Here is a 121,896-nt window from a genome sequence, read left to right on the forward strand (position 1 = left end):
GTCGTTGTCGTGCTGACAGATGAATCTTCACCTCAGTCTGAGGTCCTGCATGCTTTGGTTCAGGTTTACAATCCCACAAAGAAACTCTGACATTGGGTTCTTGGTGACCTCTCTGACCAAGGCCCTGGTTGCCTGGGGACTTAGTTCGGCCAGACGGCCAGCTCTAGGAAGTGTCACATTGGTTTCAAACTTCTTCCATTTCACAATGATGGAGCCCAATGCTCTCTTGGAAACGTTCAGTGCTTTTACCAATATAACCTTCCCCAGATCTCTGCCTCGACAGAATTCCATCTCAGAGGTCTACTGTGACTTGATGGCTTGGTTTTTGAATCTGTGAAGTGTGGGATCTTATATAGACAGGTGTGTGCCTTCCTCTATCATGTCCAATGAATTGGTTTTGCCAAAGGACATCTCAGTGATGATGGAAGGACACAGGAAGCTTCTGAGCTCAGTTTGCAGTGTCATGGCAAAGGGTCTGAATATCATGTAAATCAGATATTTTCTTTTTTAGTATTAAATTAATTGACACTTTCTCAAAACGTGTTTTTGCTTTGTTGGTACTGTGCATAGATTGATGGCAAGGAATGTCAATGCAATTCATTCTAAATGAAGATGAAGTGGTCTAAATACTTAAAGACCCTGTATTTATCTGTCACAACCTGTCTGTGTGTCTGTCTGCCTCGCCTGTCTGCCTCGGCATGTCTCCAGCCTCAGGATGGCTACCGTATGGTCCAGCAGTTTCAGTTCCTTGGTTGGCCGATGTACCGAGACACCCCCATGTCCAAACGCTCCTTCCTCAAACTTATCAGACAAGTGGCAAAATGGCAGGAGGAGTATGATGGAGGGGAGGGCCGTACCGTGGTTCACTGTCTGTGAGTAACACACACACACACACACTCTAAATAACACACACACACTGTAAATAACACACACACACACTGTCTAAAAGTAACACACACACACACACACACTGTAAATAACACACACACACACACTGACTAAAAGTAACACACACACACACTGTAAATAACACACACACACACATACACACTGTAAGGGTCATACAAACTGTCTGTAAGTAACACACACACACTGTAAGTAACACACACACACACACACACTATAAGTAACACACACACACACACACACACTGTAACTGTCATACAAACTGTCTGTAAGTAACACACACACACTGTAAGTAACACACACACACACTATAAGTAACACACACGCACACACACTGTAAGTGTCATACAAACTGTCTGTAAGTAACACGCACACACACTGTAAGTAACACACACACACTGTCTGAAAGTAACACACACACCCACACTGTCTGTAAGTAACACACACATACACTGTCTGTAAGTAACACACACATACACTGTCTGTAAGTAATACACACGCACACTGTCACACTTCAGTAACATTCACACAAAACACACTTTATTTTAATAACACACACACAAAACACACTGACTTTTAAGGGACACACACACAAATAAAACACACTGTCTGTTAGGAATTGTGGTTAAGCATCAGATAATGGTTTCCATGACAGCTCATAAAAACATGTCTGCTGTCGACCTGTAAAGAGTTAGAGAGACTCCCTTCTGGGACTGTTCCTCCAGATGGCACAAGAAGGGAAACACCACCACCTACTGGCCCCATGTGGTCACTGCACCAGACATGCAGTGGGGCGGTATATCTGGTCACTAGTAATGTAGACCTTAATAACACTGTGTCTATTATCTCTCTATAACACTGTGTCTATTATCTCCCCGTTACCCCGTGTCTATTATCTTCCTGTGACCCTGTTTCTATTTTCTCTCCATGACTGTGTATATTATCTTCCCATGACCCAGTATCTATTATCTCTCCATGACATTGTCTATTATCTCCCCATGACTCTGTGTCTATTATCTCCCTATGACTCTGTGTCTATTATCTCCCCATGACTCTGTGTCTATTATCTCCCCATGACTCTGTGTCTATTATCTCTCCATGACTGTGTCTATTATCTCCCCATGACTCTGTGTCTATTATCTCTCCATGACTCTGTGTCTATTATCTCCCCATGACTCTGTGTCTATTATCTCTCCATGACTCTGTGTCTATTATCTCTCCATGACTCTGTGTCTATTATCTCCCCATGACCCTGTGTCTATTATCTCTCCATGACTCTGTGTCTATTATCTCTCCATGACTCTGTGTCTATTATCTCCCCATGACCCAGTGTCTATTATCTCTCCATGACCCTGTTTCTATTATTTTTCCATGACCTAGTGTACTAGATACTGTATATCTATTATCTCTAATGATTTTAATGATTGTCTACCTTTCTCTTGGTCTCTTCTCTGTCTCTGAATCTTTCTCAGTAATGGAGGTGGTCGCAGTGGAACGTTCTGTGCCATAAGCATTGTGTGTGAGATGTTACAGCACCAACGTTCTGTTGACGTTTTCCACGCCGTCAAAACACTGAGGAACAACAAACCCAACATGGTGGACCTACTGGTAAAGAACTTATGTGTCTTTATCTTACTGCTAATATCACCTTCTCAGTCATTTAATTCTAAATATGACCTTCTCAACCATTTAATTATATCACCTTCTCAACCATTTAACACCAACTATCACCTTCTCAATCATTTAACATCAACTATCACCTTCTCAATCATTTAACCTCAACTATCACCTTCTCAACCATTTAACATCAACTATCACCTTCTCAACCATTTAACACCTACTATAACCTTCTCAACGATTTAACACTAACACCTTTTCAAACATTTAACCTTAACACCTTCTCAACCATTTAACACTAACACCTTTTCAAACATTTAACACTAACACCTTCTCAACCATTTAACACTAACACCTTCTCAAACATTTTAACACTAACACCTTTTCAAACATTTAACAACAACTATCACCTTCTCAAACATTTAACACTAACTATCACCTTCTCAACCCTTTAACACCAACTATCACCTTCTCAAACGTTTAACACTAACACCTTCTCAAACATTTTAACACTAACACCTTTTCAAACATTTAACAACAACTATCACCTTCTCAAACATTTAACACTAACTATCACCTTCTCAACCGTTTAACACCAACTATCACCTTCTCAACCCTTTAACACCAACTATCACCTTCTCAAACGTTTAACACTAACACCTTTTCAAACATTTAACAACAACTATCACCTTCTCAAACATTTAACACTAACTATCACCTTCTCAACCCTTTAACACCAACTATCACCTTCTCAAACGTTTAACACTAACACCTTCTCAACCATTTAACACTAACACCTTCTCAACCATTTAACACCAACTAACACCTTCTCAAACATTTAACACTAACAATCACCTTCTCGACCATTTAACACCAACTATCACCTTCTCAAACAAGTAACATTTTCCATTCTGATCCATTCCCTTTACATAATCAACTCTTAATTCTGTCCAATGATGATCCAGTGAATGTCTCAGTTAAAACGTAGCCTGGATTGGATCACTGATGAAGCCTTCTGGATCTTTTGGGATTTTTTGTTTTGCAGGACCAGTACAAGTTCTGCTACGAAGTTTCTCTGGAGTACCTTAACTCTGGATAAACCAGTCCTGACACCTGTCGGACAGCCAGAACCCTGGGCCCGTGGGCCACTGACTGGTTGGACACTCTGGGAAAGACTGCAGCACAGACGGACCTATGCCATCGGAATGAAACAATGTGAACAAGAACCCCCCCCCCCCCCCCACACACACACACACACACACACATTCAAACACACACACTGCCCTCTTATACCCCGTGTCCAGTCTAATGGAAGAGTGGGCAGTGTGTACAGCCTATATGTATTTCCACCAGTGTTTGTGTTGACTCTGTTTGCGGTCAGGGAGGGTTTCCGAAGCACAATGTTTTACACTGAAGTGACTGTCCTGTTATCTGACCCTTTGACCCATGGCCACCACACCATAACCCTTGACCCCTAGACCACGTCAGATTCCTGCTACATGTAAATATACTTGCAAAAAAGGGGGGATTCTAATTCTGTGTAGACGTGGAATTTCTCTCCGATCACAACGGTGTGTAGGGGTTAGGGGAGGAGGAGTTAGGAGAGGAGGAGTTAGGAGAGGAGGAGTTAGGAGAGGAGGTGTTAGGAGAGGAGGAGTTAGGAGAGGAGGAGTTAGGAGAGAGAAGTGGGCCCTGAGCAGGGGTTGGGACATACGTTATTTGAGTTGTTTTGTTCTGAACGCAGCTTGTCTTTTCTTTCTTTCTTTCTGTACTTTCCATTGTTTGTCTGGGTTAGTGGAGAAAAAACACTGATATGTTAGCTAACAAAGGTCTTTCGCCTGAGTGGAACAACAATCAAACATAAGACTTACCTATTTGCATTTAGGGACAGTTTGAAATGTACTGGTGGAGGGCTGGTTCAAAAATGACAAAGGGATGTCTATCTTTTATTATATTATGTTATTGTTATTATACTTTTTTACTTAACACTGTGTTTCTTTTTTTTTAACACAAGGGATGGTAGTTATTGTTCTGTTCATTTAGTTTAAAATGTCGATAAACGTTTACTTTGTTTCATTGTGAACACATCACATCAGTAGGATTTGTGCAAATGTTCTAAAATCCATCTAGTGGGAAAACACCTTTCTCAAAGCAAACCACACATGTGATCGGTTTCATGGGACCGAAATACATGTTGGAATGTTTCAAAGATGGGGGACCTGAGGATGCTGACACTACTATGAACCAGGATAAAATGTACAAGTTGTATACACTTGAATGGGTAAATTGGTTAGAAAATGCTGACGGCCTCCCTGCAGATTGTAGGATTGTAAACGACATGTGCAGTGCTTAACCACTGAACAAACCAAGAAGTGTGTTGACCGCAAAGGCACAAAAATTACTGTTTAGAATATTCTTTTTTTTGTAATTTCATCCTTTAAAAAAATTTTTTTATACATACATATTAGGGAGGGTTGTGCCTTTGTGTTAACTCCTCAAGATCTCGCAGGACATTTTAAAGCGCCCCGTTGTGAAACGTGAGAGAAATGGTGTCCTTAGATAGCTTTGGAGAAGTGTCTCCATTCTGAGGCACTGAGAGAGTGGTCTGAGGGATGGAGGGTGTGGTCTGAGGGATGGAGGGTGTGGTCTGAGGGATGGAGGGTGTGGTCTGAGGGATGGACGGTGTGGTCTGAGGGATGGAGGGTGTGGTCTGAGGGATGGAGGGTGTGGTCTGAGGGATCGAGGGTGTGGTCTGAGGGATGGAGGGTGTGGTCTGATAGAGGGAGTTATCTAAGGGACTAAGGGTTTGATCTGATAAGTACTATGTTTTGTTTTTCAGTGAGATAAGGGGAAAGAATATCGGAACATTGATGGGTGTTATAAAACGGTTCCCAAGCTTTTCGAAATAACGTTTCTGTTCCAGAACCCTAGAAATAACTTTTATATTATGTTCCTTAAAATATATATAAATATTATATGTTTTTTCTGTTTTGTTCACTGAACCAGGTCCAACCCCTGGGACTGACGTATGGTACTATGGTTGTTTATATGCCTTTATATCCTCATCAGAAGACAACAACAAAATGCTTCAGTATTTTTCCATCTCTCTTGGAATGCAAACTATTCTGTCTGTAACGTAGTGTGTTCATTTTATATCTCTCTGCCTCAGAATCATGTTTTACTCAGAGTTTAAATGATAACATTGTGATCCTCAAACAGGAAGTTAAATTGCCTAAATGTTGCTAAATGTCCTGTAAAATATGAATTATAGATTTACTATCATTGTTGGTTTTTATTCATGGCTTCTGGCGTGGGATGGAGTTGGAACAAAGAAAATTAACACTTAGTGTCTGGTTTCACAGACACGGGTTATGTTTAGTCCTAGGAAGGAGGATCTCCATTGGTCTTAGTGTTTTTAGTCCAGGACTGGACTCAATCTGTGTCCGTGGACCCGGTCCTGTGAAAGGAAGTCCCCATCCCAGTCAATGGGTTAGCAGTGAAAAGACTGGCGGTCATAATTCTGTTTCTATAGGCACAATCTACCTACTTATGTTTGCCCTGCCTGTTTCAAGGGATCCAAAGCTTTATTTGCACTCCCATTTAGTTTTTCTTGTTGTGCATATTGTAAATATCTCTGTACATTATTTATTTGCAGTCTGTTATGTAATAATGTTTTGGTGAATGGCAGTTTAAGTGACAATCATCTTTTCTGGGTCTGTTGTTTTGATTGTGTTGTTGTGAGATTTTCTTTTTTTGTCATATTGTATGAAGGATGAGTTCCACTGTAAAAACCTATAAATGTCCCTAAAAATGAGTGGTGGTCGTGGTGATTCTTTGCTGTTTCTTGTGCTGTACTATCAAACTGTACACACGCTCTGGGCTGCAGGAAGCTTTCTGGTTAACAGCTCATTTGGGTTGCGGTATCCAATTTTGAAAACCTGTTCTTCAGTTGTTGACAGTTAACCATGATTGAAGATTTGTTGTTTGGTTGTGGACAGGTAACCCTGATTGAATGTCTGTGGTTTAAACTTTGACAGGTAAACCTTAATGAAGATCTGTTGTTTGGTTGTTGATAGGTAACCCTGATTGAAGGTCTGTGGTTTAAACTTTGACAGGTAACCCTGATTGAATATCTGTTGTTTGGTTGTTGGCAGGTAATCTTGATTGAAGAGCTGTTGTTTGGTTGTTGACAGCAGATAACCCTGATTGCTTGGAGGGTGCCCAATGTGGCTGCCCACCAAACTTCTCTTAAAAGTGGTAGTACAATATTGTTTAAGACATCTGTTCAGTGGAAAAGTAAACAAATGTAATACTCAAATGTTTGCTGGATATACTGGTTGTGCATTGTTTTTATGGTTATACTGATTTTCCTTGTACTGGTTTTGCTTTGGTGGTCATACATTTTTTACTGGTGAAATACGGTATATATTCATAGAAACATGTTTTACTAGTTTTGCCAGTAAGAGGATTTTATCGTAATGTGTTTTACTGGTGAAAAATTCTGTTATTGTACCACTAATTGTACTTTTAAGATGTGATGTTATTGCAACATGTTTTAGTAGTGATGAATGATGTTTTAGTAACATGTTTTGCTGGTGAAATATAATGTTATGGCAACCTGTTTTACTGGTAACATATGATGTTATAACAACATGTTTTACTGGTAAGATATGACGTTATAGCAACATGTTTTACAGGTGAGATATGACGTTATAGCAACATGTTTTACTGGTGAGATATGACGTTATAGCAACATATTTTACTGGTGAGATATGACATTATAGCAACATGTTTTACAGGTGAGATATGACGTTATAGCAACATGTTTTACAGGTGAGATATGACGTTATAGCAACATATTTTACTGGTGAGATATGACATTATAGCAACATGTTTTACAGGTGAGATATGACGTTATAGCAACATGTTTTACAGGTGAGATATGACGTTATAACAACATGTTTTACTGGTGAGATATGACGTTATAGCAACATATTTTACTGGTGAGTTATGACATTATAGCAACATGTTTTACAGGTGAGATATGACGTTATAGCAACATGTTTTACAGGTGAGATATGACGTTATAGCAACATGTTTTACTGGTGAGATATGACGTTATAGCAACATGTTTTACTGGTGAGAGATGACGTTATAGCAACATGTTTTACTGGTGAGATATGACGTTATAGCAACATGTTTTACTGGTGAGATATGACGTTATAGCAACATGTTTTACAGGTGAGATGACGTTATAGCAACATGATTTACTGGTGAGATATGATGTTATAGCAACATGTTTTATTGGTGAGAGATGAGGTTATAGCAACATGTTTTACAGGTGAGATGACGTTATAGCAACATGATTTACTGGTGAGATATGATGTTATAGCAACATGTTTTATTGGTGAGAGATGACGTTATAGCAACATGATTTACTGGTGAGAGATGACGTTATAGCAACATGATTTACTGGTGAGATATGATGTTATAGCAACATGTTTTATTGGTGAGATATGACGTTATAGCAACATGTTTTACTGGTGAGATATGACGTTATAGCAACATGTTTTACAGGTGAGATGACGTTATAGCAACATGTTTTACAGGTGAGAGATGAGGTTATAGCAACAAGTTTTACTGGGCAGTGACTTCAACTAACCATCAAGCACTTCATTAGTAAATCTAAGAGTGTGTGATGTTACTGCTGGGCTGGAAGGATGCCATCTACAACCGACCTGTCTGGTCCTGCAGAAGCTGTCATCCTCTCCTCGATGCCGGATTCTTTGGCAGGATCATCAAAGCTGCAACGGCAGTAGATTTCCTCTCCTTCCCTCTAGTCAACACCGCCTCAAACACAGTCCTTCCACCCCCATTTGGTTGGCATCTCTCTGGTCTTTATTAATGCAGCTGGTGGTCCTGTCAACATCTCCCCTGGGTCTCAGGTCCACCCAGCACAGCTGTAGAACAAGGGGCAGGATTCCACCAGAGTCCTCGGTACAGCATACGTGTGATGTTGGCGCTGTTTCCGTAAAATCTACGGGACATACAGCATGAGCTAACTTGAGAATCTCTCGAAAATCCCTTTTTGTGCGACGGTCCTCTTAGCTGTCGTGTCTTCCCCGGTCTTCAGCTGGTTTTCTTCTGTTGTCTCTGGCTGTGCCGCCAGGTCTGTTAGATTGTCATTCTATAGCCTAAGAGCTGCGTGACAGAAGAGACATTATTTATTGGCTAACAGGCAGCAGCTTTCAACGAACCTCTTCAATGCCGCCCAGGTAGTTAACGCATCCTCCATCTGTCTTTAGAGCGACTCTCATCCTCCCTGAGCCTCCAGTTGTCTTCTGGGCCACCCCTTTATTCATTTAGCTAGTTTGCTCCTGTCACCTCCCACTGTGGGCGTCTGCTGGAAGGGGTTCAGAATTGGACAGGGTTCCCTGGCAGAGCATCAGTGTGAATGACGGAACCACAGCATCACAGCAGGACCTCATCTCATCCAATTCAGGAAGTCCCCAGCTGGTCAGCACCGCAGGCGGGCTCTGAAACTACTGTGCCAGGGATGTTTCCATATTTCATACAGGGACACTAAGGATACTGAAAGGAGGTTGGGGGGGGGGTAGACAGAGGGGAAGTGCAGTGAGGGAGACGTTCTGATTATGTGTTCATATTTCATCGCTCTGCTCATTAGATTATTTCTTCACACCAGGGGGGTATTCACCAACTGTCCTCCCTTCACCCCAATCATTTGTTCCAACGAGTTGTGTCATTATAAATGTATTGTAGTTACTCACCAGCCACCTATCACACATCTAGGGCCCTGTTTGGATCCCGACCCACAGTTTAAGAAGCCCTCCTCTACGCACATGAACAGTGGCAGACAAGGATGACAGATGACAGAGATGAGAGAGAGAGGTTGGGAGAGGGCCTGGAGAAGAGTGGTGTTGATGTGGGACCTGGCTTGAACTGCTGGGGACTTCCCTGACAGATGTTGTCTAGGCCTGGAGCCAAATGCGCGCACACAATGTTTAAAATGCATGAGCTCACATTAATGACACCCAGACAGACACACGACAGCCAGGAAGACAGACTGAGAGATGGACAGAGGCCTGGTAGATAATCCAGCCGGCCCTAACAATGCCACAGTCGTGTTTCATTCAGGTATCTACCTGCCATGTTGGCCACTGTCATGTTAATGATGTTGTGAGCCCACTAGGTGACTCTGTAATGACATTGTATGTCCACTAGGTGATTCTGTAATGAAATTGCATGTCCCCTAGGTGACTCTGTAATGACATTGTATGTCCACTAGGTGATTCTGTTATGATATTGTATGTCCCCTAGGTGACTCTAATGACGTATATTCACTAGGTGACTGTAATGACATTTTATATCCACTAGGTGACTGTAATGACATTTTATGTCCACTAGGTGACTGTAATGACATTGTATGTCCACTAGGTGTCTCTCAAATGACATTTTATGTCCACAACATTTATTCGTCAGTGCAGTGCAACATTTCTAGTTGATAGAACTTAGTGAAGAAATAAGTTAACCACACGAAAGATATTTTTCCAACCACGGATGTTCTTAGAGATGTATACAGAAAAGTAGGACTTTACACCACTCTATGCTACTGCGTGGCTTAGTTCAGAGCAGCAGTCTCTACACACTCTGAGTTCACCAGCCGAGGCTATGCTAATGCTAGCCATCTACAGTAATTGGTTTCTAATTCAACACGGTATATATACATTTTAGAAATGCAAATGGTGTTCCATACACTAGGTTTTGGATAAGCGCAGGAACAGAGTATTGGCCACTTCTCACAACAAAGCTGGCATTGACCCATAAATAGCTGCTCTTCATACCCCACAGTCACTCCAATTCCGACCGAACTAGGCTTGCCTTATTTTTCTTTCTTGTTATTAACAGTGGCTATATTGTAGTAATAACATTGAAATAATACATTGAATTATTCATGATACCCCCTTTAAAACAGATGAAATAGAAGATATATCTATAACCCCTCAAAATCAAGAAAAGCCCTTGCCCCCCTAGGGAGTTTAGGTACAAGTTACGCCCCCTAGCTTGGGAACCCCTGGACCAGGTGACTGTATTAACAAATGTCCACTAGATGCTATATTACAACATAGTATATGTCCACTAGATGGCGCTGTAATAGCAGTGTGTATCCACTTGGTGGCGCTGTAAGTCTACATAGGATATTTTCACTCTGTTATCCTTCAGCTGTATTACAAATGTGCACAATTTCCATTTATGCGTGTTTGTGTGTGTTTTCAACAGTGTGCATGTGTGATCCAATTTCACAACATGTTTGTTGTAAAAAGAAAAATCTATCCCCATGTACCTATTTTGTTCACTATCTTTTTAATCTTTATCCTTTTCTCTCTCTCTCTCTCTCCATCTCTCTCTTATCTTTCTCTCGATCTTTCTGTCTCTCACTTTTTTCTCCCTTCCCTCCTCCCCCTGCCTGTGTATATCTACAAAAAACATCTGCTGGTAAATCTCATTCGTTTCCGACAGGAAATAGTCTTGAAAACATCACATGCTCCTGAGAGAGGTCCTTCTGGGTTACCGTGCAATGGTATTTATTTGTTCAGCTGAAACAAGGTCAATGTTCTCTCTGGAATATGGAATTCTGTTTTTGTATGTTTGAATAGGTATGAATAGATATGGGTCTCAATCAATCCATATTGCTTTAGTTACACAGTAGCTATGTTTTTCAACGGTTTAATAAACACAGACTGGTCTTGGGACAAAACACTTCCAGCCTGGCATCTCCGTCACTGGTATCTTAGACTGTTTAGAATTATAAGTTTGTGAGCACGGGATGGATATTGTAAACGCTCTGTGTAAACGTTGCCCTGGTGGGTTTGAATGAACCGCAGACGTGTGATGTGTACTAGAATAACCACTTTAGTACCACACCATCCCAGAAACAAAACACGAGGAGCTCTGCCTATACACAATAATAGTATATTAACAAAAGTAGAACATAATATGCAGTAATGTAGAATATTATGATAATTACATGGCATAACATATAATGACAATGATACCATAGATAATGTTAATAAGAGTACAGATTTCCTCCCTCAGGGTGATCGTCCCATAGTGCAGAATGACTGGGGCGAACATGAAAGGGAGCGGTGTCAGCAGTTTCCAGGTCACCACAACAAAACAGCACAGGCGCTGTCAGGCCGGAACTGTTGACAGTACGTTGTCTAGGATTCTCTGTCCCTCTTTGATATCTACCAGCTAGGATCACCATTACACCAGGTGTACATCTGGCTATGTGTGGATGTACTGAGAGAATAAAGGTAGTTCGGTTTTTGAACTCAGTCTGGAACACTAAACACTTCACTGGAATCTGTCAGTGTCAAACACGACTGATACCCCGGGACTTTCAGTCCGACTCGGCATGGTGTCAAGCTGAACGCTGCGTATGTGGATCCTCTGCTTCCTTCTGTCCGATTGCTTCCCGCACGTCTGTGCTCGTTGTCGTGGACGGTAGCTAGCTGTCTGTGGCTCTTCTGGTGCCATTTGAGTCTTGTGGCTCTCATAAGTTTGAGATGTGTAAGAAGGCAGAAACAGCATAGCGCCCCCTACTGTCCAACCAACATCAGTTCCAGCAGGATCTGATCTCCCATCCAGGACCAGCACATTAACCTACTAAACCAACCCACTAGTCCACTAGACCAATCCATTAACACACTAACCCAACCCGCTAACCCAGTAGTATTCAAATCTGGACCTCGAAGCCAGTTCCCCTTCATTTTGTTATTGCCGCCCTCTAATCAGGGTCTTGTTTAGATCTGGGACACCAGGTGGGTGACATTTGGGATGAGGTAGAGCAGAAGGCTGAGGTCCATGATGAGGGGTGGCAGTGGGGAATGGAGCACTAACCCACCCTGATCAGCTTCAGAGGAACCACCAACCGGCTCCATCCCCCTAACCAAGCAGATGCATCTGTTCAGGTCAGTCAGATACATCTCTTACCATGCACACACACACACAACTACACATTACACACACTCTCACACACACACACACACAAATGACACACAAATACACCTGACACACACGCACACACACATCTATATGATACATACACACACACAAAACACATTACACACACACACACAAATGACACACAAATACACATGACACACACACACACATCTATATAATACATACACACACACAAATACACATTACACACACACACACACAAATGACACACAAATACACATGACACACACAAATACATGTGACACACAATTGAATAGACATAGAAACAGACAATCAAATACATATGACACACACACACACACACACACACACACAAATAAACATCACACAAAATCAAACACACATTCTCAGTTGGTATCCTGTTGTTACAGCTCAGACACCTTGTGTGACATTCTACATCAGCTACAATATTTGTTTTAAAATGTTATCTGACAATCTCTCTGGTTTGGGTGCAGCTTATAAGAGCCTGTGTGTTCGGACTGGAACCTCCCATTGTGTGTTTGCCCAGGGAGACAGAGAAGAATCGATGAAACAGGAAGTTCCCCTGAAGAGTTCTCTCAGTGGGGATTAATCCATATCATATCTCTGTGTTCATGCATGAAGCAAGCAGAAGGACTGACAATGTAACTGACCTAAAGAGTTACAAAATCCATGGGTAGCACCCCCCCCCAAGAAGGGGCACCAGAGTCACTGCATTCCAGTCTGAGACGGATCCCCACAACACCCCAGGAATAGCATCAGTCTCAACACTTGACCTGTACTCACTTTGGAAAGAAAACATACCTGCCAAGAACAAGTGCTGTAATGTCCACCAATCCCCCCATAGAAAAGATACCACCTCACTGCTGCTTCGAGGTCCATCTGCAGTGAACGCCCTGTGAATAACACCCCTGTGTCCATCTGCAGTGAACGCCCTGTGAATAACACCCCAGTGTCCATCTGCAGTGAACGCCCTGTGAATAACACCCCTGTGTCCATCTGCAGTGAATGCCCTGTGAATAACACCCCTGTGTCCATCTGCAGTGAACGCCCTGTGAATAACACCCCAGTGTCCATCTGCAGTGAACGCCCTGTAAATAACACCCCAGTGTCCATCTGCAGTGAACGCCCTGTGAATAACACCCCAGAGTCCATCTGCAGTGAACGCCCTGTGAATAACACCCCAATGTCCATCTGCAGTGAACGCCCTGTAAATAACACCCCAGTGTCCATCTGCAGTGAACGCCCTGTGAATAACACCCCAGAGTCCATCTGCAGTGAACGCCCTGTGAATAACACCCCAATGTCCATCTGCAGTGAACGCCCTGTAAATAACACCCCTGTGTCCATCTGCAGTGAACGCCCTGTGAATAACACCCCAGTGTCCATCTGCAGTGAACGCCCTGTGAATAACACCCCAGTGTCCATCTGCAGTGAACGCCCTGTGAATAACACCCCAGAGTCCATCTGCAGTGAACGCCCTGTGAATAACACCCCAATGTCCATCTGCAGTGAACGCCCTGTAAATAACACCCCTGTGTCCATCTGCAGTGAACGCCCTGTGAATAACACCCCAGTGTCCATCTGCAGTGAACGCCCTGTGAATAACACCCCAGTGTCCATCTGCAGTGAACGCCCTGTGAATAACACCCCAGTGTCCATCTGCAGTGCTGTCCTCTGGTGCACTGACATCCTCTCAGAGAGCCAAACGACCTCGGCCACCCCAGTCAACACAGACGGTTACCTTCTCCACGCGTGTGCACAGACAGACGGTTACCTTCTCCACGCGTGTGCACAGACAGACGGTTACCTTCTCCACGCGTGTGCACAGACAGACGGTTACCTTCTCCACGCGTGTGCACAGACAGACGGTTACCTTCTCCACGCGTGTGCACAGACAGACGGTTACCTTCTCCACGCGTGTGCACAGACAGACGGTTACCTTCTCCACGCGTGTGCACAGACAGACGGTTACCTTCTCCACGCGTGTGCACAGACAGACGGTTACCTTCTCCACGCGTGTGCACAGACAGACGGTTACCTTCTCCACGCGTGTGCACAGACAGACGGTTACCTTCTCCACGCGTGTGCACAGACAGACGGTTACCTTCTCCACGCGTGTGCACAGACAGACGGTTACCTTCTCCACGCGTGTGCACAGACAGACGGTTACCTTCTCCACGCGTGTGCACAGACAGACGGTTACCTTCTCCACGCGTGTGCACAGACAGACGGTTACCTTCTCCACGCGTGTGCACAGACAGACGGTTACCTTCTCCACGCGTGTGCACAGACAGACGGTTACCTTCTCCACGCGTGTGCACAGACAGACGGTTACCTTCTCCACGCGTGTGCACAGACAGACGGTTACCTTCTCCACGCGTGTGCACAGACAGACGGTTACCTTCTCCACGCGTGTGCACAGACAGACGGTTACCTTCTCCACGCGTGTGCACAGACAGACGGTCTGTGTTTCGGAAGCTCTGGTCATACTGAAGATGGTTTCAGTGAGCTGTCAGAACCCTTGTTGACATACAGTATTTATAATGAAGTACTGTTCAGAGGCACAATCTGGAGTCACCTTTTTATTGCCAGTCAGTTGGTGATTGAGGGAACGACTAGGCTGTATCCAAGCCAAAGATGGACTGAGACACCAAGCAACTGACAGAGTGATTGATTCTGTCTGATCCAAACCCTCTAACCGAAATAGAAGACTAGTCCACTGAGGACTGACCCAGAGACCTAATTGGAAAAGCACCACGGGTCAACTTGTCATCATAGTGAGTCTCATCTCAAAATGCAGTGACCGCAGGTTGCCGTGGCAGCAACATGGTTCTGTTGCCATAGTAGCTCTGTGGAACCCTTCTGCCTGTCAGCTAGCATTAGCCCGTGAGGTAGACAGAGAAGAGGGACTACGGGGCGAGGTAGACAGAGAAGAGGGACTACAGGGGTGAGGTAGAAAGAGGAGAGGGACTACAGGGGTGAGGTAGACAGAGGAGAGGGACTACAGTGGTGAGGTAGACAGAGGAGAGGGACAACAGGGGTGAGAGAGGAGACAAAACTATTTCTGTCCAGGCACATCAGTGGTGGAACAGCCTTCACACAAAGCTAGAAAAGCAGAGTCCATGTCGATCTTCCCAAGAAACCTCTGAAACCCTTTCTTTTATCTAAAATCAATGATTGTTTTCCTGGAACATATAAGGTCTGAGATCCAAAGCCTTTGGCATAATAGGAAGAAACTCAGACTTTAACAACAAAAGAATGAACATTTGACATCTTGTTAAAAATAAATCAGGAAATTACTCGACACATCATGAGGAAACCATCAGTATACTTGATAGGTGAAATAGCAGAAAGTTTTTGACCTGATGGAACACCAAAAACATGACCAAAAGGAACTATGATCATTCGGATATTCACTTTTCATGAACACTTTTACTCTTTTCATGGTGTTACAGCACTGTACATCTATACATAGCTAATAACATAACATCTGGAAAGCCTTTATTATTTCTTATATACCATTTTCATTTGTAATCTTTACATATAATTTATTCTTGTTTTTTTTCTTCCACTATTTTCATTATAGTCCACCTGTTTGACGATGTAGAAAAATGTTTCTCTTGCCTATAAAACCCTTGAAATGAAGTGAATTGAAAGAGAGGGAGACAGAGGAGATACAGCCATCAGAGATACAGAGAGACAATAGAGGAGCACTGATAACCTAATGTAAACCGTACCGGCTGGCCTTCGTTTTACCCAAAGGGCCGCGTGTTTCTGCTGCATGACATGTCTTCATCTGTTTCCATGGAGACCAGGATGGCGTGCTGCTCTGTGTATGTAATAAAGACTCACTGCTTCCTCATCAGAGACACCCTCCCAAACCTACCTCTAAACCTAATTTTATCCCTAAACCTAACTCAAACCTAATCTTATCCCTAAACATACCTCTAAACCTAATTTTATCCCTAAACCTAACTCAAACCTAATCTTATCCCTAAACCTACCTCTAAACCTAATTTTATCCCTAAACCTAACTCAAACCTAATCTTATCCCTAAACATACCTCTAAACCTAATTTTATCCCTAAACCTAACTCAAACCTAATCTTATCCCTAAACCTACCTCTAAACCTAATTTTATCCCTAAACCTAACTCAAACCTAATCTTATCCCTAAACCTACCTCTAAACCTAATTTTATCCCTAAACCTACCTCTAAACCTAATTTTATCCCTAAACCTAACTCAAACCTTGGCTCTAACCAGGCACCAAACGCATGACAAAAACAAACAGACATGAATGCACAAACACACACACACACGCACACACATACTGTACATATGCAATCTCACACACCTACACAACTGTTTATCAGGGCTGTGGCTGCGTGACATGATCACTTTGACCATGATACAGTGAACTAGAATGTATTTGATCAGTGTTTTGAAAACGGTCACGAGGGCCTAATCAAAGTCAATGCAAGTCATGATCAAAGTTCAGAAGTTCAAAAAGGTTTATTTGTCATTTGCAATAACAAGTTACGGCAATGAAATGCTTGGTTTTCTTACTCCCGACAGTGCAGTTAAAAAGTAACAGTAATTATAATTAAAAAAAAATAAGATAACACAATCAATCAGTAATAACACTATACAAAAACACACATCAATAATGATAACTATACAACTATACAACCGTAGTGCAATGTAGAAGTGACAGGTGTGTATGATATAAAGTGACAGGTGTACATGGGACTATGGATGGAAGGGAAGATGTGTTCCCGAGTTGAGCAGCCTTACAGCCTGTGGAAAGAAGCTGTCCCGTAGCCTGTTTGTTTTGGACTGAATACTCCTGTACCTTCTGCCTGACGGCAGCTTGGTAAACAGTCCGTGTCATGGGTGGCTGGGATCTGGAATGATCTGTTTGCTCCTCCTCCTACACCTCTCTGTGTAGAGATCCTGCAGGGATGGCTGGTCAGACCTTGTGATGCTCTCTGTTGTTTTAATCACCCTCTGGAGTGCTTACAGTCGAGGGTGGTGCAGCTGCCATACCAGGCGGTGACACAGCCGGACAGGATACTCTTGATAGTGCATCTGTAGAAGTTGGAGAGGATCCTGGAATCCATGTCAAATCTCCTTAATCAGCATTTCCTGGCCTCCTTCACCACAACGTTAGAGTGATGAGACCAGGTCAAGTCATCACTGATGTTGACCCAGAGGAACCTGATGTTGTGAACTCTCTCTACTGCAGACCCATTGATGTGTATGGGGGCGTGGTCTCCCTGCCGCTGCTTCCTGTGATCCACAATCATATCCTTTGTTTTGCTGATATTGAGCTGGAGGTTGTTTTCCTGACACCACAAAGTCAGTGACCTCACCTCGTCTCTTTAGGCTGATTCATCGTTGTAAGAGATCAGGCCTATGATGGTGGTGTCGTCTGCAAACTTAACGATGGTGTTGGAGACGTGAGTTGCCAGTCAGTCATGGGTGAAGAGAGAGTACAGGAGCGGGCTCAGCACACAGCCCTGGGGGGAACCAGTACTAAGAGTCAGTCAGGAGGAGGTGGCGTTGCCCATCCGCACCACCTGGGGTCTGCCCGTCAGGAAGTTCAGGATCCATCTGCACAAAGAGGCGTCGAGACCCAGATCCCCGAGCTTAACCATTAGCTTGTGGGGCACAATGGTGTTGAAGGCTGAGCTGTAGTCAATGAACAGCATTCTCACATATGTGTTCCTCTTGTCCAGATTAGAGAGTGCAGAGTAGAGGGTCAGAGCGATGGCATCCCCTGTGAATCTGTTTTGTCTGTAGGCAAACTGTAGCAGGTCAAGATGGATAAATCAGAATATTTTAGGGACATTGCAAAAACGTAACCTTTTCACGCGTGAGATTCAAATATTATTTAACGTCCCCCCAGCGTGAGTTATTTGCGCGTGAGTTCAGTACTCACTCAGAGTTCCAGAATTTGAACAGTCACCTTGCTAGGTAAGGAGCACTACACACATTGCATTGCAAGCTTCTCTCATTGACTCGAATTCAAAGAGCTGCAAAAGCTGGTTGATGTGTAACTGTAGCTATCTAGCAAACATCAGCTAACCGCTAGCAAACGTCAGCTAACTGCTAGCTAACAAAGCGTGACCTGTAATTCAGTGCAGTGAAAATGAATAAATTACATAAAAAGCATAGCGGCGACCACAATGAATAACGTAACTTCTAGAAGGTTTTTACACAATGATCCTTGCTACCTGGTTAATAAAATATAAGAAAAAAAGCCCAACTGAGTTCAGAAAAGTCCAGAAAGGAAAGACCACTACAGCAGATGACCAAGCTGGTTCAACAGTGAAGAACAAAATGAACAACAGCCCAACAGATAAGGGAGTCTGTCCATGAGGCAGGCATAGACATTTTTTAAAGACCACCATAGACAGAAGACTACACAAGCTTGAATGGTGGATACAACACAAGACCACCATACACAGAAGACTACATCAGCTTGAATGGGGGATACAACACAAGACCACCATACACAGAAGACTACATCAGCTTGAATGGGGGATACAACACAAGACCATCATACTCAGAAGACTACATCAGCTTGAATGGGGGATACAACACAAGACCATCATACTCAGAAGACTACATCAGCTTGAATGGGGGATACAACACAAGACCATCATACTCAGAAGACTACATCAGCTTGAATGGGGGATACAACACAAGACCATCATACTCAGAAGACTACATCAGCTTGAATGGGGGATACAACACAAGACCACCATACTCAGAAGACTACACCAGCCTGAATGGTGGATAGAACACAAGACCACCATACTCAGAAGACTACATCAGCTTGAATGGGGGATACAACACAAGACCACCATACACAGAAGACTACATCAGCTTGAATGGGGGATACAACACAAGACCACCATACACAGAAGACTACATCAGCTTGAATGGGGGATACAACACAAGATGCAAACCACTAATAAGCCCACTGAACAGAACAGCCAGATCTAATTCATCTGAAAATTACCTAAAAGATCTTTAAGACTTATGGTTTGATTTAACAAAGTTTAACGTGTACCAGAGTGATGGAAAGAGGAAAGTGTGGAGAAAGAAAGGAACAGCTCAAGATCCCCTGCACACCACCTCATCTGTGGCACATGATGTAGGAATGTAGCACTATGGCTTGGCCGTGCGTGGCTGCCACTGGAACCCGCTCACTTGCCTTCATTGATGAGGTAACGACTGACAACATTGGCCGGATTAGGAGTACATCTGGTCTGCTCAGATAAATGCAAAGACCCCGCAAAGGAGCTATTCAGGACCAAACAGTGGATCATTCTTCTTACTGAATCTGAATCCAACTGAGCATGCCTTTCATACGCTGAAGAAAGGGCTGAAGGTATAACAGACAGGAACTGACAACTGAAGGTATAACAGACAGGGACTGACAACTGAAGGTATAACAGACAGGAACTGACAACTGAAGGTATAACAGACAGGAACTGACAACTGAAGGTATAACAGACAGGGACTGACAACTGAAGGTATAACAGACAGGGACTGACAACTGAAGGTATAACAGACAGGGACTGACAACTGAAGGTATAACAGACAGGGACTGACAATTGCTGCAGCACAGACCTGGCCCGAGCATCACATGGGAAGACAACGTCTGTTGCATTTGATATTTGACCAAGTACTAAACATTACTTTATTGTACATAGTGTCAATCTGTCCAAATACCAAATACTTTGGTACGCTAAAATTTGGAGACTATGTACCAAACATTCTGTCATTTCTAAACGTTTCAACCAATATGCATCAGAACAAAGCTGTCTGCATTTTAGACCCCTGGTCATTGTATGATTTCAAACACAAGGTACTGGAATGCAGATCCCAAACTAAAATGTTTGCAGTCCAAAATCACCGGAGTTCACTCTCTGTCACACTGTCTCTAATCAACTCTGGCAACTCAGGAGGAACAATTCAGGCCTCAAGCTGTCATAGACGTGGTAAAAATATCTCACTCTTCAAACGTCAAGCCAGTCACACTAGATGTGTGTGTGTGTGTTCCACCCTTCAGCAAAACCAGACTGTCAGGACAAATTACACCTCTCCATCAGTGTCAGAATCATCTGTTCTTGACTCTCATCTTCAGATTCAGAATCACCTTTATTCACTAAATACACACACACACACGCACACATCAGGTCTGACTAGAGCTATTTGTTTAGCTGGGTGTAGAGTGTATTAAAGAGGAGGGTTGAGAGAATACATCCTTGCAGCGCTCCGTTGCTGAGTGATGGAGAGTGAGGAAGAGAACTCCTTGCACACACCTGCCAGCAGTGTCTGGCCATGAATACCAGGGGTCACACACGTCTGTCGGAGGAGCAGGCTCGGCATGTCTTCACAGTATGTAGTAATAGATGACAGTTGAATCCACAACACCGTACTGCCACAACATTGTGGAAACTGGACCCCTAACCACCCACTAGACAGCTATTTGGGCTGACTCAGGAACACCGTTACCTGTTTGATTGTGCTGTTAAACGGAACGCCCGTGTTGCACAACTGAGCTCTCGGCTGACACCCTACAATACCGTTGAGCTCGTAAAACCACGGCAAAAGGAAATGCCACGGAGGCAGGTAGCTACCACAGAACACAGTGACCTGGTGAGGCCGGCCGGTGTTGGACAGATGAGATACTTAAGGACCAGAGGGTCAGTGACCTGGTGAGGCCGGCCGGTGTTGGACAGATGAGATACTTAAGGACCAGAGGGTCAGTGGCCGTAGGGAGCGGGCTCCTCTGAGGTCTAGGGTGGCTGCGTCCTGTACAGCAGCCTGATGCCTACGTGGGGAGGGGCCGTGGCACCATGTTTGACGTGAGCGCTTTCGGCTGTGGTCGGGAGTACCGCACTCTGTAGGGAATGGGGTGGCATTTGGAACTTCACCACGGCGAACGGCCCGTCAGAGGTTATAAACAACAGCAATGTCCCTCAGAGGTTATAAACGACAACAATGTCCAGAGACATCGGGACACTCCTCGTTTTAGCGGAAAACAAAAGAGAGTGTGTGTTTGTGTGTTTCAGACAAACTGCTGGGCCAGCTGTGGGACTGGTTCACCATTCAGAACCTGTTCCGTCTCCAGTGCGTCAGGACTCATCCAGTGCCTCAGGACTCATCCAGTGCATCAGGACTCATCCAGTGCATCAAGACTCATCCAGTGCATCAGGACTCATCCAGTGCGTCAGGACTCATCCAGTGCGTCAGGACTCATCCTGTGCCTCAGGTATCATCCAGTGCGTCAGGACTCATCCAATGCATCAGGACTCATTGGGGAAGCTCAGGCTGCAGCACAAATGATACGTACCCTTGACAGAGCACAATATACTACCTCTGGTCAACAGTGGTCACCTAATGTAAAGCCTGGACTGCTCCATAAAGCTCATTACAACTGGGTGTTTGGGAAGACACACTGACAAGACAACAAAGACCCTGAAACATTATTTAAATTATTTAGATCTGACAAGGAAAACAAACACACTGAAACAAAATCTGAATATTTTAGCAATGACAAGAAATCAAAAACACTGAAACATTTAAATATTCCTAACCACTCAGCTGAAATCATTGATTTGTATCAATGTAGAGGGTATTCTGAGCTAAATGTTCTTCCAAACAGATGAATCCACTCATCATGGTGATTTACTGATGTCCAAACAGACCATGGTTCAATTCCCACTGGGATCTTTGGATCAGAACGTTTTCCATTTGGGGCATCTCAATAAATCACAGTGGAGAGACCATTGGTGGATCCGATTAGTTTAGTTTATTAGGATTACACACAGCAGCTGCTCTTCCTGAAGCCCACACAAAACAACATATCTGACAGTTACAGACAAAACAAAATAAAACACTAATACGTCTCGGGTTAGAAAACCCACACAAAATATATTTTTTATTTACTTTAGTTCCAGAATATAGGGTTGGGTTTTAGCCTAAACCAATACCTAACCATAAACCATAATTATAAAAGTTGAAAATTTGTATATTTCAATAAGGTGACTTCAGAGTTAGCTTAAACTCTACCTTAATCATTACATCAAGCAATAACAGAATCTAATATTTTTGGACGAAACTGCTGTCAGAACAAGATTCCAAATAATAAATATATAATTAGAAACAAGATTCCAAATAATAAATATGTAATTAGAAAGAATAATGAATAACAAATACGACTAACCTGCTCACGGATGAATGACACTCCTGGCCCTGAACCTTCAAACAGGCAGGTCAACTGAGGTCAGATTCATGATTTTTCAAGGAATAATTGATAGTCAATCACTTCATTTGAACATAATTGCAGTCAATCCATAGCTTTTCACTGGCTGAAATCAGCCATGATAGATGCAACGAGTAATAAAACAAATAAACCACAAATGTATTCATTTATTACTATATGCATAAAGACACTGGCTGTTAAAACACAACATTTAATTTAAACACATATGGAAGGACACCAGAAGCCAGAGAGGGAAGGAGGCAGGGATGGGGGGGGGGGGGGTCAGGAGGAAGACGAACAGTCTGTCAGGGAGCCAGGCAGGCAACGAGTCGTAGGAGATTCCTGTCTGTCACTCCTCATAAGGCAAAGGTTAATTAACACTGATGACGTTGTGTTTCTTTGTGTGTGTGTGTGTGTCACAGGGGGAGAGGGGGTGTAATTTCCTTGATAACACCAGTGAGGCAGAGCTGCTCACAGGATTAATTCAGCTGAAAATGTTGATTAACACATTAGCATATGAAAAGCGGCCTGACCTCAAAGACCATCCTAGATAATGCAAATTCTAAAAGGTTGATGCAAGAAAATTGTGCTAAGGATTTAACAAAAAAATTACTTTGAATTTGAACCATGTTTATGCCGACAGACCTGTTATGTAGGGTCTATAGAGCACGTGTTACATAGGATATATCTATACAGTACCTGATACATAGGGTATATCTATACAGCACCTGTTACATAGGGTCTATCTATACAGCACCTGTTACATAGGGTCTATACAGCACCTGTTATGTAGGGTGAATACAGCTCCTGTTATGTAGGGTCAATACAGCACCTGTTACATAGGGTCTATACAGCACCTGTTATGTAGGGTCTATACAGCACCTGTTACATAGGGTCTATCTATACAGCACCTGTTACATAGGGTCTATCTATACAGCACCTGTTACATAGGGTCTATACAGCACCTGTTATGTAGGGTCTATACAGCACCTGTTACATAGGGTCTATACAGCACCTGTTATGTAGGGTCTATACAGCACCTGTTACATAGGGTCTATCTATACAGCACCTGTTACATAGGGTCTATCTATACAGCACCTGTTACATAGGGTCTATACAGCACCTGTTATGTAGGGTCTATACAGCACCTGTTACATAGGGTCTATCTATACAGCACCTGTTACATAGGGTCTATCTATACAGCACCTGTTACATAGGGTCTATCTATACAGCACCTGTTACATAGGGTCTATCTATACAGCACCTGTTACATAGGGTCTATACAGACTGCTGTTGCGGATTCAGTGACCGTGGCATTGCCTGCTGACGACCCAGGCCTGGATTCCGATTGGCTGCTTAACATCTGTTCTCACAGCTGATTGGTTGGCTGGTATTTATTTTCACAGCGGAGTGGTCTCTGTCAGCTGTTCTCATCCCTGATTGGATCAGTCAGATCCTGGCATGGCTTTTCACATCCCCTGGTTGATCTCCAGCTGACTACATGCTGCTACCCATGATGTTCTCTGGCTGAATGTCTGCAGTATTCCACATGAGTGCATTTGTCCTCCAGGACACTCACAGGTCAATAAAACACAAAGAAGGAACCAACATAGTCAATTTTCTGCATGACTAACTCAATGGCCTGGAGTTAAATCTGAAGGCCTGGATCTCAATGGTCTGGAGTTAAATCTGAAGGCCTGGATCTCAATGGCCTGGAGTTAAATCTGAAGGCCTGGATCTCAATGGCCTGGAGTTGTAGAAAATCTGAAGGAAAACGCAGAGACAAATCTGCTATTGGTTTAAAGATACAGGATATGAAGGAGGAGGAGATTTTTTTTTTTATGAAACTCTAAAGCAATTCAATAATGTCGCCATTTTCGAGAGATGAGCTTGCCACATCAAGGTTTTCTAGAATCTCTGGAGGGGATTCATGGGCCAATGTAAAAAGGGAGATGATTAGGTAAAGATGATGGTTTGAGGGCCAGACAGGAAGTGTGGCCAGGGCACCTTAGTAATAATCCGTTCTCTGACAAGTAACATGGGATGTTTTGTGACCACAGAATGTTGTGACACCTGAGAGAATGAAATTCACACTCAGGCCATTGTCTCTTTCACTGCCATGGGGGATTTGATCTTTAGGCCAGAGGCAAGTGTGCCCTCAACAAGAAGTCACCAATTAGAGAGGTTGCAGTTTTGAGAAGCACTGCTGGTCAAAGAAAAAAGGAAAGACCATCCAACAAACAGAATGGTATTTTTCTGACTGGAATGTGCAGTGAGAGAAAGTAAGAGAGAGAGAGAGACTTCAGCATGGCTTGTAAAAGTTGAAAGAAAACAGTGCAGTAGACCAGGAGTATCTAGAGGGACATTGTGGTAGACTAAATCCCAGTCTCTGTGTGAGAAATGGGTGGAGTCTGAGGAGAAAGTAAGGCAACTGAAAAGCTGAAAATAGATCAAAGGAAAACATTCCTGAGGCACAAGAACAAAGCAACAATTAGAAAACAACAGTTAGAAACCAACAGTTAGAAAACAATAGTTAGAAAAAAACAGTTAGAAACCAAGAATTGAAGAAACACTAAGAATCCAGACAGCCGGCAAATGTGGCCTATACATGTACCTGCTTTCTGTCCACACAAAAGACCTTAAAGGGGCCGGACCAACATAAGCCCCGCCTCCAGAATGATAGATCTTAGATAACTCATTTGATAATATACAGGTAGCAACTGAGGGATATGTAAGATCATTCAAAAAAGACAAAATCAATTCAGGGGGATATTTAGCATTTTATATTGATGTCACAGGTCTTTGCTCTAAAGGTCTATTTGCACCAATTATATGTAATTTAAAACATTTCGTTGTTACTCCTACGTTAAAGATGTACAAAGAATGTGCTTTCAGGGTGCTTCCAGAAGACACATTTCAACCAATGATTAAGTTGCTACTCCCAGTTATTGTGTTAGAGTGAGTTACTGATGGTTATTCAGATGGAGAGACTATGTGATGGAACATTAAAAGGGCCATGGATTAATGAAGATCTGAAAACTATGATTTATTAGCCTGGCAGCAAATCTAACTGTAAAATTTTCTGTGGATTTAGAAACGATGTGACTAAATAGAACAAAGAGAAGAGACTGCATTATGAAACTAAGATAATGGATGGAAAGGATGCCAGGAAACTGTTTGGTGTACTTTAAATTATTTGAATAACTGGCAGAAAAAACAATTCAACTCTTTTCTTTGAACCAAATGGCTCATTCATCACAAAACCTCACGATGTAACTAACTATTTGAATAACAATTTTACTGATGAAATAGACGCCCTTAGATATTATATGCCATCAAAAAATGTTGAGCCAAATGAAAGGAGAGCAATTACATTTTGCCGTTTGTTTAGTATCTGTGGGAGAAGTGGAAAGTATTTCGGTGACCAGAGAAAATGAGAAACCACATGATATAAACGTGGATGGAACCAAAGGGCAGTGAATTACATTGCCACTCTTCTCTGACACGTTTAATTTGAGCATGGAGAAAAGTCTCCTTACCAAACATGGCAAAGATCATTCCACAACCTAAGAAAGGTTAACCATCATTTTGTTTTAACATTGCATGTCATAGACATAAAATACAGACTTTAATGAAGAGAATATGGTAAACAGACTATAGTAACAGATTATAGTAAATATAATATGCTTTAACAGATTCAACAGGTTAACAGGCTATTGTGTACATGCTATGCTATTTTCTATCATTTAAGAATGCATGTTGGTGTGGATTGGAATTGCTAAAGTATGAGTCATATCAGAGGGATATTTGTATGTAACAGGAAGTGAGTCTGAAGCCATCTGTGATCTGAAACTGATGTAACATACCAAAAGGAGTATTATGGTGAATAGCAAGGTTGCATAGTGGTAAATAGCAGCAAGGTTCTAGAGGTGTATTGGGCAGAAAGGTTCCAAAGTAGTACTGGGCAGATAAGTTCTAGAGTGGTACTGGGCAGAAAGGTTCCAGAGTGGTATTGGGCAGGAATTTTCCAAAGTGGTATTGGGCAGACATTTTCCAGAGTGGTATAAGCCAGAAAGGTTCCAAAATGGTATTGGGCAGAAAGGTTCCAGAGTGGTATTGGGCAGAAAGGTTCCAGAGTGGTATTGGGCAGAAAGGTTCCAGAGTGGTATTGGGCAGAAAGGTTCCAGAGTGGTATTGGGCAGAAATGTTCCAAAGTGGTATTGGGCAGACATTTTCCTGAGTGGTATAAGCCAGAAAGGTTCCAGAGTGGTATTGGGCAGAAAGGTTCCAGAGTAGTACATGGCAGAAAGGTTCCAGAGTGGTATAAGTACATTCATTGTACTGTACATGTACTTGTTCAATGACAATAAAGCTGGATCTAGTGCTGGAGTGGCATATGACAGCAAGGTTCAATGGGACCCTGTGTATTTAATGGTCCGGTCCAACACCAGTACAACATGATTAGAGACACCATCAGGTTGAAGGGCACCCTGTTCCTTATACTGACATCTCCTGAGCCGAGCCACTATACCCTAAATCTTCTCAGTAGAGAAATAGATGCCAAGCTTGTCATTTGTATTCTGGGAGTTTGCATGATTCACTGCCTTGTGAAATGTGTTGTGGTTTCAGGGAGACTGCTTGGATTCTGTGCTGGGCTGTCTCCCGGTTGCCATCTTCCAATTAAACCTGTTATCTTCAAGGTTGACTGAATAACATACTCTAATGTAATGTACAGTTCCACTGTCTCAATGTTGGGCAGTCACTTTCATGTACATCACTAAGTTGCTTTTACAATACTTGTATACTAACGTGTATCATGTCATGTTTTGTGTGTACCCTAGAAAGTGTAGTCTGGCTCTGGCAGCAGGTAATGGAGATCCTGACACAATCCTAAATCCTGATCCCTACTGACTCTCAAACAGCAGTTGTAGCAACATCTGGTCTCCCATCCTGTGAGTGACTCCAACTGACCCTGCTTATCTTTAGAGGCCTACCATAAGAGGAAAGCAGGGTGCTACGCTGCCTCACACTGCATGATGGGACATTTTTGAACAAATTACTCTTGGCCCCTTACAAATGACAAAGTTTGGCATAACCTCTCTGCAGGCCAAATTGTTGCCTAAATTGAGACACCCTTTCCAGGTAAACTACGCGTTACTTCATCCTTCCCAGGTAAACTACGCATTACTTCAACCTTCCCAGGTAAACTACACGTTACTTCATCCTACCCAGGTAAACTACACGTTACTTCATCCTACCCAGGTAAACTACGCGTTACTTCATCCTTCCCAGGTAAACTACGCGTTACTTCATCCTACCCAGGTAAACTACGCCTTGATGATACAAGAAACAATATGATACGTGAGTGTGGACTTTCCATAACCCCTCTCCAAACCTCAATTAACACACTGTCACCAGTCAAAGCCAAAAGGGTTAGGGGTTATAGTTAGGAATTAGGGGTTAGTGTTGGGTTCAGGGGTTAGGTTTAAGGGTTATAGTTAGGAATTAGGGGTTAGTGTTGGGTTCAGGGGTTAGGGTTAGGTTTAGGGTTAGGAACAGGGCACAGGCTAACAGGGTTTATGGGATTATGTCTCTAAAGCATTTCAATAAAGCAGGGTGGGGTTATATGTTCCTATCTTTTCAGATGTTATTTTTCATATGTCTTACCCAGCCCAATATTCCCTGATAAAAGACTGTCTGCTGACATCCAGCTGTAGTCCCTTGGCTGTGATATCAATACATTCATGTACATCAAACTATTTGTTCTTTAACATATTTAGATTTTCTAATGATAAAGCATTTGGGGGCTGTCAGGAAAATCTAAGTCCTAATGTTCTGAGGAGCCTGAGCATCGGGACATTCAGCCATGTCAATCACCACAGCCTGGTTCTTCACCACTGTCCTGAACCACGGAGAACAGAGAGCTCAAAGGCCCTGCGGCATCACACCAGGAAGAGCCAGGCCACTGATCACCTCCCCTCCATCCGGCCCTGATAGGATGAAAGCCCCGCGGCATCACACCAGGAAGAGCCAGGCCACTGATCACCTCCCCTCCATCCGGCCCTGATAGGATGAAAGCCCCACGTTATCTCCAAATGGGCTGAGCTCGTTTGACGGCGGGCAGGGGGCCCACATCCCAGCCAAGGGCCATTTGTCATCTTTGATATCTCATCCAACCGAAATATCAAGCTGAAGACGATAGCAAGGCACCGTCCCCCTAACATTCTGATATCCTCCAGGACAGAGGCTGAACCTAAACCGCCCCCCAGCAAACCATCTCCAATAGATAAGAGGATAAAGCCTGGACCTACTGCTTACTGGGCAAAGATGAGCTCTCTCCGTTCAGAACCGGGCCGCCCAACTGAATCCCACGGTGCAGACTCCCACCAGAGAAGAGACGTGAACCCACAGGCAACACCTGGCGGTGGGTCCCAGTGTGTTGAAGGGGTGTAAACGTAAAGTTGAACAGTGTCAGCAGCCCCTCCATGCTAATCACAAGCCTGTCACGCGACACACACAAAAGACATTGTGTGATACCACAAAACAACTTTTAGGCCAAGCACCCCACCCAAATCACATTCGTTCATAGGACATGAAATACTGTGCAACTTAGAGGGACAGTTCGGCGTTTGAATATCTGGCACAACATTTGTAACTCTGTGAGGTTCTGTAAATATCATTTTAATGCTGATGACACAGTTCTTTGTGCAGTTCTTTATGTTCTTTTATACTCCTACAGAAATCCATTACAGATCTTAAACAGACGCTGAATGCAAGTAAATCAAAATATATACTGTTCTCCTCCAAGTTCAGAAATCAACATTTGGATAATCTTAATATAAGTTCCCTAGATGGTTGTGTTTTAGAACATGTTCCCTCTTACAAATACCTTGGGATTTCGTTAGATGAGAACCTTTCTTTCTAAAATCACAATGAATTGGTAAAGAAGCTAATAATTAAAACTGGTTTCTTTTATAAAAACAAATTACCTTTTATTACTGGTGCAAATTTCCACACTCATCATTGTGTTTTGTACACTCTATTTGGCTGGGACTCCCTGGTTTCTAGGAGGACCAGACACTGGTTGTTGTTTATATATAAGGCTATAATGTAAAAACTGCCAGGCTATCTTACCACTAAAATATATTTGAGAAATGGCCCTTATCGAACACATTCCCAAGATTGGTTGGTTGTTGAGGTTTCTCAGGCTCATCCAGAACTTATGAGCATCATGCTCCTCATTCATGGAATTAATTGCAGAAACATTTTAAAGCTTGCTGATCTGGTTTCTATTAGTCATATCAATTAATGATAAATGAACATTTTGCTGTTAAATGTAATTGTTTACACTTTACTTATATTACCTAAAGAAGAGTTACTTCGTTTCACATTAAGTTAAATAAACACAGTTTTACCATTTCACCACCAGGGAGAAGGCCCCCTAATGCAGATGTTTGGATGGGTTAACAGACTGATGGTCATACAAACAAATGGACAGACATTGAGGAGAAAGAAAAAGAGCCTGAGTAAGACAATGTCTAAGCTCATGTATTCCCATACTATATCCTACATTAAATCCAGTACATCATGCATCCGCTATATCCTCTATATACTACATCTTAACTCCTCTGTCATACATTCTTAATACCCAACATTATATACATCCTACATCTTAACTCCTCTACATCATATATTCTTAATACCCAACATTATCTACATCCTACATCTTAACTCCTCTCCGTCATACATTCTTAATACCCAACATTATCTACATCCTACATCTTAACTCCTCTGTCATACATTCTTAATACCCAACATTATCTACATCCTACATCTTAACTCCTCTGTCATACATTCTTAATACCCAACATTATCTACATCCTACATCTTAACTCCTCTGTCATACATTCTTAATACCCAACATTATCTACATCCTACATCTTAACTCCTCTGTCATACATTCTTAATACCCAACATTATCTACATCCTACATCTTAACTCCTGTACGTCATACATTCTTAATACTCAACATTATCTACATCCTACATTGTAATCCTGTAAATTCTGCATCCTACACTCTCTACATCCTACGTTGTCTTCATCTTAACTCCCCTACATCGTACATTCTCAATAACCCAGATTCTCTACATCCTCTACATACTAAATCCTTCAAATTCTGCAAACTACACTCTTTACATCCTAAATCCTCTGCATCCTGCATCCTGCATCTTAACTCCTCTACATCGCACATTTTCAAAACACTACATTCTTTACTTTCTACATCCTCTACATCCTACTTTCTCTACATTGTCTTTATCTTACCTCCCCTACAAGACTAGATAAGGAATAAAGAGGATCACGTAGGAGTATGTGTGTGTCTGTGTGTGTGGGTGTGTGTGTGTGTGCACGCCTGTACTCTGTGTTTTTGTGAGTGTTTATCTAGCGTGCACGCTTCTAGATAAAAAGAAATCTAGACTGAAGGTTGTTCCCGATGCGTTATGGAACTGTTGCCATGGTTACACTGTCTGAACAGCCGCTAAGTGCACATACATGAAGCAGAATGAGATTTCACAGGTTGTCATTGTTTTTTTTTGGGGGGGGGGGGGGCTGGCAGTTAGAATACTTTTTGTGAAAGTGTGCTGTTCCAAAATGACCAAGATCAATCTTTGAAAAGGTCTATAAGCTAAAGTTTCTGGGTTTTATGAACACTTAGATATCAATATGTGAGAGAGAGAAAGAAGGTGACAGGTCAGAGTTGAAAGGATAGGTGGAGAGAAGACCAGAGTTGTGAGAAATTAATATTATTTTCTTCTCTGCCGGTTTTTGTTGTATCTCCCTGCAGAGGTGACCTATATTATGAACGATAGGAGATCAAAGCTGTGTTTTACACAAAAAACTGAAAAAAACAATCACACCCACGCACACACATATGCTTATTCTATCCTTGTGGGGACTGGAAAACCAGAAATCCATGTTCCATAGCTCCTGAGCCTAAAACTAACACCTAACCCAAACCTTAACTTCAATAACATTAATTCTATGCCTAAACCTAACCTAGCATTGACACTATACCCTCATGCTAAACATAACCAGTTATCCCAAAAACTAAAAGTTACCCTAATTCTAATGCTCTGTCCTATTGTATGTTTTTCCCTAATCCAAGCAGATCAAAGCAGTGTTTCTCTCATGATCATATCCTTCTCGGATGTATGCCATGCTCACAAACACACACGCACGCACACACACACACACACACACTAATATCCTCTCATCATATCACATAACACAGTTCCACAACACTCAGACTCCAGGCACTTTGTGGGGGAAGTCGTCCCTAACATAAATATTCCCTGAAGAGGCTGAGACCTTACAGCATTCATCACATCAAATCAGAACAATGTAACAAGCCTTTGCAAACACTAACAACGCGGACCATTTCTGCCTTTGGCAGTAATACAGGTCTCGTTGAAAGGTTTTCTTTTTGCCTGAAACCAAATCAGAAATGTTTCCTCTATTTCCGCTATTCGAATTAACGTTGTGCCGTCTACTAACGAGCTGTGTGCTGAAGCTGTTTGAGTTGGCAGCGCCAGGCAACCCACTACTGGAAACCAGGTCACCTGTGGCTGAAGCCGGCAGGGGTTGTGGCCAGCACCTGCTGTTCACGCTCCATGTTCCTTTACTCCTCCTGGTCCCTCTCTCTTCCTACCGGTAATTAAGATGTCTGGAGATGTTTGGGAAAGGACTCTGTGGGGTGTGGGGGTGTCAGGTTGTGGAGGTGTGGAGGAGTGGTAGGGCTCGCAACACATTTTACACCATGCCAAGCTCCATAAGTCTGTGTGCTTTCATTATCTCAAACACAACCCCATAGGCCTAGATGTTGGTCCATATCATTTTTAGAACTAGGTGTTGTGTCTTTTAAGTGTTTTCTGTAATGAATATGCTTTGGTTGCTTATCCCAACTTAGAGCCATGGTTGGCCAGAGTTAAGAAGCATCTACATTTATCAGGAGGACTTTTTATTTTAGATAACATTCTAAGGTAACACTTTTATTTTGAGAGTCCCAAAAGTGTGCCTGTAGTTACAGATTGTCTACTGAGTATCTGGAACATTCTAACTATCTACTAAACGTTACACTTACCTCCATCCCAACACTAATCTTTATTCTATCCCTAATCTTAACTTTTACATTTACATTCATTACACTATTGGTTTTAGATTAATCAAACCGTCAGATTTTACAGGTAACGAGTTCATACAGGTGCAGTTAATACAGGTAATGAGTGGAGAACAGGAGGGCTTCTCAAAGAAAAACTAACAGGTCTGTGAGAGACGGAATTCTTACTGGTTGGTAGGTGATCAAATACTTATGTCATGCAATAGATGCTAATTAATTACTTAGATTTTTGTTTTAGATTACGTCACTCACAGTTGAAGTGTACCTATGATAAAAATTACAGACCTCTACATGCTTTGTAAGTGGGAAAACCTGCAAAATCGGCAGTGTATCAAATACTTGTTCTCCCCACTGTACATACGCTGATTATAAAGGACACAAATCCCTGCCAATGAAAACAACTATTCCACACTGATATAAACAACGCTGGAGACCACATCGATTCATCACAGGTGCAGCCCTAAATTACCTGCACAAGCTCCTTATCGATGCTCCTCATATTTCTGGGTTAGAGGAAGACTAATGGATTCATTTTGAATGTGCTAGTTATGTTGCTGCCTTTCCTTGGAGCATCTTATATTCAGGGCAGGATTCTCAGGGAGAATGTGTTCTCAGTCAATTTAAAAATGAACATGAAAAACTCCAAAAACACTTCCCAAATAGCTTCCTTTACTCTCTCTCTTCTTTCTCTTCTGCCTTCTCTCTTGCTCCTTTTTCTCTCTCTATCTCTTCCCTCTCTTCTTTCTCTCTTCTCTCTTGCTCCTTTACTCCCTCTACCTCTCCCTCCATTTCTCTGTCTCTTTCAGCTCTGCATGTCATAACTCAATGGTATAACCGAGGGTGAATAACACTCTTCTATCTAAATAATGCAGACTCATGGGCAACTTGCCAATGTTTAATTGATGTCCGATCACATTCAACTTGAACACCCTTTATGGTCTACCTTTCTCTGCCCCACCCCTTTCTAACACCTCCCCCTATATCCTCCTCTCCCCATTGCTCCTCCTTTCTCTATTTCTCCACCATTCTCTCTCTCATCCCTTTTCCACTAGTACCTTCTCCACTCACCCCTCCCCACCTCCCTATTTCTTTCTCCTCCCCACCTCCCTATTTTTTTCTCCTCCCCACCTCCCTATTTCTTTCTCCTTCCCCCCCTCCCTCCAAGGACACTAACCAAACATAATTCTCTCTTTTATCTTGGGGTTTGCTGGAATCCTCTGACTTCCACAGTAATTACAGCTATGCGTCTGTCTGTCTGTGTGTGTGTGTGTGTGTGTCTCAGTCTCTCCCTCAGGGGTTTATTGTTCTATGAGGCAATCTTCTTCCATGTCCTTCTATTATATTTCATACAACAGTCTTACAGCATTCTGTAACACCCATCTAAAGAGGTGGGGTCTTACAGCAGTAACACCCATCTAAAGAGGTGGAGTCTTACAGCTATAACACCCATCTAAAGAGGTGGAGTCTTACAGCTGTAACACCCATCTAAAGAGGTGGAGTCTTACAGCATTCTGTAACACCCATCTAAAGAGGTGGAGTCTTACAGCAGTAACACCCATCTAAAGAGGTGGGGTCTTACAGCTATAACACCCATCTAAAGAGGTGGGGTCTTACAGCTGTAACACCCATCTAAAGAGGTGGGGTCTTACAGCTATAACACCCATCTAAAGAGGTGGAGTCTTACAGCTGTAACACCCATCTAAAGAGGTGGGGTCTTACAGCTGTAACACCCATCTAAAGAGGTGGGGTCTTACAGCATTCTGTAACACCCATCTAAAGAGGTGGGGTCTTACAGCATTCTGTAACACCCATCTAAAGAGGTGGGGTCTTACAGCAGTAACACCCATCTAAACACCCATTCTGCAATATACCTCTGAAGAGGTGTAGTCTTACTGCATTCTGTGACACGCCTCAAGCCTTAAAAGCCTTAAAGCCTAAAAGAGCCTTTAAAGATGCATATAAATCCAGTAGTGTTATAGTATATATATGTAACCTAACTAAACTACTTTGCTATTTTAATACAAGGACATCAAACTAAAACTAACAGGACCAACCCCCCCTTTGGCACCTGGCCTGGTCATAGGTGTAATTAGATGTGGTGATATCAAATTATCATAGGTGCATGAAACTGGAGAATTCAAGCTTCAGACCAATCAAGACTGATGGTTTTGCAGCAATCTTCTTGAACATCTGTAGGTTGGCGTAGCACTGAGTCTGTGTTTCGGAAGCCAGGCAAGAAGAAAGGATGCAATAGTTAAAATAACAGCAAGACAACAAGAGGAGCTGGCTCTGTTCAAACAGCAGAACTTCAACGCTCCATTGTCATTTATGACATGTAAGGGTAATGTACAATAGAGCTGACATATTTCGTAGCATTTATCCAGTAAATGCAGACTTGGCTGATGCCGGCACATTTAAAGGTCAGCCTGGCAGCGTGCAGATATTGGCGCTACAGAGTGAATCCAGCCTCTGATGTCATCCATGTCCTTTAGCCAAGGAGAAAGTGACAGGGAGGGAAATGTTTCACAGTGATGAAGCTGTCGGAAAGAGATACTTAATGTCTCGCGGAGCTCGCCAGGCTACCAATGTGCTGCCATAATATCCTCCATGCACCTGAAACTAGATGCACCCGAAACTACACCATATTCTAAGAACAACTTGCCAATAACAAACTGTTTGCTTCAAATGACAAGCGATCTAAAGAATGCACATCCCACCAAACACACACACAAACACACACACACACACATGCACATTAACTCCCAGTAAGATTCCTGTGGTATGACGTGTTTATGACACAGAAACCGAGCTGGGTTTGTGACGATACATTTTCTGATAACGACTGCTGAATAGATTTAATCGCAGTGGGGATTTATAGAAAGTGTCGCGCAGGTTTGTGTGTATTCCGAGGTGACAGAGAGGATAAGCCACCAGTGGAAAACATAATCACAGACCCACTATGAATGGTCCTAAGGTGGATATAGAGTGCTCATAATGTTATATAACAGCAAAGACATAAGATTGCAACAGGTCTTATTGTCACCGTTCCTCAGCTTGTGGCCAGGCTGCTCCATCGTGTTCTGCTGCTAGCTTACAGCTCTCTTTGTTGTCTCCTTATTGAATTGGCTTTCAGTCTCTGGAAGGTTGTTTTCAAACTTTTCTCTATAGGTTTGGAAAGTATTTATTATTTTATTGCTGTGAAAACTCTTGTGTATTTTGTCAGGGAGTACAGCTTTTCTGTTGGTCTTTCATAGCACAGTGATTACACAGCCTGCCATCCACAGGGAGACGGATGTTTTCCTCTGTCCACCTTTCTCAGTGACAAGACTATGCTCACTTAGCCAAGGTACATTGTCAAGGTTTTTCTAAGGATTTGATCAGTAGCTATGGTCAATTTGTCATCATGTACTTTTGGGCCAGGTAATTGTGGATGTTCTGCTTGTTTCCAAGCTAATGTAGTTTTGTTTTGACAGTTATAATTTGGTTTATTTTGAGTGATTAGGTCCCGCGGCTCCAGAGTCAATTGTGTTTTTAGAGAAATGCTTCATCCATAAATCTAGATGTGGGGTTGTTAGCTGTTCAGTTCATTATTCATTTAGCTTCCTCCAATTTTCCTCAAGTTGATTTGTATTCTTTTTGCATATTTCATGAGCTGTTTTCTGACATGCCGGTCCTTATTGTACAGTATTGTTAGTATCACCATCTCTATTGATCTCGGGCTAGAAGATCACAGCACACAGATCAGCAAAAAAGCACACACGCAACCATGTCCTCTGGCAGCTGCAGAAAAAACCCCAGAAAGATTAATTCCCGGCCCGGCTCTAAAGATCAGAGTTCATCCTCGCCTACTTTAGCTTCTGGTTTGGGTTTGCATTTGTTCTTGTCGTACGGTCCGCAGAAAGGGCCCTCCAACTAAGTCCTAAATGAACCCAACAAGATCATAACTGACCCTTTCCGCCTCGGTCACACGCCTCGGTCACAGGCAGGTCATTCAAACAGGCCCAAACATCTCGACACCAGAACAGATTCTTCCCCCTGAGTCGTGGCCCTCAGTAACATGCCATCTGTCCAGCCCGGTTCTGACAGCCCAGCTCTCCCCAACGTCAACCCATTCCTGAACTGCAGGCTGTTAACCAAACAGCTGCACTACACGGCAACCAGAACTCTGCCCATCTCCCTGCTTCTACACAGTGTGAAGGGAGAGACACTGGAACCAGAACTCTGCCCATCTCCCTGCTTCTACACAGTGTGAAGGGAGAGACACTGGAACCAGAACTCTGCCCATCTCCCTGCTTCTACACAGTGTGAAGGGAGAGACACTGGAACCAGAACTCTGCCCATCTCCCTGCTTCTACACAGTGTGAAGGGAGAGACACTGGAACCAGAACTCTGCCCATCTCCCTGCTTCTACACAGTGTGAAGGGAGAGACACTGGAACCAGAACTCTGCCCATCTCCCTGCTTCTACACAGTGTGAAAGGAGAGACACTGGAACCAGAACTCTGCCCATCTCCCTGCTTCTACACAGTGTGAAGGGAGAGACACTGGAACTGACACAGTGTTCTGGGCCCTGGAGTCCATTCATTAACAAAACGTAAGAAACACAACACAAAGCAAAGAGCTGTATCAAGGACTGGGTCTAGGACTGGGACTGTGTCGAGGACTGGGTCTAGGACTTGGACTGAGGCTAGGACTGGGTCTAGGAATGGGTCTAGGACTGGGTCTAGGACTAGGACTGTGTCGAGGACTGGGTCTAGGACTTGGACTGAGGCTAGGACTGGGTCTAGGACTGGGTCTAGGACTGGGTCTAGGACTAGGACTGAGGCTAGGACTGGGTCTAGGACTTGGACTGAGGCTAGGACTGGGTCTAGGACTGGGTCTAGGTCTGGGACTGAGGCTAGGACTGGGTCTAGGACTGGGACTGAGGCTAGGTATAGGACTGGGACCGGGACTGGGTCTAAGACCGGGACTGCGGATGGGTCTAGAACTGGGTCTAGAACTGTGGCTGGGTCTAGGACTGGTTCTAGAACTGGGACTGGGGATAGGTCTAGGACTGGGTCTAGGACTAGAACAGGCCTGGGTCTAGGACTGGGTCTAGGACTGGGTCTAGTACTGGGTCTAGGACTGGGATCTGTTTTTCCTTTTAGCAGGTGTGGCTCGTCATGTGGGGTTCAAGAGCCAGGTGGTTCTCCTAGAGCAAGGTGGTTCTCCCAGGGCCAGGTTGTTCTCCTTCCAGGCCAGGCGGTTCTCTCTCCGGGCCAGGTGGTTCTCTCTCCGGGCCAGGTGGTTCTCCCTGGGCCAGGTGGTTCTCTCTCAGGGCCAGGTGGTTCTCCTGGATATCTGTAAACTAAATTGATTATGTATTAACCACAGGTATAACGGTCTTATATATCCACCAGCAGGACCTTCACACAGTATTATTATTAATATTAAGGGATGATTCTCAATCTGTCTTCACTCTCTATATATCTGTCTTTCTTTATCTCTCTGTTTGTCTCTCTCTCTCTCTCTCTCTCTCTCTGCCTCATTCTAGGAAACGTCTGAGCCTCTTCCCACTCAGGAGACAACAAAAATTTGGCACAGGCTCTCAGATACTCAAAACGTGCTACAGCTACACCACTGACGGCATCCTGACCATCTGCACCAACACTTAGTCCCCAACTGTAGTCCCCTAGATCACCAGACAACTGTAGTCCCCTAGATCACCAGACAACTGTAGTCCCCTAGATCACCAGACAACTGTAGTCCCCTAGATCACCAGACAACTGTAGTCCCCTATATCACCAGACAACTGTAGTCCCCTAGATCACCAGACAACTGTAGTCCCCTAGATCACCAGACAACTGTAGTCCCCTAGATCACCAGACAACTGTAGTCCCCTAGATCACCAGACAACTGTAGTCCCCTAGATCACCAGACAAAGATCTCCCTTCCACCCAGGACCTGCAGGGAAGGCAGTTTCAAAGAGGCCAGAGAAATTGTAACCAAAAAGTTAATACATTAATTTTATTGTCTATTCTTGCTAATTTATTTTTTACATCTACATTGCTTGAAAATGGTCCAGACGTCACTATTTGTATTCATGTTGTTCAGCAAGTGATTTGTCTCGTGAGTGATTCTCACAATCCAGGTCATTCAGGTAATCTTTTAGCTTTTTTGGCATTAGAAACAGTTTGCCAAAACAAGTGGTAAATTTGAAGAATAAATCACAATAATGGAAAATAAGTGAAATACTAATAAATACTGAGAAAACACAAAGTTTTTAGACTTTTAGACATGTAATATGATTAACTCTGTACAGTGGTTAATGTGAAAATATTTAGAATTAATGGAAAAATGAAACAGATATTGTTTCTATCAAATCACTTGTTTACAATCTGGAGGACATGTGTCTCTAATGCAGTCAAGAAATTGAAATTATGGTGTTCAGCTTGGTTTGCATCTAATTTTGTGGCCACATTCTCTTGTGAGCTAGGTCTGCCTGTGGAAACGTGCTTTGATAGCAAGGCCAAGCTCACTTACATTTGGGTCTCAATTGGGTGTTTGTTCCATTTCAGGAATTCTTGGCCGGTAAGTGGACCCTGGCTCTCAAAACCCTGAAAGACAAAGGGTCCTATGACTTAGAATTCTCTGAGGTCCAAGGCATTTGATTTCATTACATTCTGGTCAGTGCAAAGCTAACATGCACAATTGTTTTTAGATTTTCATAGACAATTTAGTAATTTGATACAGAGTTGTAGGACCTAGCGTGTAGCTTTCTGAAAAAATAATGAAAAATGATTTGAGATTTGAGTGAAAGCGCCTTTAATGTTATTCTGAATGAAACAGATTCTGCATAATGTACGAAATTTTCCCAAAGATATCGAAAAAAACAATATTTTTATTTTATGTATTGTTAACCTTTTATCCAAACAAGGACCTTTTCAAATGGCAAACCGTGCGTTCCTTTACCTTCCTATACCTGAGAACAAAAACAAAACCACTTCCTTGTTCCAGAAAATCTCAACATAAATTCTTTAGAATGTTTATGTAAGTGCACCAACTGCAGATGATTTTCCATTTTGACCAACTACTCTTTAGCTTGCCTTTTGGCTTCTGGGCATCCTAAAGAAAACCAAAATAAATGAATGTGTTCCAGAGACTGTTTTTAACAGTTACTTATGAGTTTGTCATTCGGTTATGGCCTTTTGTCTATGTAACAGCTACCACTAAGGACTCCGGATGTCAGAGCATCAAATGGCTGGTGACTACGAGTATGTTCCCTTGGCTCTCCTCTTTTGATTTATGTGTACTTTGCGTTTCACAAAAGGTTCAATATTTACAGACGTCTTAGGGATTTCTGTCTCTTCCAGGTGTTCTACCGCGGCAAAAAGCTTGCAAGACACTGCATCCCAGTAATGTATTTACCATAATGGCTGATATCGCACCATTTGCCATATTCTACTGAACACAGTGGCGAAAAAAACATTGTATGTATTTTTTTTTTCCTGCCATCTAGCTCTTCACTGGAACAGGATGGTTTTTGTAGCACAAAGAATGAAAGGAAAGACACATTCAATCAAAAGAAAAAACTGAAAATAGAGCTCCCCCCCTTCTCCATTTGGCCTATATACTGAGGAGAGTAATCAATGTCCCCGCCTGCCTGCTCCCTCCTCCCCTTCAACACATCCAGTTAATTAGGCAAAGTGAAGATTCTGAAGACGAGTCAGAGAACATCCACTAATGTCAACTCTGAGGAGTGAGAGAGCCCAGGTTCAGCACCAGAAGTCCTCTGAAAGCCACCGAACGGAGACAGCTTTTGAATTAAGAGATCAGACACAATTCAGGGTACAGGAATTACATAGTACATTTTTATTTTCAAAGGCAGTGACACCTGGTGAAATTGGCATGACAAAGAAAGACTAAGTCTGGATTTGGTTTTAGAGTTACGTGGTTGTGGTTGAAGACTACCAGCAGGACTGATCTGCCAGTCTCCATATCCGACGTCTTCCTGTAGACAATGCGGTTCCTGGAGTGGCAGATGGCGGGGCAGATCTTAGCTTTGTGTTATCCGCGGTTCACCCATCCATCACAATCTGTTGATTATGTAATGACCCTCCCCTGCAACATGTAGCCCAATGTAACCTGAGGCAGCAGACCTGAGGGGGAGGGAACAACGGTCCAGGGGAGGTTCTCCTCGGCACTCTTCAAACCAATCCAGAACATTTGGAGGAGGAGCTAAGACGGAGTGCCTCCTTGTTAGCGTCCCAAAGCTGAATGGACAGGCTGTTTTCTGTCTGCTGTGGAGTCCGGATGCATCTGAACGTTAGCGACATTTATAACTTGGTCACACAAAGGCTTGCATGGATTTAAGAGGACTATACATTTACCAGCCGTAAAACCTTCGGGATTATTTTTTGCAGCACTTTCATTAATCCCTATTCACACAGGAATAGTATTACCAGAGAGCATTTCTTATGTAATAATTAACCGGGAAGTCAGTTGTTCCCTGATACAGTCACTCCAGTTGAAAGCAGACCACCCTGATACAGTCCCTCCAGTTGAAAGCAGACCACCCTGATACAGTCACTCCAGTTGAAAGCAGACCACCCTGATACAGTCACTCCAGTTGAAAGCAGACCACCCTGATACAGTCACTCCAGTTGAAAGCAGACCACCCTGATACAGTCACTCCAGCTGAAAGCAGACCACCCTGATACAGTCACTCCAGTTGAAAGCAGACCACCCTGATACAGTCACTCCAGCTGAAAGCAGACCACCCTGATACAGTCCCTCCAGGTGAAAGCAGACCACCCTGATACAGTCACTCCAGCTGAAAGCAGACCACCCTGATACAGTCACTCCAGCTGAAAGCAGACCACCCTGATACAGTCACTCCAGTTGAAAGCAGACCACCCTGATACAGTCCCTCCAGGTGAATGCACACTATTCTGAAAATATTGCAGACAAACAAAACTTAAAAATATTCACATCTACAGCTCCGGACAAAATTAAGAGACCACTGCAACTTTTTCTTTCCTTTCCAAAAAAGTTGAAAAGGAAAGTTTTGAGTGAGGAACAGAAGCGTTCAATTTGCAGTGGTCTCTTAATTGTAACCCTTCTGTTCCTCACTCAAAACCTTCCTTTTCAACGTTTTCGTGCAGTGGTCTCTTAAGGTGCAGTGGTCTCTTAATTTTGTCTGGAGCTGTAGATATCATGGACATATGCGTAAAAATAAGAGGAACTATGGACAAAAATATAATCCAAAATGCTTTAACAATACAACTATGGAAAATATAATTATGTACAGATTTTACTAACCTTAATGTAAGAGAACTAAGAAACATTGAAAGGTCACGGAGCCATTTTGCTGGTCACCCTGTGGGGGATTAACCTTTACCCAGGTCAGAGGTTAGGGTTCACCCTAGATGCATGTGCTGGGGCAAAAGGACCCGCCCTAATGTTCTTCTTTTGCTGTAAGGACACAAAATGTCCTCACCTAATATGCTAGGGAATTCCTTAAATAATGTGTCTTAAATGTTCCAATATCATTATTTTTTAAGTAAAAACTGTTTAGCATCACCAACCCAAGTTTTCGTATGTGACCTTTTCTTATTCTACAACATTTATTAAATATCATGGTTTTATTATTCATTAATCAATATTTTTATTTATCCTTTTTAACTCATTGAGTAATTAATTGAATATCTACCCGAGTTTACATATGCCAGGTCAAAAATAACCGATATACATTTCTCATAGAATTTGATAGGAACTTTTGATCCTAGTAATATTGTATTGTCAGGATTATATTTACAGTGGACAAAACATCTAAAGTCAAGAATCTCACAATATTGGAAGACAATTTTGATTATAATGTACACAATCTTACAAATGTTTGTAGTCACTTACTGTAAAAATATCTGTGTTTTCAAAAGATAAGCACAATTGTTGTCCATTAAAATAACATCAAATTGATCAGAAATACAGTGTAGACATTGTTGTAAATGACTGTTGTAACTTGAAAATGCTGATTTTTTTTATGGAATATCTACATAGGCGTACAGAGACTTCATTAAACCGTACCCATCTCAATGTCAACAGTAAAGAGGCGACTCCAGGATGGTGGCCTTCTAGGCAGAGTTGCAACGAAAAAGCCTAATCTCAGACTGGCCAATAAAAAGAAAAGATTAAGATGGGCAAAAGAACACAGAAACTGGACAGATGAAGATTGGAAAAAAGGCCAGCATCCTGGAGTCACCTCTTCACTGTTGATGTTGAGACTGGTGCTTAGTGGATATTATTTAATGAAGCTGCCACTTGATGACCTGTTTCTCAAACTAGACACTCTAATGTATTTGTCCTCTTGCTCAGTTGTGCACCAGGGCCTCCCACTCCTCTTTCTGTTCTGGTTAGAGCCAGTTTGCGCTGTTCTGTGAAGGGAGTAGTACACAACTTTGAATTAGATCTTCAGTTTCCAGTCAATTTCCCGAAAGGAATAGCCTTCATTTCTTAGAACCAGAATAGCTTAATGAGTTTCAGAAGAAATTCTTTGTTTCTGGTCATTTTGAACCTGTAATCGAACCCACATTGCTGAGGCACCGAACACTCAATTAGTCTAAAGGCCAGATGAATAATTAGCCTTATAGAATGATAAACTTGGATTAGCAAAGACAACACAGGACTGATGGTTGCAAATAATGGGCCTCTGTATGCCTGTGTAGATATTCCATAAAACAATCAGGTATTTCCAGATACAATAGTCGTTTGCAACATTAACAAATTTGATGATCAATTTGATGTTAGTGTAGTGTAAGTTTTTAACATGAAGTTTACCTCACAAAACATTTGATGTCTTCAGATAAATAATATTAGTTGCACATCTATACTGTATATAGAATAATAATAATATCTTAGCCAGGTAGCCATGCAGACAAGTAGCCAGGTAGCCAGGTAGCCATGCAGACAGGTAACCAGGTAACCAGGTAGCCAGGTAGCCAGGTAGCCATGCAGCCAGGTAGCCAGGTAGCCAGGTAGCCATGCAGACAGGTAGCCATGCAGCCAGGTAGTCATGCAGCCAGGTAGCCAGGTAGCCATGCAGCCAGGTAGCCATGCAGCCAGGTAGCCAGGTAGCCAGGTAGCCAGGTAGCCATGTAGCCAGGTAGCCATGCAGCCAGGTAGCCAGGTAGCCAGGTAGCCATGCAGCCAGGTAGCCAGGTAGCCAGGTAGCCATGCAGCTAGTATAAATGATTCTGTTTCTGTTGTCAGAGGGAGAAGTCTAGATCTAGCCACACTAATGCTAAAATATGTCTTATGAGTTTTACTTACTTTTCAACTGATTGAAGACCATACAAATACTGTCTCGGCTTTTGTGTTTGCCAGATATACAACCAAAATGCTTTTACACATGCTGGATGAGGAAGCCATTGGTACCTCTGTCAAATAGAGAGAGTAAAAAGGGGTCGTACTGGAGTGAACACCCACCACCCGGACCAGAAGCCATAGCATCCTGAGGAGCTGCCCAGGGCCTGTGCCCGGCGTCAACAGCTGTGTCATCAAAAGATGCCTGGGAGCCGTTCATTAGTGACAACATCATTGAACACTAAAGTGTACAAATTTAGAAGGAAAAGCCAAAGGGAAAGAGAGGAGAGTGGTCAACAAAGTGGAACTAAAGGCCTTTATTACACATTACTTACATGTCACATGCAAATGCCTGATATCTTTCAACAATGAGATCCCTCTGATGCTTTGGAAACTCTCTGCGGACCATGGCTCTGAGATGCAACTAAGAAAATGTCAGGAAAATCCTACAAGAACAGCTGAACTTTATTTGTGATTAATCAGAGTCACTTTATATGATGACAGGTGTGTAATGACTTCTATTTAAAATTAGTTTGAATGTGATTGGTTCATTCTGAACACATCCACAGTTATAAGAGGGTGTGCACACATGCAACCAGGTTATTTTTATTTTTTATATTTCCCCCTCAAAGATTTCAGTTTGTTTTTCAATTTTATTGTTCAAGTTTTAGGTCACATTAAAGGTGGGAAAAGTTCTGAAATGATTTATCTTTGTCTCATTCTTTTACATCACAAGAACCTGGCATTTTAACAGGGGTGTGTAGACTTTTTATATCCACTGTATGTTTAGGAGTTAAAGTGGTATTGTATCTATTTTTCTCATCCACTTCTAATACTTGCTTGAAGTGGAAGAGTGTGTTGTTAACTTGTGTTAACTTGTTTGCATATTCAGGAGAGTCCTATAAACCCAGCTGTCTGCAGAAAAAAATTAAACAGCCGTTGTTGTTTTAGGCTGTGGATGAGAAATTGAACCTGCCGTTTCCCAACGTTTACCCCAGCTGGAATTTTGCTCAACAGCAAGCCTCTTATTAAACGGATGCAGTAATTGGTTTTATTGACTCGTTACGAAATGTAGAATAAATTAGCGCGACATGTTAGCTATTAGAAAAAGCATTCACTGTGAAAGATTCTATGCATGCCCTTCCTGTTGGCCGGAGCTATACAACTACTAGTTATATTCATACAGGCCTAGATTTGAAAAAGGTTATTTACACAGGGAACAGGCTTTTTCTATGTGGGATTACTGTTCCTAAAACCGTTTTGGAAAACGAACACAATAGTAATCTTCCGAAGTATTTTTCTGTAATTCAAGGTATTGCATGGGGGCAATGTAGTGCATCTTTAAATATAGCGATATATACACATGCGAAGCCGATCCTGTCGCAGATGTAGCCTACTTCTGATTGTGGTAACAGAATAGAAACACATGATGTAAAATAAAAATACAAAATATTGCACGGGCCCCCACCCACCACAGGCCCGGGTACAACCGCACCTCCTGCAACCCCGATAGTTATGCGTGAAGGAACCCATTTGTACTTGATATTTTACCCTCATTAAATTCCAACTACTTTCCTTTCTGTCTACGTCACTCTGTTGATTTCATGTAAACATTGGAGTCATCTTGTAGACGACGTGTCTCAGCAGACCAGCACTGAACACTAATTTTATTATGTTATTTTCTGTCTTTTGTAAGTGTTTGACAATATAGGCATCACATTGGACTGAAGTTTTGGCAGAGGCATCAGTAGAGAAAAGCTACCAGGCCTACCGTTCTATCTCGTGTAAATACGCTATTCTCTTGACACAGCACCTCTTATTAGACAGCGAACATCATGACAAAATATATCTCGTCTTTCAACGCACGACGAAACAAGCTATGTCAAAAGCCACGTGTTGATGAGCAAAAGCTTGTGATAGGCATACCTTTATGGCGACTCGGTACTGAGTTTAGTGCCAAGTAGCCTACGCTCTTTCTATTGTATATTGCATAGGCGTGAAAACAGACTCCGTCCCTTTCTGAAGTTCTGATCGGCTTTAACTTGTACGTTTGCTGATTAATTGGCAACCCAGTGTGCTGGACTACAGGAATAAAATCTCCCTCAGGGGAATATTGAACTATCAACCACGAAGATACAATGGGCTTACTTTTTGCATTAAAAATTTGATTCTATTTAACATAACTTTTTTGTTTTTAATGTTCAAAATGAATCAAAGCTCCGTCGTAAATGTATGACCGGGCCGGAGTTGCACCCATCAGGCTACCATCAAAATGTAGGTTAAACAGCTCTGCTTTGTTTTAAGCCTAGTTTTCTAAGCATGTTCTCTTAAACTGCCAACCATCAAATTGTCTACTGACAAACTCTGAAATGTCAGTGAAAACACAAGGACTTTATATTCTCCAAGGACGAATGCTATCAGAGGACCTTGGGTGTGACTGGAAACACCAGGATTCTTTTGATGACCGACATGGCAGATTTGGACAGGATTAACATTAATGATGTGGTGAATTGTGCTCGTGCAAGTAATTATATTATCTGACCTCCCCAGTCAAACTAATCCTCTGCGATTAGGGATATAAAGCCCTTTAAAATTAACAATATTGTGCAAACTGGTGCTCTCTTTCACTCCTCTCTTCTCCGCCCCCTCTCCCGTTCTCTTCTCAGCCCCTCCTCTCCTCTCCTGTCCTCTCCCCTGCCCCTCCGTTCTTCTCATCTCTTTCACTCCTCTCTCCCTCCATATGCTGTAAACAAAACACTTTTCTGGGTCACAACATCAGAGTTTTACCTCTGGAGGATCAACGGCAGACTTTGTTATTAATGGATTTCATGTCCAATAGATCTTCTATCCTCTCTTTCGTTCTATATTTTTCTTTCTCTCATCTCTCCATCTTTTCTGTATCTTTGTCATCACTCATCACTCAATCCGGCTCTGGAGCTTTTCAGAAAACAGTGTTTTGAACATGACTGTCCTCTGTCATGGTCGAATGTAAACGCAGCCGTTTGCTCCGCCCATTCTGTTATAATGCGACGCGCTTTCCAGTTGAGGATCACTCACTATTCGCGCCTATGATTCCCCAGAGGCGCACTAAGGAGAAAGCAGGGAACACGGAGACTGGAGGTTCACACACAGACAGGTTCAGACGTGATGCGCGCTTTGGAGGATGCGCTGCCCGTAACATCTTCTGGTAAGACGTCAGTTGTCAGGATTTATGTTGTTTGACTTGACATATTGCATGTTAAACTGTCGGAGATGTATAGCACATTTACCTTTTGGCGGCAATGCAATTATTCACACTTAAAACAGACTACGCGGGCGAAAATGATTAGCATTTGTTTTGGATTGGTGTTTTTCTTTGAACCCGAAAGCATTATATAAAAAGAATCATGTTTGAAGTTATTTAAAAAACGGTGCAAGGTTAATTCAGCTTGATATGTTTGTCATGAGGTCGGTGCTCTGTCCCTACGGACAGGGAAGACCTTTGGCTGTAGTAATCGGTGTGCGTGGAATAGGGCAATGCCCTTATCAAGTGGGTGGACGGGTTTTGGCAGTAGTACAATAAGATGGAGAAGACTTAATTAGACATTTGACGTCTGAGGTACACGTCTAGCCAATTTGCCTTGGTCTTGACAAGTCACTTCAGCGCGTTATTTCAGCGCGCACATGAGTTCTACTCTGGGATAATTGTGTGATTGCAACTCAAGTGGAGCCTGGAGTACAGTATGTGTTTTAGTGAGTATTCCCGGCGAATGTCTAGGGAGGTCAGGCCTGGACTTTATCTTATCACAGAATCCAACCATCACCGCTACTCCAGGCCAACTGTCAAAACGAATTACGCTAGCGGAAGAAACACAGTCCCTTGGTTTTAGCAACGATCAATAATTAATGCATATGTCACCATAAAAGTATTTTAACTCTCATCCCTCAGAAACGGAGGTTTGCTTTGGTCTCTACCTGACTCCATCGAGGAACAGGCTACCTACACATTCACAAAATAGCATTTCAACAACTGTGTTGACTTTGTTAAATGACGTGCCGTTATGGCGTTTTCGAGCACAAATCAGCACGGTGGATAACCACTGTCCAGTTTTCTGGGTGCGTTCCAGGAGGACATAAATGAGCAGATTACGCTCTGCATCATGTTCATATGGTTCATTTTGTTAAATTTGTTTTAAATGTTATGTTTTAATATCTTGTTGCGTTGTAATAAAAGAAAATGACCATAGTATATTTGTAGTAATAATGGAACCTCACGATCCCTCACGATCCCTCTCTTCCATCAGCCTCACAAAGACACAATCATGGCTCCTCCAATTACCAATGCCAGTAAGAGACATAAAAATCCCCAGTTATTTCCTGGTTGCTAAAATTCAAAACATTCACTCAGTTTCTGTTGAAGCGAGAGAACAGCCCTGACTAGTGAAGGGAGTCATTGTGCCATCAAAAGCAATTTAAACACAATAAACACACTGTAAGGGTGCGGACAAAAAGTCAGCGTTAAACTTGCGGAGCGTAGTGGAGAGTTAGTTTGAAAGTGCTGTTGCTGTAATTCAGCCAACCTCCACAAGAGGGGAGCAAATTAGGGAGATTCCCCTTTAATGCACCTAGCAGCCAGCGCCATGATCTGGTTGTAGCACAAGACAGAGGTAAACGTGGACATTAAAGGTACACAGAGACCCAAAAAATCACACTTTCTGTCTGTCTGTTTGTCTTTCTCTCTGTCTCCATCTCTCTGTCTCCCTCTCTCTGCCTCCCTCTCTCTGCCTCCCCCTCTCCGCCTCCCCTCTCTCTCTCTGTGTGTCTTAACCCCCACGTCCACCCGGGGATCTGCCTCCCACTGGTTCTCCCACCAGAGCAGGGTGACTTGTGTATTCTCCAGAGAGTGGAGACTAAATGCAGGCTCCTCCTTCTACCGATCTAGTATCATCTTTCTACGTACTAGTCAACGCTCCGGGTAGTTTGTATATGGTCCTCACTGTCCCCTCAGGGACGGCACGATACGTCGTTTCAGCATCGACGTTACGATGTACGCATCCGCAATAGTCACATCGCAGAACGTCTGATTTAGTACGGTAAACATTTACAGTATCAGTCTACAATATTTATTGTTTTCAAATGGAAAACTAGCATTCTATCTGTCTGATATAAGGTTATTTACACTGATTTATGGGATATGGGATACGCAGTTTATTATTATTATTTTAAACACGGTTCATTGCTGCACTTCGTTGACATGCAGGCTCTGCTTGCGCGTGATGAAATGATGAGCGAGTAACAGACAAAAAAGACCGAAATTGAGAATTTGGTTGCAAAAAGAAATGCATCGTCAATTACATGGAAATAATTCGGCTACAGACAGGATGATGTTGCCCAAAAACATGCAAGGGATAAGTTGAAAAAGAGCAGTCACAAGTGGAATATTATACAGCAACAACAGACTTGTGGTCCAGCAGGACAACGGAGCCCAAAATATCAACAAAACATATCAACAACGTATCGCAATGTCAGTTATTTCCACTATTGTACAACCCTACTGTCCCTGTTTCTAAATAGTCTTACAGAGAGAGGAAATGCACTGAAGGACAGATTAATGAAGGTGATATGAATGAAGGAGGGATGAGTAAAGAAGGGATGAGTGAAGAAAGGATAAGTGAAGGGCAGATGAGCATAGCACGACGTACGTAGATCATCAACGACATAGATCAACACAGCGTAGATAATCACCGTAGATCAATGACATAGATCAACACAGCGTAGATCATCACAACATAGATCGACACAGAGTAGATAATCACCGTAGATCAACGACATAGATCAACACAGCGTAGATCATCACAGCATAGATCATCACAGCATAGATCAACACAGCGTAGATAATCACCGTAGATCAATGACATAGATCAACACAGCATAGATCATCACAACATAGATCAACACAGCATAGATCATCACAACATAGATCAACACAGCGTAGATAAGCACCGTAGACCAACGACATAGATCAACACAGCGTACATCATCACAGCATAGATCAGCCCACCATCAATCCCAACTCCTGGCTGCTGTGATTCAGCTGTATTGAGAGGCAGTAATTTAAATCACCATGTTCTATCCTTCCACTGTCTTTCCTCCTCTGTGGTCATAGTCTTGTTAACAGCCAGACCTCTTTCAATCATTTATATGACTCACAGTTAAAATCACATCAAATTAAATATTCTAATCGTTATTTGAAAAAGTCGCCCAGATTGTGGCAGTGAATAATAATTAGTGTATTAAGTTATTAATGAATTTGAGCCCCAGAACATAGATAATGAGGAGTGATTAGTCTAATTAAACACCTAGGAAAGCAGTCTGGGGCCAACCCTCAATTAGTTTCTCTGCATCTGTTTTCCCACTCTCTCCATCTTTCTTTGTTTCTCTCTCTGTCTCAGTCTCCGGTTTCTTCTCTGTGCTCTCTCTCCCTACCTCTCTCCCTCCCTCCCTCCCTACCCCTCCCCCTCTCTCTCCCTCTCTCCCCCTCACGGGGTCATGATTTCCACATGAAGTGTGGGATGTGTGGGGATGGACAGATGATTCCTCCTGGCACTTCTGGCCAATCGGTCAAATTCTTATCATTCTGCTCACTCAACCTGGAAGCGTTTAGCGCCATCACGCCTGTTGAGCGAACACATTCCTCAGCTATACATCCACAACTGAGTTCAGGGTCGTGGACAGACTTGGCAGAAACGACAGAAAAGGGCTCCCTGGATATATGCCAGGAGTGGACTGGACATTCGCCCATCAACTTCCACATGCCCATGTGCCCGAGTGACATGTGTCGAGCAGAAACACAACCCGTGTCACGCGGACAGGATGCGTGCTCCCATGGGTAAGAAACACCCTTGTTGAGTCTGAGGGACCCCCATGCATGTGCCTAGTTGAGTTTGTCAACCACCGACCCTAAGGAGTCACTAGATCACGTCATGACGAGGCAGAACACGACATGACGAGGCAGAACACGACATGACGAGGCAGAACACGACATGACGAGGCAGATTACGACATGACGAAGGTGGATCACAACATGACGAGGCAGATTACGTCATGAAGGGGCAGATCACGACATAACGAGGCAGATTACGACATGACGAGGCAGATCACGACATTAAGAGGCAGATCACGACATTACGAGGCAGATCACGACATGACGAGGCAGATCACGACATGACGAAGGTGGATCACAACATGACGAGGCAGAACACGACATGACGAGGCATATTATGACATGATGAGGCAGAACATGACATGAAGAGGCAGATCATAACATAACGAGGCAGATCACGACTTGACGAGGCTGTACTGAGACCCAGAGACTTGGAGGACCCACACAGCTGAACTGAGACCCAGAGACTTGGAGGACCCACACAGCTGAACTGAGACCCAGAGACTTGGAGGACCCACACAGCTGAACTGAGACCCAGAGACTTGGAGGACCCACACAGCTGAACTGAGACCCAGAGACTTGGAGGACCCACACAGCTGAACTGAGACCCAGAGACTTGGAGGACCCACACAGCTGAACTGAGACCCAGAGACTTGGAGGACCCACACAGCTGAACTGAGACCCAGAGACTTAGAGGACACAAACAGTTGTACTGAGACCCAGAGACTTAGAGGACCCACACAGCTGTACTGAGACCCAGAGACTTAGAAGATCCCCACAGCTGTACTGAGACCCAGAGACTTAGAAGATCCCCACAGCTGTACTGAGACCCAGAGACTTAGAGGACCCACACAGCTGTACTGAGACCCAGAGACTTAGAGGACCCAAACAGCTGTACTGAGACCCAGAGACTTAGAGGACCCACACAGCTGTACTGAGACCCAGAGACTTAGAGGACCCACACAGCTGTACTGAGACCCAGAGACTTAGAGGACCCACACAGCTATACTGAGACCCAGAGACTTAGAGGACCCAAACAGCTGTACTGAGACCCAGAGACTTAGAGGACCCACACAGGGACATGGAAACCCTCCTTGAAGATAAACCCATCCACAGTAGACATCAGCAGTCACTGAGCCCCCATCCCAAATGCGTTGTCAGATTCCCTTTATATGGCATCGCTGTTGACTAGGGCCCCTGTGGGAAATGGGGGCACCATTTGGGACATGCCATTGAAAGGTTATCGGTGACCTCAGAGCTCATTCAGTTCAGTGACGTTTAGTTTGTGTTTGTGTTTGTTAATGATGACTTGTTAATAACACAAATGGAGGCTGTACATGAGTAGTTATATGGTTCAGGAGTCAGAGTTCATCATTTAAAGCCATGGAAGGCAAGGGAGAAAGAGTGTTGAACAGACAAAGTAGGAAGGAGAGAGAGTAGGAAGGAGAGAGAGTAGGAAGGAGAGAGAGTAGGAAGGAGACAGAGTAGGAAGGAGACAGAGTAGGAAGGAGTCAGAGTAGGAAGGAGAGAGTGTAGGAAGGAGACAGAGTAGGAAGGAGAGAGAGTAGGAGGAAGGAGAGAGAGTGGGAGGCAGAGAGGAATAAGGAGAGGAATAGATACAGACAGACAGAGAGAAAGGGGGAGACAAAAGGGGAGAGGTATAGTGAGAAGAAAGAGAGGGAGGTAGAGTGAGTAAAAGAGGAAGCGAGACAGAGGGAGTTCTAGTGTTACGGGTTGGATATTCCATCAATCACAAAACCGGGGAGGCTGAAATCAAGACTCTGGAGACGTGTGAAGTTCCAGCAATATATTACAAGACGTGGTGGCTTTATTTGTCTTTTCGTTGAAAAACCCAAGAGTAATCCAGAGAATGAGCAAAACAGGCATAAAAGGAGAACAAAGCAACCCAGTCCTAGACCGTATCAAACCGCGGTTATGGGGAAGACAAAACCAAAGATGGTTCCAATGTTCTCGCTGGGCGTCACATCAGCACTAACCTGTTTTCGCTTGACAAAACATTAAAGCTCCTGGATTCCCAATCCGAAGGTGTTTTAAATAGGGAATAGACAATAAAACTGTTAATTTACAACAGGTGATATGAGTTATCCCTGCCCCACTCTCCCGTCAGGCCGGGTTTCCCCTGGGTGCACGAGTCCCCAGGATGCCGTTCCCTCACAGCCTGGGCATTATGTTCGGTGTCAGAGGGGTGCAACGAGCGCCCGATAAAAGACGTAATCTGTGGCGCTCAGAGATGTTGTCGACAAAGTTGTCCGGAAGCATACAGCCCCCTTTACATCAAATATATGATGGAATTCATTCACTCGATTTTTTGAATGCAGATTGGGTTTTTATCGAAAGCAATGTGAAAACTATTTTTTCTATTACTATTTTTATTACATCACTATTTTTAAATCAACAACATAGGTGGGCTTTTAAAGGCTGTCCCATTCCAACTTTAATTCTGAACTAATATATCGGACAGTCAATCAATCAATCAATCAATCAATCAATCAATCAAATGTATTTATGAAGCCCTTTTTACAACAGCAGTTGTCACAAAGTGCTTTACAGAGACACCCGGCCTTAAACCCCAAGGAGCAAACAACAGTAGTGTTGAATTTCAGTGGCTAGGAAAAACTCCCTAAGAAGATCGAATTTTAGGAAGAAACCTAGAGAGGACCCAGGCTCAGAGGGGTGACCAGTCCTCTTCTGGTTGTGCCGGACAGTGAGGCCAGGTAATACAAATCCCTCAGTAAAAGAGAAACTATTTTGATAATGACAAGAGGAAGAGAACGTGAGATTGAGACAGGAAGAGAGAGAGAAATAAAGAAAGCATAAGAAATTCTAAGTGATTGAAGTATGGCATGATTGAGTGAGACAGGGTGTGAAACATGCAGTGAGAGAGGTGCCGATACAACCAGTGAGACAGGCAGTCAGACAGGGAGTAAGATAGGCACTGAGACACAGTGAGACAGGCGCTGAGACAGACAGTGAGACAAGTGCTGAGACAGACAGTGGGGCAGACAGTGAGACAAGTGCTGAGACAGACAGCGGGACAAACAGTGAGACAGGCACTGAGACAGACAGTGAGACAGACAGTGAGACAGTCAGTGAGACAGGCAGTGAGACAGGGAGTGAGAGCAGCATTAGTGGGCTCACCAGGTGGTTGTGTGGAAATGTTCGTATTTCCATATTCATGGAGCCAGATCTCTACCAAGAACAGGACTAGCAGTCTGACATTTCGAATAATTGCCAGAAGGACTGTCAAAATGTTTTATCTGTTGGATTTGTTTAACATGAGCAAAATTATAATTACCTGCCTCAAGAAATCAAATGAATGTTCCAGTTTGTTTCCTATATCTCTTGGTTATTTATCCAACAGGATTCAGGAGTCATCTATTCCAAATAATCTAGGAGTTATGTATCTATTTAACAGGATTCAGGAGTCATCTGTTCCAAATAATCTAGGAGTTATGTATCTATTTAACAGGATTCAGGAGTAAATTATTCCAAATAATCTAGGAGTTATGTACCTATTTAACAGGATTCAGGAGTTATACATTTATCCAAAAGGAGTCAGGAGTTACGTGTGTATCCAAAATGATTCAAGAGTCATGTATCCAAAATGAAAAATGTAATTTCAAATACAATTTTCATTTTAAAATGTAGGTGTCTATTTATATATCAAACGTGATTCTGAAATTTGTCTACAAACAATAAATGCTGGATTAGATTTTGTTGCTGTTTTAATGTCATATCTAGTATTCATTGTGAAAGAGTGATCCCTAATTTAAGACTAGAACTGGTAATCATAGTTAGCATGATGTCAGTTTTAACATCAACTTTAACTCACCTTTGTGTTCATCCCTCCCCCTCCCAGGTTAACTGACAAGTCGGGCGTCTAATCAAATAGTCAGAATGATTGCCACAGGGGGGCTCCTGCGTATGAACCGGCGGCAGGATTCACAGCGCTCTAAGAACCACGCAGAGAACAAGAGAAGGAGGAAACTAGCCAAGAGGAGAAAGAAGAACGACATTGTAGTGGTAGGTAGTATTCTGGTACCCAGAATGCTCTGTTTTATTGTACTGTTCTGTCTGTCTGCATTCCAACTGGCTCCTTTCCTCCATTTACAGGCCGTTAGCTTTGACCCGACACTTTTTCAAAAGTTGAATATGTTAAAAGCCAAATGGGGCGAAATGTTGGTAATCTAATACCTGTTAATACGCATTTTCACCACTGAGGTGTCCAGGGGTCAGAGTCCTGGCCTACTTAGACGACCTTTTGGGTTCTGGCGCACTCAGCGGAACAGGCCCGGGTTCACACGTTCTGGTTGGTGACTCAGCTCACTCGCCTGGGGTTTGCGGTGAACTGGAAAAAGAGAGCGCCTCGGCCCAGTCAGCTGGCGGTGTTCCTGGGGCTCCAGTTATCCACAGTGTCTATGAGGACTCGGGTGTCCGAGGCGCGGAGAGACGCCACTGGCCCACGTCCGACCGCTGAGCACGGTGTCGCTGTACACGGTCATGTCGCTGCTGGGCTTGATGTCTGGCACATGCAGGGTCTTCAACGCTGGTTCACGCGTCTCCGGTTGGATCCGGTTCATCAGCGGCGGCGGTGGGTCCAGGTCCCGAGCTCTCTGGAGTCAGACCTAGCGTTCTGGAGAGACCCACGCAGTCTGGGTTCCCACGGGCAAAGTGTCGGCCCGGGTCCCGGTGTTAAGTAACCGACCCTGCAGGGTTGGGACGTGTTGGTGTGGTCGGACCACCGCACGGCGGTTGCTTACGTAAACAGGCAGGGCGGGGTCAGGTCTCTGCCCCTCCACCTTGTGGCGGTGCAGATCTGGGAATGGGCACAGGTGCACCTCAGGTCTCTGTGGACTTGCTGTCCCGGGGAGGTCCCCTGGATGATGAGCGGCGTGTCATGAAAGGAGAGTCCACACCATGACTCTACCACAACACCCGTATCTCTACCAGAACACCCGTATCTCTACCAGAACACCTGTATCTCTACCAGAACACCAGTATCTCTACCAGAACACCTGTATCTCTACCAGAACACCAGTATCTCTACCAGAACACCAGTATCTCTACCACAACACCTGAATCTCTTCCACAACACCCGTATCTCTACCAGAACACCTGTATCTCTACCACAACACCCATATCTCTACCAGAACACCTGTATCTCTACCACAACACCCATATCTCTACCAGAACACCTGTATCTCTGCCACAACACCTGTATTTAAACAAGGATCCAATGACTGATACAAATCTGAATTTCTTGAGTTGCGTACAGGGGTATCCCAGGTTTTGATCTTGGGTCCTCTGTTGTTCATGCTGTAATTTTAAACTGAAAAATGGGAACCATATATAATGCTGATGATACTGTTTTCCGCTACTCCTTCTATTGTCATTGCATTTGTAGCCATCTGACATGCAAGAATTGCAGTTCCTCTCAAACTAAGTTCCCTTCTGTAAATGGCTTGGTATTTGGCTAGAGTTGTTAACAACACTTTTACTGATTTAGTAAAGGCACTAAAAGTTTAAGATTGGATTCCTTTGCAGCAAAGAATAGGTCTGTCTTTTAATTGTGGAAAAAAATATGCATACATTTAAAAGACATTCCTGAAGTCCTGTCTGCCTATGAAATTAATGTTTAATATAATTGGGTCCTGTCTTCCTCCTCACGCCGCTATCAGAGAGCAGTGTGGAAGTTAATTTAATACGTTTGCATTCATTAAACCCAACCCGGTCTTCACCTGGTCTCTGTCCTTCCAGGTAAAAGGTCTTCACCTGGTCTCTGTCCTTCCAGGTAAAAGGTCTTCACCTGGTCTCTGTCCTTCCAGGTAAAAGGAAAACTCAGCCTGCTCTCCCCTTCTGGCCTGGTGGCCGCGCTGGGCCTGGGGGTGCTCATGGTGGGCATCGCCATGGCAGTCCTGGGGTACTGGCCCCACGAAGGACACAGCCAGGGGTACGCAACCAGGGTGTCCCCGGGCGCGGAGAGGAGGGGGAACGGCCGGATGAGCTACTCCAAGAGTCCCCGGATGTCAGCGAACTGGAGCAGCTCCAAGACCCACAACGACACAGTGGACCGCGCCGCCGGGGGCTTGGCGAAGCAGACCGGCGTCGCTGTCAATGGAAGCTCATCTGTGCCTGTCAATAGAAGTGTCTCGGTGTCTGCCCCTCCCCCTTCAACTCCTACCTCAGGTGATTAGGATGTTCATGATCCACTGGTGTTACATTTTACATTTACATTTGGGTTGTTCGGCAGACGCTCGTATCCAGAGCGACTGACAGTCGCATTCATCTCAGGATAGGTGAGACCACCACATATGGCTGGCATACTGTCGTTTGCTCTCAATAATGAAGTTATCTTTTATTTATTTATTTGGGGGGATAAGACTGACACTGATCTTATTTGATATGCTTTTTTAAGAGGTAGGATTTCAGATAGTTTTTTCGAGAGATACGCAAGGAAGGAATACACAACGAATTAAAAGTTGTCACTTCATGTAAACTCAGTGTATTATTATTTCAATTATTACCATCATTATTATCAGTGAAAACATAATCATTGAAGAAGATAGTGAAAACTTTCAGATATCAATTTTTCCCACCCCAACCCTGTCAACTGCCCCCCCCTTGGGTGTCGTGCAGTTGGATTTGTCTCTGAGTTCCTAGACAGATACCTGTACTCAGACAACCTGAAGGTTTTCGGCCCCTTGGTGATGGGGATTGGCATCTTCCTCTTCATCTGCGCTAACGCCGTATTGCACGAGAACCGGGACCAGAAGACCAAAGTGATCAACCTCCGAGACATCTACTCCACTGTCATCGACCTCCACAGCAAACGGACAAAGAACCCCACGCCGATTAACGGTTCGGTGAGCTACGCCCAATGCAGAGGTGGCGGGGACCTCAGCTCAGGCGGGACGCTAAATCGGGGCACTCAGTCCTCCGCGACCGCACCCAGCAACCAGGGGCCGCAGCAGGCCAGACGATCATCGATGGCGGCCAGGCAGCAGGGCTGGTCCAGGGGTAACCAGACGTTCACAGACACAGTGTACAGCATCTACAGAGATCAGAAGCGCAGGTACCACAGGACTATATGCTCTTGGCTGAAGACCACACACTTATGTACAGGCACAAAAACAAAACAGAATGTAATCTAGACCAGTCATAATATGGTCAAACATTGCTACATTGTCAACGCAGCAAAATAATTTGCCTCTTTCAGTGTGGGCTTTTTCTAATCCCAATCCCATCCAATCAGGTGTTCGGAGCAGTCGTCCTACCCCAGGGAATGGGAGGGTACCGCCTCCATCGTGACGTCTTCTGTCAACGCCTTCACTCTCCCTGTCATCAAGCTGAACAACTGTGAAGTGCGAGATGAGGGGGTACAGGTCCTGGGGGAGGACACCGACTGCTGCTCCGATGACGAGATCATCCGAGTCCAGGACTTCAGCGAGGACGCGATCGGGGAGCAGTTGGTTCCGGGATCCAGTCAGGCTCTGAACATCAGACACACGCATCCTTCCAGGAGAGCTTTGTTGAACCCTCAACAAGCCTACAGTCCAGGTTTTAACACAAACGAAAAGGGCCTCCCTAGAAAGTGTTCGTTGAAGGACGCCTCGCGGATGACCTTGGTCTTGTCGACCCCCCAGGAGGATGAGAGTCCGACCACAATTAAACCCCCAAGGGCAGAGCAGGAACAGAGCCTTAGCCCGCTGTCTCCCATCTCCCCGGTTTCCCGGGAGACAGCGGACACGGGATCCCGACTGTCCCTCAGCTCCTTGAACAACCAAGAGGGTGGCGTTCAGCCGCAGCTGATGCGACGATGCAGCCTCTCATTGGCCGCCTGTCGTCAAGGGGGCGGGGCCCGGAGGTTGAGCTGTCCGCGTCTGGATCGGTCGAACAGTAAGGGGTACCTGAAACTGGAGACCACAGACGGGGAGTCCTTCGAGGCACAAGACCTTGCAAACTCCTGCTCGCCTGACTCCCACCAGGAAGGGGAAAAAGAGGTGGACCTGTCCACTCAAGGGGGAGGTGATGGAGTCGGGGAAGGGAAGGTGGCGATAGTCACCCGGAGTTGTTCTTAATCAGAAGACAGACAATTATTTCCAATGGATTTCCAACGTAGGTTTCAGGATAATCTGATATCCGGGATAAAGAGAGAGAGAGAGAGAGAGAGAGAGAGAGAGGGAGAGGGAGAGAGAGAGAGAGAGAGAGTGAGAGAGGGAAAAGGAGAGATGTAGAGAAAGATGGGAGAGACCTCCTCAACAGATTAACTGACTCATCATTTCATCATTGGAGACTGTACGTAATCTTTCCCATCTGTTTGGGATAACAGCATGTAGCAGGATCTACACAGCCGAAGGGGTGGACCAGTCAAAAGTTAGGACACACCCACTCGCTCAAGGTTATTTCTTTAGTTTTGATGTCATATACTGTAGAATAATAGTGAAGACATCAAAACTAGGAAGTAACACATGGAATAACCTAGTAATCAAAAGAAATGTTTAACGGATCAAAATACACTTATATTTCAGATCCTTCCAAGTAACTATCCATTGCCTCGATGACAACTTTATACACTCTTGGCATTCTCTCAACCAGTGTCATGAGGTATTCACCTGCCTTTCCAACAGTCTTGATGGAGTTCCCACATAAGCTGAGCCACTGGCGTAGCGTGCTGACGGTTAAGAGGAACTGTTTAAGAGAATGCCAAGAGGGCAAAGGGTGGCTATTTGTAAAAACATGCAATGTGAAATGTATTTAGATTTGTTTCACAAAGTGTTGGTCGCTGCATGATTACATAAATGTCATTTCAAAGTTCGACAATGTGGAAAATAGACCAAATAAATAAATAAACCTCAATGAGTAGGTGTGTCCAAACTTTTGACTGGTTATATATATACCTATATACATATGTGTGCATATATACCTATATATAAATGTGTGCATATATACCTATATATATATATATATATATATATATATATATATATATATATATATATAAATATATATATATATATATATATATAGCTCCAGAATAAAATAAGAGACAACTGCACTTTTTCGTTCCTTTCCAAAAAAGTTGAAAAGGAAGGTTTTGAGTGAGGAACAAAATAGTTCAATTTGCAGTGGTCTCTTAATTGTAACCCTTCTGTTTCTCACTCAAAACCTTCCTTTTCAACTTTTTTGGAAAGAAAAAGGTGCAGTTGTCTCTTAATTTTTTCTGGAGTTGTATATATATGTGTATAGATAGATATATGTGTATATATATATATAGATATATGTGTGTGTGTATATATATCTATATATATATATATATATATATATACAGGTATATATATACAGTATATCTGTATATATACAGTATATACAGTACACCCCTCACATTTTTATAAATATTTGGTTATATCTTTTCATGTGACAACACTGAAGAAATGACACTTTGTTACAATGTAAAGTAGTGAGTGTACAGCTTGTATAACAGTGCAAATTTGCTGTCCCCTCAAAATAACACAAGACACAGCCATTAATGTCTAAAAACTGAGTACCATCCTAAGTGAAAATGTCCAAATTGGGCCCAAAGTGTCATTATTTTGTGTGGCCACCATCATTTTCCAGCACTGCCTTAACCCTCTTGGGCTTGGATTTTACCAGAGCTTCAAAGTTTGCCACTGGAGTCCTCTTCCACTCCTCCATGACGACATCACGGAGCTGGTGGATGTTAAAGACCTTGCGCTCCTCCACCTTCCATTTGAGGATGCCCCACAGATGCTCAATAGGGTTTAGGTCTGGAGACATGTTTGGCCAGTCCATCACCTTTACCCTCAGCGTCTTTAGCAAGGCAGTGGTGGTCTTGGAGGTGTGTTTGGGGTCGTTATCATGTTGGAATACTGCCCTGTGGCCCAGTCTCTGATGGAAGGGGATCATGCTCTGCTTCAGTATGTCACAGTACATGTTGGCATTCATGGTTCCCTCAATGAAGTGTAGCTCCCCAGTGCCAGCAGCACTCATGGAGCCCCAGACCATGACACTCCCACCACCATGCTTGACTGTAGGCAAGACACAATTGTCTTTGTACTCCTCACCTGGTTGCCCCCACACACGCTTGAAACCATCTGAACCAAATAAGTTGATCTTGGTCTCATCAGACCACAGGACATGGTTCCAGTAATCCATGTCCTTAGTCTGCTTGTCTTCAGCAAACTGTTTGTGGGCTTTCTTGTGCATCATCTTTAGAAGAAGCTTCCTTCTGGGACGACAGCCATGCAGACCAACTTGATGCAGTGTGCGGCGTATGGTCTGAGCACTGACAGGCTGACCCCCCACCCATTCAACCTCTGCAGCAATGCTGGCAGCACTCATACGTCTATTTCCCAAAGATAACCTCTGGATATGACAATGAGCATGTGCACTCAACTTCTTTGGTCGACCATGTCGAGGCATGTTCTGAGTGGAACCTGTCCTGTTAAACCGCCGTATGGTCTTGGCCACCGTGCTGCAGCTCAGTTTCAGGGTCTTGGCAATCTTCATATTCTTTTTTTCAGATCCTCAGAGAGTTCTTTGTCAAGAGGTGCCATGTTGAACTTCCAGTGACCAATATGTGGGAGTGTGAGAGCGAAAACACCAAATTGAACACACCTGCTCCCCATTCACACCTGAGACCTTGTAACACTAACGAGTCACATGACACCAGGGAGGGAAAATGGCTAATAGGGCCCAATTTGGACATTTTCACTTAGGGGTGTACTCACTTTTGTTGCCAGCGGTTTAGACATTAATGGCTGTGTGTTGAGTTATTTTGAGGGGACAGCAAATTTACACTGTTATACAAGCTGTGCACTCACTACTTTACATTGTAGCAAAGTGTCATTTCTTCAGTGAAATATTTACAAAAATTTGAGGGGTGTACTCACTTTTGTGAAATACAGTATATATATATATGTGTGTGTGTGTATATATATATATATATATATATATATATATATATATATATATATATATATATATATATATATATATATATATATATATATACATCTCTTTTGAGTGAGGAACAGAGGGGTTATAATTAGGAGACCACTGCAAATTGAATGCTTCTGTTCCTCCCTCAAAACCTTCCCTTTCAACTTCTTTGGAAAGGAAAGAAAAAGGTGCAGAGGTCTCTTAATTTTTCCCGGAGCTGTATATACACACACAAACAGGTAAAAAACTTGAATAAATGAGTGGAGGAACATAACGAATACAGATGTTTCCATACAGGTGTACTGCATGATACAATAAGGCAATTCATCTCCCATCACGCTCTGTGGCATCAATGAAAAATGCTGAGCTTGACCTTGATTTCAGATGATGGCAAGAGGAAAGGATGACAGTGCCCTCATCCACAGGACACAAGGGGCCAGTGAATGGTTTGATGAGTATGAAAATGATGTGAATCATATGCTGTGGCCTTCGCAGCCACCAGAACTAAACCCAAGTCAACACCTATAGAGATTTTGGGCCGACATGTTAGACAGCCCTCTACACCAACATCATCAAAACACCAAATGATGGAATGTCTTTTGGAAGAACAATGTTCCATCCCTCCAGTAGAGTTGCAGAGACTTGCAGAATCTATGACAAGACACATTAAAGCTGTTCTGGTGGCTTTATGTTAGGTTTTCCTTTAATTTGTCACCGGTCTGTATTTTACATTGTGTTTTTGGGGGAGAATGTCGTGGAGACCTGTGAGACTTTAAAGTCAACAACATGAGTAGAGCCACACAAGCAAACTAATATAAACTATTCTGTTTTTTAACTGTAGCAACAGCAATATTTTTGAGTAGAACATGTTAGATATTCTTTGTCTTATGGATTCTAGGAGTAGATTTTAAAGTTTCCTCTTCGTAGCAATGTATGTGGAAGATAAACCAAAAGATAACAGCAGAATGACAGACGATGTTCCATCTTCCAGTCGTAACAGCACCATAGATTAAACTGCCACAAAATATGGTTTTAGTTTAGACCGTTTCTAAATATTGTTATTATGTTGATAGCTGAAAGAAACAGTATCTCAGGCAGAATATATTTGTAATGGGCTAGCTAAGTTCTGGTCATGACTGTTGCAACAACTGACTAATTAAAGTGGGATCTATTGAAGATCTAACAAAATCTAATAAAATCAGTAGATATGTGTTGGTGTGTTAGTGCTTTGCTTACGATTACAAAAAGTATTTATTTACCCCCACATTTGGTGAGGCAGAATGGTTTCTACATCAGTCAGACATTGCCATCTAGTGGTAAAACATGTGTTGCTTTTTCTGACAAGTTCCAATACACGCTCACTGTGTTTTGGCATAGGGTCGCATTTAGGGAGCTTAGCTAGCTCATGGAGGTGAATTGATCGGATGAATGCGTGGAGCTGAAAACGTTGGTTTTCTCCATGAAATAATCACTATATTTGATTGTTTAAACTAGTTCGCCCAGGGATTAAGCAAAAGCAATCACTTAAGCATGTGATATCACGAAGTTTCCACATATCACGATGTACTAATTACATTTGAAAGGGAGATCTTCCAGAATAAATAGACTTTCAGCCGGTGGAACAGATAATAGGACTTCCTAAATTGTAGCCTCAGAGTTTCATGAACAGTCCCGGTCGCTAGACAAAATATGTATGTGCCTTCCAGTCAAAACAAATTCCTACAAACTTCATGGAAAACAGGTGTATGTTCCGGGACGAAGTGCTACTTTGTTGACACACTGACCGAACGACTTTGACGCAGAGAAGCAATGTTCGATTTGAACAGGGCGCTCGGCGCAATCCTCCCGCCTTTCGCTGTACGAGGGAGGGCCAGCCCAAGTTCCTCATGGAAACCAAGAGGAATAGCGCAGCCCCAGTGCTCTCTGGTTGATGAAGCCGAGACGGAACAGAAAACAAGACATCCCGTTCTCTGTTTTTTTCTTCAGGCAAAGAGCTATGTAGATCCAACCCCGTTCAGCAGAGCGGAAGTAATTTCCCCCCTTAATGATTAACTGTCTGAATGGGAGTTCTTTATTATCCATTATCTTCGGTAGTAGTGACCGCCTACTGCAAGTTCTGCTTTGCTGAAAGTCCGTGGAAGTCTACAGGTGAAAAAGTCTTCCTGTCAATTTGTTTTGCGGTACAGCCCCACGCGCTGTTGGAAAGACTCATTTGAAACCGTTTTGGCGTTGTGACAGGGTTGTGTGGATTTCCCGAGGAGTCGAGTCAGGTATAGTAGGCTATTATTATAGTTTGGAATAATGTTATTTTTGTTTGATGGGATAGTACATTTAAGTAACGCATGCGGTTTGAAAAAGATCTCAGATTGATTTGAATCCAGTGGTAAATTCGCTTGCCTAAGTATGTTGTAGATTATTAAAATCTTTAGAAAAAAGTTACGAAACTGCACATTTCAAATACTCAACATTTAAAATAAAATGAACCTTTTTTAAAAAAAAAAGTATTTACGTTTTCTTATTTGAAAAAAGAGACAGACAACGAAAGAGAAATTACGATATAAAACACTTTCTGTTTTCTGTTTGTATGTGTACTAGTTTCACAATGACTACAGGTTTCTAGAATACGGATTCTGGGGTTTTGTTTCTGTCACAGCGAATCCTTTTACAGACGATGTACATCATCCACATTTTGATGTAAGAGTGGAACAATAGTTTCCTACCAGGGGTACTATGAACTATGTACTGGCTTATTCACAGGGAGATGAGACCAAAGGCAGGCTGGTAAAATGTGTGACAGAATAAAGGGGTACTTCACGAGAAAAATTCGGTTGGTAATGCGGTGAGCAAAGACATTTGGGAACTGTTGGGCTAGAACGTACTAACGGACTGGTTTTTGTTTCATCCTTCCCATCAAACTGTCACACCGGACAACCTGCCAAACGGCTTCTCCTCTGAACGTGCTGGGGCCCGCCCGCTTGTGATACTGACGTGGTGAGTACCAGTCTCCGCCTCATGTTCAGTTAGGCAAATATCCAGTTGTCTCTTGAATAAGCTGTGTGCTCTTTCACCTAACCATCCGCCGTCACACACAGGAACACTGTCGTTGTGTTAAACCTTTTACGCTTCAGCTATTCTCGGTTGGAGCAAAACATCACCTGTTAGTTGTCTAAATCGTAGGTATGTTAACACGGTTGGGTTTGAAATCGAATTAAAGGTACGTTGTTGAATTGGGCCTAGGCTAGCCATAACAGGTGGCTCGCTAATAGATGGCCTCAACCACCAGACACCATTTAATCCATGTTGTCAGACAAAGTCAATACTTTAGTTTGGCACCTGGTGACCAGAGCATTTGAAGGTGCTGACTGTTGGCTGTGTGTGAGGTAGTCTGGCCTGTGATTGGGACATGAAGCTGCTATCAGCACATTGTACTAATTTCTGCACATATATGGCTCCTTTAAGTGCTTCCCCTGGTTGAATCTGCTGATCACGCTCCTGTAAGCACTCACGCTCATCTGACCAAGAGCGGAAGTCTCGTCGCAACAGCCTAGGTCAGAAATGGGAAGTGTATTTAGTCAACTCACATGATTAGTTTCCTGATTGTTTTTGGAAAGGTCAATTAATGTCCTGCTATCTCTGACAATGAACTGGCATTGACTAATATTACTGGACTTCATATTCACTTGCATGAATGTTTACCTGGCATTTAGTTACGGCCATGTGGTTTTGAGTCAACGGGGGCAGTGTGTACATTTTTGTTTGTCCCTTGCTTTTTCAATATGACTGTGTCATTGGGTTTGGAAGCAAGAAATGCCCTGCCACCAGGGCATGTCTTTGGACCCTGCAGGCTTAAACTTTGGGACACAGATAAACGTGGGGTAAAGTCCACAGGGCCTCTCATTTATTGGCAGCTGTCGTGGACTTTCTGTTGAGGCCTAGGCCACTCAAGGTTGCAAAATCCCAAGAACTTTCAGGAAATTCCTTTATATCCCCAATGTCTTGATTGGATAATTACTGCAACCTGGTGGGAGTTTGGGTCTGTTTGGGTCTGTGTGTGTCTTTGTATGTGTCCTGGTACAGGCAAGTGTCATCACCATAATTCTGACCAATCACCATCATTCTTCCTTCTGTCAAGTGTTCCCTTTCCCACTGGGCTGTTCCTTCCAGTACGGTCTGGTCACACACACACACACACACACACACTGTGTGGTCTGGGCAGCTTGTGAGCATTAAGTTTGAGTTAGTTTAGCAAAACCTCCCAGTATTGTGATGGAGTGGTGGTGGTGGTGGTGGTGGTGGTGGTGGTGGTGGTGGTGATGATGATGATGATGATGATGATGGTACTGGCTTCATCTGTCTGGACAGACCAGTGATGGGCTGTGGGATCCTGATATGGTCTGCCTCCTCCAGGGCACGGCGTAGGGCTTCTCCTGGACATTCTTTGTGCCTTGTAAAGCCCTGGTGCCGGGCTGGTAACACCGTTATCTCTAGGCATTTATGGAGGTGTGTAGTGAGGTCTAGTGCGCCAGGTCTGAACAAGGACCGGGTGCTATTTAAAGCTTCTGTGAAGTGGGCGAAGGTGGATATCTTTGTTGTTGGCTGTCTGCTACCTAAGTACTTGGGGTGCCTGTTTCTCAAACGCATGTTAAGGGTAACTTCATTGTCATAACATTTACAGGACATATTGGCATCTGTAAAACCTCAGAGTGTTTTGCCAAAGCCGGCAGTACCAACGTTTTATTTAAAAACTCAAGACCCATTGTAGAACAGCTGGTTTGTTTTCACATCTTTTTCTACACAGATGATCTCTGATAAACATATTAGTCATTAGAAAAACATAGAAGTAAACCTGAACTCTTTTCCTGGGAGGAATGCTTTTGTGGGCCTGTTGTTGTACAATAGAAGTAACATGAGTGAATAGGAATGTGCTGCAGAGGAGTAGAGGATCATGGGATATTGGATGGGGAATTCTCAGAGACGATTGGCCACTACATCCTGGGATTTACAAGTGCTCTTTCGGCCAGACCACTCCCATGGCAAGAATCTGAGAATTCCCCCGCTTTGGTCGTGAAATGCTGTTCGTGCACAGAACAGAAATGTGTGAGTCCTTACATATTCTACCACCACACACACACACACACACACACACACACACACACACACACACACACACACACACACACACACACACACTTTCCAAAGGTTTCTATTACTCCCATTCTTTATGACACCAGGCACATGCCATGAGATAAGATGTGCTGTATGTGATAATGGCGTAGCTCTGCGAGGTCACGTTGTAACACAGAGGTTGACGGCCTGTAACACAACGTCTCCCAAACAGTTCACTTGTTTACTGCCCTCCACTGATTGGAAAGGAAATGAGTTTTGAAAGGCCCTCCACCATTAACTGTCATGCTGACAAATACAGCTTAGTTGGCTCTGTCACCTAGAGCAACCACACTACTGAGTGCCAGCCATTATCAAATAATGTGGAAAGGAGGAACAGAGGTCATTGTCGTGGGTTATTTCAGACAGGGGCGTCTGTCTGCATTTCTCCCTAACAGAGATGAAGCCATCAGGTATATCACAAACACCTGTGAGGCCAAGGTTCACCCCCAGGGTCAAGGAAGGGTTCACCCCCAGGGTCAAGGAAGGGTTCACCCCCAGGGTCAAGGTCAACCATTTATAGAAGCAGTCCATCAGAATATGCTGGCATAACAGATCTGCCTTTTATTGACACCAGGATTGGGAGACATAGTGGGGAAGGGGAGATGTAGTGGAGGGGACAGTACAGGGACATGGGGGACAGGGACATGGGGGGACAGAGGGGTCAGGGACAGAGGGGTCAGGGACACGGGGGGGACAGAGGGGTCAGGGGGGACAGAGGGGTCAGGGACACGGGGGGGACAGAGGGGTCAGGGACACGGGGGGGACAGAGGGGTCAGGGGGGACAGAGGGGTCAGGGACACGGAGGGACACGGGGGGGACAGAGGGGTCAGGGACACGGGGGGACAGAGGGGTCAGGGACACGGGGGGGACAGAGGGGTCAGGGACACGGGGGGACAGAGGGGTCAGGGACACGGGGGGGACAGAGGGGTCGGGGGGGACAGAGGGGTCAGGGGGGACAGAGGGGTCAGGGGGGACAGAGGGGTCAGGGGGGACAGAGGGGTCAGGGACACGGGGGGGACAGAGGGGTCAGGGACACGGGGGGGACAGAGGGGTCAGGGACACGGGGGGGACAGAGGGGTCAGGGACACGGGGGGGACAGAGGGGTCAGGGACACGGGGGGACAGAGGGGTCAGGGGGACAGAGGGGTCAGGGACACGGGGGGGACAGAGGGGTCAGGGGGGACAGAGGGGTCAGGGACACGGGGGACAGTTGAGAGTACAGCCAGGAGATGATGCGGTGCAGTGTGCGTTTTTTGTTTGTGCTGACAAAGGCCTGTGTTGGAGAGGACGTCTAACAGATCCCATCTGATGGCTTCAGTTATGGAGTTAATGTCCTGGAACTGACCCGTGACAGACTGTGGGGATGCAGGATGTTGCAGGTCAGCACATTGTACTTCTGACTACCAGTTTTCAAGCTCTTTGAAAGAAGCAACAAGTCCTAGAATGTGACGCTAATATTCTGCTGACTTGCATGTTCTATTGGTGTGTGTTTGTCCACACAGAATTACTCACCCCACAAGGACTTCTTCACATCGGTTGGTGTCACAATCTGGAATGAAAAAACATTTATACAGCCTGAACTTTCTCCCTGATTGGTTTTAGAAAGCTGTTTGGTCATTGTGGTGTGGTTGCTTGGACGTTCTCTGCCGTACTCGGGAGCCTGGGCTGTGTCCCCAGATTTTGACACAGATGGACTATTTAATATATTGTGTTATTTCTGAATGCATTTGATCTCACCACAGTTTATTTGAGCAAAGCAAAGGGGTGAAAACTTATGCAATATGTTTTTTTTGTGTAATGAATGCATTTTTCCTAACATCAATACTATTTAATACTCTTTGTAGATCAATAACAGAACAAAACAAATTTAGCTCACATTGTAGCACTACAAAATGTGCAAAAGTCCACTATATATTTCATACATAGTTCTCCTTGACTTATCTGAATAAATAAATGTTGGGGCAGACCAGATTGTCGTCTGTGTTGACTGTTTGAGATTAGTTATCCCAGACTGAAGAGCAGCCCTCATAACTGCAGATCTCTGACCAGCTGAAGTGGTGGAAGCAGTTATCAGAGGGGAGATTGAGTGGTTGGGGTCAAAGTTCAGCGTTGGTTTAAGCAGGGCTTAGGTTACACCCACCAACTGGTCTTCCATCAACGTGAGAGACAGGAATGTACAAAGACAGACAGAGAGACCGAGAGACAGACAGCAACTACTCACATGTTGTTGTTCAAATATAAGAGATACAAGAGTCAGCTTAACCAGTTTGTGTTGTGTGTTTGATTTCTTTTGTGAGCCCACCCAAACACAAAAAATGCACTGTAAAAAATGTCTTATCAGGTATATTTATCTTATTTTCTTGTTAAAAACCCTACCATCCTTTAAATTTTACATATATTCCTTAACAATCTAGATTATAACGCTTGTTTTTAGAAAATATGCCTTGAATATAGTGTAACTTGTCTTGTACCATTGGCAGATTATTTCACTTATTTCAAGCAAATATCTCCTCAAATATAGTTCAATTGTCTTTGTTCCATCGACAACGTTTTGCAGTTTGATAATAATTAGGCACATAACACTGTAAGTCAATTTGGATAAAATCTGCTAAATTACATTCATGTGCAGTATCGTTCTTCCAGGTATTTCTATTATTAAGCATAAAACAAAACATTTGACAGCTTATTTACTGTACCACTGTTATGACACCAAGGTTTAGATGAGCTCATGGTTCAGCTAAAAGCCATCTAGTGGGAATACATCAGTTTGTCTGAGGGTTCTGTGTTGTTTTCTGTGTGAGAAGAGGTGATTTAAGACAGACGTCACACATATTACAGATATTAACTGGGTAGCATTTTCCATGTTGTGCTTGCCTCAAGTGTTTGTTCTCAGAAGCACTAGTCTGTGCCTCTCTCTGGCTCTTTCTCTGGCTTTCTGTCCCTCTTTCTATTACTTGTATGTTTATGTCTGTCTCTCTCTGAAACACGTCACACACTCGGCTCACAGTGTCTGTTAAATACCATTATAATGTGGGTGGGTTAGTGAGGGGAGTTATGACGGGGCTGTGAACTATTCCAGGCAGCCTGACATCTCCAGGTGCTGGAAGATGGATACGTCTTCTACAGTCCCTCATCAACAACATCTAAGAGTGGAGGAATCTCACTCAAGCTCCCAAAACCTGTTGGTGCAACTGTCGGTGTGCGTGCTAAAATAATTTATAGAAAAAAAACACATTTTATTTGTAGAAAACAATATCACAATTTGCAGTCCGCAGCCATGCTTAGACCAAATCAGGAGACCACTTGAGGTTTTAAAAAAAGGCATGTAAGCATAAGCAGCTGTGTAGTTTACATTTTAATTTAAAAGTTATTTGGTAAAGCCTGTCTTTCTCTGTGGGAATACTTATTATCGTCATGGCGAACAGCTGAATAAATAGCAGGAAAATACCAATCATTGATGTGTTTTGTTCATGCCTGATTAACTTAGCAAATATGTCTTTGATTGCCTACTATGTTAAGACCTTATTGAATTTTGTTGAATACAGTTTTAATGTTTGGATTCTGTAATTCCACACACAGAATACTGTCCTAGTCTCACAGGGAGTCACATGGCAAAACCCTTTAAACCCACAAGAGCACATCCCAAATACTAATTAGAAAACAGACGAGTGTGTGTGTGTGTGTGTGATGTCTAGAAACATGGGATTAAGTGGTTGCCTCTGAAATAGACTAAAATAAAATTGGTGGGATCACAGACACCGGCAGGAATGTGCCCCTCCAGAGAGCAGTGCTATTGAACACTGCTGAAGTGCATGTGTTTGTGTTTCTTGTTTCTGTAGCTCTGTCTGTACCTTTACAGTGTGTTACTTAATTATAACATGACTTCTTAGCATAACGTCAATCATACAGTACGTTTAACTGTCACCATTGCCCCTAATATAGGCACATATAAGATCATCCCTGCTGCACCAGATTGATTAGTTCCCTCGGCAAATGTGTTGCCTCACACGGTAACTGAAAAAATATCCAGCATGTAGTGCTGTTGCTATGTCTGGGATTTTGCGAGACTAACTACCAATCCATGACAAAACTGATTACAGTTCAGTGACTAAAGTGCACTTCTCCAAAACATCCCCCGGCTGTCCATCTATCCCAGAATCCATAGTTGTTCTGCGTCTTTTGACAATCGCGTCTGATAGGCTGGACAGAGACGACCGCGAGCTGTGTGCTCGAGGATCACCACTGCGGGATCAGGAAGGAACTACGGTAGCTGGCTAGCCGCTACATCACGGATCTTCTGCTCGCGCTATTCCGGGCCGACTTAGACAACGGTAATGATATTAACATACATTTTTACCGGATACGTGTTCTATTATGTTCTCGGTTGTGTGGTTGAATGTGGAAATATTTGTGTGGGTTTTTGATTTTCCTGTTAAGATAAAGGTATCTCCCTGACCACAGAACCCGCGGCGGAATGACAGCTAGCTAACTGGGTTGAAAATGTCTGTTTTGCATAACCAGTCATGCGGCGTAGTCAAAATGTACACCCTAGATGTTTATGTGGCGTTTTATCCGCGTGCTGTATCTGTCTGCTGATAATTTAACATTGTTGCTATCTATGTGCGCAACGTTGTTACGATGGCTTCATTAACGTTACATATCATACCATCTCTGCAGAATTATATCCACTAGTCATTGTGCTTAAGTGTCTTTAGGCTATGTTGACGTTACGAAAAAGCCTAGAGTTACGGAATAGTGTAGCTGGATACTTTCTCAACTCGTGTTGCCGACAAACATGTTTACCTCAGCTTGCAGGAAAAATATTTTGAGGCAAGGCTATCTCGTGATGAATTCACATACGACGACGAGTAAGCAAAGTTACAGACACTGTACTGTACTCCCTTGGTTGCTTTAACCGCTGTCCGTATTCGTGTAGTAAACTATTATGCAATATATTTTTTCCAGGCTATATTCACAATTATTGATCTGCAATGCGGTGGGCGTGGTTTCCAGACAGTGTCGAATATCTGCCCCGGCTAGTTCGTAGCATAGTACCATATTCTCTACGATGAGCTCGCAATCTTGACTTGGCCCTTTTTTCATCACAAGGTGCATAGGTAATCAATGTTTAGATGTTTTTGCCAAGGTGTTGGGAAAGGTGCTACAAAGGCATCGTCAGCGTGTTGTTTAACATCAATAGTTTTCCTCAGAAATAGAAAGTGTACCCTGCCTTCAGACCTTTTTCTGTTTTCATTTGGCACGGGTAACGAAGCGCTGACTATAATATCTAACATAGCCTGTTACACGTAACAACCAACGCATGTTACGTGGCCGGCATATTGTACCGTAAAATGTTTCAAATTAAGGACAACAGATAGCCAGAAGGCTAATGTAGACTCTTAGATGTTAGACAGACGGGAACGACCCTTATGTTCCGAAGTGCCATGGCACTGTAGCTAGCTCGGTCGTAAGATATGACAAAGACTGATGTTGAAGAACTCCGCTAAATACCTTACGTTTCATTTATATTCATTACACTATTATCCAGAGGCAATTATGGCTTAGTTCATTGTTCAAGGGCACATTAGAAAACAAAATCACCTTGGCAGCTTGGGGATTCAAACGCTCGCTGAAGTGAAGAAGATCCTATGCTTAAAAGGATATAAAACAGCAACATATCTCTGCTGTAGTGGATCAATGTGATAGACTTGACGTACAGGAAGGCGAATAGAGTTCTGATTCAGAGATTAGCTGTTTAGTTAATCTCATAAGGAGGTTTAAACCATCTGCACTCTATTAACTCTGGTAATCCACGTCGACTCAGCCCAGCCAAGCGGACATGAATAGCTAACCTTTTGCAGTTATGATACACAAATGAAGTAAGATCTGTTTGAGAGGAAGATCCACAAGCCATACATGCAAAAACTGTGTTTAAAAAATAAAATAAAAAATACATTTGCCCCACTGCAGTTATCAGAGGCCCCATCTCATTGGCCAAGTCTCAGAGCCCCCGGCCTCATTGGCCCCCATCTCAATGCCTCCCCACAGGTGAGTAGGGTGCCATTTTGCCGATGATTCAGGGCCTCTGCAGACTGGCCCCGTTTTCCCAGGTCACCCTTAAGGCTTTCACTCTGAGCATTGCTCGGTTTCACTGTGAAACAATCCTGAAACAGCACTGTCATTCTGGATTCCAGGCTCTTTCTCTCACTCTTACTCCAATGATACTTTTCTGGGTATTTATCAGCTTTACTGACAGCATAGTAGGGAGACGGGTTTGTAGACAGACAGGGAGGGAGGGAAGGGCATAGCCATGTGTGAGTCGAGAGCTGAAACGGCGTCATCAGACCCCGGCACTGCCTTGTCAGCAGATCAGTGGTCTGTCAGTCCGCTCGTCATCGTAATAGATGTTGTTTACACGCCAGGCCTAAACTCGGCCACAACACCGTTACAACTGCCCTATTAATTAGTCACTGAAGTGGGCAACCAGGATGTTCTAGCTTTGACGGCGACAAACGGGGCAGATTCGTATGTCCGGTTGAGTGGCGGCAACCATGTTAAGAATGTCGAGAGACAGAGTTGTGTCAATAGAATGCTGCCGGCCGAGTAACACGCGCCCATTAGCTGTGTCAGTAGCCTGGCTTTGTGTCAGTAGCCTGGCTTTGTGTCAGTAGCCTGGCTTTGTGTCAGTAGCCTGGCTTTGTGTCAGTAGCCTGGCTTGGTGTCAGTAGCCTGGCTTGGTGTCAGTAGCCTGGCTTGGTGTCAGTAGCCTGGCTTGGTGTCAGTAGCCTGGCTTGGTGTCAGTAGCCTGGCTTGGTGTCAGTAGCCTGGCTTGGTGTGATCGTCCGCTCAGCCGGTCTCTCCGCTGCTAATTGTCCCTTTCTGTCACGGCTGCCAGTGGCGCTCGAGCCAAGAGGTTGGTCTCAGCGGGAGGTGTCGTAATAATGTGGATCTGCGCCGGGCCAAAGGTCGGCTGTACCTAATGGCGTGTGTGACATCTGGACGGCCCTTCTTCAGGCGGTTTCCATGGAGCTGGGGCGGCAGACTTTGGCTGTGATACGAGTGACTGGCACCGACTGGGAGGTGTCAGAATGCCGTCCGAGGTTCCCGGCACGAGTCCTCCTGTTCCTGCCGTGGTATTCGGTGTGTGTGCGTGTGCGACAGCTGTTCTGCCCTCGGCGAGCCATGTGGGGAGGATGGCCCGGATGTGCTGAACACTTTGAACAGACAGTTCGTCCTCTGTGTGTGACGGCAGTTCTGGCCTCCAGCAAGCTGTACAGGACGGGTGTGTGGTGATAGCAGTCGCATGCCTGGCTGACCACTTAACCTCTGGTAGGTCTGTTCCCACAGGCAGACCAATTTGTCTCTTCCACAACTTGGTCTTTTGACCTATCAGATTTGCTCTGAAAAGAACATTTGATTGGTTGGAGTTCCTTTTGGTAGGAAAAAAAAAAACGCTGACATGATATTTTCAGTTTAAATGGAGCCTTAGTGATTGACAGCTGTCCTGCCTTCTAGTGTAACTGGGCTCTTGGGTCCAACCAGCCAGTTCTGGGCAAGGTGGCTGCCATCTTGGCCCGCTTTCCTGCCACGTGTTTAGTCTGAATTATTCCAAGCAGTAACAACCGTCCAGTTGATCCTCTGTACCGTGTACCCAGCTGGCCCCCCCAGCAGGTTTTGGTTGTGTCTCAACCATTGCAGTTCTGGAAACTAGTAAAATGGGCTGCACATAGCCTGGTGGGCAAAAGAGTTTGGCCAGTGAAGAAGAGGTTTCTGGCTCTAATCTCAGAGTCTACGAGGTAACAATGTGTCGTTTTGCCTTTGAGCAAACCTACCTGCCCCCGTAACCTCAGTGTCACCAGCAACATGTGACCGTGGTGGACACCCCAGGCCAGTTGGTTAGGGCTGGTTTGGGATGCAGAACGGTGGCTGGTGACAAAGCCTGTTAACCAGGAGGATGGTTTGGCTGAACCACTGGGTCCTGGAGTGAATGCACGCCGTCTCGTTCCCTGAACCCTTCTACTTGATCACAGTCAAAGACCCAGACTCTCGCTCTTCGTCTGTCTCTGAGTGACACACTCTTTCTGCCTCCCTCCCTCCCTCCCTTTGTCTTCGTCCCTCAGAAGCAGAGGTTAGCTGTATGATGATAATGTGCCGTGTTAGCCTACAGGTAAAGACTGACCTACATAATGGACTATGACTATTATAAACAAGAAGGTTTGACTGCCTGAATTCGCCCAGATTTGACTCAGGAGCCATTTTGTGTTTTAATAACTCTGCCTCTGTCACTTCTTTGGCGTTTCCAAACTCTGTTCCAAACAGCTGTCTGGCTTTGGCTTAATACAGTGTTCGTGTTTCTTTTCTAGGAGGTTGTGTTAGCCGGAGGCAGTTAAGTGGACTGATACGGTTTCTCTCCTTAACTACTTTTAGTTAATATTTTGCTACCATAGAAATATGTATGGAATCTCCCAGGAAGGGCAGCTAGGCCTGACCAGCTGAGCTAATTGGTCAGTGATTGCCTGAATTCGACCCAGCTGGTCTTCCCAGTCCGTTACTTCATAAAGGGCCTTATGTTAAATGCATTGTTTGACATAGTAGAGCATTAGGGATTAGGGGACCATTTGGGGCACCAAGTAAACCTGTCTGATACATGCTGTTCATAGCTTTAAGCAGGTTTTATATATTTTCCATTGAAAAAAAGCTGGATTTGTCACAAATTCAGGTCAACATCATCATACACGAACTGCCTCAAAAGAACTATGATACTAATTAATGTGCTGCTGAAATGTGATGAACTCAGTGACACACTTCGAATCAAACTATTATTTTTTTTTTTTACCAAATTTGTCTGCTTCAACTGGCCTGCATATCTGGCATTCCGTCCCGGGATCACCCAGCTACAAATGGGGTCAGCTCTCCACTGGACCTGGGGCCCCTTCCATTAAATCCCCAGGAATCTGCCTGGATTTAGGATGCTCAGAGGATGTGGTTGTGGGAGACGGAGGCCTCTGGGACAGGGGGAGACGGAGGCCTCTGGGACAGGGGGAGACGGAGGCCTCTGGGACAGGGGGAGACGGAGGCCTCTGGGACAGGGGGAGACGGAGGCCTCTGGGACAGGGGGAGACGGAGGCCTCTGGATTTTGTAGTAGTTATCGATCCCTACTACAAAACCCATTAGCAGTGCTTATGTGGACAGTTCCTGAACAATGGTCAGGTTTCAGCTTGAAAGAAAGAGTTTATGACGTGTCAGTAACACTGTAGGTGGTAAAAGTGAGAAATGGTGCTTTCTTTATTTCTCACACCCACTGTTTTAAGAATGTTGGGCTGCTTTTTGAAAGAATGAGTTGACTCATCTAAATCTTCTCCCACGTGCTCTTTTTCCTGCCGCCCGTTTTGTCTCTCTCTTTCTCTCACTCTCTCCCTCCTTCCTCTGTTCTAGTGTGATTCACCATGACGACTGAATCAGGAGCGGACTCGGAGCCTAAACAGCAGCAGGACAAAGACTGGACGGAGAAGAAGGAGAAAACATCCGAACACTTCCCAACCGTTGTAGGATACAGTACTCCTGCCAAGAAAAACCAGGTGGGACATCTCACGAAGTGTGTTAGTGCCGACTGGTGAACGGGTGTATGCCGTACGCAGCCAACCGACATGGTTGCCTACAATGTATTAGCATATGAGTGTTGTCACAGAACTGACAGATGTCAGCAGCTTTCACGACCATGGTGCGTAGAATCAGGCCTGACTCAACGTGACTTTAATCAGTCACCCTCTGAGGGTTGGGAATTTGCGACTAGACACTGACTCAGCTGTTGACCACGGTGAGACAACCAGGTCACCCTGTGTCTCTGTGGCGTGTCGGCCTGAAACCTCACCGTCATCTTCAGTCGGTGGCGTGTCGGCCTGAAACCTCACCGTCATCTTCAGTCGGTGGCGTGTCGGCCTGAAACCTCACCGTCATCTTCAGTCGGTGGCGTGTCGGCCTGAAACCTCACCGTCATCTTCAGTCGGTGGCGTGTCGGCCTGAAACCTCACCGTCATCTTCAGTCGGTGGCGTGTCGGCCTGAAACCTCACCGTCTTCTTCAGTCGGCGGCGTGGCGGCCTGAAACCTCACCGTCATTTTCAGTCGGTGGCGTGTCGGCCTGAAACCTCACCGTCTTCTTCAGTCGGTGGCGTGGTGGCCTGAAACCTCACCGTCTTCTTCAGTCGGTGGCGTGGCGGCCTGAAACCTCACCGTCATCTTCAGTCGGTGGCGTGGTGGCCTGAAACCTCACCGTCATCTTCAGTCGGTGGCGTGGCGGCCTGAAACCTCACCGTCATCTTCAGTCGGTGGCGTGGCGGCCTGAAACCTCACCGTCATCTGAAGTCGGTGGCGTGGCGGCCTGAAACCTCACCGTCATCTGAAGTCGGTGGCGTGGCGGCCTGAAACCTCACCGTCATCTGAAGTCGGTGGCGTGGCGGCCTGAAACCTCACCGTCATTTTCAGTCGGTGGCGTGGCGGCCTGAAACCTCACCGTCATCTGAAGTCGGTGGCGTGTCGGCCTGAAACCTCACCGTCATCTGAAGTCGGTGGCGTGGCGGCCTGAAACCTCACCGTCATCTGAAGTCGGTGGCGTGGCGGCCTGAAACCTCACCGTCATCTGAAGTCGGTGGCGTGGCGGCCTGAAACCTCACCGTCATTTTCAGTCGGTGGCGTGGCGGCCTGAAACCTCACCGTCATCTGAAGTCGGTGGCGTGGCGGCCTGAAACCTCACCGTCATCTTCAGTCGGTGGCGTGTCGGCCTGAAACCTCACCGTCATCTTCAGTCGGTGGCGTGTCGGCCTGAAACCTCACCGTCACCTTCAGTCGGTGGCGTGTCGGCCTGAAACCTCACCGTCTTCTTCAGTCGGTGGCGTGGCGGCCTGAAACCTCACCGTCATCTTCAGTCGGTGGCGTGGCGGCCTGAAACCTCACCGTCATCTTCAGTCGGTGGCGTGGCGGCCTGAAACCTCACCGTCATCTGAAGTCGGTGGCGTGGCGGCCTGAAACCTCACCGTCATCTTCAGTCGGTGGCGTGGCGGCCTGAAACCTCACCGTCACCTTCAGTCGGTGGCGTGTCGGCCTGAAACCTCACCGTCTTCTTCAGTCGGTGGCGTGGCGGCCTGAAACCTCACCGTCATCTTCAGTCGGTGGCGTGTGAAGATTACTGTTGACTAATCAAATACTGTAGCCAGCTGCATAGTTCTGCTAACTCCTTCTCTCAAACACACACACACACACACACACACTCGGCTAATGGCTATGGGGCCGTAGTTCTCTTGTGCTAACGTATCGTATCATATTCTGGATAATCTTGAAACATTCAAACAGAACAGGGAAGGATGTATGACTGTGGAAGGTTGGATGGATGATAGCTGAAAAAGAGAAAAGAGCGCTGAGGAGGGAGGGAAAGGGGGACAAGAGAGAAAAGTGAACTGTGAAGAATTGCGCTGATAGAAGCCATGTACAGACTTCCCCTCACTTTCATAATATCGAATTTATGAATGTCCTTTGCCTCGGCGCAACGAATCCATAGCAGGTCCCGGAGAGCTGAAGATCAAGATATATCCTCCAATGCTGCATGCCCGTCAAGCTGTCTTGCTTTTCGCTCGACAAAGACATATTTGGCCAGCGCACGGAGCTGGAGGGGAACACATTCCCTGGACACCAACCAAAGACACAGCAACGTTCAAACATCACCTGGCCACGATGACTCATTGGAGGGGCAGGGACCTGGACGCTGCTCCCTTCAGGGGCCCCGTGGGATGGAATCACAGGACACATCCTGTATTAAACGCAACTCTGGTCGTTTTAGTTGCGGAGTGGAGAGTTTCAGCTTTCTCTGAGTACGTCATGTCTTTGTGAACTCTTAATATGTAGTTAGTGTCTAGCATGTTGTTTTGATGCACTCGCAGAGCAAGGCTAGTGTCTAGTGGCGTGTTTAGGCGTAGAGTTGGAATGTTGTTGGAGGACATTGTTTTTATTCATTCAACAGTTGACTTACTCCCTTTGTACTATATTATTCACCAATGTATTAATATCGTATGTCTTGGTCCTATTTTTATTTAATTTCCTTAAATGTCAATATCAATAATTAGTGCCCTAGATGTGTTAGATGAAATGGACTACATTTTTTATCACAGGGTGACATCTTTGTCCTGCTTGGCTCTGGAATAATTTGTCTACTGGCTACTCGATAATCTACAAAAATACATCTTACATTTGTCTTGGCTATCTTACTGTAGAAATAAATCTATAATGCCATACAGGGCTGAAATATTGGTGCAACCAAATCCAGTGCCTGTTGCCATAACCTGAATGTTAGTCGGAAACCAAACAGATGCACCACTTTTTTGCTCCTCTAAGCTTCTGTCTCAGATAAACGAAGTCCTCTTTAAGCTTCTGTCTCTATATTTTGAGTTTCCTAGCCAGGAGGAAGGGTTGAAAATGTTTTTTATATCGGGCTTTACAAGTTTTTTTTTGTCAAATGCACCAAACTCTGCAGAGATATACATAGTGTAAATTAGCAACAATTGGTAGTTATTGAATATTACAGATATGACTAGTATGGCAGTAATATACATAAGTGTAAACTAGCAGTAATATTGGTAGTAGTATTGAATATTATAGATATGGCTAGTATGCAATTGCTGCACATTGAAGTAAAAGAAGGAAACTATAAAGTATTGCAGCCTGAGTCACTTTTTTATTATTTGTATCAAAGCCATTTAGTACTTCGTTGTCAATGAGGTGGAAAATGAAATGTTCTTGTGGTGACAAAATGGCGGTACACCCTTCAGTGCACTAAACACAAGTGTACTAAAACGCTCCCTATGAAGCCTCCGTGACTAAACCCTGTGGTGCTTCGTGTTCTTTCCCCCCCCGCCATAGTTGGAGGAGGACCTGTCATCGACCCGGTCGTCAACCAGTCGCCTGTCGATCAAGTCTCCGCTGAGGGGAGTCAAGAAGCTGAAGAACATGCAGTGCAAAGTGACCCTGCTGGATGGCTCCGACTACACCCTGACGGTGGACGTGAGTGCCTAATCAGGACTGATCCATTGCATTGTGGGAAATGACATGCGGGCGTCATTTATACGTGGGTGTATTCATGTGGTGTGCAGGCCTATTGGCCATGACGTTCGTTTCGGACTTCCTCATTTTAATATTTAACTGGGCTTGCTGCAGTTACCCTTGAATTGTACAAGTCGAGTATAACGAAATGCAGTTAGCATCTAACCACAAGTGCAAATAGAAGAAGAGGGCAAGAAATGTACAAGTATTAAGGAAAGCGTATGCTACAAGTGGAATGTATAGATGTGCAATGAAGGCAAATACAGTGCAAATGGCAATTCAAAATGAGCAATGAAGGCAAACAGGGGAGGGCATAACATTTACAAGTATTAAGTATATGTATGTATAAATGGGAAATAGTTGTGCGATGAGGCAAAGGCAAGTACGAATGGCAACTCTAAAAGTGCAGTGCAGGCAAATTGAAGGTACAAGGTGGCATGTGGCAACTGAATTGAAGGTATTGCAGCAATGAGGTTTGAGATAGACATGTTCATGTTACAACTGAGAACTTATCAGACTTTGCAAGGCAGTGTCAAGAGTCCAGTGGTACAAAGAGAGTAGTGCAACAAGGTCCCTGAGAAGCGGTACTAAGCGGTGGGTGGGTGTGGTTACTGATGGGTCACAGAGTTCAGCAGGGTTACAGCAGCTGGAAAGAAACAGTTCCTGAACCTGGGAGTCGGACACATGACTGTTCAGCAGACCTATTCATTCCCAACACCCAAATCATCTTTAAAACTGTCACACAGAGACTTTCAGAAATACACACAAACCATACCCACATACTAGTGTGTTTACTTCTAACACAGGACACCAAAGTTGAACACCCTTTTTTGCTAATCCTAATCCTACCGTTAATTTAACTGTGATGTCAATTCGCCTATTTATTTTTTTAATCCTATTTTGACTAATCCCAACCCCACACTATACAATACAATACAATTAACAGACGGTTTTCAAATAAAATCTTTGAAAATACAATAATTTGTTAATTAACCATTCGCTAAAAGATTTGCTAAAAGTAACTTTTGGGGTGTTATTGTCTCCACTTGTGTATCGGTTCATCTGACACGGGTTCCAAAAATGGGGAGGGGGGGGGGGGGTGACAGAACTGAGTAAGAGTTGAATGGGGATTGAGATGACCGCATCGATACCATGTCATTGGAACATTAAGTGAAACTCCATGGTTGTGTCGCCTCTGGATGTGTAAGTATAGAATATAGAACTCAGACTGGAAGAGCAGGAAGACTGAGATGTCAGAAAAGACGAGTAAAGCCGAGTGGAAGCGCTGCTCTGCTCAATTCTCAAGAGGAGGAATGGAAAAACACAGAATTTAACAGAAGCAATTTGATCAAACTTCTTTAGACACAACACAGAGCAAAGTTTGAGTATGCAAATGCTAGCTGGGCAGAACCACAACAACTGCTAACTATGCAGCTAACACTGGAGAAGCTAAATAAAATGTCCAGAGACAGCCCGCGGGCAGGAAAAATGAAAGAGCAGAGGCTCGTGCTGAGGTCATTGCACAGTGATGACCTGCCATTGTCTGTTATTGATAATGTGGGATTTTTATGGGAGGATATTGCCCTAATAAAGCTGCACTAGTTAAGATTTTTTCAGTAAAAAAATATTTACAGCATTTTGCAATTAATCACCGGTAGGAAAACGGTTCCGCAATCTGTGCATCCCACATTTTGTCCAGTAACTCATTGAATATGATTAGTGTTCATTGAAATTATCGTGCACTGGAAATGTAGAAGTGCTTCATGAATACTTCTCTATTTTGGATGGGCTGCTTCTGTACGGTTTTAGTGCCTATTTCTCTACCTCCCTCCCTTCCCCATTTACTCTGTCCCCCGTTCTTCAGGGGCTAAAGCTGCACTCGCTCCCGCTGTAGGGAGAATATGTTCGCTGTGCTCTTCCCTGTCTGACCGAACAATCATCACTTTTCCTCGCTCTGGGGCTCGGTCTTTTCAATTTAGCATGCTGTGGTTTTGCTCTTGTATGTGTGGCCTCGTTGAGGGGTTGGTGTAGTTAAATGCTTTCAGTTAGGTAGAAGGTCATCTTTTTAAAATATATATTTGAAACGGTACCACCTAGTTTAGCGGCCGTTTCGCTTTTAACGGGAGATTTTTCATTTGTAATCCTGAGATCAACTCTCTTCACACACCATCTCAGTGTTTTTGTAATGCCGCCGTGCTCACTAGATCCTTGGTGAACTCCCCTGGAGCCTGAAGTGTCCATGAACATGAACAACTAACTCCATCCTCACAGTCATCCAGCTGTGTAATGGGACTGTCTTCCACCAGACCAGAAACAGTCTATTGTGAGGGTTTTCTATGTGTTCCACCAGAAACGAGCGCGAGGGCAGCTGCTGTTTACCAAAGTCTGTGACCATCTGAACCTGCTAGAGACAGACTACTTTGGCATCACCTACCGCGATGTGGAGAACCAAAAGGTACAGAGAGATTCATCACAGGTGTCAGTCTGTCTGTCGTTTTGTGATGTGGAGAACCAAAAGGTACAGAGAGATTCATCACAGGTGTCACTTTGTCTGTCTGTGATGAGGAATCTGAGGATACAGAGTATTATTATAATCTGAGCCTCTTAAAATAAGCATGCTGGTCTAAGATCAGTTTTAGAATTTACTGAATGAAATGGCGTGGAGGGCAGTAGATGGGATCCTAAATGTGATTCTCTGTGAGGTCAGACTGACCCTTCTGATGAAATGTGAACCCTGATATTTAGGACACTGACTTGCTGTCCCCAGGCAGCGCTCATGTTCCATGTTCTGTTCACACAATTCCACTGTCAGCTAATGGTCTCTCTCCGGACAGAACTGGCTGGACCCTAACAAGGAACTGAAGAGGCAGATAAGAAGTGAGTTGACTAATAACAGCACATATTCAACCCCATTGATTGATTAGCTTGACGAAGCACATGTACAATTCAAACAGTAAAATTTAAATGGGTTAGTTGTCAGTACAATTGTGTCGTTTCTCTTACCAGAACCTAGCTCCTGGTGGACCTTTATCAGGGTTGTGTTCGAATCCTTGTTGTTGAATTTACAGTGTCCTTTTCCTATATTGATTGTCTACCTTGTTTTCCAGGTGGCCCCTGGAACTTTGCCTTCAATGTGAAGTTCTACCCACCAGACCCAGCACAGCTCTCTGAAGATATCACCAGGTGAGATGTCGGTTGGCCTCTGTGTTGGATTGGGGTCAACCCCAATTTAATGAGATTATAATTTAAACACGTCTTCACGTTATGGAATTGAAAGTGAATTGGCCATTTTGTTGCTGGGTTTGTATAATATGGACATAGTGGAAACTCACACCTTATCTCCATTGACAAACATTTCAATTCAAATTGCTTTATGGGCATGGTATAGTCAAAGCGTACTTTGGAACTAACTGTTCATTTACAATATGACAAAGTAGTGCTAATAATCCAGATTCTGAACAGGATAAGCAGTAGAACAATAATAAAACAGTAAAAATAAAACGCAGTTGGCAAAGTACAGACCCAGGCATCGACAAACCAAGGAGAGTTCCTTTCAGACTTTCATCGGTCACCTGTTTCAGTGGGGTCTGTAGTGCCACCTGTTTCAGTGGGGTCTGTAGTGCCACCTGTTTCAGTGGGGTCTGTAGTGCCACCTGTTTCAGTGGGGTCTGTAGTGCCACCTGTTTCAGTGGGGTCTGTAGTGCCACCTGTTTCAGTGGGGTCTGTAGTGCCACCTGTTTCAGTAGGGTCTGTAGTGCCGCCTGTTTCAGTAGGGTCTGTAGTGCCGCCTGTTTCAGTAGGGTCTGTAGTGCCGCCTGTTTCAGTAGGGTCTGTAGTGCCGCCTGTTTCAGTAGGGTCTGTAGTGCCGCCTGTTTCAGTAGGGTCTGTAGTGCCGCCTGTTTCAGTAGGGTCTGTAGTGCCGCCTGTTTCAGTAGGGTCTGTAGTGCCGCCTGTTTCAGTAGGGTCTGTAGTGCCGCCTGTTTCAGTAGGGTCTGTAGTGCCGCCTGTTTCAGTAGGGTCTGTAGTGTCGCCTGTTTCAGTAGGGTCTGTAGTGCCGCCTGTTTCAGTAGGGTCTGTAGTGCCGCCTGTTTCAGTAGGGTCTGTAGTGCCGCCTGTTTCAGTAGGGTCTGTAGTGCCACTTGTTTCAGTAGGGTCTGTAGTGCCACCTGTTTCAGTAGGGTCTGTAATGATAGTGGTAACACACGCACTCATTAGATCTGGTTGGGTATCTGCAGTTCTGTCCTCACTGAGCCACTTCCCCACTGCCTGGAAGTGGCTCATCCCTTCCTGTAGTGTGGGGAATGTTTCCTCTGAGAAATATGGGAGGATTATTATTATTATTATTATAATATTCATCAGTTTTAATCGATTTGGTGTTAACTGGTTTTAAGGAGATCACATAGTTGGGATATGTACCAAAATGACAATGATCCAACCTGGAGCACAGAAGTGTTTCTACGCAGAAGAGTCGAGGTTTCAACATCATAGTCTGAAAGTCCTTGGTGTTCCATCTGTGGTCTTATAATCTGTCTTTACCTCAGACTGTGTTTCCCCTACTTTTTTAATCTGATCGGATTAGGTTCACAAAGTCTCCCATACAGAGGGCACAGCTACTCCCTGAAACCTCTGAAATGTTTCGCAAATGTCTGCTGGGCCAGTAGCGCCACCGTGTGGTGGTTAGGAAATTGCTTGCACTCGTTTGGTTGATTACTGGTTCTGGACATATGTACCAAATGTTGTTATAATATGATGTGCATGTATGTGCAAAAACACGCCTCAGACCTGTTCATTGTTCCATAGCTCCCATGTTTTTTGACCATCCGTTCTGGATTATTTTGCACTGAGAGCCTTTGTCCCATAGATGCCATATATCACGGTACATGCTGATTGGTCATTTGGTACAATAGGAGTAGTGTTTAAAGCGTTTTTCACATAGTCCAAACTGGCAACCATCCAATGCGGGGGATGTTATGAGTCCCATTGGAGAAAAAAGTATTGAGAGGAGTTCGACCTGTGTACCAACTTTCAAGGTCAAATGAGGTGGGCGCCTTGACCTTCCAAAGTTGGCCGGTTTTCATGGGATGCCATCAGAGGTTGTGGCCCTTGGCTCTGTACTCCTGTGTAAAGTTTGTACCCATTGGACCCATTTAATCTCATAGAAATTAGCAAAAAGGCCCTTTTTTTTTGTCTGGAACAATATAATAAGAACCAATGCCAACAATTACAATTGGGTGTCACCAGTAAACTGCTGAAATCCTAAACATCAGGAGCTGTTCTTCCACCTGACTGGTCACTTGGCCCCTCCCTCCAGGTACTACCTTTGTCTCCAGTTGCGTGATGACGTGGTGTCGGGTCGTCTCCCCTGCTCCTTCGCCACCCACACGGTGCTGGGCTCCTACACAGTGCAGTCGGAGCTCGGGGACTATGACCCAGAGGAGACCACCTACAGCAGTGAGCTCCGCTTCGCCCCCAACCACACCAAGGAACTAGAGGATAAGGTCATGGAACTCCACAAGACTCACAAGTATGTCTGTCTGCAAATTGCCTCGGCCAGTCTGTCTGTCTGTACCCAGATGACTTGGTTCTCGTGGTCAACTGTCCTTCTTCATCACTGACCGTGCGGTGGTAGTTTTAGTTCCTGTTGTCCACTACTGATCAAGTCTGATGTGTGTTTTCAGAGGGATGACGCCAGCTCAAGCTGAGATGCACTTCCTGGAGAATGCCAAAAAACTGTCCATGTATGGAGTTGACCTCCATCATGCCAAGGTACACTTTAATGGATACAACAGGGAGATTGTTTTAATATGTCACATGCGTGTGTGTGAGAACGTGATGTTTTTATGACTTCACCGGCTGCTTTGTCAGAGGCACTCTGCTAACGCTTCAACTGTCATCGCCGCTTCCTCCTGATTGTAATGCCATGCTTGACACCGCTGCGGGGCCGCCAACTGGCGTGTCTCTAGCGGGGCCGCCTACTGCCTGGGCAAGAAGTAGACGTTGAAAGAACAATACTAATTCGGTAACTAGTATTAATTCCTTGGCCCGTTGTCCAATGAGATGAATGAGATTCAACACGTCACAAGGACCGACATGATACTGACTCAATACGCAGGACAGAAAGATCACCGCGGGGCAAGAGTCGACAGCGCTGGGCAAGAATCGACGGCGCAGACACTGCCAATTAGACCAGTCTCTTTACATCCCTCTCCAATACTCTACTGTAGTGCGAGTTATCCTAAGCACTTTGAAAAGGATGACAAAAGACGACATTCGTGGAGTATCGTAGATCTTTGAACTTATTTTCTCTCTTCTGTCGGTTGACCAGTTGAATTGACTAGTTGAATCGGACCAGCACACCCACTGTGTTTTTTCCTCTCCTGTTAATCCACCCGGCTAGTTGGTAGGAAACCCGTTTGAGGGTTTGGCCCTGGCTGAAGCGGAGGTAAGAGTCTGCGGCATCACCTGCTATGTTTTAATGCATGGAAAGCTAAGCAGCTGTCACGCTAGCTGTGGTTTGTGCCCCCCCCCCCCCCATGTGGTTGCCCATTGTACCATTTTCCACAGTCCCCGCCAGGTGTACAGCGTAGATATACATTGAATAGAACAGGTTTCCCGAATCAAGTGTGTGGTTCTGAGCCTGTTCTGTGCATTGTATTTCTATGATACATGCCCATTCTTCTCCTGTCCATCAGTAGATACATTTACCGTCAGAACCCTGTCCATCAGTAGATACATTTACCGTCAGAACCCTGTCCATCAGTAGATACATTCACCGTCAGAACCCTGTCCGTAGACATTCACCGTCAGAACCCTGTCCGTAGACATTCACCGTCAGAACCCTGTCCGTAGACATTCACCGTCAGAACATTGTCTTGCCCATGCCTCACCATGTGTCCACAAATATAGTGTGTATGGATAAGCACCCCTGCCCTCTTAACAATGTCAGTGATTTACTTCTTAGGTTGTGCTTAGCCAGGCAGTCTAACGATGGTTCTGATCAGACTTGGGTCATCTGTGCCAATGGGCCCTTGTGTCCTCTAGTGAGGCAGATGTCAGTGGTTTTCCACTGTGTCAAACCGGTTCCAGAGAGGTCCGAGTCTCCGCAGGTTTCTGCTCTTACCTTGTGCTTGATTCGTCACCTTTGTCATTAATTAGTTAGGCTCCTCCCTCACCTTGTTGTTTAGGTCACAATTGGGCACAAATGGAAAAAGGAAAAACCAAAAACACCATGCACTAACTGGACACAAGGTCCTCCATGGAATTGGTTTCACACCTGTACTGGAGAGTACTCTGCGTCCACCACATCATGAAATAGCATTGTGTATGTTATGTAGCACTCTTGAAGGTCAGAGGTCATGTTCCCCTGGCGGCCTCTCCTGGGACAGCATGGAATCTACCTGTTGACATCCATGTTCTGTAACCTGTAGGACTCTGAAGGCGTGGAGATCATGTTAGGCGTGTGCTCCAGTGGGCTCCTCATCTACAGAGACCGACTGAGAATTAACCGGTTTGCCTGGCCCAAAGTGCTCAAGATCTCCTACAAGAGGAACAACTTCTACATCAAGATACGTCCTGGGGAGGTAAACCAACACAAAACAGTCCTATATCCAGGAACTTAACCTGGATGTGTGATCTGCAGCTGAGCAATCACACAGCTGGGACTTAGATTCTGGATCGTGTTGGTCCTTGAGCTTTGATTGATCGAATGTAGATCACATATTCAGGTTAGGTCCTTGTCTGGTTATGTTGGGTTTTCAGAGCTTTGATTGTTGATGTCATGTTATCAGCAGCAAGTCTTTGAGCTAGAATGTCTGACCCAGAGTATCTCTCTCTGTCCGTCTCTCTCTCTGTCCGTCTCTCTCTCTGTCCGTCTCTCTCTGTCCGTCTCTCTCTCTGTCCGTCTCTCTCTCTGTCCGTCTCTCTCTCTCTCTGTCCGTCTCTCTCTCTCTCTGTCCGTCTCTCTCTCTCTGTCCGTCTCTCTCTCTGTCCGTCTCTCTCTCTGTCCGTCTCTCTCTCTGTCCGTCTCTCTCTCTGTCCGTCTCTCTCTCTGTCCGTCTCTCTCTCTGTCCGTCTCTCTCTCTGTCCGTCTCTCTCTCTGTCCGTCTCTCTCTCTCTGTCCGTCTCTCTCTCTCTGTCCGTCTCTCTCTCTCTCTCTCTGTCCATCTGTCCGTCTCTCTCTGTCCATCTCTCTGTCCGTCTCTCTCTGTCCATCTCTCTGTCCGTCTCTCTCTCTCTGTCCGTCTCTCTCTCTCTCTCTCTCTCTGTCCGTCTCTCTCTCTCTCTCTCTGTCCGTCTCTCTCTCTCTCTCTGTCCGTCTCTCTCTCTCTCTCTGTGTTTCAGTTTGAGCAGTTTGAGAGCACCATTGGTTTTAAACTCCCTAACCACCGTGCAGCCAAGAGACTGTGGAAAACATGTGTGGAACATCATACCTTCTTCAGGTGAGAGATGAAACAGTAGGAAATTACACTAATCAAGACCCAGTTGTTAGAGTTAAATGTAACTGGATCTCAGTGGATTAATTGGCTCAATGAATGTCATAGTAGAAAGGTAAGTGGTGGAGTGGTTTAATCAGAAGATCTGGATTGATCCTAACCTCTCTTATGTTGTCAGCCAAAAGACATAAGTTTCGTGTGTGTGTGTGTGCGTGCCTGCGCACCACCAAGGGCATGGACACAGTGCGTATACCACAACTATCTGCCAATCAGGATTCAAACCAACCAGTTTGAATAGGCCAAACACCACACTCCATTGTTATTTATTCATTAAATATGTAGGGTGGTTTTATCACTTAAAAGGTGTGTAGTATGTCTAACTCTTTCCTTTCATCCAGATTGGTGTCACCAGAGGCCCCTCCTAAGAACTTCTTGGGTCTTGGTTCCAAGTTCCGCTACAGTGGTAGAACCCAGGCCCAGACCCGGAGAGTCTCCTCTCAGATCATCAGGGCAGCGCCCATCTTTGAGCGCTCCTCTTCCAAGCGCTACACCATGTCCCGCAGTCTGGACGGAGGTAGGTCCCACGTCACCAATACACGCATAGGGTCAAGACACAGATGGAGGGGGTTAACCAAGGCTGATACCGGATCAGGTCCTCTGACCTGGGAATGCACATGCTCCGCCGGGTGACCAGTTATACCCCCCCCCCCCCTTACACCCAGCCCCCGGCACAGAGAACCACGATGCCCTGATGAGGGACGCCACGCCCGCAAAAGCCATCAATGCGGGAGACCTGATCACCACGGTAACGCCGGAGAAGAAAGCGGAGGAGGAGAGGGCCGAGGAAGAGGAGGGACAGGCCAACGCTGCCGAGACTACAGAGCCCAACGTCCCTTCAACCCCGCTCAGACAGGAAAACAAGGTAACATCTTCCTCATCCACCTCTTCCTCCTTATGTCAGTGGGTTAGGTTTGATGTGGACGTGTGGTTTGTACAACTGATGAGACGATATGGTTGATCTGGGGTTAAGCAGGTTAACTCCGACCTGCTTCTCAGCTCCAGTCAGGAGTCACATCATATACATTGTAAGGACTGCTTGCTCTGAGGACCTGCAACAATGGCCGTCTCTGCTAATGTCTTTGGCCATGTTATGCTTGATGAAAAGGGGAAGGACAGAGAGAATGGCATTTGGCCAGAATCAACCCCCGGCTGCAGTTATACACAGCTATCCAAATAATACACAACAATATTAGTTTAGCTAAAAGTTCCCTCTCCCTGCCTCCTCTCTGACCACGGTGTCTCGGGACAGTGCAGTGTTCCCTCTCCCTGCTTCCTCACTGTCCACGGTGTCTCGGGACAGTGCAGTGTTCCCTCTCCCTGCCTCCTCACTGACCACGGTGTCTCGGGACAGTGCAGTGTTCCCTCTCCCTGCCTCCTCACTGACCACAGTGTCTCGGGACAGTGCAGTGTTCCCTCTCCCTGCCTCCTCACTGACCACGGTGTCTCGGGACAGTGCAGTGTTCCCTCTCCCTGCCTCCTCACTGACCACGGTGTCTCGGGACAGTGCAGTGTTCCCTCTCCCTGCCTCCTCACTGTCCACGGTGTCTCGGACAGTGCAGTGTTCCCTCTCCCTGCCTCCTCACTGTCCACGGTGTCTCGGACAGTGCAGTGTTCCCTCTCCCTGCCTCCTCACTGTCCACGGTGTCTCGGGACAGTGCAGTGTTCCCTCTCCCTGCCTCCTCACTGTCCACGGTGTCTCGGGACAGTGCAGTGTTCCCTCTCCCTGCCTCCTCACTGTCCACGGTGTCTCGGGACAGTGCAGTGTTCCCTCTCCCTGCCTCCTCACTGACCACAGTGTCTCGGGACAGTGCAGTGTTCCCTCTCCCTGCCTCCTCACTGACCACAGTGTCTCGGGACAGTGCAGTGTTCCCTCTCCCTGCCTCTTCACTGTCCACAGTGTCTCGGGACAGTGCAGTGTACTCTCTCTCCCACATTAACCCCATGTTTTCTGCAAACTCTCTGAACAGGTAAGTGCGAGGAATGTCCTCTTATTTCTCCACATGGGCAGATATTAGCTGGCCGTTTTTATTATCGACATCAGCAATGCTTCTGGCTTATTTTCCCCACTGCTCTGTACTGAAACTGACCGCTTCATGTCTTGTTGCTTGACTAATTAGATTTTCTTTTCTCCTCTTCATTTGACCTTCCATGCCGTCCTACTCACTCGCCCCCCCCCTCCCCTCCCCCCGCTATCATACACAAACCCCCCTCCCCCCCATCAGCCATCCCCATGTCTGTACGCCACCGACCCCCTCCGCTCCGAGCTCTCCCTCCCCTCCTCCCCCGTGGCCTCCACCAAGGTGCGTCGGAGGCGCAGGGAGAGCGCGTCCCGTAAGCGCTGTGCCTCCGTCAGCCCCGTTAAGTCGTCGGCGGGTTGCCGTCGGCGCCAGGCCAAAGCCGACCGCGCCGCCGCCCTCCTAGAGGAGCAGGCGTTGCTCCTGTTGGCACGGAAACAGAGACTAGAGCAGCTGAAGGGTCGCGGGAGGCGCGGCGGCGGCACCCTGTTCTCCTTCTCCCTGCACCTCCCTGACCTCTCCTCCTACCTGGACGAGGACGGCTACCTCACGTTCCCCGACATCACCGAGCTCACCTTCCTGCCGGAGAGCGTTCAGCACTTCCGGCCCTTCAGGTCGCCCTCCCTCATACCCTGCTTCCTCTTCATCTTCTTCTTCCTCCTGTCCACGTCGTTCTCGGTGCCCTATGCCCTCACGCTGTCCTTCCCCCTGGCGCTGTGCCTGTGCTACTTGGAGCCCAAGGCGGCGTCGATCACTGCCTCCATCGCTCAGGGCCTACATGACCATGACAGTTGTTCAGAGGAGGATGACGAGGTGTGTGTGAGAGAGCGCCCGCCCGCACACGCGTGTTATTATACCAGATAGGCCGTACTACTTCAGCAAGGGCCCTTAACTGTCTTGTTTTGATGTCGTCCGGAGTAGATTTAGGGTGTGTCCAAAATGATACCCTATTCCCACTGTGGGCTGCAGTTGAACGCTGCGCACTACGTAGGGAATAGAGTGGCATTTGTGAGGCACGCTCGGTTACTTTGTTTGTCAGTGTTCCTACTTTCAGAACCTCATCTCTGCCTTGTCACTTCCTCATTAGATGACCTCATCATGACATCACCATCACACGATCAATGTGTTGTCTGTGCATACCGAGATGTTTCACGCAAGTCGGCAGTTCCATTCCCTCCCGAGTGGCTTTCAAGAATGGCAACTCACTTGTGCCTTGTCTGCATTAGCAAGGCCTTTCGGTTTAACGGCATCATTTACCCAAATTGCTAAATGACATTGGTTTTCTTTATCCGACAAGCTTTGACATTAATCCATGCTTTAAATTAGTTTCTCTTTCTGCATGTTTTAAATGAGTTAGTGCCTTTGTCAAGATTCACAATATTTTTTGTAGAATTTTGGATGATTAAAACAAAAATGTTAAAATCGCTTCCAGGAGTTTGGTTTTGAGGCACAGACGCTCAGATGTAAGGAAACAGTGTGGATATTGTCTAACCTGGTCTTACAGGCAGAGGACTGTCATTAGTGAGCTACACCTTAAGCCATCATTTACAGGTAGTAAGATAGGTTGCAAAATCATCTACATAATCTTAATTAATGGACAAAACAATTGTTTATTCTCCAGACTACTGCTGACGGCTACACAACGTGAAATTCATTCACACCATGCTGAATAAAATCATTAAAGTCTGATGTTGTTGATTATTTCAAACAACCAAATGGTATTTTCAGGGACTCTGGTGTAGCTTGGAGTTTCCATTCAGCAGTAGACTTGCACGTTGTGGCCGTAAATGATGATGACTAAGATGAATTTGCAGCACATCATCAAGTGATAGTTCCTCAAATTACAAAATGTGCAGCCTACACAACAAGCCATCTGTCTCTTGGCAGTATATTGAGTCCCAAATAGCACCGTTCCCTTTGTGGTACACTGCTTTAGATTAGAGCTCATACGACTCAGATTAAAATAAGTGTGCTATAAAACAAGTGCCATTTGGGAGGCAGACGGACAGATCCCGTCCACCATCATGCCCACTACATCCCCAGGGTCATTGTCATGCACATATATGGTAGAGGACTTAGAAAGTAAAGGAACTGTTTGAAAGTAAAGGAACGGTTATGAAGCACAGGGTCTGTTATGAAGCACAGGGTCTGTTATGAAGCACAGGGTCTGTTATGAAGCACAGGGTCTGTTATGAAGCACAGGGTCTGTTATGAAGCACAGGGTCTGTTATGAAGCACAGGGTCTGTTATGAAGCACAGGGACTGTTATGAAGCACAGGGACTGTTATGAAGCACAGGGACTGTTATGAAGCACAGGGACTGTTATGAAGTAAATAGTTCTAAACAACTGCTTTGGAAAAGCACTAGCTGTTGGTGAATGTTGTAGAGGTTCAGCTACCCAGCTCCAGTCTGCACTGACTGCGTCCTGCTACAGTGATGTAGGGACATCGAATCGAGTTAGAGACTAAGATACAGAAGTCCTTACGAAACCTTTGATTTGGAAACGAGTGGCCTTGAAAAACACTTCCTCTGAGTCTGTTAATTTTGCTTGCTTTGTTCTGTTGCTATTAGCGGTACAATTCCTTTTCCCTTTTTATGCTTACCAAGCAACCTCTACTATGTATTTCTCCCAACCCATCATCAAGCCATTCACGCCATTCCTCATGGTGACTAATGGAGGAACACACTTTGTGTCCAGAGTTTGAACTGGTTTTCTCTTGTTCCCACGCTTTCCGAACGGAACAATTTCTCTGCCTGTTTGACAGACAGACAGCGAACAGACTGACTTTGCCTTCGACGGGGAAACGACCGTTACCGAGGTTGGTAGAGCGAGGCGTGCGACCGAAGCTTCAGCCGGAGGTCTAAATGCCTAATGACTCCATTCCCTGGGCTAGTCTGGGAGTTGGACGCTGAGGCCCCTTTGGTCACCATTTAGATGGTTGCATGCTTTTCCAAGTTAGTCTATTTCTCTAAAGCCAAGTTTCTTTTAAGTAGCTGTATGTATTTTGAGGATTAAATGTGCATGTTGTTTGAGTGACACCAACTTTCTCAGGTTTCCTGACTCTAAACTCTTCCCTGTTTCTTTCCCTCCCTCTCCCATTTTCTCTCCCGTTCTCTCTCCCTCTTCTTTGACTCTTTCCCTTCCCTCTCCTGCTCCCATTTTTTCCAATATGAATGTTTTTCTTCCCACCCTCAGTCAGAGCCGGAGGATGATTATTCTGAAATGAGGACACAGGTACCAGTGACTGACTTAATACTGTGGGTTATCACAGGGACTGACTTAATACTGTGGTTTATCACAGGGACTGACCTAATACTGTGGTTTATCACAGGGACTGACCTAATACTGTGGTTTATCACAGGGACTGACCTAATACTGTGGTTTATCACAGGGACTGACTTAATACTGTGGTTTATCACAGGGACTGACTTAATACTGTGGTTTATCACAGGGACTGACTTAATACTGTGGTTTATCACAGGGACTGACTTAATACTGTGGTTTATCACAGGGACTGACTTATGGAGACTTACAGAGCCATTACTTATGTTGTACCGTCTTTCTTCTGCATTCCTTCACACTGCCACACCCACAGTCAGTTTGGCAGGCCGACGTTCTGTAACAGAGACCTCGCGTCCACGTTTTTGTTTTGAATGTGTTGACAAGTCGTCTCTGAGCCAGTTTAATTTCACCGGGTCGGCCCGGCGGTACCACCGCTGCAGCTCTCTGAGTTGACTCTGAACAAGTCTCCCTACACACGTCCCCAGTTCCAGCACCCACGCTGATCCGTCCCTCTCTCCTCTGTCTTTCCAGTGTAGTTTCACCAGGAGAATTACGGGAGAGAACATGTTTATCAGACACAGTAATCTAATGTTAGAGGTTGGTGACGACAAAACGGAGCGCGACACATTCAGCATGACGTAACATTGGTGAACCCTAACTGACAAGTCCCCCGATCGTCCTTAATGCTTAATACCTGTCTCCCATTAAACTCTGTGGTGTCTTTGAAGTGTTGATACTCACCTTAACTGTTTGGTACACCTGTAATAAGTGCCTGAACCCTTTGCGAATGCTGTGGCTCTGTAATAGTTTAATCCTAGTGAGGAGTTTGGGAGTGTTGTTTCATACCTGAACCGTTCCGCATCTGTCCTTGTCCTGGAGTGTCTTCCAAATCCCACCCTGTTCCCTTTGTTGTGAAGTAAGTAGTGCATATTGCCCTGGTCCAAGGTAGTACACTACAGAAGGGGTAGGATCTGGGACACAGTATTACTGGGTTGCTTTGGTTTTATCCTGTCTAGTCTGCTGTCTTTGTTTGCCTCCATTTCATACACCCCTGGAATTCTGTCATTATCAGTTCCAGACATACCTGAAATAAGGTCACTATCAGTTGCAGACAAACCTGAAATACGGTCACTATCAGTTCCAGACAAACCTGAAATATGGTCACTATCAATTCCACACACACCTGGAATACCGTCACTATCGGTTACCTGAAATACGGTCATTATCATGTCCACACACATCTGAAATACGGTCACTATCAGTTCCAGACAAACCTGAAATATGGTCACTATCAATTCCACACACACCTGGAATACCGTCACTATCGGTTACCTGAAATACGGTCATTATCATGTCCACACACATCTGGAATATTTTCATGTGATCTGCATATGGGACTCATAGAAAATATAAAAAGCCAGGCTTGTCCCCTGTCCACCCTCATACAGCCCAGCTTGTTGCCTGCTGTACTTCTTGTTTGTACCCTGCTTGGTTACTGGTCAGCAAATGCCTCACTTCCTTGTATCCTCATTGCTGATTGGTGGTTCAGGACACAGAGGCATCTGAGGAGCTGGTGAAACATCAGAAAGACATCAGTGACCTGAAGCGCTCCTTCCTGGAGACTCCAGGTGATGACCCTCAAGGACTGACGGAGTGGGAGAAGAGACTGTCTTCATCTCCAGCACGCTCCAACAGTGGGCTAATGGAGGAGGCACCCATGATAGAACCTCTCCACCCACCAGCGGATGTAAGGAAACTGACGTAGGACGAGCTAACTGCATGGATATTTACAGCACATTGAAACACTGGATGGACAGTGATACACTGCATTGAAACACTGGATGGACAGTGATACACTGCGTCTAAGCACTAGATTGATAGCGGTACACTGCGTCTAAACACTGGATGGATAGTGGTACACTACATCTGAACACTGGATGGATAGTGGTACACTGCATCTGAACACTGGATGGATAGTGGTACACTGCATTTAATCTGCATCACTAAAAGGCATGATCTCATCTGTTGAGCACACAACAAACCATGGCAGACTGGGTAAAGCTGCCAATGTAGAAATCGGTCTGCTATTTTCTGTTGGGCAAATATGTACACTAACCAATCAATTTCACTTGATAAATACAACCTGTACCCATATATTGTTTACCCTCTACGTTACTATAAGGTTGATTTAAGCTGACAAACGTGGCTGATTTTCACTAGATTTCACAGTGTTGTTGCCTTCTGGTTCTTTTGCAGAATAATGATGGAACTAAGTCAGGGGGGAAACCGTTCCTTGTTGTTTATTCACAAAATATGTCTTTCTTGTTCTTTCCAAATGTCTTTGTGCTTCCCCAAATGTCCTGGTCAGCATGTGTATATATACTAGACCAAAATAAGACCCGCACATCCTACTTTCTGCCAATCATATGAATGTATTATACATATGTATCCTATCCTTGTTTGGTAAAGCGTCCCTTCTTGAGTTCTTGGCTCTACACACACTTCAGGTTGTGGGGCCCCTCCAGTAATAGACAGCAGCTGTTTACTATATGTACCTCGTATTGCACATAATAGCAAAGCACAATTCCTCTGTGTTGTGTTCTTTAACAAGAGTATAGGACTAACATACATTTATAATCAGGAAAAGACATGCTTTGTCACAGAGGGGAAGACAAAACCAAGAGGGTTTTTCATTTTCCATGTTTCTAGAACTTCTATCTAACAGTGTTTTGTGTGTTCTATCTGAGTTGGTTCTGACAGGTTTCTATCCTCCCTACAGGCCACAGAACCGGTCCCAGCTGCTGTGGAACAGATGGAGGAGGTACAAGCAAATGGCATCCAGGTAAGATGGTCTGTTTGGATTCCTGTCTGTCTTTCTGTGTCTGAGTTGCTGTGTGTTCAGGTGAGTCTCTCCCTAGTGTGTGTTTCTGTCGGTCGGTCTGTCTGCCAGTCTCTCTTCTCTCCGTCTGCCAGTCTCTCTTCTCTCCGTCTGCCAGTCTCTCTTCTCTCCGTCTGCCAGTCTCTCTTCTCTCCGTCTGCCAGTCTCTCTTCTCTCCGTCTGCCAGTCTCTCTTCTCTCCGTCTGCCAGTCTCTCTTCTCTCCGTCTGCCAGTCTCTCTTGTCTCCGTCTGCCAGTCTCTCTTGTCTCCGTCTGCCAGTCTCTCTTGTCTCCGTCTGCCAGTCTCTCTGTGTCCTTGGTTACTGTAAGCTAAGTCTTTCCCTCTAGGCTACAGAATACAACGGCACGGTGGATACTTGTGATGTCACATTGGGGGCGGGCATTGCAGGAGCTCAGGGGAGTGGCCGGATGACTATGACTGACACCTCAGAGAACATCAATGACTGGACAGTTGGACAGAAAGATGGGGAGAAGCCCTCAGTGTCTCCGGAGCTGAAGGTCAGCCCAGGGACAGTCAGACAGGAAGTCTCTTCAGCCATCTTTGACAAGAGAGGAACACTGATCATCCTGAGGGAACTGGAATCTCAAGACAAAACGGTCCCCAGTACATCCCACTTCACTGTGACCAAGCCAGAGAAAGAAGGTGGGACTTCAACCACTAATGAGGCTGAAGGGGATGAACTAGATGGAGGTGGGGATTGGCTGATCATGTCTAAGAACAATGTTGTTGAAGACAAAACTGGTGCGGTAGATGCTGTGGGTGTGTCTGAGGAGACTAGCGACACCAGAGAGACGTCTCTCAACTTCCAGACTGACGAGATGAGTGATGTTACCTCCAGTCAGAAGACTGAGGCCCCCTGTCCCTCTGAGATTGTTACGGAGACAGTTGAAAGGTCAGAGTTCACTGGCGTGTCCCCTGAGGAGGTGACCAGGCCAGATGCCAAAGATTCGGCACCACAGAGCGAGTGGCATGGCCAGGGGGAAGCTTGGCGTGACCTGTCGCCGGCTGGCTCAGCTGACGGTCATTTGGACAGCAAACCTTCATGTGACTCTCTGGCTGTGGTACTGTATGGACCAGTGATAATCAAACATTCTGCCCACCCCTCACCCACCTTCACGGCTTTCCAAAGGCATCATAATGGCAGTAACTGGTTGTTACTGAGGTTCCCTGCATGGCTGCATTGCCCAACAAATGCTCCGGTTATGGCCTTTTTTACCTGGTGAAATGTCGCGACCAAAGGCTTTTCACGCTGCACCCAGAGGCTTCGCTCTCAGTTTTTTTTGGTTTTCTTGCTGGCTAAAAGTGCTTGGTGCTTTGCTATGCTGTACTCTGCAGATTGGCTACCTGATCAGGTCAGCAGTTACAGTAAAATGGCTTCCTGGTCAGGTCAGTGGTTGCATTAAAAGATGACCACCTGGTCAGATCAGTAGTTGCATTAGAAGATGGCTACCTGGTCAGATTATAAGATGGTCACCTGGTCAGGTCACTAGTTATAGTAAAAGATGTCTACCTGGTCAGGTTAGTTGTTATAGTAAAAGATGGCTACCTGTTCAGGTCAGTAGTTATGGTTAAATATGGTAACCTGGTCAGGACAGTAGTTATGGTAAAAGATGGCAAGCTGGTCAGGACAGTAGTTATGGTAAAAGATGGCAAGCTGGTCAGGACAGTAGTTATGGTAAAAGATGGCAAGCTGGTCAGGACAGTAGTTATGGTAAAAGATGGCAAGCTGGTCAGGACAGTAGCTATGGTAAAAGATGGCTACCTGGTCAGGTCAGTAGTTATGGTTAAATATGGTAACCTGGTCAGGACAGTAGTTATGGTTAAATATGGTAACCTGGTCAGGACAGTATCTACAGAAAAAAGCATTTCTTAGTTTAAACTGTTATGCTGCTCAGCTTCATTTTGTTTCTTTCTGCTGTTACCGGCCCTTTCTTTCTTTCTGCTGTTACCGGCCCTTTCTTTCTTTCTGCTGTTACCGGCCCTTTCTTTCTTTCTGCTGTGTTACCGGTCCGTAAGCAGTGACATCACTTGGCCTCCTGCCATTACGGCATCTGCAGCTTCTCCCACAATGCACCACTTCAATTCCTTAAATGCAATTCCATCTAAATGCTTCCAGAAATATTATATGGGTTTTATATTGTATTGAATAAGTGGTATTCAAACATTTCCATACCTTTGCAATTCATTTAGATTTTCATCTATTATTGAAATTAACAGTTGGCAAAACATGAACATACTTAATTGTTTGTTTTTCAAGTATCTTTTCTCAAATATGTAATATTTCCATATTTCCCAATCGATAATTATACAAACATTTTAACAATCCTGCCCACCCCGCTGCAGTTCCCCAGCGACATCATTAAGGGTCACGATCCCTGCTTCAAATACCACTGTGTTAAACCATCCAGTAGTTTACCGACACGGAGACCATATAATCATTTCTAGTTCCAACTCCACATTCCTAACTCCAATACATCCCCAATTTCCACTGTTACTTCTGACTCTCGTTGTCTTTTTTCCCCTCTTTCCCTGCCTCCTCTATCATGTTTTCCCTCTCTCTTTTTCTCTCTCTCTGTCCCTCCCCACGTTCTCTCGCTGGCTACCACTTTGTGTCAGTCGTCGCTTGGATGGGTCCCCCTCCCCGAAACCAAGGTGACCACTGCGTTGTCATAGTAACATGACGGCAGTTAAAACTGGTTTCCAAAAAAAAAAACATGTTTCTTTTAGAAGCTGTTCCATTGTAATGAATCTGTTTTAATTAACTCTTTCTCCTAACAGGTACTCATCGTAGGCAGATGTTTGTTGTATGCCTGCTGTGATCCCCACATTGTCAACACGTTCAGTAAGATAGACATGTTGTCTCTGACAGGGCTCCGCTGGAGACGAGGAGGAGATGGAAAGGAGACCGGAAACGCCAACGGTGAATATCTGCCTACAGGCCCACATACAGGCTAGAGAAGCACTTCAAGAAACACTCGCTGCTAATCTAGAACCAGAAATACAGCCACAACCTTCCGCCACTGCAGAGTTCCATCCAGAACTCGAATGTGGAACCCAGACTGCAGAGGTACCAGTAGGGACCAGTGAGTTGGGGCCAGCGGGGACCAGTGAGTTGGGGCCAGCGGGGACCAGTGAGTTGGGGCCAGCGGGGACCAGTGAGTTGGGGCCAGCGGGGACCAGTGAGTTGGGGCCAGCGGGGACCAGTGAGTTGGGGCCAGCGGGGACCAGTGAGTTGGGGACCAGTGAGTTGGGGCCAGCGGGGACCAGTGAGTTGGGGCCAGCGGGGACCAGTGAGGCACATACAGGATGCCCTGCAGAGCTACAATCCACAGGCCTTGTAGAGGCTTGGCCATGGCCAATTCTGCCTGGGGACACACAGATGGACACTGCAGCTGTACAGCCAGAACCGCTGAGTGTTATGGCAGAATCAGTACCAATCATAGCCACACAGCACAGAACCAAAGTCACTGTAGAGCCAGCTACTGCAGACCAACATCCAAAGCTTTTTTCCACAGCCGAGGAAGAGCCTATTCCTTTTGACGAGTCAAAGCTAGAACCAGAATTTACTGCAGAGCCTATTCCTTTTGACAAGTCAAAGCTAGAACCAGAATTTACTGCAGAGCCTATTCCTTTTGACGAGTCAAAGCTAGAACCAGAATTTACTGCAGAGCCTATTCCTTTTGACGAGTCAAAGCTAGAACCAGAATTTACTGCAGAGCCTATTCCTTTTGACGAGTCAAAGCTAGAACCAGAATTTACTGCAGAGCCTATTCCTTTTGACGAGTCAAAGCTAGAACCAGAATTTACTGCAGAGCCTATTCCTTATGACGAGTCAAAGCTAGAACCAGAATTTACTGCAGAGACGGAGTGCTACGATAGCTCAACTGCAGCTCTGGAACACCAGTACAAGGAACTAGCCAGCACCGGTGGTCTGACAGCGGGTCCGTTAGAGAGGGAAGAGGAGGGTCCGTTAGAGAGGGAAGAGGAGGGTCCGTTAGCGGGGGAAGAGGAGGGTCCGTTAGCGGGGGAAGAGGAGGGTCTGTTAGCGGGGGAAGAGGAGGGTCCGTTAGCGGGGGAAGAGGAGGGTCCGTTAGCGGGGGAAGAGGAGGGTCCGTTAGAGAGGGAAGAGGAGGGTCCGTTAGAGAGGGAAGAGGAGGGTGCGTTAGAGAGGGAAGAGGAGGGTCCGTTAGCGGGGGAAGAGGAGGGTCCGTTAGCGGGGGAAGAGGAGGGTCCGTTAGCGGGGGAAGAGGAGGGTCCGTTAGAGAGGGAAGAGGGGCGTCTGTCAGCCGTCTCAGAGCTGAAGCTTGAGGGAACCCTTGAGACTGAGCTAGTCTATAGAGAGTCATACTGCATCATACAGAAGGAACAGGACATTGCTTCCATCACCGTTTCAAGGAACCAGCAGCAGGAGAGAGAGGAGAAAGAGGGTACGACTGGGCAGGAGGACAGGGAGGTGGTAGAAGAGGAGAAAGTAGTGGGGGAGACCAGAGCAAAGAAAGAAGGAAGAGCGTTGGAGGACAAACTGCTGCCTTCACCAGGGGATGATGATGATGATCCTACTAGATCGGATGAAGACTGTTCTGACGTAGAAGTTCCTGTGGAAAACATTCAGGTTCATGACTCCTCTTACTCTGAGGAAGAGCCTGAAGAGAGTAAAGATGACAATGACCAAATGGAAGAAGAAATACACAGGGAGATGAAGAATGTAGAAGACCACAAGTTGGTAGCACGCCAAGTTCTTGTCACGCACATACCTCCAGCCACGACCCTCCCAGAGGTAACCTGTACCCAACCCCGGTGGCCTCCAGCTGGGCCTGTAATTTCACCACGCCTGGCTGGTCTGGACCTTCACTCTCCTGCTAATATTAAAGGAACTGTGTGCTGTAGCAGTAGCTTCGCCCATCACGCTGTGTTGAATGGATTAGGGAACACAATAACTAACGTCAGGACAGAGCCCCAGTGATTCCCATCGTCCTATCTGTGTCTCCAGTAGATCTCACTGCATTTCTTCCTCACGAGGCTCTGGGACATTCACGGCTGCTTGTGATTTATTCCTGTTGGTTTGTTGTTGTTATTCGTTGTCTGTTCCTGCATGTGGCATGTGTTTGATGGTTTGTTTTCTTCGTGTTTTCGTCTGGCATTTTTGTCATTTCCCCTGTGGCGCTTGTTCAGTGTTGTTCCTCGCCAGCCGGCTTGGGCCTGATAATATGTCCCTACTGGTGTTGGACCGAAGGGATTATGTCTAAAACCCTGGTTCCCTGAGGGAGGGGACATGCTACGATATTAGCTGAGAAGTGATTATATTGCCTGGATTTAAACCTGGATTGAGGGGGAGTCCAGTTAAGCTCCAGTAGTCATTTGGCCTTGAAAGAGTTGACTGGCCATTGTGTTCAGGTTGTGCATGCCTCATTGTGTCTTATCTGGTTCCCTCCCTCAGGGAACCAGGGTTATAGACCTACGCTCAGGTTTTGTCCGGTTAACCAGCAACACATCAAAGTACCTGAGCTGTGATGAAACAGTCACGTATTTGGCAGGTCCATTCCCATGGGCGTTCTGCCATCCTGACTCGCTCATTAATCCTGGTTTCTGCGTCCTCTGTGCCCCGTTTTCCCTCCAGAAATCACCTGCTGTTCCACAGGTTGAGTTGTCAACCAAGGAAGTTCCAGTAGTCCACACAGAGACCAAAACCATCACGTACGAGTCTGCAGAGGTAGGTCCACCAAGGCACACAGTGAAGATGTGGGTTTGGGTCTGGTTTTGTGCGTAGTGAACATGATCACCGTCAGGCTGGTAAGCAGACACTGTGTGTAACGTGATAAGAACACGACGAGATAAATCACAACATGTGTGGAAAGACTCCAGGCTCACTATATGCAAAGCAATGTTGTTAACTGGAGCTGTTTGCCCTTTCAATAAGCCTTTACTGAGAGAGGGAGACAGTCTCTCTATCGCCCTCTCTCTCGGTCTCTGTCTCTCACTAGCACTTTTTTTCCCCCCCCTGTGTTATCTGGACAGGGTAATGCCAATGGGGACTCGGACCCAGGTGTTCTGATGAGTGCTCAAACCATCACCTCGGAAACCACCAGCACCACGACAACCACACACATCACCAAGGTTAGGGGTCATCGTTAGCGGATGCAAACAGCGGTGGAATGACTTGGCGTGGACGACTCTGCAGACTTAGCCCTGATCCTCAAGTCTACTGACTCCACTGATTTAATGAGACGGACCCTCAGACCCCATATAAGGAACATGAGGGAGGAGGAGGATCTAAAGGAGCAGTGTTCTTATTTAAGTGAAGGGAGGCAGTGACAGTCGACTGACTTCTGACCTCTTGGTCTGTTTGCGTCAGACCCATCTGTTTACAGACAGTGGCCGTGGTGAAACCAGGGACTGTTTTTTTCTCCTCCAGTCTGTTGTGGTAAATGCCTGGCGGAGACTCGAGACTCCCTCCCTGTACACAACTAGACCTGCACCATCATAACTGAGCAGGGAAATCTAAATGTTTTCCAAAAATCCCAGTCTGTTCTGGGGTCTGTTAAACCACATACCTGCTTTGACTGGGCACGTGGTTCTGTACTGGTGTGAATATTTAGAAAGCTATTACACAATCTACAGAACCTGGAAGGGTTAGTTATGATTAAAATGTGGTGCACTCAGAATTTTCAGACACTAGCCAACTTCCATCTATATCTGGATATAAATCTGTGTTCATCTATATGTATGTACATAATGATCCTGGACAACACCTGTTCCTGTCCTCCATAATAACACACTCTGTCCCTGTCCTTCATAATAACACACTTTGTCCCCGTCCTGTCCTTCATAATAACACACTTTGTCCCTGTCCTTCATAATAACACGCTCTGTCCCTGTCCTTCATAATAACACGCTTTATCCATGTTCTTCATAATAACACGCTTTATCCATGTTCTTCATAATAACACGCTTTATCCATGTTCTTCATAATGACACGCTCTGTCCCTGTCCCTCATAATGACACGCTCTGTCCCTGTCCTTCATAATGACACGCTCTGTCCCTGTCCCTGTCCTTCATAATGACATGCTCTGTCCCTGTCCTTCATAATGACACGCTCTGTCCCTGTCCCTGTCCTTCATAATGACATGCTCTGTCCCTGTCCCTGTCCTTCATAATGACATGCTCTGTCCCTGTCCCTGTCCTTCATAATGACACGCTCTGTCCCTGTCCTTCATAATGACACGCTCTGTCCCTGTCCCTGTCCTTCATAATGACACGCTCTGTCCATGTCCTGTCCTTCATAATGACACGCTCTGTCCCTGTCCTGTCCTTCATAATGACACGCTCTGTCCCTGTCCTGTCCTTCATAATGACACGCTCTGTCCCTGTCCTTCATAATGACACGCTCTGTCCCTGTCCTTCATAATGACACGCTCTGTCCCTGTCCTTCATAATGACACGCTCTGTCCCTGTCCTTCATAATGACATGCTCTGTCCCTGTCCCTGTCCTTCATAATGACACGCTCTGTCCCTGTCCTTCATAATGACACGCTCTGTCCCTGTCCTTCATAATGACACGCTCTGTCCCTGTCCTTCATAATGACACGCTCTGTCCCTGTCCCTGTCCTTCATAATGACACGCTCTGTCCATGTCCTGTCCTTCATAATGACACGCTCTGTCCATGTCCTGTCCTTCATAATGACACGCTCTGTCCCTGTCCCTGTCCTTCATAATGACACGCTCTGTCCCTGTCCTTCATAATGACACGCTCTGTCCCTGTCCTTCATAATGACACGCTCTGTCCCTGTCCTTCATAATAACACGCTCTGTCCCTGTCCTTCATAATGACACGCTCTGTCCCTGTCCTTCATAATAACGCTCTGTCCCTATTCTGTCAATCCCCTCGTCAGACCGTTAAAGGAGGGATCTCTGAGACCAGGATAGAAAAGAGAATCGTCATCACTGGAGACGCAGGAGACATCGACCATGATCAGGTCTCTCTCTCCCTCTCTCCCTCCCATGATCAGGTCTCCCTCTCTCTCCCACCCTCGTTTTCCCTCTTTCTTCTCTCTTTTACTTGTGATTGTTTTTGTTTAATTCATACTGATAATTATTGCTAAATGTTGGAATGATGAAGACCACTACCTTCCCCAGCGTTAGTGACTCTGACTGATTGCCTGTAATACGTGCATTTATTTCATTAATATATGATATTGAGTTGTCAGGTTGATGTACTAAAATAGCTGCTCCCCTGTTGCCAAACTCACTGACACCTCCTTTCCCACCTCCTCTGTCTCCCTCTGCTGACACCTCCTCTTCCCTTCCTCCCCATATGTCTCCCTCTGCTGGTGGTTGTGTGGTACTGTACCATCAGGCCTTGGCTCAAGCCATTAAGGAGGCCAAAGAGCAGCACCCTGACATGTCAGTGACTAAAGTAGTGGTCCACAAAGAGACAGAGATCACACCTGAGGGAGAGGACTGACCCAGGTAAGGAGACGGCTGCTTGTGGTCGCGTCCCCAGCCCGGTATCGCTTGTGGTCGCGATCTGATTTCGGTTGGGACTTGGATGTGGGCAGTTGGGCGGGGCTTGGAAGCTGGTCCACTCACCCCCCCCCCCCCCCCTCCATCTCTCCCCATCACCCTCCTGCTTCCCCAGCATCATCCGCGCTCCTCCTCCTGCTTCCCCAGCATCATCCGCGCTCCTCCTCCTGCTTCCCCAGCATCATCCGCGCTCCTCCTCCTGGCTACTGAAGTACTAACAGCCGTGTCATTAACATAGCCCTCATCAGCCTGTTTTGAGCCATTAACTCTCTGCCCCTGTCCTTCGCGGCTGAGTTTGCCACGTGCAGGTAGTGGCGAATGCATCGCTCGCTCCGTGTATTCACACGGAACGTTTCACCTTGGTTTCCTGTCAGTGAGCTTGTATCTGTTGCAGCCAGTCTCGTAACTGTTGCAGCCAGTTTTTAACCCATCCATCCACGTAATCCCAGCTGTCACCAGTGTACACTAGATTGGATGTGCCTCAAACACACTTAACCAACAAAAAGCCTAGAGAAAACCACAATGGAAGTTTCTAAACTTTATTTATACAAACGGGATTTATGGGTAAGATTGTGTGTGATGCTGTGAGTTCCTAACCTCTCGACGGCTCGTAACAAGAGGAAGTGGTTTCGTCACAACAGAGAGACTAGCACTTCGCCGACGTCGCCTACGATCAACTGTAGTCATGTTCCCCGGGTGGGTTAGACCGAGGCAGGCAACCGAGGCAGGCAGAGGCACGTCTGATCTGCTGTATGTAGGTCACGGGAGGGTGTCGTGTGGCTGCTTCGCAAGCTGCTCAAATGGCCACGTCACCACATCTGCAAACAAAACGCCTGGGTCGGGTTCAAAAGGTTGCAACACAACGAGCCCTGCACATAGATCTGGCTGAAACAAGCTGAGCCCTGTTGAGCGTGCCAGAGGCAAGGACGTCATGTTCCACATCAGGAGTGCTCCAACTTTTCCTCTGGGATCCCCTTAATCCCCTTCCCGCTGTTCCGGTTATTTGCTCTTTTCCGGAGCTAAATGTCTGGGGATCCCAGAGGATAGGTGTTCCAAAACCACTGTTCTACCTGATTATCTCTATTTGAACGTTTCTTCCGAATGAATGCAGCCCTGTTTTGTTTCAGAATTCTGTTTTTCTGAAGTCTGTCCTGTCGGGTTTGCTTTTCCTTTTTTTTTTCTCTCTTCTGGATTCTGGTTGGTTGACAGTGTTTGGAAGTGTGATGGAATGGGTGCCCCTCCCCCTTCCATCAAGGTGTTTCAGATATCTCTCCCTTCTCAATTCAAACACATTTTCAGTGGAGTTGTTTGGCCGACCTCCTTAAGTTCTTCGTGGTTCTGACCTCAGTCCCTGATCTTTAAGGACGACCTACGTCACCATAACTCCTTTCTGGCTGTTCCCAGGCGTCGGCATTGCCTCATTATTTCATTAAGCTTGTCCGCTATCCAAGACCCCTCAGGCTGATGAGTTTCCGTTGCAGGTGTGTGTGTGGACGCGTGTGGCGTGTTTGGCTGATGACGATGAGGTCTCTGTGGCCTTCCGGTCAGCCTCGTGTGTCCCGGGACGGCTCGGTGGAGACCCGTTGCGGTTTGACTCTGTGTCATCTGCATTTCCAAAACACCAGGGCCAGTTTTCCAGAGACCGAGACTGTCCAGCCATCCACTGGCCCTGGGTTTAGTCCAGGAGTGACAAAACGCTGTCTGGGAAACTGAACCTAACACTGTTGTGGTCCGTTGGGTGGCTTTCTCTCTCCATTCACCACTGTGAATTAACCAGGTCCAAGTGCCGTGCTGTGTCGTGTCTGCACGGCCATTCCAGACCAGCTGCGCAATACCCATAAAGTGCATGAGCATGAAATGTGCTCACAGCTCTCCGCTCTGACACGGCCGCCGTGTCCAGAGTCACCGGGAGCAAATTGACTGACACTCCTCTGTTTCTCTGTTCAGGAGTGAGCCGGAGGTCGGCCTGGTATGACCCGGTGGACGAACTCATTCTCCAGCTGTGACACCGCGAACGTTTACGTGACCGTGCTGTCTGCCGGGCCTGTGCCGGGACTGACTGCAGCTGTTACCACAGCAACAAGGCTATTGTTCTACGGATGGACTCTGCTCTGTGGAATCTATAGAATGGGCCGTCCCATTCCAGTCAGTGATGATTTAATAGATTCTGACTCTGTGCTCTGTTCTCTTATAGGCCCAAACCTAACCTGAGTTCCATGTGCTTAGCTTGGACTTGCTGTGTGAATCCTTTGCATTAACGTAAATGGGAGTTAAAAAAAATAAATAATCAAATGTAATTATGTAGTTAGGAATCTCGGGTTAGGGTGAGGGCTAATTATCGGTCCTGTACATCTTTATCAAATGCATATTGCATGAAGAATGATACAATGTTGCATTATTTTGAAAAAGAATGATATCAGAACAAACACTATGCCCGAAAACTGTCAGATCAGCTAACATCCACTCAGATCTCTGTATAACAAGCAAAAAAAAATGACTCATTCACTGCCTTATAGATTTGGATCACTTTGAAGATTATAGTGTATTGTACCAGTAATTATTGTAGCTGTGTAGTTTATTTTATTTATGAAAAAGCCATCACTCCAAAAGGAGAAACGACTGTAAGCGGTACTTAGAGCCCACAGCATTATGATTCTAGTGACCTTGCAGATTGAAGTGCCAGTCTCTCATCACTTTATCAGCGATTATTTCATCAACTTCTACAGATCTCCTCAAGTACTGTACATTGATGTCATGTGCTTCTAGACAACCGGAACTGCTACGGCAGATTATATATTATATATTCAGCAACCAGATTATATATTCTGTATTCTGCAACAAATTATGTTATATGATGTTCTTGTGTTTTTGCCGATGATCATTTGATCAGATTTCTTTCCTCCGTCGATGAAGTTAGTCCACCATTGCAGTGCATTTGAAAAGGCCGGTGTCTCTGACCGTTCCAATCACCTGTGTCATTCATAGTCAGGTTGGCCTGTAAGTCACCTGGAGTTGGTATGATGTCTCAGACTGGACCCACCGAGCAACATTTGCGATGGTGAAATCCAGATCTTCTGTCCATTCACAGTGTAGGTTTACAGAGACTTGTTTTGTGTTCTACCTTGCAAAATGGTTTAGAGACATACGAACCAACACAGGCTGAACGAATGACCATACTGTGCATTCATTTATGACTGGACTACAGTTCCCACAATGCTGATCCTAGCTCTGTACCTGGGGGAACTTTAAACTGAGTATCATCAGTGTAGTTCCTACAATGCCGCTATATCCATTCATCTTAAGTCTTGCGCTTGCAACCATCAGACAGTGGAATAGTACCAATTGGCAAATGCGTATCATTGTAATTTTTTTTGTCTTTTTTTAAATAAAATATTGATTATATTACCGGGAATCTCATCTGTTTTGTGTTTAGTGGATGTGAATAACTCTTTGTACAGGTTTTGTCTGTTTAAAAAAATATTATGAAGTCCAATAATGGTTTTTTTAGGTTGGAGAATACCCCCCCCCCCCCCCCCCCCCGTCCAGAGAAATCTTCTGGGTAAATGCTCCTTATATAAATTCAGTCTACATCACAATATTCTGAAATAATTTACTATCCATTATTAAAGCAGCATTTTTGTGTATATAGGCCAATAGCATATCAAATGCAGAAATGTGCCTCCAGCAGCATACATCTGATATTGTGCAGGTGCACAATTGATTATTAAATCGAAATAGAAGTCAGGAAGTCCAAGCCGTACAACCTAAATAAGATTTTTTTTGTGTGTGTGTTTCTTTTTCTGTTGATTTATGGGCCTCATATTACTGAACGTAAAACGCCGTGCTGGTGTGGACACAGATCGGTAGACCCGGGTAGACCGGACAATCCGCCTGTAGTTCACCTCCAGTCCTAAAGAGGGCAGAAACACTAACGTCACTTCCTCTGAGAGCTGACGACCACAAGCCACAACAACGTCGTTGGGGCTAGATGGGATACAGCCGGTGGATACAGATTATGTCAAAGTGACGACTAAAGTTAGCATATTCGAGTTGTGTCTGGGGTCATTCTTGCAGTTTAGCTAACGCCAAGCCCCTTCCTAACCATCCCAACCTGCTAGTTTCAGTAGCCTGAACGTCAGCGTAAGTTATCCTAAACCTGCTACGAAAAGTCCCGTCTTACCGTAGCTGTATACCATCTAGTCAAACCCTAAAAGAGGAGGAAGAGGAAGAAAGACCTGGCTCCTGCGTCGTCGTTGACTGCAGCCTTGCGTGACAACACCAGACCGGATTCGTGATTCGAGTATTGCCCTTTTTTCCTCGACACTTCTCTATTACCGAACGGGACAATCTTCCAATTGCACATCTAATCGAGCCGTCGAGCGATGTGAAGTTATCTGTTTTGTGTTCTGAGGTGGATTAAGTTACGGAAATTTTTCTAATGGAGGCTTGCTGAGCAAAATGGCTGGGCGCACTGAAATGTGAAACATTGTAAGGTTAGCTAGCTAGCTGTAGCAGCCGAAGCAACTGGCACGCTAAGGGCGTTTAATAATCCCTTTCTCGCAGAAACACCCCGTTTATTTCACCTCTGGATGCAGAACGCCACTGTAGCGATGTGTTAGGACCTGCGTTTTCTTGCGGATATATGCATTTATCGACACTCCTTCGTCGTGTTTTTTTCCCCCATCGGATTTCTGCTTGACTGACTTGGCATTGTGACCGCATTCTGTTGTTGTCTCGTCGGTCAGCTGTGGATTCTCACCGCTGATCTCAACACAAGTCAGGAGTTCGCGATTTTTCGTAACTTAATTTTTCTTCCCGAACCCGACTGCGGCCATTAGATGCCGTGTGCTAACTAATCTACGTTAATTAGCAACATTACGACTCACATTTTTTTGTAAATTTTATTTAACAATATAATTACACTAAATTACTGTTAAATCATCTGACTTTTTATATTGCATTTGGACGCTTCGAACATTTTCCGCAGTTAAATACCCCCCCCCCCCCACTCCCCAAATAAACACTGCAGTCATGGGTGAATTCCTGAAATACATTGACTATGACCACAAGACCAGCTTCATGAAGATGCTGAACCAGCAGAGGATGGAAGGGGACCACTGTGATGTTGTGGTTGTGGTGGAAAACGTGGAGTTCCGAGCCCACCGCTGCGTTCTGGCTGCCTGCAGCATCTACTTCAAGAAGCTGTTCAAGAAGCAGAGCGACGTGGACAACTCCATCGTGGAGCTCGACTTCATCCGCTCCGACATCTTCGAGGAGGTCCTCAACTACATGTACACCGCCAGGTTGGCCGTCCGCAAAAAGGACATCAACCTCATGATGTCGTCCGGCCAGGTCCTGGGCATCGCCTTCCTCGACAACCTGTGTTCACAGAAACGGGAGCCCAACCTGAAGCCGAGTCGCGAGAACCAGGCCCCCGGGGACGGAATGCGGGCCCAGGACGCCATCCTGAAAGAGCTGGCCATGGAGGAGGTGAGGAAGAACAGTTTCTACGACGGCGGAATGGAGGCCATGGGCTCCGGAGGTCCTCACGGTGTCCCTCCTCACTTCGGGGGTAACATGTCCAAAGATCCTCACAGTGCCCACGGCTGGACCTCCACCAGCTCCTCCTCCAGCGACATGAAGCTGGACTACCTGCTCTACGGCCACCGCTCCGACGGCATCCACCCAGCGGGCATGAAGCCGGGGACGGACGGCCCGAAGAAGGACAAGTCCCACCTGGCGCACCGGCCCTTCGCCTGCGAAGTGTGCCCCAAGACCTTCACCACCCAGGCCCACCTGAAGGAGCACCTGAAGATCCACACGGGCTTCAAGCCGCACCGCTGCCTTGTCTGCGGCAAGGCCTTCATCCGCGGGCCCGACCTGAAGCGCCACGAGAGGGTCCACAGCAACGAGAGGCCCTTTGGCTGCCAGATGTGTGAAAAGGCCTTCAAGCACAAGTCCCACCTGCGGGACCACGAGCGCCAGCACCGCGGCGAGAGACCCTTCAACTGCGGCTCCTGCGACAAGGCCTTCATCAAGGCGTCGGACCTGAAGCGCCACTGGAACACGATGCACAGCCAGCGCAGAACGCTGTCGCCCGCGGCCGCCGTCGCCACGGGCAGCATCCCAGGGGACACGGACACGCAGGGTCAGAGGGACTGGAAACTGGAGGCCGGGCCGCATTCGTAAGGAAGGACTGTCTCACACACACACACACACACACGCGCACACACACATTCATAGACCGACACGCACACACACATTCATACACAGGGTCCGGTGATGAGTGGCGGTGTTCTATCAGCCGGACCTTGAGGAGAGCTGGAGGGATCATATCTGCTGCTGTAATGTGGCAGTGGGCAGTACTATGATCTCCCTGAATTGTCTTTGGTTGAGATATGTATGTTTTCTTTCCTCCACTTAATGTAAAAATCATGTACATGTTTAGTTCACTACTACTACTACTGCAACGAGTATATTTTTCACACGCAAAACATTTGTGGCTATTTAGAAGAGACGGGGTCCTTTATAATTATAATTATATCTTTATTTCTCTTTTACTTTATTGAATATCTGTTACAATGAACTGTTTTATTTTGTTTAACCTTACTGGATTTTAAGACAAAAAAAAAAAAGATCTGATTATCTGCATTACGTTTGTTGCGTTTGCGTATATTCTCCATGTGGATGTTTTAAATGGATGTTTAGTTGTACTGATTGATATTACACTGTCATATGAAATGAGTCTGCATTCTGCAGTTGACACAGGTCATACCAAAGCCTTGGGCCTTTGAATGACATCAAAATTTAGGCTGATTCCAGAGATGAACAAACTGACAGATTTTCGTCTTCCTCGTTGGAAGGACGATGGAGGAAGTCGGAATTTGGATTTAGAACCAGAATTTTCAGTTGTTCCGGAACTGACATGGGCGTGAGTTTTGGCCTTTGATTGACAAGCAGCGTGGAAGGGGTTGTTCATTGCGTGTTCAGTCCAGGAAGCACGAATCTCGGACCAGATGAACTGTTATACAGTATCAGTAGTCTACCATTGGCGAGAGCTACCACGTCTGTATATACTGTAGCTTGACTAGTCGCACAGGCAAGTACTTAAAACACAGTAACCATATATGCACCTATAACATTGTTCTCTTACACTTTCAAAATAAACCCGCATTTGATGAGTTGATTTTTCTGATTGTCAAGATCTGATTTCTTCTAGTTTTGTAAATGGTTTGTAAGGAAGCCGTTGCTTTGTATTGGTAACAGCAGAACCTGAGCTCAGTTCAATTTTACCATCTTGTGTATATAAATATAACACTGTGTACATATAAATACACTGTATTTACACTATAAATATTTAGCTTTCCTATATATTTGTTTGCCGTGTCTAAAGCAACAAGGACATCATTCACTTGTAAAACTCATATAAAGTACAGTTACAGTAATTCCAGAAGGCGTTATCCACCGTAATGTTTATTTTGATGGTTCCGGGCATTATCTTGTCAAGGAGATGCAGCTTGCGTATGGCTTTCTATTCCCTTTGGCCTGCTCTTTAAACTCTTATGCACTTTAACTGCTTCAACCTCCTTTCATCGATATGTTGTGTTTACTGTGAATGCTGTTTTCCTGGCCAGGGTTCACTTGATAAAGAGCTGCAGCTCTCTATGGTTAAATAAAGGAGAAATGAAAAAGTGAGTGAAAGGAGTGCAGTGTGTGGAGAGTAAAAACATGAACTGCAATATTTATTAGTTAATGTATAAATCCACAGTAAAACAGGGCGTCCATACAGCCTGAGGGAGAGCAACATCCCGATTCCAGAGTCCTGTTCCTGTTCTCTTCCCCGCCCCTGTCAGCACGCCCCCACAGGATTCCAAGCCTTGGGATTGGCTGAGAACTCCTCACCAAACCAGTGCCTTAAAGGCCTTGTGGTTTAGTGTATGAGTGAACACTTTCAGGAAAGGGAGGAGAAGGGAATATTTTTACTGGCAAAAAAAAAAACAAGTAAAATAAACTACAGAGAGGTGGCATATCCTATTCACATTTTATACCCTCAAAGCAAATACCTTCCTTTCCAAAATAACTTCTTTTAGTATTGATTTCACCTGAACATACAAGAGTATATTAGGAACACATTGAAGACATTTGGGCCCTCTTACAATGTTCTAGAGTGGCAAAATAAGTGTTTGTTATATAATCAATCATTGGTGTGACATGGGTGAACGCCTTACCCTAATTTTACCCACCCACAGGTCAGTGCTTGGCTAATCCCATTCCACATCCAGGATATGAGCCAGCACTCACTAGACATTGGACTAGACATTGGTGATTAGGGTTAGAAGAGGTCTGGACTAGACATTGGTGATTAGGGTTAGAAGAGGTCTGGACTAGACACTGGTGACTAGGGTTAGAAGAGGTCTGGACTAGACATTGGTGATTAGGGTTAGAAGAGGTCTGGACTAGACACTGGTGATTAGGGTTAGAAGAGGTCTGGACTAGACACTGGTGAGTGTAGAGTGGTTGTCTGGCTCCTGAGTATAGATCTGTCTTTCATATTCTTGTACCTCAAAATAAATCATACTGCAACCTAACGTTTCGTAATCAGGAGTTGAGCAACCAAAACCAGAACTGTTTTGGCTTAGACTCTACAAGAGTCTGGAACTAAGCCAGAGGGATGCAACACCTCTCTCAAGAAATGTCACAATAAAACGTTTGGTCGATGCAGGTGGAAAACCGTGTTTCAGTAGCCGTGCCAGACTTTACTTTGCGTTGGGTTGAGATCTGGAGAGACAGCCAGTGTCTGTTCCGCATGGTTGTCAAGCCCCTCTGGCCATAGTGACCGGCTGTTCCCTATGGAATCACTGTGTTGTCTTGCTGTGGGGGCAGAACCATAGTAACCCAAACGAGGGGCAACATTTTTAAACGTGACCAAAACATACTGGGACATTCTTTGTCTAACTCGCCTGGGAACACCCGTGTAGAAGCCTCTGTTTCAACATCCTCTGTAACACATTTCTGCAGGTCTGTCCAGATTTTAGTCATCAGATGGGATTTAATGCATAGAATTATGATTTAATGCAAGTTACTGATCGATCTGTTCTATTCATTCTATTCGAGATAAATAACTGTCGATATAAACTTTGCATGGAGCGGCCTTCTACTCAGGACCGTTGACAACATTGAGATTTTGTGAAGGCTACGTGTCGAAACATGCTCCCTCCTCTCCCTCCACTGTTCTGCCCGGTCCTCAACACTAGATGGCGCCCTGCCCACAGTCCGCAGGTACTGACCAATCTGTGCACATCTGTGCTAATTCACTGACCACGGTGAATTAGCACAGATGTTTTGGGCAGGGGAAGGGTTCTGGAGGTTATCCACTGATTTAAAATAGGGTTTCTGTTCTCTACATTTTTTACATGTAAGATAGGAGATTCACCTCATCCATACGAACGCCCGGAGTTCGTAATCGCAAACGCTACGACACTTCCGCTCGGATGCACGGTCTCAAGCAGGCACGGATGAACACGGTCACGCACGGATGCACGCACTCACTCACACGCTGAGCCCAAGAGCCTGCAATCACTCCACCCGCACGCACAGCTGGTCATGTGCGTGCTCTGTCTTATTAATTGACTAGTTATAAAACGTTGTCTTAGGGAGTAGGCTGTAGTGCATCACGTGATTATCCAAAGGCCATTTCAGTTTCCAGCTGTGCAACTGTAGAAATGTTGGAGAAAATAAATCCAATATTTAATATAAATAAAAACATTCCATCAGCTCCAAAATGATTGGCACCTTCTGAAAATATAGAATAAACATTGTGGGTAATGAGTAGGGAAAGGCACAAGTGTCTTATGAACAGGAGGTTTGCATACTGAATACTGATTGGCTGATAGATGTGGTATATTGGCCTTATACCACATCCTCCATGCCATATTACTTATGTATACCACGGCTATCAAACAATCAGCATTCAGGGTTCAAACCATCCAGTTTACAAGAGACCATATGGTTGCTTCAGCTCAGTCCTCTGTGTTAGTCGTAATGCTTCAACACAGTCATATGTGTTAGTCCTAATGCTTCAACCCAGTCCTCTGTGTTAGTCCTAATGCTTCAACACAGTCATCTGTGTTAGTCCTAATGCTTCAACCCAGTCATCTATGTTAGTCCTAATGCTTCAACACAGTCATATGTGTTAGTCCTAATGCTTCAACCCAGTCATCTGTGTTAGTCCTAATTCTTCAACCCAGTCCTCTGTGTTAGTCCTAATGCTTCAACACAGTCATCTGTGTTAGTCCTAATGCTTCAACCCAGTCCTCTGTGTTAGTCCTAATTCTTCAACCCAGTCGTTTGGGTTACTATGTTAGTCCTAATGCTTCAACCCAGTCCTCTATGTTAGTCCTAATGCTTCAACCCAGTCCTCTATGTTAGTCCTAATGCTTCAACCCAGTCCTCTATGTTAGTCCTAATGCTTCAACCCAGTCCTCTATGTTAGTCCTGGTGCTTCAATCTAGTGATTTATGTTAGATCTGGTGCAAATTCCAGTTCCCCAGGGCACTGAAGGGGACATTGCCTTGAGTAGAGTGGCGTCTTTTGAATGTGACGTTATGTATTTCTGACTCCCTCTGGCCTTGTGGCAACATTTCCTATCTGGCCCTCAGACCATCATAGCCACTTAATCATCCCCAGCTTCCAAATGGCTCATTCATCTCCTCTCCTCCCTCCGTAACTATTCCGCAGGTCGTTACTATGGAAGGGAATGTGCTTTTATTTAACTTACCTGGTCAAACTAGGAAAGAAAATCTAATTAAAACACAGTACTACAAAGTCCCTTGTTCTTCAGCCTACTCCTGTAATATCCTTTATATTAAAGCCAGTCTTGGTTGCAGTAGGAGTCTAATACAAGCTTCTCTATGTAATATTCTGTTCGTTAAGAGGCAGTCCTGATTGTCTAAGAATGTAATCAGCCACTGTCCATACAATATTCCTCAGTTGAAGTCTATGAGTGTTATAATTGATTTTTTGAAGGGGTAACAATGTAATGTGTTCCCACAGCCTGCAATTACATGTATAACCCCCACCCCCCACACACACACACAAACACACACACACAAACACACACACAAACCTCAATATGTAGCCAATCGTCTTTCCTGGGTTGGATGTCTGGCTTTATAACGGTTTAACAGCCAGATTGTGGTTCGTTCCAGACCCTGGCTGCTTCCAGAATGGCGCTCAATTAATTACCCGAAACAGGTGATAAAATGTAGTGTGCAACGAGGAAACTAGGGCCCCATTTAGGAGCCATGCTTCCAGGTCGTTGCTCTGAATAAGAATCTGTTTTTAGTTTACTTACCTGGTGAAACAACGATTACAAAACAAAGAGTTTGATCTCTGACAAATTGGGGTGAAATGGTTCTGTGGAAATATGTCATCTACCTCTAATGGAGCAGACACTCAACTTCACTGAGAAGATCATTTTGCTGAAGCTGGTGGATTCCCATGGTCTCTTTTCTGCATTTGTATGGATTGTGTGTGTGTGTGTGTCTGTGTGTGTGTGTGCATGTGTGTTATCGCGGACATTATCATTGGTGTGTTTTAGTGTTTTGTCATTGGTGTTTGTTGGTGTGTTATTATAGGTGTGTTTTAGTGTTTTGTCATTGGTGTGTGTGCATTTCTATGAATACATTTATTAATATCAGATGTGTGCATGCGTGCGTGCGTGTTTGTGTGTGTGTGTGTCTTTTTTTTTTTTGGTCTTTATGCCAGAGTCGATTTGTTAGACTGGATTGTTATGAAATGTGTGTGTTTGTGTTTTGTTTACAGTATGTGTGTGTTGATGTGTCTGCAGGTGTGTTTGTGTGTCTGTTTGTGTGTGTGTGTGTCTGCCCACTTGGTTCCATATGAATGACATATGTTGGTACTGTAAATAGATGTGTTTTTAAGGATGTATTGATTGTTTGTATGTGTATTTTGGGAAGTGTGTGTGTGTTTTGTTTGTTTTGGGAAGTGTGTGTGTTTTGAGAAGAGTGTGGGTATTTGTGTATATGTGTGTGTTACAGTACATCTGTTGTGGTGTTGTTGTGTGTGTATGTAGTTAACACCCGGTATCCATTACCCTGGCAGGCAGACAGGCACACACACACACACACACAAATATACTGTACACACACACACATACACAAACATACTGTACACACACACACACACACACATGCAATACCCAGATACCTACACCCTGTCTCTCCACCCTGTTCCTCCACTACCCTGCCCATCTACCGTCCTCCTCTACCCTCCTCCTCTACCCTGTCCCTCTACCCTCCACCTCTACCCTGCCCCTCTACCCTCCTCCTCTACCCTGCCCCTCTACCCTCCTCCTCTACCCTGTCCCTCTACCCTGCCCCTCTACCCTCTTCCTCTACCCTGCCCCTCTACCCTGCCCCTCTACCCTGTCCCTCTACCCTGCCCCTCTACCCTCCTCCTCTACCCTGCCCCTCTACCCTGCCCCTCTACCCTGTCCCTCTACCCTGCCCCTCTACCCTCCTCCTCTACCCTGCCCCTCTACCCTGTCCCTCTACCCTGTCCCTCTACCCTGCCCCTCTACCCTCCTCCTCTACCCTGCCCCTCTACCCTGTCCCTCCACTCTGTGTATGAATGTGTGTGTGCGTGTGTATATATTTGTGTAGTTATAACTTGTGGCTGCGTGTCTGTCTGATTGTCTGATATCAGTAAGCTTTATAAATTATAAAACACTTGCCTTAATTAACACTAAACCATGATAAACCAATCTAAACTATGCTAAAACAATGTAAACCAATGTAAACCATGCTAAACCAATCTAAACCAAACTCTTTAACTCATCTTAGAGTCGCATACATTACATACAATGAGTTATATTCCAGCTCTTGGATATGGTGACTACGAGGTTAAATCCCAGTGGAACAACAGCCTGTCAGGCTCTGTCCTCCCTGGCTTTTCTCTCAGTCAGCACAGACATCCTGTTGTAAACCCGTCACTGTTACACACACACACACACACACACACACACACACACACACACACACACACACACCGCTACTTTATAGAGCTTCTGTTATCAACCAGACAACATGGCTTATTGTTCCATCTCCTTGAGGTTGAACTCCACAGGCTGACCTGGTCATAGGGCCTGTGCACCAGATTACACCCACGGAAGACCTCTCTCTGTACCCAGACCCCCCCCCACCACCACCACCACAGACCAGAGTAATCAGGCCTCCTTTCTACACTCTGAGAGTCTGCTTTAACGTCTAGCTAATCTGTGTCCTGAGAGTTGCAGATTACCTATTTTACAGTTTATAGCGCAAGATCAACTTGTTAACCGATATTACAGGCTCCAAATGTCTTCATTATTTGATATTGTAATTTTGCCCTATTTCTCTCCATAATTTTGTGATAGCCACGGTTTTGTCCCAAACCGCAGCTGAAGTTAGGAGAGTTTTAAAAAGAGTGAACCCTCGGAAGTCACCACCGCCAGATGGCATTCCAGGCTGTGTCCTCAGGGGGTGTGCTGACCAACTAGAGGAGGTTTTCACCTCCATATTCAACCTCTCCCTGTCTCTGTCTGTAGTCCCCTCCTGCTCAAACAGACCATCGTCCCTGTACTGAAGAAACCTTCCATCACCTGCCTGAACAACTACCCCCCTGTAACACTGACCTCCACCATCATGAAGTGTTTCTAGTGGCTGGTCAGAACCCACATCGGCTCCACCCTTCCTGACACCCCTTTCAATTCACATACCGCCCCAGTAGATCTACGGACGATGCCATTGCCCTGATGACACACACCGCCCTCTCCCACCTGGAAAAACACACTGCCCTCTCCCACCTGGAAAAACACACTGCCCTCTCCCACTTCACATACGTGAGGATGCTGTTTGTGGACTACAGCTCTACACTATTGGGCCCGCCAAGCCTGTTCCCAAGCTCAGGACCCTGTCCAGTTCTCGCCCCAGGTGGTGAGAATGGGCAACCTCACTTTCTCTGCACTGACCCTGAGCACTGGAGCTCCCCAGGGCAGCGTACTCAGTCCCCTCCTGTACTCCCTGTTCACGCATGACTGCATGGCCACACACAGCTCCAACATCATCCTCAAGTTCACGGATGACACAACCATCTTGGATCTCATCTCCAACAAAGATGAGACCACTTACAGAGGGGAGGTAAAGAACCTGGCTACATGGTGCCAGGACAACAACCTCTCAACATCTGCAAGACGTGGACATCAGGAAGTGGCAGAGGGGGTTCATGCCCCATACACATTGATGGAACTGAAGTGGAGAGAGTCTTTGAATTAAAGTTTCTGAGCGGGTTCATCAAAGATGACCTCATTTGGTCCAAACAAGCCTACTCAGCAGTGAAACTGTCCCAAACAACTATACTTCCTGAGGAGCCTCAAGAAGTTTGCCATGTCTGTAAAAACTCTCACCAGCTTCTTACAGGTGCACCATTGAAAGCATCTTCTCAGGCTCCTCTGTCGGAAAGTCGGAGCACTCACTTCCAGACTCACAAACAGTTCTTTCCCTCAGGTCATAAGGCTCCTCAACCAGTTACACTGGTCCATGATCATACTGATCAGACATTCCAGATGCTCTGATGTCCTTTCAGGTACTTTTAATGAGCATTAGAATATTCCTTTGCATGTACCATTCATAAACATATTACACTCATGCATCTATAATACTCAATACTTCTACCATACTGTTCATGCTCCCCATTCTACTATTTCTAAAATGCTAGTTTACACTGTTATGTTTATTACTGCCATACTTGCCACATCCATTATATTCAATACTACTACCAATATTGCTGCTAGTTTACAGCACTCTTTTTAAACTGCTTCTAGTGTACAGTGTTATATTATTGTTTTATCCTCTTGATATAGTTTTTGCTCTTTATATATTTTTTTCTTCTTCATTCTCACAATGTAGTTCTAGTGGGCTGTGTTACCATTCAAAAGCTTATTGAACTCATATGTATCCATAATATTCAATACAATAATATTATGAATAATATTCATTCATTTTTTCAATGGTGAATTAAACTTCAAATGGTGTTCTATTGTAGAAAAAGCTCTATCTACTTCCAGGGCCTTTCACCGCCCCCTCACTCCTCTCACAGGTTTCCCTTTTCAGAATAGAAGGTATGTGGGAACTGTATAAACATGATCAGTTAAGACTTTGTGTAAATGGTGGGTTTGAATGAGTCTCAGCCTTGATCCCTTGACTGTCTGTGGTCCGGGTCTGTCTGTGATCCGGGTCTGTCTGTGATCCGGGTCTGTCTGTGGTTCTGGTCTGTCTATTGTCTTGGTCTGTCTTTGGTCTGTCTTTGGTCCTGGTCTGTCTGTGGTCCGGGTCTGTCTGTGGTCCGGGTCTGCCTGTGGTCCTGGTCTGTCTATTCTCTTGGTCTGTCATTGGTCCTGGTCTGTCTGTGGTCCGGGTTTGTCTGTGGTCTGGGTCTGCCTGTGGTCTGTCTGTGGTCCTGCTCTGTCTATTGTCTTGGTCTGTCTTTGGTCTGTCTGTGGTCCTGGTCTGTCTATTGTCTTGGTCTGCCTGTGGTCCTTTTCTGTCTATTGTCTTGGTTTGTCTTTGGTCTATCTGTAGTCTTGGTCTGTCTGTGTTCCTGGTCTGTGGTCGTTGGCCTATCTGTGGTCCTGGTCTGTCTGTGGTCCGGGTTTGTCTTTGGTCTGTCTGTTGTCCTGGTCTGTCTGTGGTCCTGGTCTGACTGTGGTCTGGGTCTGTCTTTGGTCTGTCTGTGGTCCTGGTATGTATATTTTCTTGGTCTGTCTTTGGTCTCTCTGTGGTCCTGGTCTGACTATGGTCTGGGTCTGTCTTTGGTCTGTCTGTGGTCCTTGTATGTATATTTTCTTGGTCTGTCTTTGGTCTCTCTGTGGTCCGGGTCTGTCTGTGGTCCACGTCTGTCTATTGTCCTGACTGTCTGTGATCTGACATTAGACTTGACAGTAGGCCATTGTTCTCCCACAGATGTTCCAGCTCAGACAGATAAGATCAGATCAAGGCTCTCCTCTTCAGGAGGTCTTTTCTATTAGTTCAGAGGCTATCTCTCCTTCCCCTCTTCACCTCCCTTCCTTTCTCCTCAAGCATCATCCTCTCCCATTCCTCCTTTCTCCTCAAGCATCATCCTCTCC

At 45.1% G+C, this 121,896-nt stretch overlaps 4 protein-coding genes across 31 annotated transcripts in view; all 4 read left to right on the forward strand.

Annotated features, from left to right (window-relative positions):
* LOC105010317 (protein tyrosine phosphatase receptor type M) overlaps positions 1 to 6,337 on the forward strand; it is a 254,489-nt gene extending 248,152 nt beyond the window's left edge. For all 10 annotated transcript variants that reach the window (XM_029119022.2, XM_029119023.2, XM_029119024.2 and 7 more), the window contains 3 exons: positions 709 to 872; positions 2,379 to 2,514; positions 3,569 to 6,337. In XM_029119022.2, coding sequence (XP_028974855.2) covers positions 709 to 872; positions 2,379 to 2,514; positions 3,569 to 3,622 — 354 coding nt within the window. In that variant the 3' untranslated portion in view covers positions 3,623 to 6,337. The remainder of the gene's footprint in view (positions 1 to 708; positions 873 to 2,378; positions 2,515 to 3,568) is intronic.
* A 40,758-nt stretch (positions 6,338 to 47,095) lies between these two features.
* On the forward strand, positions 47,096 to 60,178 carry LOC105025363 (transmembrane protein 200A). The gene is made up of 5 exons (XM_020042589.3): positions 47,096 to 47,534; positions 55,150 to 55,313; positions 57,116 to 57,476; positions 57,927 to 58,362; positions 58,543 to 60,178. Exons 2-5 carry the CDS (start codon positions 55,188 to 55,190, stop codon positions 59,366 to 59,368), a joined length of 1,749 nt encoding a protein of 582 aa, XP_019898148.3. The 5' UTR covers positions 47,096 to 47,534; positions 55,150 to 55,187; the 3' UTR covers positions 59,369 to 60,178.
* Positions 60,179 to 64,179: 4,001 nt separating this feature from the next.
* epb41l3b (erythrocyte membrane protein band 4.1-like 3b) lies at positions 64,180 to 109,119 on the forward strand. 19 transcript variants are annotated; one of them, XM_034291417.1, is made up of 28 exons: positions 64,547 to 65,240; positions 68,686 to 68,793; positions 71,614 to 71,745; positions 76,851 to 76,993; positions 80,323 to 80,463; positions 82,853 to 82,957; positions 83,337 to 83,379; positions 83,610 to 83,685; positions 85,814 to 86,026; positions 86,181 to 86,268; positions 87,930 to 88,082; positions 88,843 to 88,940; positions 89,333 to 89,508; positions 89,657 to 89,856; positions 91,217 to 91,822; positions 93,775 to 93,828; positions 94,206 to 94,244; positions 94,824 to 94,889; positions 95,842 to 96,039; positions 97,072 to 97,134; positions 97,518 to 98,252; positions 99,808 to 99,843; positions 100,061 to 100,258; positions 102,809 to 102,901; positions 103,207 to 103,305; positions 105,083 to 105,166; positions 105,547 to 105,659; positions 107,661 to 109,119. In XM_034291417.1, the coding sequence occupies exons 4-27, from the start codon at positions 76,862 to 76,864 to the stop codon at positions 105,652 to 105,654; spliced, it is 3,804 nt and encodes a 1,267-aa protein (XP_034147308.1). In that variant the 5' UTR covers positions 64,547 to 65,240; positions 68,686 to 68,793; positions 71,614 to 71,745; positions 76,851 to 76,861; the 3' UTR covers positions 105,655 to 105,659; positions 107,661 to 109,119. The 19 variants fall into 19 exon arrangements, with proteins under 19 accessions (XP_034147309.1, XP_034147315.1, XP_034147308.1 ...); XM_034291418.1 differs by lacking the exons at positions 64,547 to 65,240; positions 68,686 to 68,793 and adding an exon at positions 64,180 to 64,519 and having other exon boundaries at positions 71,623 to 71,745; XM_034291419.1 differs by lacking the exon at positions 71,614 to 71,745.
* A 575-nt stretch (positions 109,120 to 109,694) lies between these two features.
* On the forward strand, positions 109,695 to 113,404 carry LOC105025273 (zinc finger and BTB domain-containing protein 14). The gene has a single exon (XM_010895852.5). The coding sequence runs from the start codon at positions 110,745 to 110,747 to the stop codon at positions 111,900 to 111,902; it is 1,158 nt and encodes a 385-aa protein (XP_010894154.1). The 5' UTR covers positions 109,695 to 110,744; the 3' UTR covers positions 111,903 to 113,404.
* The last annotated feature ends 8,492 nt before the right edge of the window (positions 113,405 to 121,896 follow it).

This window comes from Esox lucius, chromosome 3 (assembly GCF_011004845.1).
Source record: "Esox lucius isolate fEsoLuc1 chromosome 3, fEsoLuc1.pri, whole genome shotgun sequence".
Taxonomy (NCBI): Eukaryota; Metazoa; Chordata; class Actinopteri; order Esociformes; family Esocidae; genus Esox; species Esox lucius.

Excerpts from the sequence above, each read along its gene's own strand:
- LOC105025273 (XM_010895852.5), top strand. The coding sequence starts at position 110,745 with ATGGGTGAATTCCTGAAATACATTGACTATGACCACAAGACCAGCTTC.
- LOC105025363 (XM_020042589.3), top strand. The coding sequence starts at position 55,188 with ATGATTGCCACAGGGGGGCTCCTGCGTATGAACCGGCGGCAGGATTCA. Across the intron at positions 55,314-57,115 it reads AGAAGAACGACATTGTAGTG|GTAAAAGGAAAACTCAGCCT; the intron begins GTAGGTAGTATT and ends CTGTCCTTCCAG. Across the intron at positions 58,363-58,542 it reads TACAGAGATCAGAAGCGCAG|GTGTTCGGAGCAGTCGTCCT; the intron begins GTACCACAGGAC and ends CCATCCAATCAG.
- epb41l3b (XM_034291418.1), top strand. The coding sequence starts at position 76,862 with ATGACGACTGAATCAGGAGCGGACTCGGAGCCTAAACAGCAGCAGGAC. Across the intron at positions 83,380-83,609 it reads ACTGAAGAGGCAGATAAGAA|GTGGCCCCTGGAACTTTGCC; the intron begins GTGAGTTGACTA and ends CTTGTTTTCCAG. Across the intron at positions 94,245-94,823 it reads ATTCTGAAATGAGGACACAG|TGTAGTTTCACCAGGAGAAT; the intron begins GTACCAGTGACT and ends CTGTCTTTCCAG.